General features: G+C 41.8%; 1 protein-coding gene across 1 annotated transcript; it reads right to left on the bottom strand.

The window, feature by feature from the left end:
- Positions 1 to 44,499: 44,499 nt before the first annotated feature.
- On the bottom strand, positions 44,500 to 138,674 carry STXBP6 (syntaxin binding protein 6). Its single transcript, XM_033144411.1, has 6 exons — positions 138,396 to 138,674; positions 110,345 to 110,532; positions 64,510 to 64,640; positions 62,270 to 62,435; positions 50,015 to 50,172; positions 44,500 to 45,276 (listed from the first exon to the last, which is right to left on the bottom strand). The coding sequence occupies exons 2-6, from the start codon at positions 110,496 to 110,498 to the stop codon at positions 45,253 to 45,255; spliced, it is 633 nt and encodes a 210-aa protein (XP_033000302.1). The 5' UTR covers positions 110,499 to 110,532; positions 138,396 to 138,674; the 3' UTR covers positions 44,500 to 45,252.
- Between the last annotated feature and the right edge of the window lie 5,505 nt (positions 138,675 to 144,179).

Genomic DNA, 144,179 nt, shown 5'->3' with positions numbered 1-144,179 from the left:
CAAATGTTGAGTTAGAATGGAAAGGTTTATTAAGAATGCTGTATCCTTGGGGTAATGGGTGGAATAATCCTTGTGCGCGGGGAAGGGGGTGAGTTGGATAAATTTATAACTTAGGAAATAAGTATTTGTGAAACCACATATGTAAATGTAAACATTTCTGCATTTATAAATGAATACCTGGAAATTGCCAGTTCGAAGGGGGGGTAAGGACGATGCTCCAGCATAACTCAGGAACGTTTCCAGCCTGTCTCCCCATCAGCTATGAGCGGCAGCTCTCCAGCCTCTCCTGATGATTTATTATGACCCCACACCATTCAGACACCAGGCACATATTCAGACATCTTGCAGAGTATAAACGCAGAGGACTGAGACATAGGCAGGGGCGGAGTAAGGGGGTGGGGGGGTGGGCCGCCCCGGGTACTGCCCTGGGCGGTGACACTCGGGGTGGTGCCCCGCCCCTGCGATCGTCGCCACCGGCACGCGGCAAGTTTTAAGGCTGCAGCACGCGAACAGCAGCGCGCGCTGCAGCCTTAAAATTTGCCACGCCATCGCACGGTTGGGAGGGGTGCCGGCCACTTGCACCCATCATCTTGGGTGGACTGCGCATGTCCACACATGCGCAGTCCATCTGGGATGTTGCACGTGCGCCGTGATGTCAGGGTGTGTGCGTGCGCTAAGGAGCGGCGCCCCGCCCCCAGGGGGGTGCCCCCGCGTTTGCCGCCCCAGGTGGCAAAGCGGCTCCCTACGCCCCTGGACATAGGTGTGTGCTACAAGCTACGTTTATTGCTAAGTATAAGGCAGAGTAAAATAAAACATGTCTGAGAGAAGTCTGAAGAAGATAAGACAACAACAGGAAACAGAGTACAGCAACATCCGTTCCCCATGATTCCAACAATCTGTGTGTAAACACAGTCTTGTGACTGCACAGTGAGAGGAATAGAAACTGACATCTATGCCATCTATCTAAGGACAGTTAAGGAAAGTGTTTGGGGTGGGGGTGGGGAGTGACTTCTCCAGTGTTTGGACTTACACCAATGGGTTTTTGATGCAACTTCCTTCATCCCAAACTTGCTGGTGTTAAAGAGGCAAAAACTCATGTTGGTATAGGGCTGCTATCTAAAATGACTGATCCCCCCACATGCTACTTTCCACCGTCAGTGTTGGCTGGTGAGGGAGGGGCAGCATTGCTCATTTGGCTTCCCAACATGGTGCATCACTGCTAGTTACCAAGAGGAGGAGGTTCAAGCCAACTGGAAGGTCAGTGTGGTGGAGATGCAGTGGCAAAGCCAATCTGGTGCTCCTGCTGCTGCACTCACACTGCACTGAGATCCTTATAGACACTGCCTTTCCCCTATCCCTCTTGGTAACAGGAAGTGATGTGCAGTATTGACAACAGTGGCATAGCATGGGGTGTAAAATTGCTAGGGGCACAAAATGTCAACACCTAGTGCTGCCTCAGTGCTATGTGTGCTATAACAACACGGCTCTATCTGCATGATTGGAGGCTAGAGGTGAAAAAATATGCTGAGAGGAGGAATGTGTAAACACAAAGTTCCTAGTCACCAGTTTCTAGCCATAGGAAAGAATCTTCCTGGTTTGAAAAGCAAATTTTGATGACAACTCTAACACAGGTAACTTGCAACCTACACTTGTCTGGCATGCACAATTTCAACCTTCCAAAATCGGAGGCCAGCTGGTTGAAATCACACAAATTAAATGTGTGGAAGGCTGAGAGATTAAAAGATCTTTTTGCACATGTTTTCCAAGCACGAAAGGCACTTTTTCGTGTCTACACTCCTCCACATGCAGCTGCTGGGTGACCTTGGGCTAGTCACACTTCTTTGAAGTCTCAGCCCCACTCACCTCACAGAGTGTTTGTTGTGGGGGAGGAAGGGAAAGGAGAATGTTAGCCGCTTTGAGACTCCTTCGGGTAGTGAAAAGCAGGATATCAAATGCAAACTCTTCTTCTTCTTCTTTTAAGCTCTGAGACTTGCTTAATGGGCTCTGGGAGGCCCTTGCAAGATCTTGCGGGGCCATCCAAGATATTGTGAGAGCAGGGATGTGCATGCTCTGAGGGGGCGCTTTGAGCACACACATCTTTGCATATACACACTATTCCTGTAACCTCCGCATAAGATGCAAGTTACCTGTATATGTTAATAGCAAACTCAGTCTCTAAGTGGCACTCAGAGGAATGTGGCAACCCCCAGGTTTGCAGAAGTAAAACAAGCAAACCCAAAACCCTTAGGAGGGGCAACCCAAAACAACTCAGTGAGGAGTGAGCATGCCCACTAGGCATGGAATGCTGATTAATTGTTGGAGGTTACAAAGCAGCGATCCAGAGTGGGGGGATAGATGGGCTGACTGACTGCCACCCTAAACAGCAGTGCCCCACACTGCAACATTTTGTTGCAGATGTCACTTGTAGAACCAGCTTCCTTCCTTGGTTGTCCAAACACAGCTTGGGGCTTTGGGGATGATTTTTTTTTTTGGGGGGAGGGGGTATATTTAATAAGTGCACCATACTTGGGTCAAAATACTTGAGATCGCTTAGTATTATGAAGTAACTGATAAAGGAGGGTGCCCGCCACATTCACCCTAGAGTCTTTGGATTTTCTGTGGGCGTGATGGGAGAAATCAGTAATCTGCTGAGCAGGAGTGATCCACCATTTAGCTTTACAGAGAGAGTCCCATTTTGCAGCGATACGCGCGTTAAAATCTCCTCCCAACACTGAGAGGGTATCTGGATATTTAATATATCACAAGGTAAGATGGTCTTCCAGAGTTTCCCATCTGGAATGTAAGTCCACTATTTGGCCTCCTGGAGGAAGATATACATTAGTAACTAATAACTCAAATTTACTGTTTGAAATCAAACCTGAAATCACAAAAGGGGGAGAAGATTTGATAAGGGTGAGTTTGGCGTGTAGTTTTAGAGACATTGCTATAGCCAAGCCACCCCTGGCCCGTCATATTATGAAGTACATCACAATTGCTGCAGGTCCCTCTTCTCGCTCAGTTCAATGCAACATTCAGGAGCACAGGGTGATAGTCCCATTCTCGTTGTGTGCTCATGTAACCCTCCCTTTTCCAAAAAAGGATGTTCTGAAGCTCGTGATCCCCCATGAAGCTGTCATGCTTTGAAATTTAGGACATTCATTTCCTGCATGCCACCTCTAGGCATCACACCAACACCAGCTATGACAGCCCATCAGTGTAAAATATATTTCTCGTCCCAAGGTCATCTCTGCTACAGCATCTCTGCTCAAGTTTTGGAATCAAATCTTTGACATACTACAATTCCTTACAGTGCCCAATAAAGCACAGTATACAACAGGTATCACGTTAGATTCAGTATAAAAGAGGTATCATGTTACAATCCACCTGAAACACGTTCAGGAGGTGAGCAGGTGTTGAACTTCTATTGCAAGAGGCAGATATACCACATTTCATTAAGGATGCAATCACACCATACATTTAAAGGACCATAGACATGGCTTCCCCCTAAAGAATTATAGGAGCTTGTAGTTTGTCAAGGGTGCTGAGAGCTACAGTTATCCAAGCGGTGTGTGCAAGAAATATGGGTGCCCTGCATTGGTGTGTGTTTTTCGTTTTGTAAATCTACCAAATAATAAAATAAAATAAAATTGAAATTAAGGGTTTTTCTGAGGATGTTGGAGGGTGTTTGTGCTGTGCAACATTGGTGTAGTGTTGGGGGCACTCGCCCTTCCTTGGATAGGAAGTGTTTGGGGGGGGACCAAAATGTGGGGGTCAAGGAGGGTCGGTTGGGGGAGCGGAGTGAGAAATGTCCCTATTTACAACTGAGGAATGTTGGAGGCTATGGGTAAAACAGTCATTTTTACTATTAATACCAAGCACTCAAAAAGAAATAGTCATAGCGAATAAATTGCAAGAGATCTCTAGGCTAAAATATGTTCACACAACTCCTTCAGCAACTCATTTCAAATAATGATCAGATACATAGAAATGAACAACTCTTCAAAGATAATTAATGAGAAGGGTTTTTTTAAAAAAAAAAAAAATTACAGTGAATTGACCAGACAACACAAGCAAAGTGTGATGGTTATTGGTAATGAAAATGCACTTTAGAAACTCTCAGGGAAGTCAGAATGCATAGTGAAACAGAGTTGTTTAATTGTCTTAAAACTGAGATGCATGAAATATCAGGAGAAGAAAAAGGGGTTGTCATATCCACAGTGTTGCCATTCATCAGATAATCTAATTTCATACTGCAAAATCTTACTGGGCACAGAAAATAGCAACCTCGGCTTTCAGGTCCCTATCTTTTTAGGGGCACAGAACCTACAGCAGGATGGTTTTTCTCAGAAAAGCCTTTGCCATATGGAAGAAATGTCAAACCATGGGGTATTTCAAGGCGACATTGCTAAGGGGCAACACTGGAATGGGCTGGATCTATAATGGGCTGGGGGGAAATTTTCAGCCTGAAAAAAAATGAAGAATTCGTTTCTAGTATTGTGGGGTATAAATGGTTCCTAGACAGACAGACAGACAGACAGACAAACAAAAGTTCTATATACCTTGATGTTTTGTTGTCCCTGCCTGGCAGTGCTTTATTCCACTCTAACCAAAGACTTTAACCAGGAAAAATAACTATTGCTAAAAAGAAAGAAAAGAAAACTGACCCCAAAACGATCCCATTCATTCTTTATCTTTTCCACCACTTGTTAAGAGCGAACAAGAGGCAACTGAATGAATTAACTCATTCTTCTAGATGCAAGTGTTTAATTTTAAAGCAGGATCATCTATAAATAGTAGAGTTACTTAAAACCAGTTGACCTTATCTTATTTCACATAATTCCAGATACAAGCCCTGTCATTTTTTGTTAACTTCAAACCTCTGGCTACCCACTCATAGTGTCTCGTGACAATTTGAGAGCCGCAAGCCAGTGTACTGAAATGGGAAAACATACCTAGAGTTGAACATGGGGAGATTTCAGAGAGGGAAGAGAGTGCATGACCTGATATTTTGAACTTTGCACCATCATTTGATTGAAACAATGTATTTATCTTTCAGTAACGTTTCAGCCTGTAGATCATCAACTTGATCAAAAATAGGATTTTGTGAGCCGTGTTTATTTATCACATCAGACTACAGTGGTATCTCAGGTTATGAACTTAATTCATAACCCCTTAATATGGCAGCACGCGATTTACGTTCTCATCCTGGGGCAAAGTCTGCAACCCGAGGTAACTACTTTCGGGTTGAAACAAAATTTAAAAAATCCTTCCAGTAGCACCTTAGAGACCAACTAAGTTTGTTATTGGTTTGAACTTTTGTGTGCATGCACACTTCTTCAGATACACAGAAGTATCTGAAGAAGTGTGCATGCACACGCAAGCTCATACCAATAACAAACTTACTTGGTCTCTAAGGTGCTACTGGAAGGATTTTTTTTTTTTTTTTCGTTTTGACTACGGCAGACCAACACGGTTACCTACCTGTAACTACTTCTGGGTTAGCGGAGTTTGTAACCTGAAGTGTTTGTAACCTGAAGTACCACTGTACTTATATCCCACCCCTCGATCCATAGATCTCTGGGTGTGTATTCCAAAAAACACAATACATTAAAAAATATTATGTGGCACCAGAGTCAAGGAATGCCCTCCATTCTGAAATATAGGAGTGCCCATCAGCATTGGCATTCTGCTGGCTCTTGAAGACATACCAGTTTACACAACCATTCCCATGACTTCTTGACTTGAACTTCCTGTGTTAATTGCTTTAATTGCTGTTTAAACTCTTCTAATTGTTGTGCTGCTCTAATGGGCTTGTTTCGGTCTACATTTTAATTGTGTCTATTTTAATGTTATGATGAAATTTCATTATTGTGTATTTCAGTTAGGTATGTTTATATTAAATTTGCAAACTGTTTAGAACCGTCATGGCAATTAAGTGATACAAATTAACTAAGACTAATACAGCAGACGCTTGTAGGTTGTGCTGTTGTGTTGGCACCAGGACCCTCCTGTGAGCGGCTGTGCTTAGGTTCTGCACTGTGCAACCCAGCTGTCAAAGAAATGTCTACCCCTATATTAGCACTCTAGCCATAGCTCACTAAATCTGAAAATGGACCCACCCACTGCTATGGCTCAGCGAGAAGTCTCTCAAGCCACCTGAGAACACCAGCATATAGCAGATGTGGTTGCCAAGCAACCATCATTATTTCTCAGCTGCTAAAAATGATCTGACTGGACTTGACCTTAGCTTTATATTAAGGGCACCCCTGAAGCTTTTCCCAAAATAGCTAAATTCTGTCAAACTGCCAGAAACAAAATTCTGCCATTACTCTAAAATTTTGCAGCCCATTAGCCCAGAATATGATCCATTCCCTTTAGGTTTCCCTGGGGAACGAAAGCATACATTACAAACTGATTTATTTCATTTAGAAATAACTAACTCCTCACCGCTTATGTTTTTTATTCCACTGCACAATCCAAATTCTGCTGCATTTAGCCATGTTAGATAAATTTTTACTCCTAAACATAGTTTTGCCTTGTTTACAGAACACACTATTGAACACAACAGCAACATTAATCTAAAAGGGCATGCTATTACAAAGGATGTAGCAAGCATGCTTCAAGATCAACATTGCTGTACAAATACAATGAGTTTATCCATGTGCTTTCAGAACTTATTGGGTTGCCACCATGCCCAAGAAGAGAGGGAGAGGTATTTGGTATTTGGTCATGGATTCATTGAATGTGTGCAGATTTTGCAACACTCCTTATCTACAATTAAGGCTGAGCTGCCTATGAACAATCTATGGACAGATAAACAAGACTGATTTGTTCATTATATTGACAAAAAAAGGTGGCCCTTCAATTAGCGTATGACAAGTCAGAATGAAGAAACAGCCCTTGATCTCTTGACCTGAGCCTCCTGTTTTAATTGCTGTGTTGTTTTAATGTGATTGTTTTAATGGGTGTTTTAATTATGGGTGTTTATATCCTAAAGTTTGTGTAACTAGTTTTAATACTTCATAAACTGCTTAGAAGATGATTTTGGCATTAAGCAGTATATACAACAATAATAATCACATTGAAAATGAATTTCACTAAATATGAGAACACATGAAGTGCATAAAATAAAAGAGAAAAAAGAAGAAGAAAATCCGCCTGTTAGTTACATAAAAGAAACTATTCAAATTATTCACTCTAGAACGATACCCAGCTGATCTACTTTCTGTTAGGCAATATTTTCCCACACAATCTCTCCACTGTGATCATAAATTAAAATAATACTCCATAGTTCTTTACTCATTATGTATTCATTAATTCGCACCCAGTTCTATATCTTCCAACAGAAGACTTTCAGTCTGCCATGTTCCTCCCCCAGAAGCCTTTTCAACTACAACATGATTATCCACCATGTTGCATGTGTTTAAAAATTACCAGTAAATATCATTTGCTTGCTTGTTTATTCAATCTTTAATCCACCCTTCCACTCCAAAGGGTGTCGATGGTGCCTAACAACTTAATAGCTGATGAAATCCAATACACAATACTTAAACTGACAGTTAGAAAATACTATAGTGCCAGACAGAGCAATCCGACAGCTACTAGCCATGACGGCTCTGCTCTGTCTCCATGTTTGGAGGCAGAAATGCCTCTGAAAATCAGTTGCTGGAAAACACAGGAGGGGAGAGTGTTCGTGCTCAGATCTTGCTTGTGAGTTTCCCATTGACATCTGGTTGGCCACTGTGAGAACAGGATGCTGGACTAGATGGGCCTTTGGCCTGATTCAGCATGGGCTCCTTATGTTCCAAGTATAGGAAACCGGCATAATTTACACCAACATCTAAGTTAAGCAGGGGTATGTTACCAAGGGGCAGCCCGTACTGTTTGCCATCTGATGTGAAATAGGACAGCGCCGCCGGCCCCGCTGCCCTACTGCCAAAGCCTTGCATACCAGGGTCTCATTATTGCAGCTTCTGGTGAGATCTCAGAAGAGATCTGTGTGATCTTGCCAGAACCTGGAAACCGCTTCTCTTTTTTTCTCTGGCGGTGGCGGCAGGAGGTGAGGCGGGCAGGGTGCCCCCTGCCACAGGAGAAGTGAGGAGAAGTGGTGGTGGCGGCAAGATCTTGCACAATCCCTTGTGAGAGTTCCATGAATTCTCTTCTCCAGGGGCAGCAGCAAGCATGGGGAGCCATGGGATTCTGCCATCTGAGGTAGCTTCCTCAGTCCACCTCATGGATGAGGTGGTCCTCATGTTACCCGCTCTTTCAAACTCAATACAGGAGCAGGGCAAGTGCCAGCTGAGCTGACCCAAGTCTGGCAGAGGCTAAATAAACCATTAAAATAGATTTTGATTTACACCACCATTATTATTTTTTTGGCCAATGTTAAGTTCTGCTGGGAACAGGTGTAAGTCTCTCGTTGCTCCGTTCTGGTTCCACTACATTCCCAGAATGCTTCTTTTGGGAGGCCTAAATCAGTGTAACCTCATGAGAAGAGAAGACTCCCTAGAAAAGACCTTGATGTTGGGAAAGATGGAGGGCACAAGGAGAAGGGGACGACAGAGGACAAGATGGTTGTACAGTGTTCTCGAAGCGACTGGCATGAGTTTGGCCAAACTGTGGGAGGCAGTGGAGGATAGGGGTGCCTGGCGTGCTCTGGTCCATGGGGTCACGAAGAGTCAGACATGACTGAACGACTGAACAACAACAACAACAACAACAACAACAACAACAACAACAACATCAGTGTAAGTTCCACCACTTCAAGTTCTATCTGCTGAGTCCCAGCCAAGGCAGCACAGCAATTTTTTATTTCAAGAAGTGTCAGTTTTTACTCCTCCTATTGCTTCCAAATGGGCAATTTTAATAACCACAATAGAAGCTGCTTTTCATATGGTTGTACTGGGTCGTTTGTGCTTTTCATGCCCTCCATTTTATGCATGCATTCACACATGAGACTTAAAGCCTCAATCTGGTTTGTAACTCAAAGCCTACAAGGACTAGAATGCTCCTTTGCATTACAAGCCACCACTCCTCGGGTTTCTCTTCTGCAGTAAATAGTTTAAGAGAGGGTCAAGGGCAATTTAAGCTTCACATTAAAATCTCTTAGATTCTAAGATTCTTAAAAATGCTATGGAGGTGAAGTGTGTGAACAAGAAATTAAGAGAATGTCATGTGTGTAATGCTATTTCCCTGTAAGCATGAAACAATAATAAAAAATAAGTGAGCGGGAATAAAAACCATATGAAATACATATTCAGCTTTGCTAATGAAGTCGTTCCACACACCCCTGAATATATGAGAATTCACTGTGAATTTGTCAATGGTACAGGGACAGTATATAACTAGAAGGAAAAATATTATCAGCCACTGATGATATCTGGAAATAGGACAAGAGCAGAACGTTAAGCAGAGGCGCTACAGGGCATGGTGTTGCTGGTAAGCAGCTATTTAAATATCAGATGCAGTAAGTTTTATGAATGGCAAGCAGAAGACAACTGTACAAAATAAACATTATATAAGATTCAGAGCAGACTTTGTAAATAGGCTTGCTTTTGTTTTTACAAAGGGCACAACCTCATTAAGGATCCAGCATCAGCATCATGTGTTTAAATTGCCTAAAAAATTCTGTACTGCCCAAGACAAAGGTGGCTTATGTCCTACATGAAAATATATGTGTGTGGATCATTTCACACTTAAGCAGAGGGACGTGGGTGGCACTGTGGGTTAAACCACAGAGCCTAGGGCTTGCCAATCAGAAGGTTGGCAGTTCGAATCCCCGCGTCAGGGTGAGCTCCCGTTGCTCGGTCCCTGCTGCTGCCATCCTAGCAGTTCGAAAGCACGCAGTGCAAGTAGATAAATAGGTACTGCTCTGGCGGGAAGGTAAACTGCGTTTCTGTGTGCTGCTCTGGTTTGCCAGAAGTGGCTTTGTCGTGCTGTCCACATGACCCGGAAGCTGTCTGCAGACAAACGCCGGCTCCCTCGGCCAGTAAAGTGAGACGAGTGCTGCAACCCCCGAGTCGTCCATGACTGGACCTAATGGTCAGGGGTCCTTTTACCTTTACCTTTAAGAATATAATAAGGTGGGTCAGAGAAAATACCTTCCTAGTAGAGCATCCAGTTCCTCCTAGTGAATAACAAGATGCTTCTGGGAAGCCCAGAAGAAGAATATGAGTGTAGAAGCACTCTCATGCTGCACGCTGCCTCTGGTGGTATTTATATTATTATTATTATTATTATTAGTAGTAGTAGTAGTAGTAGTAGTAGTATTTTAATGTATTGCTTACACTTTGGCATCAGGTCCCAGGACAGGTAACAACAATATAAAAATACAAAATTAAAATCCTTTAAAACAACTGACAATTGGAAAAGGATGAGTCTTAAAAATACATATCTCAGGTGTTTAAGTCAAAACAAAATCGAAAATTCTTTCCAGTAGCACCTTAGAGACCAACTGAGTTTGTTCCTGGTATGAGCTTTCGTGTGCATGCACACTTCTTCAGATACGTGTTTAAGGTTAGGGTAAAGAATTGCATCTTCATCATATAACAAAAGCTATGCAATGAAGGTATCAGACACACCTCTGCAGGGAATGAATTCTACGACTTGGGGGTTCCCACAGAGATTGCCATCTTCTGGGCCACCACAACCTCTTGGACTTCTGAAGGTAGTGGAGCTACTTCTGCTGAGGTCGGCCTGTACGGAGGGTCGGTAGGGAAGGAGGCAGCCTTTCAGATATTTGGGACCCAAGTCATTTAGGGCTTTAAATGCTAACATGAGCACTTTGTACTGGGCCCAGAAGTGAGATGGTAACCAGTTTGCCTGTTTTAAAATGAGGGATATGAGAGATAAATGCATTTTGGTTAGTTGCCATTTCAGAGTAGTCTTCAAGGGCAGCTCTAAGTACAGCAGGTTGCAATGATCCAATCTGGAAGTTATCAGAGCAAGAAGTAGTGATCAATTTATCTGTATCCAAACGTGGTGTGCATGACCTCCAAAATGTTTTTTTTTTTAAATGGCTAGTGTAGGCATACCTTTAATAGTGCAGTCTTATGGTTGCCTACAGAGAAGACAATCCTGTTGAACTCAATGGGATTTATTTCCAGGTATAGTATTATAGTCCATATACTGTAAATATGAATGTGAAGAATAGTTTTTGCACTTTTAAGCAACTGATTACATCATCTGGTATGTAAATGCTGATGCCATCATATTTATATGATGTAAGAATGCAGCAATAGGTAATCATGTTACAATTTCAAAACATCAACCTATTTTTTCCCCTTTCATTACTAACTGATTTCTCTTAGAATGAAGTCATCACCTTACCGGATGCATCATAACATAATCCAGAAGGCTGTTACATCAGGTCCTGTTGTCATACCATGCTCATCATGCCAGTGGACCAAACAGCTCTGATCCTAATGAATAAATCAACTTAGACTTGTGGACATACACTGTCCTATTTATTCACATATATATGTTTTTGGCAACAGGGGTGGTAGTGGTGACCAGTTCGTTTCACAGCTTTCATATGTACCATTAGTGCCCTCTGCAGTATTTTACAAGAAAACACAAATCCAGAAGCTATCATAAAAGCTTTACTTCTCATTGCAACCCGATTCACGTTATCTTAAATCCTTACGCATAAGCAGGTCTTTTGAAAGTTGTTGCTCTGTTGGCTTTCCTATGAAACACAGGTATGATCTCTTTCATGCAGGCTCTATACGTATGTGATCAGCTATGCCAATGGTGCAGGATTTCTAATTGCATGGAGATATTACATGCATACAGCTATATTGATATTGATTCCCCTTTTGGACATTGTGCCAAATGCAAGGACATCAGGTGGGGTGTGGGAAGACCTGGAGGTGTGCAGACATTTTGGAGAGGTGCTGTCTCACTTCACCTTCCATGTCCTGGATATCTGTGTAAAGGGGTTTGTTTGAACACCCTTGCAGATTTAGCTCAATCCCAGCCATGTTTGGGACAACAGTCTCAGTCCTTGGTTGGTTGCTGTTTACCACAGCCATGATGTACCTGAACAGGATGTGTGGCCAGTAGCCTGGGCCTTCTTTCCTGTCTTGCCAAATGCAAGGTGGTTCTTTTAAAATGAGATTCAGAGGCAATACAAAACACAAGTGAGTGAGAAGATTAAAGATTTTGTTCTAAACAGCAAGCAATATGTACATACAAAGCCAGCACACTTCAATCTGCCACTTGGAAAGCCTCAAGAAGCGGCAAAGTGACTCCTCATGTAGTCTCAGTTTACACGGCCCTGTGGCCTTCAGTCTGTGCACAAGTTTCAAAAACTCTCCCAACACCATCTGATTTATAGATAGATAGCCTGTTAGCCTGCATGGCTTGATTGACGGACTACGTGCAGATTATTCATTAGCCACCCTCTCCCAATGCCGCACTTCCTCCATCATTGATGTCCAACATCAAAAGAAGGTCAGAAGGTAACGAGCACTATCACTTCCTTCCAACAGATTAGGACATTAAAGGCTGTTCTCAGCCATCAAAGAGCTTAACAAGAGATAGAGTGATGGAAGGAAGAGGAGCAGGAAGGTTAACCATGTTAGATCACTAACTGCTTGAAATACACTTATCTTCTGGATAGATTGCCCAATGCCCATACATTGCCTGAGTTGTGATGCCTTATAGACTCCTTTGCTGGGCTGGTAACATGGCTGGTAACATGCAGCATGGCTTCTTTCAGGTTGGCGTGAGCAGACTTTGACCAAGTGGAGAAATCCCTACTGTAGGTCATTCCCACGCTTGCATGATCAGTTTCTGGGAGGGTGCAACACAGGCACAGGGAGGAGCTGCCACATAAATTCCTGCCATGTGGTCTGGGGCATCTCACATTATGCCAAAAAGCACAGGAACAAGCCATGCTGCTTCCACACTGGCAGAGCATGGGATCCCATGCATAGTCTCAAGACCACATGGACCACAATTTAATATAACATGAACAGGGTTTAAAATAGGGTTATGAGAAATTCAACCCCTTTATCCACTTCCAGCCTAATTCTGTTACAAGTCAGTCTTCATTTTCCTTAAACAATGGAGAAAAAACCTCTCCCAGAGCTTACACCAGAATCATAGTGAACAATAAATGCAAAATAAAAACATTCCTTCCAGTAGCACCTTAGAGACCAACTAAGTTTGTTCTTGGTATGAGCTTTCATGTACATGAAATTAATTCGTTCTTGGTATGAGCTTTCATGTGCATGAAATTAATTCGTTCCGCAAGTCTTTTCGTCTTGCGGAAATTTCGTCTTGCGAAGCACGGTTTCCCATAGGAATGCATTGAAACTTAATTAATGCGTTCCTATGGGAAAAAAACAGTCGGGGCCGGGTGTCGGGAAAGCGAGCGGGGAGAGCGGTTACTTGCAGTACTGTAGTGAGCTGCGGTGGCGGGAGGAAGCCGGGTGTGGGGAGTGCGATGGGGAGCGTGGGGAGGGCGAGCAGGAGGAAGCCGGGTGTCGGGTGTGCGATCGGGGAGCGCGGGGAGGGCGATCGTTAGTGAGCGGCAAGCAGGGAGGGCCAGCGCAAGCGGGAGGGTTCTTCTTACATTGGTACCACGCAAGACGAATGCTTCGTCTTGCAAAGCACGACCATAGAGAAATTCGTCTTGCGGGTCAACCAAAAAATCGCAAAACCCTTTCGTCTTGCGAGTTGTTCGTTGTGCGAGGCATTCGTCTTGCAGGGTACCACTGTATATGCAAAAGCTCTCCCAAGGTGGCTTACACATCATAGTAACAAAGAAAAACAATACCCCCTCAGTTTAAAAGGTCATAGATTGTTTAATTAGCCGAAGGCCTAGGAGAAGAGAAATGTTTTGGCCACATGCCCGAAGCTCTGTTTCAAAATTTCCTGCTCTGTCACATATTCAAAGTAGCGAGCATGTATAGTATGAATTGTTGTCCTTGGGCAGGGAAAGCCCATATTCATATCTCGCATAATCATGAACGTCTGGCTTTTGGCAAACCTGACATACATCCAGGGCCGTCTTACCCATAGGCGCTAGGGGTGCGTGGCACCCAGGCGCTGGTCTCTCAGGGGCGCCAGGCTGAGAGTCCGGGGCCCGAGAATTGAGTCCGGGGAAGAGCCCACCCGTCGGTCACAGCACTGTGGCAGGCTCTTCTGCTGCGGGCGGCTCTGCGCCATGAGTTCGGGGCAACCGAGCCAGCGAGACACTGAGGTGGCTGGCCTGCTCCGCCCTCCTGCACGCCTGGGACTGGGCAACCAGGGGGCATGCCGCCGGGTGGATCTTTGCACCCCAGCGCCACATATGCTTAGGACAGCCCTGTATACATCTCATTGTTCCTATAAGGAGAAAATGAGTTAAGACCTAAACCCTAACTCCCTGGAGGAAGTCTTGGTATGGAAGCATAGTGTATAAGCTGAGCTGGAGCTTTCACTTCCTGTGCCATGTGCTATTTGTTGTTTGGTTGTCAGGTGAGCTGATTGATGGTTGCTTAGCCTTACCCAAAACTATGAAGTCTCAGCTTACGTCTTCTGGAAGGTCTATTCCTTCGGAGGATTCATGTCAGATCTAGGATCTTAATTTTCTGAATAAGACTTCCGTAACTTTAACCCAATACAAAATTGTTGTTCTAAATTATGTATCGTCATGAAATAGTGCATTAATATGGAGCTCGGAGTCTTATTTATGGCACCTCAGCAAGAATGCCATAATTCAGCATTAATTAGGCAACAAGGCATGGCAGGATGTGAACTGTGGTGTAATTATTCACATTTACTGAAGCTCAGCCTCACGCCATCTCCTGCAACTAAGCATGAGTAATTAAACTATAAATCAAGCCTTATTTCAATAACATATTTTTAATGGAAACATGGAGGGGGAAATGCGTGCTGGGTTGCTATGACCTCTGCAACACTACCCAAATGCAAATTTTAGATTTTTGAGTGTCTGTGGTATCTGACCCTCAGATCTAGAACAGAAGCAGAGACTTTGAATGAAAAAATGTGCACATCCTTGATTTCATCTAGACTTGAATATGAGAATAGCATCAACATCATCATAATTTTAATTATTTATACCTTGCCCATCTGGCTGGGCTTCCCCAGCCACTCTGGGCAGCTTACAGAATATATAAAACATAATAAAGCACCAAACATTTAAAAACTTTTGGAGCTTAGGGACGTCAAGAGATTCATTTTTGTCCTAAAGCTTTTGCACTCTCACTTAAGCATTCATATGAATCTACCCTGAAACTGCAGTCATCATGTGCTTCCTCTGTGAGAGGTCAGGAAGGTGGCAATATGAGAACAGGCCTTTTCTGTGGTGGCTCCCCCTTCGTGGAATGCTCTCCCTAGGGAGGCTTGCCTGGCACCTTTGTCACATATCTTTAGGTGCTAGGAAAAAACACTCCTCTTCTCAGAGGCCTTTGGCTAATTAAATAACCTATGGCCTTTTAAACTGTGTGTGTGTTTGTTTGTGTGTTTGTGTGTGTTTTATTTATGGCATCTTGCTTGTTTCTGAGCATTGTCATACTCTTGCTGCCTAGTCATCTTCACCTTATTAATGGTGCCTGTCTTTGTAGTATAATATGTTGTTGTTCAGTCGTTCAGTCGTGTCCGACTCTTCGTGACCCCATGGACCAGAGCACGCCAGGCACGCCTATCCTTCACTGCCTCTCGCAGTTTGGCCAAACTCATGTTAGTAGCTTCGAGAACACTGTCCAACCATCTCATCCTCTGTCGTCCCCTTCTCCTTGTGCCCTCCATCTTTCCCAACACCAGGGTCTTTTCCAGTAGTATAATATACTGAAGTCCAAAAAGGTGGGATAAATTTATTCCCATTTTATGATCTATTCAATTTCACGATTTCCATCTTTGCCCTTACCATTTTTTTCGCTAAGTCAGTATCAGAACTTTTGTACATTTGCACTTGTAGTGCATTCCTGAACTGGGGTGGGGTGGGGAGATGACATGTCTCCCACAAGCAATTCCAAAGCAGCCTAGGTGATTAGCTAGTGCAGCATTGCTAGTATTGATCACTAGTGAAGATATTGCTTTTATTGGGATTTCTTACCAGTCCCCAACCATAAGGTCCCAAGGAAAGTTGCAACAATATTAAAATACAATACAGTCATACCTCGGTTTGCGATCGCTGCGGGTTACGTTTTTTTGGGTTGTGACGCCAAAATTCTGCACCCCAGCCTCTGGCGCTCCATTCTAAATAATGGTTGCAGCACCCCCAACGCTCTGTGCTCTGTGCAGCCAAACCAGTCCCACACCTCCAAATCAGCCTGTCATGTATGGGTGTGTGCTGAAACACGCGTACAGCAGAGCAGTAAACTATATTTCTTGTTCTGTGCACTTTTGCTCCCCGCCCAGCCGACACTCTAACATGGCCCTTGGGAGGTTGCAAAGTAGCGAATGTGGCCCCTGGACTGAAATAAGTTCCCCACTGCTCACGTAACTCATGAAGCTGAATACTGGAATATTCAAGACCGATAAAAGAAAGTACTTCTTCCTGCGGCACATAGTTAAACTATGGAACTTGTCCCACAGAAGGCAGTGATGGCTGCCAACCTATATGGCTTTAAAAGAGAATTGAGACAAATGGATGGAAAGGGCTATCGAGGGCTTCCAGCCATGATGGCTTTGCTCTGCCTTCAGAGATGGAGACAGTAATGTTTCTGAATGCCTGTTATGGGAAACCTTCGGGTGAGAGAATGCGCTTGTGCTCTGGTCCTGCTTGCAGGTTTTCCACAGGCATTTGGCCAGCCAGGATGCTGAACTGAAAGGGCCATTGGTTTCATCCAGCTGGCTGTTCTTATGTTCTTAATACTGAACATTGTAGACCAGTAGTCTCACATTATCCTAGGCTTAAAACCTTAACTTTTAGGGTGGTGGAGTGGTTTTTGAGTGTTATGGTTCAAGACAAAGTTTACCTTCAAGGATGAAGTCTTTCAGAAAGATTTGTTTTATCAATTGTCCTGTTTATCAAATAATTTACCTGAAGGTAGACAACTCATACATTTATTTACCAGCATAGTCACATTAGGATTGAGCTAAAAATAGTGTATATTTTCTCCTCTACATTTTTATTTTCCACTAGATATCTTTCATAAATAGATAGTGCCACCATCTCATCCTCCCTTGCATGTCTTGGTACAAAACAATGGAATTATTTCGCAGAATGTTCATGTTTTGAGGGATGTTAATTTCACTCCATTTCAGCCCATAGGCCCACAACTTCCGAGTGTGATGCAGCATACATACACAAGAGGACAGTATTTCACAGAGAAAACAGGCCTGCTTGATTTATATAAAGCATCAGTGGAGGATGCTGGCACAAGCTTTCCTAGAGAATGTTGTACTGATTACATCAGCCCAAATATTCTAAATCCAGCCGTTCGGTCAGTTTAATGAGTCTAGGGAACTGAGCAAATTAAAAACAAGTTTTCCTGGGTTTCCAGCCTTCTTTGTTTTCTGCAACTTTTGCAGTCAGCGCTGCAGGCTAAAAGCAAAGAGTGAATTCTGCCAGCAATGACAATAGTCTTAACACTGCTCCAAGCTGCAGCCAATATTTGATAATGGCAACAATTGACTCAGCAGCATGCAGTGGCTTTTCTACTTGAAGGTCACCTTGAGGCATCGGTAGCAGAATTTCCAGCTACACTCAAAGGAGTAGAACAGGGCTTCTTTCCCTGTATGATGCAAACAAGATATGCTAGTCAAAGAAATGGTACCCAAGCCATGAAATATGATTCTGAAACTTTACTGATGGTGAAATATTTTCATAGTATTTGACAACACAGCTTCTACTGTGTGATTAGCCCAACTTGCAGACAAAACTCTATAATTGCAATCACATTGCCAATGTGGCACAGTACTTGAAACTATTGTCTTACTTTGTCTATAGGAAATGAAATGTTTATTTAAAAGGCAGGCAGGTAATGTTGGATGAGGACTGTGTTTGTGTAGAGGAGAGATGGTAATGAGGCTCATTGTTTTACCCTCAAAAGCCAAGTTCTAATATTTTATTAGATCATAATTTAAAAGGAGTGTAGATTACAGAGGAATGTAAAAGCTTGGCAAACCCTCACAGTGATCAACTCCCACCCGGAAACCTATGTCCCCACAATGGAAGGGTGTGTGGATCCAAAACTGGCCTCTACTGTCACTTACGGACCCACTGTTAAGATTTTGTTCATGGAAGACAATATTTCTCGGCTACGAGTGATCGCTAAAGAAGGAGACTGTCACCCACCACAAGAGCCCAGGCCCACATGGCCAAACACTCTGGAACTGGCCAGATAATGTGATCAGGGCCTACTGTTGCACATGCATCTCAGTTGTCACTGAAAGTTATACATATAGCTGTGAGTGGTGCGCAGAATCTATATGCTCATACTGTGGCTGCCATACGTCTGGAATTTCCCGGATGTAAAGTAGCGTCTGGGTTGAATTTTCAGAAATTGGTTGAAATGTCCGGGGAAATCCAGGCATATGGAAGCTCATATTGGAAGTGTTGACATTTTGGGCAATTCCCCCCCCCCCACACACACATAGCTCAAAAACTTTGGCCAAATGTAGCTCAACAACTTTTGTGTCCGAATTTTCACTTTTTGAAATATGGCAAACCTTGCTCAGACCCTCCAAGTGTCCCTATTTTTGAAGACAGTCCCAGAATTGAATATTTTAATATATATCTTATATTTCTATTGCTGTTAATTTTTCTTGATAATGTTATTGTTTTATCTTTTTGTAAACCGCTTTGTGGTTTGTCATTCATTTTTTACAATCTAGCAGTGCATAAAATTTATGAAATAATTTTTAAAAAGATTTCTCTTTTGTATTTTCTTTTCTTCTGTGCAGTGCATTCATTACCTTGTTTGTATTTTTCCTTCTGTGGCAGAAAGAAAGAAAACTTTAAACATATGCAACTACTTTTATTTAGCTTTTTTCCTGCTTTACCTTACTTAATAATGGCCTGCAGGGCCCTTGCCAAAATATATTAAGTCAGATTTCAAAATGTACCCTGAAAGAATATGAAAGCTATGCAGAAAGGCTCTCTGGATAATTCAAGAGATTCTGCAGGTAGGGACTATGCAATATATCTGGTCGACTTAAAAGTGAAATAATGAACTACAGCCAAGGCTCAGCCTATCAAATCTCCCAGAATTTGGAACTGCTGTTTAGTTCTCAGTGTGATGAATATCGAAATTGCCTGTGAATACTACAAAATGATCAATAAGTGGCAGGGCATGTTTGCCCCACGATGATCTTGGCAGCTTTTAAGAAAAATTGGCTGCTTCGAAACCACATAAATGGTGTTTGCCAGAAACTAGTGACTGCTTATTATCAATGAAGTGCCCTCTAGTTAGCATGGGTTTATTTGGAAGGAACAATATCACACAGTGAAAGCAGCCATCTATTTGGAACAGAGAGGATATATGTCATGTATCCTTCAAGAAGATAATTATTCCACTCCACAGCTGTATCCACAGCTGGCTTTTTTCTCCCAGCTTCCACTTCCGCAACTTTCTCCTGCAAATCACCAGGCTGCTCTTTAACTTCAACACACTTTCAGAGTGTAAAAGGTAGTTTGGCAGGAGGAACTCCAGTGAGAAAGACTTTGATGGCCACAGAGGCATTAAACTCCGAAGCTGAGCTGTGGCTAATGGGGTTGGGGACCCATAATAGTTCAAAACGCTACAGGAGGAGCCACAGCTTGATGGTAGAACACATGCTCTGCATGCAGAAGGCCTTTCCTCTTTCAATTAGTCCTCAACAAGTGGAGATTTTCATCCCAGTTTGTATCTGTATTGGATTTGAAATGTGTGTTGTTTTTAAAAAATACAAATTCATAGAACTGTAGAGTTGGAAGGGAGCCAAATTGTCATCTAGTTCTACCGCCTTCATTGCAGGAATCACAGCTAATGATATATATGTGTAATTTGTCTTTAACTGCTTTAATATACGTAATGTTTTTACAGTTTTTATGCGAGTCCTGGAATACCTGCTCCCTGCCTTGCAAGCCATTTTGGCATTTTCCCACCTGGCCTGGGAAGTCAGGACTGACTCCAGCTACAAAAGCTGAAGTGGCTGAGCAGAATCTTGGGTTGGTATATTGTTTGGGGTTTTTGTTAGGGGAGAGGTTGTTGCTGTAATTTTTTTGTATCTTATTATTTATGTCGAAATTGTACACTGGTTATGTACTTTTTGATGTTTTGTTTATTGTTTATGACTCCTTTTGTCACACTCATAATTATGTAATTTTTTATATGTTGTAAGCCGCCTTGAGCATGGCTTTTACTTTGGAAAGGCGGCACACAAATAACAAGACCGATAACTTTTCATCTAGCTGAGAAAGCTTGTCGAAACAAAAAATGTCTTCAATTGCTTCTGCAAACTACAGATTGCGGGCACCTGTCATATCTCGGCAGAGATACTGTTCCACATAACTGGGGCACCCCACTGAAATCCCTGCTCTGTTGTTGTGGAAAGGGCTTCTGATATATCCAATTATTTTAGGCAAGTTTTTATTGTATTGTGAAATCGCATTGAGATTCTTCATAGGGAGTTATTCATAAATGAAAATAACAAGAACAATAGTATTCAGTTCAATGGATTGGGTTGAAGGTAGGGACACAGGACGCAGCCACTATTGGGTCCATATAGCTCAGTGTTGTCTTCACTGACTGGCAGCTGCCCTCCAGAGTTTCAGACAGGGAATCTTTCGTAGCCCCACCTGAAGATGCCAGGAATCAAACCTGAGACCTTCTGCATTCAAAGCAGATGCTCTGCCAATAAGCTATGTCCCTTCCCCATAAAGGTGAAGGGGAAGACCAGCTGCTGTCAGTCAGAGAATGCAATATGGAGCTAGGCAGATCTGAAATTTATGTTCCATGCCTTAGCTTTTTTTTTCCTAGTTGGAACTCCACACTTCAGTCTGCAATCTGCACACCACTATAGGTCAAGCATTGGGGTGCCATTCATTTTAATTTTAACTCTGCCCTCCGTGACCACTGAAGATGCTGCCAATTTGAAAGGGATTTAAGAATTCTCTCCTCAGGCCATCTCATTTCTTCCGTGTTAAATTCAGCTCACAGTGCAGAGGCAGTGGGAGCAAGACTTTGGAGGCAATCCCACATGATTAAATGGCCTAGCCGTTGACCTCTAAGGCAGAAGATTGGCCTTTTCTGGGTGGATGCACACAGTTTGCCAAAGGAAATACTACTTTTTTAATGCTGTGAACAGCATCTTGAATTTGCTTGTGGGCTTTTCCTTCAGGTTTCCAGCTTCCCAGCCTTTTTTCTGGATTCCGTAATATTTTTCGATTGGTGACCGAGAAATACAATGTTGTCCTGTGATCTTTCCATAGCCTAACCTGCGTCTGCTGGTTACACATCCTCATGCCAACAGAAAGGGGCAAATTCTGGGAAAGAGAAAAGCAAACTCCCTGTGAACAAAAGAGAAAAAGTCAGGGAGAGGAAGGAACATCTTGTACTCGTCCACCAAAGTTACTTTAACATAGGCATGGGGTACCCCCGGCCTGTCACTGTATAGGGGCATGACCAGCACCCTTGGCCCCCCTCTCAATGTGTTTGTGGGGATGGGACTGTACCCCTCCAAAAAAAAAAAACCTTATAAAAATATGCTGCCCACCCTGTTCCAATTCAGGTTGCGCAAGGGCTGTGACTCAATGCTAGATCAAATACCTTGCTGTATGCAGAAGGCAGCAGGTTCAAATGCTGGCATCACCAGTTAGCCATGGGACATAAACCCCTGTCTGCAAACCCTAGAGAGCCAGTTGTTATGTATTCAGTGGTCTGTGTTTGCCTGTGCTTGAGTCTGGACTAAGGATTCTGAGCCCCTGTGTTCTGATTCGATACATGGTGTCCAATCACAGAACATTTCAGGATTTGGGCCTCTGCCATTGGCCCTTAAACTCTGAGTCATGATTCGCAGCTTGGAAGTTTAGATAGCCAATCACGTTGGGAGTGGGAGTGGCCCAGGCTTTCAGGAATGTATATAAGCAGTTGCTTTGTCCCTGTTTCCCAGTCTTGTAGTTCAATAAAGGCTCTTGCTACACTTCACCAGTGCCATTCAGTATAGGCAATACTGCATTAGATGGACCAGTGGGTCTGACTCGTTATAAGGCAGCTTCCCCATAATGCCTGCGATTGACTACAGGAAATGGAACTAGTTTGCAAAGGGCAGCCTTAAAGAAGCAGACAGCCTCTGCTAACGGAGGGGAGAGCTGGTAGATGTTTTATGCATGGACTTGGCTTCAGCAAGAGGCCCAGACAATGCATAGGAGGCGAAAACAAAGGAAGTAGGAAACGCATTGAATGCACCCATTCTTGTTTGTTCCTAACCTTGGGTTAGGAAGAGAGGAAACTACAATGGAATCTTCTGAATCCACTTTTGCAGGAAACAAAATAAAAAGTCGGGGTGGAGGGTGGCTCATGAATTTCAAAGAGGAGCTCATGAATGTGCAAATGTGCCTGTCAAGCTCAGATAGCAGATATGCCTCCTCAGCCACCACTCTGTATAATGCACTTCGACATGGTTGCTCGAGAGGTAGTGAATAAACTGCAGCCCTTGTCTGGAATGTTTGATCGTAAAAAAGCAGTCATGGCCATGCCAAGTTTAATTCATAAAAAGGTCTTGGGGAAATTAAGGAAAGTGCACCTGCTTTCTGATAGGATTTTCTGAACCACAGCAAAAGTACAATCCTTTGCAGGGTAAATAAGCCAAAGAGAAACCCAATTTGGGGGCAGCGGGGGAATAACCAGGAGAATATGCATTGTTTCAAAAACTTGACTGTAATTTACAATGTTTTGTACAGAGCACACACACCCCCCAGACACATAAATAGTTTGTACTTAAGACCTCTTTTAATAGAAACACAGTAATTGAAAGCATTATTCACCTTGCAGATTGGTGTTTTCAGGACATCTATGTCTTAAAGAAGCATGAAAAAATAGTTTTGCATGGTATTCGTCTGCATTATGTTAACTTTAATGTGGAGACATCAGCTGCTATGCTCCTGAATGGGAAATGCAAAGGGATTATTTAAAGCTCTATTATTTAAAGATTGATTTAACACTGAGCTTCCTTTAAGTGAAATGTTACCTGTAATCTATATTGCAGTGTGCTGGATGATTTTTGAGTGAGCAGTGGTGGTGGTTAAATTTCTGACACTGATTGGTGTAGCTGCCTGCCCATCACAGAGGGCCGGGTAGTCAGAAAAACCTTTGATTGCCATTGATGGATATACTCTGATTCTTAGGGTCTCTGAAAGCCATTATCAGAGCTATTCAGCTCAAGAGCATCTGAAGAGAGGAGGAAAGAAGGGAGGGAAGTAAACTGGAAATGTGAAGGGGCAGAGAGAAAATGCACACACAGTCTAGAGCTGCAGAGGAGACAGAGGCTTAAGTGTCAATATTGATTTGAAATAGCTATTAACCAACCAAACCTTTGGCTGCATAGCTGTAGTTAAAAAAAAAAAGCTCAATTAAGCCCCAGATTCTCTTTTGGTAGCTACAGTTATGTGCTTCAAACTGTGCCCTGCAAATGGGAACAGTTTGTGTCTCACACACTTTCCAAAATCAAATTGAAGTACTTGGATTTAAATTGCTTTGTGCTACTTACTTCAATGAGATTTGTTGTTGTTTAGTCATTTAGTCGTGTCCAACTCTTCGTGACCTCATGGACCAGAACACGCCAATGAGATTAGATCACCTTAAATCCAGATACTGTACTTTGCTTGTCAGAGTTGTAGCCTGGTTGATGACGGCTGATGCTGCAATTTAAAGCCAGACTCAAGCTTCCATCTTACACAGAATTAAACTTATTTAAGGCCATTGATTTCTGTGGCATTTAATCTTATTTAATTCCATTTTGAACTAGCTAATGAAATGACTGGGTTTGGGTTGCCAGTGTATACTGAAGTTAAAGTATTCCAATCTCCAGAACAGAATGCCTCAGAAATAGGTTCCTGTGGATTTGCTTGAAATGCAAGTGTTTAAGATGGATGTCTTCTTCCCTGTGAAAGGAAAATCTGTGATAAATGCCCACAGAATGTGATAGTTATGTTCTTGTTGGATTCTGGATGCTTGTAAGCCTTTGGTCTGACCCAACAGGACTCTTCCTACACTCTTACAGAAATAAGTTCAAGTAAATCCATACTTCTGGACAGCTTTACCAACTCAGTGAAAACAAGACCATTAATTAGGAGGCATCTAGTTTCAAAATGGAAGCCCTATCCTTTGTGATTACCTGTGGGCCGCAGGGCAGAGAGTGATTCAGAGCACAGCAGAGGTTTTTGAGCAATATTGCCATTTGCAATAACAAACCAAAGTTAATTTAGCAGAATACACTGCCTTGTTAGACGCAAGGAAGGAGATGGAGTAAGCTTGGGGTGGGGGTACAGGCACAGCAGCAAAAGGATAATTAGTGCTAAATTTCGACATAATTGGCCCAGGCCATGCTCCTAGAACCACCATGACCCACATTTTCAAATTAATTTCAAGGCGATTTGACGTGCATTTGCACTTAGCAGAAGCAGAGCAGAGGTCAACTCCATCACTACAATTCTTCCCCGCCAATCACAAATATATACCATGGTTTCTTTCACTAAGTAGGTCACCGTTGGGCTGCCATGAAAATTAAATACTGTATGTATGTATGTATGTATGTATGTATGTATGTATGTATGTATATCTCACATACGTAATATAGATAATACAAAATGGAACACGTGATTGTCAGTGACATTTCTGAAATAAAGCAACAGCAATAACAAAATGAACTCAAAAACAGAACCCAAAAGTTGCCGTTCTTCAACAAAAGGAGACTCCGGCATGAAATTAACCCAGCATGCTGAATTAGAATTTATTAAGAAGTTGTTTCTGTTGTTTAGGCTTGAATGAAGAAAATGATTTCCATTCCTGCTGCAAGTCTGTGGTGAAAGCACATGTCTGTTGTTGGCACCTGCCCTGTCTCGGGAGGTACAGTAATGGAGGAGTGTCCCTTCAAGGGTGAAGTCAAACTGTTGGAGTGTCACACTCACAGCATCTGCTGTGGCTGTAGAGACCAATAGGGGAGAGACATGTTTTGTTGCAGCTGGCGCAGACAAAAGTATCCGGTTGTAATGCTGCAGAGACACAAGACAGCAGAAGGCTCGATTTGTGCCTATATTTATCTATTTCCCTTGCCAGACAAAGACCACACACACACACACACACACACACACTTTAAATCACTGGTGTTTTTAAAAATATCCACTAGGCTGTATTCACTGATGCTTTTAAATTGTTGGTTTTATTGTTTTCATTGTAAGCTACTCAGAAAACGTTCTTTTCACTGAAAGGGGGTACATAAATCTTTTAAATAAATTTTAAAATACAAAACACTAGGCAAAGAATGACCCAGACTTTTGATCCAATGCACAGCATTTTAATCTGTAGTGCAGCTTATTTGCTTTAATTTATTTTTTATACTTCTATACCCATATCCTTCCTTCAAAAAGCTCTGGATAGTACAGGTATTTAGGAAGCAGGGAAGGCTGTAGGTTGAAGCACATTCAGTCACCAGGGACTTTTCTATTACTTGTGCCAAGGAAATTAATAGGTCATATTGGCCAAACTGCGAGAGGCAGTGAAGGATAGGCGTGCCTGGCGTGCTCTGGTCCATGGGGTCACGAAGAGTCGGACACGACTGAACAACAACAACATGCAGCATAAAGATGTATGGAAAAGGTGGGTCTTCCATTGAAATGAACTTGCACAGTTGGGAAAGAAACAAAACAAAAAAACACCTTCCAGTAGCACCTTAGAGACCAACTACTGTAAGTTTGTTATTGGTATAAGCTTTCGTGTGCATGCACACTTCTTCAGATACCATGCACACTAAAGCTCATACCAAGAACAAACTTAGTTGGTCTCTAAGGTGCTACTGGAAGGAATTTTTTTATTTTGTTTCAACTACGGCAGACCAACACGGCTACCTACCTGTAACTAGGGCAAGAAAGTTCATGTCCATTCATTTCCTTGAGAAAAAAGAACATGCTTTGATATGCTTTGAAGATGTAGAGTGTACAACTGTCAGGAGTGCGTGCAGGAGCCAGTCCCCGTGACCAGCAGGGCTTCGCAGGACTGGGGCCTTCCTAAGTTTGTTCTGGAGAGGCAAGGTGCAGCCACACAGGTGAGGCTGCTTGGTAACTCACTGCACCTGGTGGCAAAAGCTGGGAAGGGATATAAGGTCAGCATTTGCCTTCGGCTCTTTGCCACAGCAACACGCTTCCTGCCTTGCTGTGTCTGGCCTCCTGCTTCCTGATCCCCAGACCTCGGCTTATGGACTCCTTGCTTCTCGACCCTCGCCTTTGTGACTCCTTGCTTCTCGACCCCCGGACCTTTGACTTTGTGACTTTGTTTCCTGACCCTCAGACCCCTGGTTTCTGGACTCGCATTCCTACTCCCACCTCGCCATCTTGCCCCCGGCCCTGACTTCCTCTGCTGGGACTTCGTTCACCCGTAGACCAGACCGTGACAACAACTTCATATTGGTTTTAAATCTGTCCTTTATCCAAACTTAATAAGGTTTTAAAAAAATTAAAACCGAGATTTAACCGTGGAAACAGATGAACATAAGATGGCTGTTTTGTTGGACATTATTGTAGCCAGACAAACAATTCAGGCTTTGCCAGATGGGCACATGAAGTGGCTGAGGCTCAGAGAGCTTTCCTGTAAAATTTCCTAGAGAGAACCCTGTGAGATTGCTTCCTTTGTCTGCCTTGGCAGGAAGCTGTAATACTGCATACTTCCTTCCTGTCTGGGCTCCTTCCTTCCTTCCTTCCTTCCTTCCTTCCTTCCTTCCTTCCTTCCTTCCTTTCTCTCTATTTCTCTCTCTTTCTCCCTCCCTCATGATTTCAACACATGCATGTCTGAGCTCTGCTTTTGTAATTTAGATAGTAGTTATAAATCTGCCTTCATTTTGCTACTGTAATTGATGCTTCGAGACCTGAGCTGGATCTACACTGACCTATTTAACGTTATTAGAACAATGTTAGATATATTGTTCTAAAACGTTTCTTACATGTTTTCTTTGTAAAAACACTGTTTTGTACTGCTGGCTCCTGGTTGCTCTACAGCGCCCTCTGGTGTCACATTTTAATAACACATTATGAACATTAAAAGTAGAACGCCATGTGTCTATCTACATTATGAAAACCATTCCTTAACTCAACCCTTCCTTAACATTATAAACCATTAGTGTAGGTCCTCTCCTAGACTATGTAAGCAAATACTACTTTTACATCTTCACGAAATACTGTGTGTGTGATGGCTGTTTTTAAGGGGGAGAAATCTGTTAAAAATAGAAGAAATGAGAAATGGGTTGTCTTAGCTTCCAGGTTTAAGCCGCAAAGGATGGCACTCTGCTGATCTCACTAATATGAACAAGGAAGGATAATAACTGAACAATGTATCCATTCCTACATGTTTTGGTAAGCATTTGGTAAGAACCAATTACAATTCCCTCCATGTTTTCCAGAAAACCAGCTTGAAGTTTATAAACCTCAGCTGAACACTCCAGCCCGAATGCGGGTGATTTTTCCATGCCAGAAACTTCTCTTGCTTTTCATTGCTAGCAGCAAAACAGAAAACAGACAAGCTCACCAGCTACTGGGTTATCTTTCCTTGCCAGGGAATCTGCAGTCATGCAAGCATTTTTCTTGGCTCAAGAAGATATCATTGCAACCATTTCTCTGCTTCTGAGCATTAACCTCGGAGTGTTCACCAAATTGCTACACTTTTTTTTTGTTTGCTGACACAGAAAAATAACACTTCCCAGCAGCACAACACCAGATGGTAATTGCATTCTAATAATAGAACAAAACCATGAGATTGCCTGCTATTTTGTTGTGCTTTTAACTGACGTGACACCAGAAAGTAAGCCACCTGGTAAATACAATAAGAGAGCTGGGATTTGGAGGAGGGGGGGGGGCATCTATGCCTGCCAGTTAAGAAACAAGCAAGCAAGAGGCATGGTGGAATTGAACACAGGAACTGAAAGTGCTATTATCAGGGATATTGAGGAGCTCTGGAAGACGCATGCATGCCCATTCCTTGTTCATGATGCATGCGTCAGGTGGCCATGAGTTCTGCTTTAGAGGGTGCAGTCCTCTATGCGAAAGGCTGTTGGACTGAATCTTGTTTTTATGGAATCATAAAGTTGGAAGGGACCCTGAGGATCATCTTGTCCAACCCCTTGCAATGCAGGAATATGCAACCGTCCCATATGGTGATCAAACCTGCAACCGTGACATTATCAGCACCATGCTGTAACCAACTGAGCTACCCAGGGAGCTCAGGAGCTCTGAGGTTACCCACCAGCTCCTTAACACCCAGACAGCAAACTGAGCAAGCACACAGGCCATCTGATCATAGGAACCCAGGGAGTTGCCTTGTATGGTGCAACGAACCTCCCTGCCAACTACCCCACTGTTACTAAGTGTATTACTTCTGAGGTGTTCCAAGTCACTTTTTCTATTCACCCCACCTCGATGCCTTGAGGTCTGTCTGTGTGGATAATCCCCTTTTATTATAACTAGGGATAACTTAGTAATGGGGTTCTCTTGTCCAGCTGTCGTGGCCTGTTATATACGTATATATTTTGCTCTGGGCTCCTGGGTTAAGAATACCTCTCAGCTGTCAGTTCTGGGGCTCTCTCTCATTAGATCCCCCCACTGCGTCAGTTAGCTAAACCCTTTTAGCAACTGTGTAGCCTTACCAAGGTTTCTGCCCTTTTGCCCCTCCTGAGTGAAACTCCAAGACACAAACTATCACCCTGCAGGTCAGTTTTGTCTTTTGCCTGAGTTCACCTCCTCATGAGCCTCCATATATCGCTGGACCAAATAAATGACTCTTTTCTCTTCTCAACAAAAACAAGTCTTTATTTCTTTCAGAACATCATGTTTCAAGTATTTCAATAGTTCATCAGCTTACATCTAAAGTATAAACTCTTTCAGTATAACCGACTGATCTTCATCCTATCCTAGCCTAACCACCACTATCCTGGCCCCACACCCCTCTTCTTCCCTGTCTCCACACACACCCTCCCTCTTCTCAACCCTCTTCTCTTCCCTCCTTTTAAACCTTTTAAACCAGGGACCATCCTGCCCCTAAAGGATGAACTGTCTGTCAAGATGAAGGTTTAACTCCTTCTGTGCTGGGATGTAATACCTCCTCCACCCTAGGGCCAATCCGTCACATATGGCGTCAGTCCTTTGGTCCATCTAGCCCAATATTGTTCACACAGATTCGCAGCTGCTCTCCAGGCTTCCAGGCTAGAGTGGCTCTTTTCTCTACCTGGAGATGCTGGGGATTGAACCTGGACCCTTCTGTATGCAAACCTCCACTACTGAGCTTTGGCGATGGAGCTTCCTCACTACGTATGGTATTTCAATTCACATTATGGTAATTATTTCTAAATTTGCATACACACACACACACACACACACACACACACACACTTTCAAATTCCATGCAAAGTTGTCTCCTCTGCATCCTCCCATTTGATGATGCACCCCTTCACATATTTTGGGTGATGCAGAGTGGCAGTTGTGCTTTGCAGGTGGGATGGTGGTATCAAAACGGGTCCTGTGGGGGGAGGCTGCTGTACTGCATGATTCTAACCAAGCCATCCTCAACACACCCAGAAAGGTTCTTAAACTACAACAGCCCTGGAGCTGGCATAGTTAAGTCCCTCCCACTGTGATCAGTGGTAGGGGGGGGGCGAGTGGTAGGATAACTCATTCCCACCTCCTGTTTTGGCCACAGCTTAGGAAGTGGCAGCAGAATCCTGTAGGAATGCTCAACTTGGCTACAATCCTGCACATACTTTCTTCTAAGTTAACATGTTTTAGAATAGCACTGTTATACTTGTTATAGGTATACCTGCAGACAGTGCTATTTTCCTAGAAAAATGGGTGCCAGAACTCATCACGAACGTCTCCCTTGTTCTCTTAGAATGGCAATGGCGCCCACCTGAGCGATATCGGAACTGAGGTCCACCGAGTTCTGGCTGGAAAAAAGGCCTGCCTGCATATCATATTTTGCCTGTATATTTTTTTTAAATGCCATGGAGATGATAGATGCCATGGGATGTTTATTCAATGTGGTTCATCTCTTTTAGTTTTCCTCTCACTGTGTTTTCATAGCAGTGGCTCATCTGGGCTTTTTGGATATTACAGGGAAGTGTCGGCCAACGATTCTTAGTTCTAGCGCAGCAAAATAATGATGTGTGGTGGGAATCTTCAGAACATAAGGAAAAGGGAAATATGTATGAGGGGGAGATTGATCTACTCTGCCTAGTGCACATCAAAAACAGCTGCTGCAATTAAAAAGTAATTAAGAGTGTGCTAAAATAAATGGAAAGGCTTCCACATTATTTTTTTGAGAAAACATATGGGGTCCGCTGAATGACACAGAGCAGCAGGGAAGTTGAGTTACCCCATTTTTGAAAGTGCATCTGTACATTTGTAAGACAAACAAGCTCCATTCATAATGTGCAGTCCTGCGTTAACTGCTGCTAATTTAAACATGTATCCTTTTCTGTGTGCATTACCACGACACCAAAGATAAACCCAACGTTGTACCATATTTTATTCCTGAGGCCTGTCTGTAACCCAGAAGCCTAGTTCGCACAATAAGATTGGTCCATGAAGAGAGTGGATTTTAACCAGACAGAAAATATGAGGCGCCATTTCTCTGGCACTGACAAATCGGAGCTTACGTGTTCTTCTCAGTGAATTGGGGGGTGGGGCGGGGGTGGTGGAGATATGATCTTAAGAGTTTTGATGGCCTCAGCCAAGATGGGAGTAAGCAAGGTGAGGTGTAGCTAAGAAAGGAAGCTATCATGTTAAAAGGGCCAAAAGTTTGCTCAGGAAAATGGAGAAGCCTGATTGGGAAGCCTTACTAGAAACCCAGGAATATTGCATGCCTCACTCTAGTCTGTTTGCTGCACTTTGGCCAGTTCTGGCTCCAGGAGTTTGAGGATTCTGAGGGATAGCACGCTGGGTGGGCCCACCAAAACTGGAAGGTGCAGGAACTGCAAGCTGAGAATTATCTTTGGCTGCATCTGATCTTCATGCAAAGTGGAGGTGGTAGCCCCATTAGGTCAGTGGGGTTTAGGGCTTTGGCAAATGCCCAGTCATGCCATGCTCTGGAGCTGTCCCTGGATCTGGTTGAGCTCCCTGCAATTGTTCCTTTGAACAGATCTGAACGGTGGTGCTCAAGCTGGATCTCTACCTGACAGTGCCTAAGTTCGGGACTTGTTGCAAGAACAAGTGCATACATGAAGATACATTAACCTAGGACAAGTCTTGATTTACAGACCTTCCTGATGGCAAAGTTTGTTTGAGCTTAAGCCAGCAGGCTGTTTAAGCCAGAAGTGTTCTTATGCCACCCAACATCTCAATGCAGGTCATTCAAAGAAAATATTGGCCGTATTAATTGTAATGATTTAACAGGGCAGGATTCCCTTGGAGCAAAAGGTTGTGTTGCATTTGGCCAGATAATCAGTTCAGTTGACTAGACGTTGTCTTGAAGAGGAATCAGGAGGAAATGGGGCAGAGTGCAGGGGTCTGGAGAGAATGTAGGAAGGAATTGGGAAGAAGGCATTAGTGGAATAACTTCTTAACAAAGTCTATTGAACTACACCTTGTATTTGTAAGGACAACAAGACTGTGTACATACTGTACGTTTAATGCACATTCCCTCTCCCATTCCCAAATAATAATACAGTGGTACCTTGGTTGTCAAATGAAATCCGTTCCGGAAGACCGCTCAACTTCCAAAACATTTGACAGCCAAGGCCCAAAGGGCGGTCGGCAAAGTCAATTGGGGAAAAAATGCAGCGGAAGCCGTTCAACTTCCAAAAAGCGTTCGAAAATGGAAGCAAATGCTTCCGGGTTTTCGGCGTTCAAAAACTGAAACATTTGGCTTCCGAGACACTTGAAAACCGAGGTACCACTGTAATTGGAGCTGCAATTTGTTAAGCATGCTGGGAATTCTAGTTCTGTGAGTGGTAAGCTGCAGTTCCCAGGATTCTTCGGTGTGTGTGTGTGTGTGCTCTTTAAATTGTGGTGTGTATGCTTGCTCAGGATTCCAGTTCACAAGGACATTTCAGAATACAGACCCTCCAAGTGTCCCTATTTTCCAGGGACGTCCCTGATTTAGAAAAGCTGCCTGGTTTCTGATTTGACCCCCGAATGTCCCACTTTTCCTTAGGATATCCCTATTTTCATTGGAGAAATGTTGGAGGGCATGGAGTTATCAGACCTCCAAGCAGTCTGAAGGCAATTCTGCACAGGGAACTTTGTTTTTAATGTTTAATGTTTTATTATATTTTAATATATGTTGGAAGTTGCCCAGAGTGGCTGGGGCAACCCAGTAAGATGTGTGGGGTATAATAGTAAAATGATCATTGTGGAATGGGACGTCCCTATTTTCATTGGAGAAATGTTGGAGAATATGAACCTTACATGCATTAAGCAGCATGGAAAGAAGTTAAACAAAAGAACATTCCTGATCACATAGTTTCCCTTCATATTTACATATTTGTTTCAGTTTAAATAGACCATGTCCCCCAGAGTTATATCTTTCTTTGTATTTTGACATTTTGAATTTTTTTTAAAAAAATACATGTGTATATTCTACTCCTGTTCATAGAACTCCAGTTCCCAGGGTTTTCTGCAGAAAGGAAATATTTATTTCTTCTTCTTCTTCTTCTTCTTCTTCCTTTGGCGATCACTCGTAGCCGAATAAGGTTGTCTTCCATAAACACAGTTTTAACAATGAGTCCATAAGTGACTGTGGAGGCCAATTCTGGATCCACATGTCCTTCCACAGTGGGGATATTGGTTTCCGGGCGGGAGTTGATCACGGTGTGGATTTGCCAAGCGTGCCTTCCTCTTAGCACGTTTTCCCCTTGCGTCCTGAGTTTGAGTGCCTTCAAAGCCCATGACACCTTTGGTAAAGGCTGTTCTCCAACTGGAGCGCTCACAGGTCAGTGTTTCCCAGTTGTCAGTGTTGATACTACACTTTTTTAGATTTGCCTTGAGAGAGTCTTTAAACCTCTTTTGTTGAGCACCAGCATTACACTTTCCATTTTTAAGTTTGGAATAGAGTAGTTGCTTTGGAAGACGATCATCAGGCATCCACACAACATGACCAGTCCAACAAAGTTGATGTTGAAGAATCATTGCTTCAACACTGGTGATCTTTGCTTCTTCCAGTACACTGATATTAGTTTTCCTGTCTTCCCAAGTATGTGTAAAATTTTTCGGAGACACCGTTGATGGAATATTTCGAGCTGGAGATGGTGTTTATAAGTGGTCCATGTTTCACAAGCATACAGTAAGGTTGGTAGTAAAATAGCTTTGTAAACAACCATTTTGGTTTCCCTGCGAATGTCCTGGTCCTGAAACACTCATTTCAATATTTACACACACACACCCTGCCCACCTGGTTGGGTTTCCCCAGCCAACAGAATTAAAATCACAATAAAACATCAAACATTAAAAACTTCCCTAGGGCGGATGCCACTACTGAGAAGGCCCTCTGCCTGGTTCCCTGTAACTTCACTTCATGCAGTGAGGGAACTGCCAGAAGGCCCTCGGAGCCAGATCTCTGTGTCTGGGCTGAACGATGGGGATGGAGATGCTCCTTCAGGTATACTGGGCTGAGGCCATTTAGGGCTTTAAAGGTCAGCACCAACACTTTGAATTGTGCTCGGAAATGTACGGGGAGGCAAACAGATGTCAAACCAATTTAACACCAAAAGTATGTCTACTATTTTTGTTTGGTTTTGTTATGTTATGTTACCCAACAAAATGTCGGTAGGAGGAAATTTCCCTTTCAGATTTATTGGCTTATGAACTTACTGTGTCCCTAATAGAGTGTTTTGCTGGGGAACAGATGGTTTGTTAGAGCCATTTTAGAGCAAGTGACTCTCAGGAGGCCAGGCAATTAGTCAGCAGATCATTAATTTTTTTGGCTCCTAAACTGCAGGAGGGAGCTGAAATCAAAGTAGCCATAACCAGAAACAAGAGCCAGTTAGTCTCTTGGTGTCAATAAAGTAGCTTAAAGGGCAGGCATTTGCTCAGGAGAGCATTTTAAAAAGTGAGCAGAGGAATTGTTTAGATATATTCTGGAAGCAATGGGGGGAGAGAGAGAATCATTGGAAGGGAAATTGCTTTGCCTTAAGTTTTCTCTCAAGGTTTTTTAGAAGGGAAATAATCTTACCCAGTGGACTGCCTTCTCAATCTTCACCATGTCAGGATCTTTAACTAAGTCAGATGAAGAACCTGACTTAGTTAGTTTTGTTCCAGTTTGAGGCCCCTGCTGGAGTTCAAGAGGACTCATTTCCTCAACAGTCCAATATAAACGTAGAAGATTTTTCTGACTTTCCAATTAGCTTTATTTATTCTTCTTCCACAATTGTAAATGTAAACTTTTGTTCTTTTAGACATTGTGGATAAACTTATAAAGCCTTAGTGGGTGGCTGTTTATCAACTGTAGGTATATTAGATTTAAAAAGTGGAAGTGGTTGATGTTGAAATTTCCATTTATCCAAGCGGGAACATTTTGTTTCTAGAGATAAACATTAACATCTTTTCTGCCACTTGATTTCTTTGTTAGGTTTTCTTTCTGTAAAGTATTTGAGATAATACAGTTTTTGTGAGGTGCACTGATTCTCATCTTGTGACCATGCTTGCAACATCTCCAGAGGATACAAACGTTTGGCGTACTCTGACTATCTGAGTAAGACCAAATTGTGTTTCTATGGCACAGAACGAGAAAAGCTGGTGAGCGCAGGCACTCATGACACGTTTAAAAGCTTAAAGCTAATTAAGAAAGGCTTAGGATCTGTTTTGATGGCATTAAAAATTATATCCAGGAAAATCCTCACTCTGTGTCTCTTGGAAAACATGAACTTTACATTACTTAGGCAGGTTAGTGCCTGATGAAAGGTTTAACAGAACACAAAAAGCTTATTTCAGGGTGGGAGAGGGTCGTTGGAAAGACATGGGAAGGCTCTGTGGAAAACAGATCAATATGGAAGTATATTCTCAGATAAGTGGAGCTCACTGGATTAAAATAAAATCTTGTAAGACAACTACATTCCTACTGTCTCAAGAGTTTGGATGAGTTTGTTGAACTGAGCATTAAAGCTGGCTTGCCCCCCCCCCCTTGACGGGGAGGCACCATAGCAATGTAACATCATTATTGCATTGCACTGCTCTGAAGGCCTTCTAGGAAGTGCAAGGTGTGTGTTGAGGGACTGGGCATATGGGGTACAACTGCTTTCTTTTAAAGGTTAATAACAACACTCAGAAAGACTGTACACCTTGAAGATAAGAGGCACTCCAACTTCTTCCTTCTCAGAGAGGGGCTAACTCCCACCCCCACCCCTTCACTTGCTTGAGGCCCATTTGGGGCTATACCTGTAGCCACTTCTCCATCTCTAATGTTGCCACAGTTCTAAGCATGTTCCTCCATACAACACCTATAGACGAGTGGCTGGCGTGGCTGTATGCGAGAACGCATACCAGGTCAGTTTGAAAGCCCTGTCTCCGCTGGATTATAAAACCAGAAGAGAACCTGGATAGGTGGGAGGGAAATGCCTCAGGTATGTTTGGGTGGGGTGGGAGGAGGGGAGGCCAAAGTGGCAGTAGCAGGAAGGATGAAAGCACCCTTCAGTTCTGCCAGACCTCATGTTATCATGGCAATATGTGGTGGGTGTTAGGGAGTGCATTTGCTTTGATGGCATGCATCATCCCTGAACAATTCCCATCATCCCTGAACAATGGTGCTGCTAACTAGGGATGATGGTACAGTATTTGCAGTCCAACAACAGTTGGGGCCCAAGTTTGAGAAACTCTGCCATAGATGTAGCGGGGGGGGGGGGGGGGCTTTAGCATTTTCTCCACTTTGGAGAATGAGAATATATTTCACTTCATTTTTTCTTATGTAAATTTTTGCCCCTATACACAATGGGTGATATTGAGCTACATTTTTCTCACAGTTGATCCATTAAAATGATTGGATGTAACTTAAGTCATATTCATTAATTTACTCTTGAGTAAAACAGAGCATCACCCAATATGTCTGAGAAAAGAAACTATTGGCTTAACTATGGGTCATTGAAAAGAACATCACTACAAAAGCCGAGTGGGCTAAAAAAAAGATGCCCTTTAGATCATCCTCTAGAGAATGACATTTTATTCCTAGAAGCATCCGTCAATGGCAAAAGTTGCATGCCTGGTAATCAGGATCCCACCCACACTGTGAAACATGAAGGGCTCAGAGGGTTGGGCATCTTAGAAGGACAAGATTCTGGACACTGGAGGAACCTTTAAACCATCTCAGCCAATTGCACTGCCTTGTCAAGAGGGGGCAACAAAAAACTCGAAGAGAGGAATTAATTTGACATGTGAAAGTAAAACCAAACACGTTCCCAGCTGTGGCTGTCTGTCCATTCCTCTTCCCCATCCAGCATTGGGACTCTGGAGATGCCTAACCTAGGAAGACGGAACGTTGATGAATCCTTGCTAATGCTAGGTGGTAATTAGTGAGGTTGAATATTTCTGCAACACTTTCCTCCTGTAGGGAAGGGCTTGGAGTGATGAAGGTGCCGTTGGCAGATAAATTGTACCTGCCTGAGCCATCTGTCTTACAAATGATCCTGTATGTACAGCTATTATTTCAGTCAGACACCGACAGCTCCACAATTGTTCACAGCCTCAGTGAAGAATAGTAGCTGTCAAGAGGGTTGAGAGTGCTGCGGCTTTTAACAGACCTGTTTGCAGCTCGTCTCAGAGGCTGAGGGATAGCATGTGGGAAACAAATCAGACCTGCACGCAAGGCTGCAGACGGCGTATTTATTATGTTCTGCTTTGCTATGCAACAGTGTCACAGGAAAGGTTGCTGCGTCCTTTGGAATGAAAATGTTATGGAATACAGGCGGAGAAAGTAATTTGCCCCCTCAAGGGTTAAGGTGCTCACCGTTCCCAGACTCAGATTGTGCTAGGAAAAAGAACCCAGGGATCCCAAACCATTAATCTTGCATTGGTTGATGCTCAGTAGAAATATTTGGTACTAAAATCCTGTCAAACAGTGATGGGGAACCTGTGGCCCTCATGATGTTGTTGGACTCCAGTTCCCATCAGCCTCTGTCAGCATGGCCAATGTTCAGGAATGATGGGAGTTGTATGCCAACAGTGATGGCCAGAGGCGGCTCATCCAAGCAGTAGTTGGGAGTGTTCATTTCACCAGGCAGACAGATCAAATGGACTAATCATGTTCTTAGGAGGAATTCAATGGTGACTCTGTCTTAATTAAAAGTGTTTCCACTTGCACAAATGGGGGGGGGGGCTTTCCCCCCGATCCCCTCTGCCCACAAAGACCTCCCTTACCCAAAAAGCTGCTCCCAAGAGTTGTTGTTATTTAATTAAATTTGTATACAGCCCTATCTGGAGATTTCAGAGTTGGGGGACCCTCTGGGACACAATGCTTCTGCCGATGGAACAATAATAGGAGTGTGACATTTAATCAAAATCTCAAGCAAGAATGAATATATGAATGAAAGATGCACCAATAAGAATTTATTGATATGTATAATTGAGCTCATAAAGTTAAGATAGACCAAGTTACGCAATGTAATCATACAAAAATGAAAATTAAGATATAGAAACATGAACTCAATATGAAGATCATATAAAATCAATAAGGAAGTCACACACGGGTGGAGGGAAGACACAGGGAAAGAAATAAATATGGGAAAAGAAACGGAAAAGGCAGTATATAAGAAAAATTGTTAATATATTAACATACTACTACCAGTATATGCATATGCATATGTATATGTTTTATATGGATTATTGTGTTGTATTGATATATTGTACAAAATGTAATCTAAAATGTACTGCAAAATAAATAAATAAATAAATAAAGGGGTGTGACATTGAATTCCTCCCTGCGTCTTTAATGCTCAAATTTAGCAGCACAAAAGTATTGTGAGAATAATCACAAATTATTTGGGGAAGATGAAATGTAAATACTTGGGAGAAACACGACGTTTAGAAAAGGAGTACAAAAATTCAAAACATGGAGGGGGGAAATATGCCACATGCTTTTTGATAAATCTCTCACCCCAGACAGAATTATTTCATCCTCCCATATATGATTTTGGGAGTTCAACTGTTTTGTTGAATCTGGCCCCAAATGATTAATACTGTACACAGGAACAAGGAAATGCTGGATAAAGTGAACCGTCGCTGGACTTAATGTTAAGAGGAAGCATTTTTCATGCACAATTAGCTTGTACGAATTCATTGTCACGAATTTTGGAAGAGCTAAAGATAGCGGAGCTCTAAAAGCTCAACTACAGTATGTTCATAAGAACAGACTCATGAAAACTGCAGGAATACATAGTGCAAATTATCTTCTGGTTGACAGAAACTGGAAATACATTTGCTTTGCATAGGGTCCAGTTTTGTTGATTTCACACGTGATGGGCAACAGGAGGTGTGGGGCACCTTTGGTTCTCCTTATGTTGCTGAACTACAATTCCTGTCATCTTTGTAGATCCAGGTAGGTAGCCGTGTTGGTCTGACGCAGTCGAAATAAATAAAACAATAAAAAATTGTCCAGGAGCACCTTAGAGACCAACTAAGTTTTTTCTGGGTATAAGCTTTCGTGTGCATGCAATTTTTAAACCCTGTCATCTTTGGTTATTGGCCACACTTTGCTGGGGGCTAATGGGAGCTGTAGTTAAGCAATATCTGGAAGGCCAAAGCTCCCCCACACCTGGACTAAAGGAGAAAACATTGGTTTTCAAGGAGAACCACAAGCCAATGCCTGTATAAGCCATACTGAATATGTGCCACATGTCTAAAGGGCATTCTTAGCCCACTCTATGAAACAAGGGGTGAACTAAATCCACCCACTAGAAAGTTGACAACTTTGTTTCTGTGATACACTGGAAGTGAGGTAAGATCGTTTCTGGAGGCAAGAACTGGAAAGGCCTCCATTTTGTGTTCCTCAGAAAGCCCTCTTCTGAGACACTTCTTGATTTTGTGGGTGGGGACTGGCTGCTACCATAAAAAAATGACTGCCTTCTTTTTCACCATTACAGCTGACAGCAGTTGGATGTCTACAAAGAAACACACACTTCTAGAAAATGGCTGGATCGATCCTTCAGTGACTGCCATTATTTGACAGGTGCAGTGTTCAATGTACACAATACTCCTCAGCAACAGAAGGTAGTGACTGAAACAGCCTTGCTTAAAATCGCTTAAAATAAGATTAGTGGATTGCACGCAATGCTATTTTTATTCCCGTACTACTAGGAAACACATTTTTTAACATACAGTAATGGATTTTTTGAAGTACAATAATGTCTTCTAAAAAATCCCAAAGGTGCCCCATTGGGGGGCGGGGGTCAAGGCAGGACTCATGAGATTAACACTGATGTCCTATGTGTGTCAAATTTATGACTGCTGATGTAAATTTGACCTGGGTCAAATATTTGCACCAGTTCTAGGCTGGAACAGCAATCTTCCTTCCCCCAGTTCACTTCAAGCAACATGCTAAGCAGGACTGAAGATGCACGGGAGGCACACTGCTTTTTTAAGCCATACTGGGAAGCAGCTGTGAGGATTGCACACTTAGCAAGCAAACTTTAGCACCTATTTTATACATGAACACAACCATACTGGACCTAGTGTTACTGTACTTTTGCTTCTCTTTTCTAGTTAGGACTGTATTTCCGACTAGAACCCAAGTCATCTCTCCAGAACAAGGCAACAATAGCAAGAAAAATGCTCAACATAGCGCACCGTAGATCACCACCTTAGGGAGAAAGAAGACCAAGCACAGGAGAATTAGTTTCTTGGCACGCTCAGCTCTGTACATTCCTCGGAGCAGCTTGAGGGGCTCTTTCTGCAATCCAATTAAAAGCAGCTCACTTCTAGACGGTGAAGAAACACGTACAGCACACACACCTGATAGATATTTATAAGACACAACAGTATTCAATTAGTTCAGGGTCAGTTTCATTGGTCCACTTCCATCTTGCCATATGGCCCACGATCAATAGGTGTCTGAATTAGCAAGCAAGATCACAAAGCAGCCAACGATATGGTTGGGAGTCAGCAAAAAGCAAGCTTGCTCTGTATATCTCTAGAGACCACAAAAGCACAGCAATATTGAATAGTCTCTGCCTCTCTGCCCATTGAGTTTCTATCATGGAAGTTTGCAACAATGCTAAAAATAGAGTGTTTCTGTGCGTGGAGCTGTTCCCCTTGATACATATATTTCAGTATAATAAAAAGTGCTGGCCGTTTCATTGCTCCTTTTCCTTGGAATCAGATACTCCGATAACAGCCATTAAAATCAACCCTTGCAAATGAGAAGGTACAGGGGGTTCTTTAGATGTAGCCTCCATTCTAGCAGGTGGCCAGAACCACTCTGAACCAAGTGATTACCTGTGAATAGAAGAGGTAACGCTGACAACTGCTCGCTGCAGGCAGTTATTCAAAAAGGAGAAACAGAAGGGAATGGAAAGGAAAAGCAGCACATTTAAAGTGCTTCGTAATAAATACCCTAGGAGCCCCGCTGCCGGACTATTCTCCAAAAGCCTTCCTTTGAGCTTTGGGATGGGCTCGGTCACAATGAATGCTGATGGGCAATCAGTGAAACCAATCCCCCTTCACACTCCATGGTGAAAGGTGGCCTTGAAGCTGCTTTTCCAGGTCTGTAAAGCACAAGGGCAAGAAAGCCTGGAAAAAGTTTGTACGAAGCCAGTGGGAGAGTTAAGAGCTGCAACGTAGATGCTGCTGCTGCTGTAGAACTTATGCTCATTTGAATCTAGCACTACCTGCCTGCTCAGGTCTGCTTACCTGTGCACCTACAGAAGAACCTGCTTGATTGGGCCAATGGCCTATCCAGTCCAGCATGCTGTTCTCACAGCAGCCAACTGGATGCTTGTGGGAAGCCTGCAAGCAGCGCCCAAATCCTCTCCACCTCCAGAAGTTTCCCACCACTGTGGCCATTTCCAGCAATTCCTCCCCTGGCTCCAGCTCCCCATTCACCCAAAATCTGTTCAAGAGGTCCCCCAATTCTCTAGAGATTTTGAGAGGCGGTAGGGTGGAGGATGTGGGAGAGGAATAGTCAAAAACTGCTCCCATTTCTCCATTCAGCTGATTGCTGCTTTCCAGCAGACAAACATCAGCTGGATTCTACCCTCTATTCCTATGCATACAGCAAAAGCCAGCATTTTCACAATACTTTTGTAATAGCTGGGACGTCCCGAAATATAAAGGCAAAAGGTCATCGTTCATATACTTATTAAAACTTTTATTATGAAAACAAAATTGTCATTTTACAGTTATGTGAATCACACACAGAACAATACATACAATGAATTCTATTTTGCCAGGTTATAGTTTTGTACAAGGCCAACATCTCATTCCAAGGGCCTAGACATTCCTATGCCCTGTCGAGAGAAGTAGCTATTTACTGAAGGGACAAACTGCAACTTGCATTCACAACATTCAGCAATGTAGTTGAGCACCGTAACCGTTTACAGCCATGGTGCTTTTTATTCTTCAAGAGGATGGATCGGTCCAGTAGCACTTTGTAATGTGCATGTAGCACATTGGTAAATATACCTTTCAGTAATGTGAATATTTACAGTACAGGTGTGACAAGAAGCCAAAACAATTCTGAATGATGTGATGCAAAAGATGACGGTCTTCAGCGATCAGCTTCTGCACACATTTCAGGCAACAAAACAGTGTCACATTTTTTGTAGGCAATCTTATCTGTCTGGAATACATATGAAAATCAGTGGCCAACTTTGTGTAAATCATTTAGTTAAGGCATATATACAACAAGTATGAGCCATGAAATCTTTATTTTGAATGGCTGATTCCTTATGGATCTCTAGTATGCAATATTTTATTAGGCACTTCTGCCAGCAACAAAAGGAGGAAATAAGGGGGGCGGGACATGGCTAAGTGTTCCAGTAGCCACCATAAAGTAGTTGTGTAAATAAGCCCTTGCTGGTGTGGCCGAGGGGTGGAGGGAGGCACCGCTGAGCTCCCAGTTCAAAATGTGCTTTTCACAGAGCTCTTTAGACTTGGGGCACCTTGAGACAGTCACTATTTTGGGATGATAAGTTATCCACAGACCAGCAAATTCCAGTTGCACAATTAAAGTTGATTTAGAGATATTGCACATCAAACCCGCTTCCCAAAATATAATTTTCTTTTTTCTTTTTTTTTTGCAAAAAGGAAAGTGAAAGGAAAAAGCAGCAGAAAGGGTGGGACACGACATCATCTAGCCTCCTCACAAACAAAAGTGAATGCTCATTAAAACATCTAACCACGTCTAATCTGCCTGCAAACATTATCAGGATGAATGCTCAAAATGCAGGTCTTCTGGAAGCGTCCTTAAGTGTCATCTAAAAGGATTAAGAGCAAAAGAGGAGATATGGAATAATAACTAAAATCCTTCTACAAGGTTAAATTTACAGTCATGCCTCCTCTCACCAAATAATCTGGAAGAACAGCATATTTCATTGAATGACAAAAACCAGGATTAAAAAAAGAACCCATTTATTGTAGAATGGTGTGGTTCCCCCCCCCCCCCCAATATCCCTAGGACTTTTGAGAAAGAATATCATATCAACAAGAATTTACAATTTTGGCATGTTAAAGCACAACAAACTTAAGATCACTTATTTAGTGAGCAAGTTCTGTTAACATTTTCACATTAATGCACATTTTGCTAGCCACAAAAATAGGCTGTTAAGACTGATCTCACCGATATAACAGTTTGAAGTCCAGTAACACACGATTTTTATTCTTCGCAGAACTTTTAAAAAGTTGATAAAGAAACTATGGTTCTTGTTACTTTTTACAAATACATTCTTGAATATGAAACATTAACCTGAATTACGGTATACTTTGTGTACTCAAATATCTAATACTAGAATTGTATACTACCACTATTTCCTGGAGGACGTTTTTAACACTATAATGTTTACCTTCAGTACTAGATGTCAGCACATTTGCATCTAATTATCCTAAAATAAAGCCAACATGAGATTTAAATTTACTCAATAGCAGAAATACAAATTAAGATCTAATTTTTGATACATCAAGGTGATAAAATCACCAGGGGTTGCTTGGCAGTTTGAAAACAAGCCCTAATTTGACAAGAAGCCAAAATTATCATTGAGCTGAAATGCAAAAAATAAAAAATATGTGCAAAATAAATATAACATACAGAATAACGGTCACAGTACAAGCAATGGAAAATCTGGAATTTAGCAGTAGTCCTCCGATCAGATATGGCCAACTGCAAACAGCATCTTCATTCACACTGTATTACCTAACACTTCATTCATGTTTATTGTAAATTCATCTAATCTCAAACTGACGTCCTTTTCAGCTATGGCCACATTGGTGCTGGCTTTCCATGATGCAGTTCAGAGAGCTGGAACCGCCTATGAATGATGTGACTACTTGTCCAGGGCACTTGGTGGTGTGTGGGAAAGATCCCTATGATGAGCCCTGCCTACAGAGCTGCACTATTGACACATAACCCATTGGATGGGGCAGCATTACAGAAAGGTGGTACCCACACTGCTGTGTGTGAAGGGCACCACAGGCTGCCTTTGTGACGAATCATCCCCTAACTTCAGCAAAAATGCAAAATATATCAGAAATCCTGAAACATTTGCTGTAATTTATGGAGGGGGCGTGTTGTTCTGGAGAGTCATGGAAAGACCCTCACATCTTCTGCGCATATATTTTCCTATGCTTAGCAAATATTCAGTGCTATCAGAGGAAAGGGTGTGGTTGGATCCACACGACTTAATCATCTCTTGAAGGGAAATAGGTACGAATGATCTGGTACTGATGCTGAAAAAGCATACAGAACTGACTTTATGTGCAATGGATGTGCTTATAGATCAAGTGTTGCAAGCTAACTGAGTAACTGCGAACCCTAAATACTGGATGCTGAGCTCTAGTGCCAAGAACTGAATGCATAGCTCCAGTTCCCAAACTCAACCAAGAGGCTTTTGTTGTTAGATCAAATGGCAAAAGCTTCAAAACCAACAAAATTTGTGTGTGTGCAAGTGAGCATTCCACAAAATGCAAGGTTAGTTACTCTAAAATTATGAGTCTCCTTGGGAACCACTCAATGTAAGGGCAGCTCAACCATAGCTTCTCCTAGCCAAGGATGGTGAGGCTGTAGTGTTGGGAATAAATGTACCAAAGTTACTCAAAGCAGTAAAATTGAAGGATGCTTAACATTAAGCAGAACTGCAGCTTCAGCAAGTGTAGTAAGTGTTCGTGGACACATAAAAATGCTGGAATGATTCCTGTAATGTGGATTTGGAATGTTCCCTCTCTCTCTCTCTCTCTTATAAAAAAATGTCATTTACAAAGGGAAAATTCTATTTTATAATTTGACTGCTAAATTCCAGACTAAATGTAAAGACATTTAGAAATTTAATCATTAGAGTTTCCTTAGGTCTTAACATCTCAAGTGTGAATTCTAGGTGGTATTATATAGTCCAAAGAATAAATCAGAACAGTAAAAAAGAAGTTATTTTGAAAATGTAGTGTTGACTGCAGGGTGACATCTAAAATCCAGATTTGCACTGTGGTGCTGGTGATGGCACATGCAAAATATGAGTATTAATACTGGCAGAAATGAGGCTGCTTTTTCATAGCAAATAATTCATTTCGTTTTGCTCAGTGATCGAAGGCATAAACTTTGTAGCTCTAAAAATTGTTCAAAGAGATAATTGTAAACCAAATTCCTTGGATTTTATTTTCATTTGGTAATCTTCCCTGTAGGTAGTTTTAGTTCTTCTTTCTTAATACTGGGGAAAGTGTGATGTTGAAGATCAATGCAGTTCAGTATGTCCTTTGGTCCAATTTCCATGTTAACACCATCTCTTATTTTAAATAATAAAAAACATATATGGTAATAGTGCAGAATGGCTTAGCAATACAAAAATATAGGAATACAACTTATTTCCTACATAGTAACTGGAATAACTGGGCTTCAATGAACTGTAGAAAAAAGCAGAAATGTGGTTGTATTTCCAGTAAAAAAAATGATGAATCGAGCTTTTCAGTTCCTCTTGGAAAGATCTTTACAGTAGGCATTTTCAGCACTTGTGCTTCATGGCAAGCTGGAGGGAAAATATGTGAGAGAGTGAGAGATGCATTAAGACTTATTTACAATTATGGCTAGACATTTATGAACTAGGCTTAGTTCCTGTGCTGCAGAAAAAAATGGAAGCATGTATATATTGGATGCAAATCCCAATAAAACTTTCTCCTGCTGAGTTTATATTGCTTGCTACATTCACAGACCATATAATCAATACAGAAGGAAGATACTTAGTTGTTTTCACTCACTTCAAGGTGAAGATGTTGAAACCAAGATAAAAAGAAATACCTTAAAATTACTTTATTTAGACTAAATTATAAATATCACAGTTACAGGTAGGTAGCCGTGTTGGTCTGCCATAGTCAAAACAAAATAAAATAAAAAATTCCTTCCAGTAGCACCTTAGAGATCAACTAAGTTTGTTCTTGGTATGACCCTTCATCGCCTACAGACAGCCACCCAATCTTAAACAACTCCTCACCCACAATAACAGGACTCAACATGGACACTGGTAACAGAGCCTGCAATAAACCCAGATGCCAACTTTGCTGCCACATAAACCCAGACAACACCATTACTGGTCCCAACAACATCAAACATACCATCTCAGGACTATTTAATTGCTCATCTTCCAACATTGTGTATGCAATCAAATGTCAACAGTGCCCTTCTGCTCTCTATATTGGACAAACAGGCCAAACCCTACGCCAAAGGATAAATGGACATAAATCTGATATCAGGAATCACAAGACAGAGAAACCAGTAGGAGAACACTTCAATCTCCCAGGACATTCTATAAAAGATCTCAAAGTAGCTGTCTTAATACAAAGGAATTTCAGAAACAGACTGGAAAGAGAAGTGGCTGAATTGCAACTAATCACCAAACTTAAAACCATGGAGACACCTGGTCTGAACAAAGACATTGGATTCTTATCTGATTATACATGACAAAGCTATCTTTAGCCATCTCATCCCTTGCCTTTCCCTGTAAGACCCTGTAAAAATTGCAGTCGTTAACAGTTGTCAACAGGTTTTCCACACCTATCAGCTGATCACCCACTCCCACCAGCCTTCTGAGTAATACCCCTCCCCACTCCCTCACTATATTTAAGGGTCTGGTGACTTCTGTTTCAGTGTATCTGAATAAGTGTGCATGCACATGAAAGCTCTTACCAAGAACAAACTTAGTTGGTCTCTAAGGTGCTACTGGAAGGAATTTTTTATTTTATTTTGTTACAAATATCACATGCAATGTTAATGAGATTATCTAACTTCTAAAGAAAGCTTTGAAAGGAAATATAAGCATATTAAACCCCTCCCCTCCTCATTGCAAATACAGAACTAACAGTAGCTTGAGTGATCCCTCCAAAGCAGAATCAAACCACGGTTTACAATCTTAGTTTGGAGGGATAGCTCAAAACACTGTTCAGGGGTCCTGATGTCAAAACAAACTGCAGCTTGATTTATACAAAAATGCAATTAAGACCATTCTACAAGGGAGATGGAAACACACAGAGACTCTTGATTATGATCCTCTATATATAGCTCCATAGCATAAGCTAGGAGGAGTGTTCTCAGATATGAACACCGTAAGTTGACAAAAAATAATAATATCAATAACAGCCAAAACCCTCCCACAATGAAAAACCCTAACCAGTACCCCAGTGCCTCAGCCCAAGAGTCTGTTCAGCAGCCTCACCTTTTGCAGCTGGAGTCGGTTGGGACTAAATCAGATTAAAATCACCTTAACCTTCAAAGCACCTGGGTAGCCTTGTCGAAAGAAAATGTTTTTTTTAGCAGGTGCCAAAAAGAGATCAGCGAATTCACTTGCTCAATCTCAATAGGCAGGGAGTTCCAAAGTGTAGGCTCTGCCACACGAAATGATCGAGTTCTTACAAATGCGGCACAGGTCTTATATGGCACCTGTAATAGTGCCTATTCCACCGACTGAAGCGGTCGAGTTAGGCTGGTCCCAAGTTGTTAAAGGCTTTATATGCTAATAGGAATAACTTGAACTTGGCCCAGTAGCAAATTGGTAACCAGTGCATATCTCTTGAGTTATCCTTATGAATATTGAACAAACCTGTGTCATAGGAAGCTAACAGAGTACCAGTCCATTGTTGGCGACACTGACCGGCAACAAATCTCTTGGGTTTCAATAAATGATCCCACCCCCCCTGCCCCCGGCACTCAAGACTTTTTCGATTAGATAGCAATAAAACAGCTGCATCTTTCAATATCAGCTTTCATATTGGCACTTATATCTGGTTATTTTGGGATACACACAGAAAAGCCTTTTCATGTGATGTGCTAGCAAGCATCTCTCCTCACATCTTATCCACTTAATACAGAAATTAACTTGACATGTAGCCACTCCCTGGACACCACCTCAGCCATCTAATCACAACATTTTAATAGTGATATCAGAAGCTGACGAAATGTCACAGCATTTGTGCCACATCTTTCAAGTGAGATCCTTGACTGGATTATGAAATGTTCCTTAAAAATGAAGGTGCTGAATGGCACAGATATTTACTTAAATCCTTAAAAAAACAAACCAAAAAAACCCATTAATGGACGTCATCATTAGGATTTTTGCCAGTGCAGGATTATTTTACATTTCAGGCATGGCACAGATTAGTATTGGGAACAAAGCACATAAACCAGCAACTTGTATAAATAATTGACTTTGCAACAGTGACTCTGTGAAGTCACTTCAAAGAGTTTAAAAGTAAACACAAACCAGATTAAATAGTTTGTTTCGCTACTTTCAAAAGTGGGAGAAAGCAACACAGGAATTCAGTATTGCTCATTAGTATTCAGTTCCGAATGTTGCAGAAAAACATAAATGCAAGATAAATAAATGAGGATTAAAGGGACAAGTTTCAAGATTTTCCTGTAGTTTCTAGGGGCGTGATACGATGCCTAAAATAGGGAGTTATGAGAGAAAGGCTGTGAATGCAGGAGATACCAAGTCTTGAGAACACTATGAAGTGCGTTTAAAGGAAAGCAAAAGGCTTAGCAAAGAAGCCAATTACCGGTATGTGGGGAAAGACAGAGCTTGCTAGTCTGGATCGCAGGCAAGGTTAACAGATCAGGCTTGTTTGAAAAGAGACTTGCCCCAAGGACAGGAAGTGCTTGGGCTGAATGGATGCAGTGCAACAGAAGTCTGGGAAGACAAGCTGTGGGGTATATCTGGTCTATATGGTCTATATCTGCTTCCAACTCCATTTATAGAAGCATATGTGTATGTATAGTCCAGACAGTCCTCTGCTAGTAATTGTTAGTGGAAGTTGCTGCTAGACTGATAAAGATTCAAAGACCAAGATATCCACTTTTGTTTTAATCGCTGGTAGCTATTCTAAGAGAAGGCTTTATATCAACCTTCACCAACATGGTGTTCGAAATTAACTTCTGCATAAAAACATGCATTCTTTAAAGTGAAGCGAGCACCCATCTTCTACGGGTAAAAAAGTAAGAGTATTTGTAGGCACAGTTAGAAATATAAGCTCCTTTTTTATGATGGAAGATGTAAGGAATAGCCACAGTAATACCAAGGGCAGCACAAGACTTAGTGTAAATATATATTAGGAAAAATGCTACAATGCAATCCAAAGGACGCATTTTGTACTGCTGGTGGCAACATTCCTCTCCTGGTCCTGACTGTATCGCAAAGCAAGACAGGAGATGGAAAATGCAAATGCAAGTCCTCATATCCTTTTTTGTTAGGTCTTGCTGTGTAGTTTGATGCAATGCTTTGCTTGCAATCTGTGGAACTTTTTTTTCTTGTTAGATATGTGTTACTCTGCTCAGCTTTCAAACCATGTCAACAGAATATTTAACCAATAAATTCTTTAAAAGGCCAACAAAAGACCATTTTTGTGTAAATGGATGAGGTCAGATGGAGATACTGTGTACCTGTGTTTAAGAACGGGATCTGTTCTGGAGCCCCGTTCGTAACCCGTGACGTTCTTAACCTGAAGCGCCGCGCCTGCGCATGTCCGCAACATGATTCGGTGCTTCTGCGCATGCGCGAACCGCCGAACGCGTTCCGTTACTTCCGGGTTCAGCGCGTTCGTAACCTGTGTCGTACACATCCTGAAGCATGCGTAACTCGAGGTATGACTGTACTATGTTCTTTATTGCCCTTCATACAATTACCTAGGAGCAGATCCTTCTATTCATTCCAGAATTTTTTTAGAAGGTCAAACAGGTGATTTCAAAATTAGATGGTTGCTGGCTGATAAAGATATGTTTGTTATTTATGAGGTTGCTTTGTACATGCTAGCAGTGAGAAGCTTGTCAGATGAAAAGCGTTGGCTGTCATTGTGATTTTTAAATCTAAAATATTTGGGGAACTTTATAATTGTATGTTTTGTTAATTTGCAGCTCTGAACCCATCTCTGTTGTATTACATCATTTTATGGAATGTTGTGCTTTATTTGATTTACTTAATTGTTGTAAAACACCCCTGCGCTACCTCAATGTGCAGGCACTAGAAGTGTGGGCTGCATATTTTTCAAACAAAGAAACAAATACCAGCGCTAGCTTACCAAATCAGAATATGCCCCTTTGCCAGCATTTATCAACAAGGGTTTGGTACCTTTTGATGAGATTAAACAGTTGACAACAATATGTGAAAACAATGTTGCATATTAATATTAGAAGTTTCCTAGCAACCTGCTTCTCATAGCAGTTATTACCACATAAAGGATTTATTTTCCTTTTCCTTAAGCTGTATTTTATTAATTTCATACCTTGTGTGCAGTTTCTGCAAACTGCTGGGCACTGTTCTTCATATCCTCTGTCTTTTCCTCTGCTCGACCTAACCTTTCACCACGCTCATTCAAAGCTTGACTTGCCTTCTGTACTGCACTGGTTACACTGTCTGCCGCCGAATGTAATATGCTATTTCCTACAATAAAATAATAACAATAATAAATTGTTAGAAACAAAAATGGAAAACTTACGTCAGAACTGTGAATGACATGATCAAATGTATCACAACATTTTCTAATTTCAGAACTCTCTGATATAAAACAAACAAGGTTGGATCATAGGAAGACAGGAATTTATCTTCTATTAGCCCATTGCTCCAATTGGCTCAATATTGCCTGCACCAGGAGACCCACACTTGTTGGGCCCATGGACACATTTGGAAATCTAACATGCTGTCATGGGCACCACAGAATACCCAGCTGATGGTGCTCAAAATCCTCTCCAAAATGGACAAATCACCTACACATACACCAACACGAAATAAAACACACACATGTACACAAATGAAAGCAAACCACCCTCCCAAAACAGGTAAATCGTCCCAAACCAAAACAAACTCTTTCTCCTTTTCTCCCCACCCACATGACATCTTGGGAGGGTTGTCCGATGTCCAGGACTACAGGTCTACAATGACTAGCAGTGACTCTCCTGTGCGTCATTCAGCTCCATTTTCTAGCTTTACCTGGAAATGCCATGGAGTGAACCTGAGACTTTCTGCAGGGGCCCCACCACTGAGTTAATGCCCTTCAACCTATGAGACTCATGAGTGGAGTTCTACTCACAGAACAGAGCTTTGCCATCTTTTCCTGGAATAAATAGAGAAATTCTATACATGTCTGGATGAGAACTAAGTCCAACTGAGTTGGATAGGACTTACTCCCAGGTACTTGGTATAGAAAAGAAAAAAGTGTTCATGTTCCCAAATACTTTTTTGAACTTTTTAAATGCTGAAACAAAACTGATGAAAATATCACTTTATGAAGCGGTACATGTTCTTTTTCTTCTCAGCTTAGTCTTCCCCAATCTGATGCCCTCCAAGTTTGTTAGGACTTCAACTTCCACCAGCCTCTGCCCATTATATCCCATGGTGGGGAATGATTTGGGGGTGTGGCCTAAAATGTCTGGAGGTGTGATTGCTGCATGTGTGGTTTTCTGCCAGTGTTTGAGCTGTAGATGAGATACTTGACTTTCTGCTCTCAGATCTAATATTCATTTGATGTGACTATTGAATGCTTTGCTTCAGCTGATCACTGGATAACTAAGTCAATTTTCAGAATGTGAGAATTCTATATATACTTTGATAAACAACTGAATTTCTGATGCAAATTTGAATGCACCAGTATTTGTGTAAATAGCTCCTGTGACATAAAATATAGAATTCCTACATAGGGATCAATGGCTTGATGTTCACACCTGTAGTTTAGGGAAGTTTTTAAACTGTGATATTTTAAATGTATTTTAATGTTTGGTGGAAGCCGCCCAGAGTGGCTGGGGAGACCCAGCCAGATGGGCGGGGTACAAATAATAAATTATTATTATTATTATTATTATTATTATTATTATGTAGTGTTATAAAGTATTTAGTCTTGAAAATATATTATTAAGTGTTTGCATTGCTTGTGGTCTAACAATGCAATGAATTTTGAAATCGTCCACACTTTTCTGAGAAAGGCCATGCTCTTGCCTTTCTCAGCAAATGTCTATCTTTCTCTTTGTAGTTTTAAAAGAAGAATCAACTGATTTTGTCAGCAGGAAACAATCATTATTATTATTATTTGCCCCAATCCCACTGCTTGCGTATGACTGTCTCAGTAAGTTGATTCTGGATGACTGTTTCATTTGTAAACCAAACACGTTTGGTTTGATCAGGAGTTTGGCACTACTATAAAAACAACTTTGAGAACTGGTGTCTCATTTCAAAGTGAGTACAATCTGCTATTAAACCAAAAGTTCACTCATTAGCAAATCAGTTCTGTTTATTGTGGTTTAGACCACAGCGCTACCCGTGTCCCTGTATAGGAGCCTAGGGGTAACCAAACTGCTTCAGGATAGCTTAGTCTTATATGATCCACACACAAGGTACAGGCATGTGGTAAAATCAGCATCGGGTAAATAACAAAAAACTTCTTTAAAAACCATAAACACACTTGGAGCATTTATTAAATAAGTTAAGATTTAATGACACACTTTCATGTTTCTCCTTGATGTCTTTCAGTCTGTACCCACAGTTCTGTCTGTTAAGGACATTATCCTACTGTTAGCAACTGTTAGGTGCATGTTACCAGATATATAAATGATAGCTAGGATGAAAATAGAATCTATATTAATCATTTAAGTTCAGTTAATTGTAATAGCTAAAAAGCAGTATATGGTTTGTTTCTGTCAAGCTAATTTCACATTTCATGTAATACGCCATATAATTCTCCCGTTCCACTTAAGTCAGTTAGCATTTATCTCTCAATTCATGTATGTCTCATTGGCTGCTCGCCTGTACACAGCTATACTGCTTAAATCGCTCTTATGTCAATGGGAATCAATAACTGTACACTGGGTTGCTGCTTTCACCTTTATACTGTAATATTAAGCTGTTAAGGCTTATCCTATGTGCTAAAGAGCCCATAGCTTATAACAGTCTTCCTCAACCTCGCCCCTCCAGATATTTTTGGCCTACAACTCCCATGTGACTGGACCTAACGGTCAGGGGTCCCTTTACCTTTACCTACGCTCCTATACAGCACATCATTCCACAAAATCACATTTGTTAATGTGTAAAGGTGTAGAAATTAGAACTGTAAATCTACTAGTGGTGATAATACCAAACAGACCTAATCAATGTATACTGAAATACATTATCTGACAAGATAGGAAGGGCTAAGGTCAAGCTAACAGCCAGGGTATATCCCGAAAAATGCCAAGCCATGTACCACACTATGCATCCCCCATGCAAAACAGTCACTGCGTGTATTAATTTTGTTAAATAAAGGTTACATAAATTTTATGAAATAAGTAAGCAAATAAATTATGCATTTATAGGGACATATAATATGGCCTAATATGCAGCCCTATTATTTGATTAGTGATGCTCAAGTAGAGCCATTTAAACACACACTGGCTGTATTCCTAATTCATTCTACCTCCATAATGTGGAATCAACTGATAAGTCTTCCACAGTGCCGCCATTCCCTCATTAATTCTGCACTAGGTATCAAATAGCCCAAGCTAAGTAGTACAAACAAGAAAGGCTACAGGGAGGTTTCTCTTTTTCTCCACTGCACACATTTCAGAGACGATTTAAGAGCAGAGGTGCTTCAGTATTGCCTGCACTGAACAGTCATATAGCACAGCAGCAATTCCCACAAAATCACGCACAACTGAAACCACACTGTAGCTGTCTCAGCTTTCTGTCTTCCTTGCAGTGGAACTCAGGAGGGACTATGTCACACTGTCACAGGCAGTAATTCTTGGAAAGAGCTGCTACAATGCTGCGTCATGAAATGTAGAGCATCAAACCATTAATTTAATTAACATTACCCGTCAATAATGCAAAGAGAACATAGGACTTTCATTTATAAGCTTAAACCAAAATAAAATAAAAAAATTCCTTCCAGTAGCACCTTAGAGACCAACTAAGTTTGTTCTTGGTATGAGCTTTTGTGTGCATGCACACTTCTTCAGATACACTGAAACGGAAGTCACCAGACCCTTAAATATAGTGAGGAAGTGGGGAGGGGTATTACTCAGAAGGGGGGTGGTGGGAATGGGTGATCAACTGATATGTGTGGAAAACCTGTTGACAACTGTTAATAACTGCAATTTTTTCAGGGTCTTACAGGGAAAGGCAAGGGGTGAGATGGCTAAAGATAGCTTTGTCATGTATAATGAGATAAGAATCCAATGTCTTTGTTCAGACCAGGTTTCTCCATGGTTTTAAGTTTGGTGATTAGTTGCAATTCAGCCACTTCTCTTTCCAGTCTATTTTTGAAATTCCTTTGTATTAAGACAGCTACTTTGAGATCTTTTATAGAATGTCCTGGGAGATTGAAGTGTTCTCCTACTGGTTTCTCTGTCTTGTGATTCCTGATATCAGATTTATGTCCATTTATCCTTTGGCGTTGGGTTTGGCCTGTTTGTCCAATATAGAGAGCTGAAGGGCACTGTTGGCATTTGATTGCAAATAATCGGAATAAACTAATAGAAACCAATTATTCAGGACAGCTTTATCAGTAATAGCTCTGAAAAATTTGCAGTGCATGTCTCCCCCCCCCCCCTTTTTCATTAGTATGTTATGCATTTTTGTGTTTTTATACTGTCAACTGCCCAATGATCTTCAAAAGGACAAAGTAGGAATGGTTTTGAGTTCAGGCTATTGCCAATAGCTATTATTGCTCTAAAGTACAGTGAAAAGGATACTAGAGAGAGACTGAATCAATGAAGGACAGAGACAAGAATAAGAGCTTTAAAGCCTTTACTGAATGAATCTGAGTAAGATTAAAGAAAGATGTAGCAATAGCATTGAAGGAACAAAATATTAATGAATTCCTCACAGATATAAGTCTTACAAGACTAAGTTGAATAAAAATTGAATAAAAAGTCCGTAAGAATAAATTCTTAAGGATAGCTCTTTAATCAGAGATATTGGTGTTTGTACCCACTTATGAGGGACACGGGTGGCACTGTGGTTTAAACCACTGTGCCACTTGGACTTGCCGATCAGAAGGTCGGTGGTTCAAGGCCCCGCTATGGGGTGAGCTCCCGTTGTTTGGTCCCAGCTCTTGTCAACCTAGCAGTTCAAAAGTACGCAGTGCAAGTAGATAAATAGGTACCACTCCAGCGGGAAGGTAAACAGAGTTTCTGTGTGCTGCTCTGGCTTTGCCAGAAGCGGCTTAGTCATGCTGGCCACATGACCCAGAAAAACTGTCTGCAGAAGTGGACAAACGCCGGCTCCCTCGGCCTTTAAAGCGAGATGAGTGTCGTTCGTGACTGGACTTAACTGCCTACAATGCAATGCAGCAGGCATTGTTTTTAGCCTTATGTGTTCTTATGCACTGTATTAGAATCCAGACCACACCTCCAACATACCAAGTCTGTCATGCATCAATGTTTTAAATGCTAGTCATATACCTTCATTTCCTGGTCTTATTAGGGTGAACTAATGGAAGCGACATTTGTGGTTGGACCTCCTATATTATGGGTACCTTGGTCCAAAAACAGAAGGAGCAACAGGAAAGCCTGAATTCCCTCCCCTACATCAAAAGGCCCTTGTGTGAGGTCCATGTATAAAAACCAGAACCACTAAGCTGAAGCTCCCCTCTGCTTTCATCTTGGCCCCTTTTGCAAATCCAAGGGCAGCAAGACATAAAGAGTTTCAAAGGAGGATGCATGGTCACTGTATATCCCACAACTCTGAAGCCTGTTCAAAGTAGACAGTCTCAGCCTGTGAAGTGGCTGAGACCAGTTTTCCTTCCTCTACTCACAGGGCATGTGCAAAACAGATTTTAAATGCCTATCAGCAGGGCAGGAATGGTCTTACCCCTTTCTTTTTTTGGCTAACAGCCACTAAGTGGGGCAATGACTCATAACTTACTTTTGTAGAAAGGGATGTTAAAATGGACATGAATGTTTATAGACAGGCCTAGAGGTGTACCCTGTGCTGTGGAAAGTGGCAAAAGTGTGGTCCCACTCCCTGGTCACTGGAGTTCCTCTTAATGAGATTTCTGTACTAAGGGAACTAGAACTTGCTAGCCCTACAGTGAAGCAGTGTGAAATGGGCTGTTTCAGGCAATACTATGTAAAGGTCAGCAGATTTTGAATTCTTCTACAATGGCACCTGCTGGGGTGATGTGGCAAATCAAGCAAGTGTGCAAAGCAGGAAATGTTTCCCCTAAAGAGGGTATCCACTGTGACACACACAGGCATTTATCATCATGCACCAATATTGCACTGCTTTATTGCTACAGCAAGTTAGTGTAGATGAATACCAGCCAGGAAAACCTCCAACATGCATTGCTTGCATGCTGAATGCATAGGCAAAAATCCTTTTAAATTAGATGCCAGGCTACGTTGAATCCTAGATGCCATTATATGCCTACTGAAACATTCAATCTCCTCATTTTTAACATTGTAGCTATCACTACCAAACACAATGTATTGTATTAGTTACAGGTAGGTGGTAGCTGTGTTGGTCTGCCATGGTCAAAAGAAACAAACAAAAAAAAATCCTTTCAGTAGCACCTTAGAGACCAACTTGATACAAAGAACAAACTTAGTTGGTCTCTAAGGTGCTACTGAAAGGATTTTTTTAATACTGCATTGGGTTACTTACAGTGGAAACAGCATGTTCCAGTGGAAGTAAACGTTAAGGCAGATTTTATGGGTCTTGATACCTCTTCTCACCCAGTAAACCGATTATGATATTTTAGAAATATTTATAGTAATAACTAAAAAAAAACCCCTCTGCTGGTAAAGTAATGCATTAGTAACGTGTAATTGTTGGGATTCGTCTGTCTCGAGAGACAATGGAGTGCTCCTCCAAGGGTGAAGTCAAACCGCTGTGTTAGAAACAACAAAGTCACCTCTCTGGGATGCAAGCCTGGGAAGTATGTATGGAGGTCCTAGGAGAGTTACTTCCCATGGTTGCATGTCACATTAAACTAGCACAAATTGGGAGGAGCTGCAGTAAGTCTCACTCTGCTTCTATCACATGAATAGGATGAGAACTTCAAGATCTGCTTTCAGTTTCTTTGCATATTGGTCTGCCTGGATCAGAATACACCAAGACTCATGTAAAATTAGCAGAATAAATTTTCTGCTCTTTTTAAAAAACAATCAAATGTGTGTGTATGCACTTTTGAAAGTTCTGATGAATTTAAAATCCAAATGATTTTTTTTAAAGTGTTTTGTGAAACTATCAGCATCGCCATGTAGGCTATTTATAGGATCTTTGCTAATCTAAGCCAATACTTGGCTGGTGAAAAGCAAATGACTCATTAACTATCACAGTGGCAAAATATCCTCCAAGGAAATAGAACTGGATAATACATTAGTAACTCCAGCCAGCTGTCCAGGATAAAAAGGTTACAGGAAGCAAAGGTAGGTGTGCTTTTTCAATTCTCAGAGTCTGAGCCAGTGAGTTCTTGCAATTTAGTAGGAAAACTGATGTTCTCCTGGGAACAGGAAGCAGAGTGAGCAGCTCACTGCAGAATCCTAATTACCACCTCCCAGTTGTTTTCTCTCTCACTTTTCTACCTGCCTTCCATTAAAAAACTTTGCAGTCCTAGTCTTTGCCTGCAGATGTCAGCAACTGTGTTCTTCAGGAGCTCAAGCTACCTTTACTGAAACAATCCAAGTGTAAATAGGAAATTGGGTCAAACTCCATGCAACTTCTGATTGGGATTTCTCTCTCTCTCTCTCTCTCTCTCTCTCTCTCTCTCTCTCTCTCTCTGAACAGCAGTCACAGGGTCCCTGATCTGAATCAAGATCATGAAGCTGGAAGGTGGGTGTTAATCCACATTCTGTTTTCCACCCTCCAAAACCACCTGTATTCAGCAAGCAATTTGTTGCAACATACGCTGAAGGAAAGAAAGGAAGAACCAGTTCAGGGAAATAAATTTGCACTCCAGAACTGCCCAACGTGATTTACTTTGATCTGGCAACAGCTGTAAATTATTCTGGAAAGGGACCTTCACTTATATCAAACATTATCTATTCTCAGAGTAGACCTACTGAAATTAATAGACATGGATAAGGTGCATTAATTTCAATGGGTCTGCTTTGAGTAGAGCTTTGTGGGATACAACACCTTGGGAAGAAACTTCATTGAACTAAATTCGATTTATGTCTGCCTGTAAACACTTAGGATTGTTGCTTTTGGTGCTTTCTAGGGAAATGTATATTTTGGAAATGTCGAGGGATTTGTTATGTTCAGAAACTGAGGGACCAAAATAATAATTAAAAGTAGGTATTTTACTGTAGAACAAGGACATCAGTTCAGAAAGAATTAAAGGCTCTTGACTTTCGTTACAGACTGTAACAGTGGCATTTCCAAATATGAGGGATTCATCACAGAACATGCTGATAGAGTATTTTGGATATAAAACCCTCTTCTACAAGAGAGGAAAATTACTAGCGATGCTGTGCCAGTTTTAATATCAGCTACAGCTCTTGGACCTTAGGGAAAGCTATGCAAAATAATGCTGAAATAGCAGCGCATAAAACTGTAAGATACAAGCAAAAATATTGTTGAATGAGAACCTTTCTTACCATCTACGATTTAATGACAGTCTCCTCAAATGAGCTATAACATCCTTCCACAATAAATCAGCTTCTAAGAATATAGCAAAAATATCAGCTTTCTTAGAACAGAAGTAACGTAAAATGATTGATTACATCAATTTTACCTAAAGCTAGCCAGAATGGTACAAAAATAATAATCAAGTAATCAACACTAGTATCATGCTTTTAGCTTAAATAACCATGACTATAATAGTCCATAAATGCATTTTTTTTTCTTCAGAGATGTGCAAAAGCTTAATGATTTGCTCCTTTCAGAGTTAAAAATGATTGCAGGAATGTACTCAGATAGGAATAAGTAACCTGAAACTACTATGGGATGAAATACTGCAAATAATGAGAAAGCTGCTAACTTTCCTGTCTTGCTGTATTCTCACCAACTACCTATATGGTAGATGTGCCAAGAGAAAAATATCTTGAACAGCAACCAGCAAAGGTATTGCTTTAACAGCAATCCATAGCCACCTTGGGAATTATCACCGATGTTATCCAGATTCACAGCGCCCTAAAATGTAAGCAGCAAGAGAGAAGCCACAATGTTGATGTCAGAAATGCATGATGAGAGATATCCAACCACATCGTACTCAGGGTAGACCCACTGAAATCAATACTTAAGTGGATCTACTGGATAGCACCATTATTTGACATACTTCAAATAAGTTTTAATTTCTATTTTGCAGCAACTCCCTTTGCAAAATTTCCAACGTTTTAGGCAATGTTCAAAACTAGGATGAAATGTTTTCTTGACAGCTAAGCAACCATCTACAACAACATGGGCAGATAGCAAATTTGCTCTTTTATTTAATGATCAATGCTCCAACTGCAGAGGAACAGTCACATTTTAAAAGACATTTCAAGCAGAGATGGACCTTCCCCAACACCAGGCCTCAGTCAAAAGAAGGAAGAAAATAGCTGCTTTACTACAGAAATTTCCTAAAGTCTGTGAAATCTTATCTTGTTGGTGCCATGAGAGATGTCTTGGCAGGGCCTCCTGAGCCTGCAATGCTCACAACTTAATGGTCCATCTATTTAGGGATTTATATAGCACTTCAATTTGTCAAGTGCTTTATATCATAAGTCATAGCATCCCTATTGCAGATAGTGAGTTGAGGCTGACAAACTGTGGCTTTGCCAGGGCCACTCAGTAAATCAATATGTGCACTGGGATGGTTTCCAAAGGTCCACACACCAGGTAATGGCTCATTAAATAAGAAGACTGCCTTCTCATTTCTTAATTTAAAAACAATCTATCTGCACATGCATACCATTTCTAGGCAAAATATGTGCAATCATACAATAAGGGATACTAAAAAAGAATTTGAGGAGCGCATTGCTAAAACCAAGAAGGCAAACTGTGGCAAGCTCCTTTAGTAAAGGAGGGAGCGAGGTCATGTTACTGGGCCTGAGTGGTTTAGACTTAGATATTCCCTATCAGAAACAAATCTGAATTAAGAGATTCTGTGCCTGTGGAACTGTTTACTAGAATTCAGCAACAAGGACTCTTATTGTTGTGGGTGTCTTATGACCAATTATTTCCTGAACTGGGGAAAAAATAAATATGAGGGCATGATGGGAACAAAACTGTAAAGCTCTCTATGAGGGATAAAGCTTAGTGGCTTTGCTAGTAAAGGTACAGTACTTAGTTATACAGATGTAATTAAGAACTTTACTTATTTCCAATAAATCAAATTCCTCCAAACAAACATCTCTAGCCCCATTCAAGGATCTCTTCCTTTCCCCAGTTAAACCAATGTGTCCTGCCTAACAAACCTCTAACCACCCAGCTGCTTCTCTAGCCAGGCACCATTGGCCATTTAAACTGTTTTACTCTCTACCTGTTCCTGATATGTTGTTTCACCACTCTGCCATGATTGGCTACAGGGTCTCCAGGAGGATGACCCCCAGGTCTGTCCATCACATCACCTATGTAAAAAAATATTTAAATACATTAGGAGCAGGACACTGGCTAGGGAAGCAGCTGGAACTCTGGATGATAAGGGAGTCAAATATGTGCTAGAGAGGAGGATACAAAGAGAGCAGAAAAGCTGAATGAATTCTGTCTTCTCAGTACAAGTTAAAGGGCAAATCCCTGTGCCTCAGGTTTCAACATAATTTCTGATATCAAAATACAAAAGTCAAGCCAAAACCTCCCTACACCTTCTACCACCCCATTTTTTTTAACTATTCCCTCCCATTTCTTCATCAACTTCCCACTGAATCTAATGTAAGATTATGGAAAATAACAAAAGACGGTGTTTAAGAAGTATGCATTGCAGTTCTGAAACTGATATTGCCCATATTATGTTACATGCCAAAAGCATTGTAAGAGGAAATGAGAAGGCACAAAAGATCCTGCTCCAGAATGATGTCACTAAAGGCTAATTTCTCAATGTAGATGCCAATGCTACTTCCTTGTGTTTGAAGCTCCAGCATGTATTTGTGCCCATGGCCTTTCACTTGAGCAAGGAAGAAGCCATGAAGGACACTAGACCTTTGGTGGATCTAGTACTTGCTCTGGATAGTTGGCATCAAGTGAAACCCAGGAAGCCAATTATTTAGTATAATTCAATCCAACCATCCTTTCCCTTTGCTTCCCACAATTCTAGAGATAAGCATTAAGAAGTTCTTTAACAGAGAACTTGTGTACAAAAATGACTATGAACAATAGGCTAATCATAGCAGTACCACCACCACCAAATATTCCTAATTTTTCTGGTCACATGGATTTAAAGAAGCATTTCCTATTGATAATACATTGGTACCTCATTTCTCTAATGTAATCCATTCCGGAAGTCTTTTCGAGTTACGAAACGTTTGAAAACTGAACACTGAAAGCGGAAGCCTCAAAACGGAACCCGCGTTTCCTGTTCGACTTTGGAGGCGTGTTCAAAAACCGAGGCATTTACTTCCGGGTTTTCGGTGTTTGAATTCCAAAATGTTTGACTATGGAGGCATTTGAAAACCAAGGTACCACTGTACCTTTAACAAGAAGAATTAAACTATATAATGCATTATGAAGTACCAGTATGTCATTTTGGATTTCTGAAGTTCAGTTGATCTTAAATTACAAGCAGCTCTGGAGCAGTTTTCAGTTGTGCTGTCAGATACTCTTTGGGGACTAGGAGATAGCAAACAAGAAGTAAAGTTGGTGCAGAAGTTTATGGGTGGAATGTTTTTCTCCAGCTGCTTTAAAGACTTCAATGGCCAGTTCAATTAGTTAACAGCTAGCAAATCTGACTACAAGGGATTTCATTGGAAACAACCAGAAGATATTGGAACACATATATCACAAACCCTGGGAGAGTCACACAAAGATTTCTGTTATCTGAAGCAACAACATGCACGGCTGCACTTGCATGCTCTGCTGACATCAATAAGGCTGGTACATAAACGAAGATGTTTTGGCATAATAAAGCAGTGCATAAATGAAAGTGGCTATTGTTCGACAACACCTATTCTAATTTAGCTCTTTAAGAAACACTGGCAAAATCAATGTTTGCTAAATGGGAAAGAACAAAATCAGCAGAGAAAGGAATTAAATTTTCAGCCTTTTAAATCAATATCTGGAAGAAGTAAGACACAAACTGGAGGCAGTATCCTCGTGCACTAAAGCACCACAGATTAAAGCCAGGAAAGAAATAATTATATAGGAAATATTTCTTCCAAGGTAAATTGCAGTTTTGAAACAAGAGGTACTACATACAAGTAGCTAGAAATCTGGGAAATGTAGGCTTAAGACCCATCAGATCAACTTATAAAAGCTTTTATTTGGTTCAGATTTTGATAATTTCATGTAAACTGCTATGTTTACAACTATCACTGAAACCCAGACGGATTGCCTCAGCCACTGCAGATTTTTAGGCATAACACATTAGAAGAATTCATTAGTATAATGATCTGAAACGAGCTGAGCCACCCATTCAAATCAAAACACAAAGACTTACCTCCAATAATTTTAGACTGGCAATTAATAAATTCTGGCTTTTTGTCTGTAAGGTACCGCTGACAGGTATGATGGAGAATTTGAAAGAATGTACATTTTTCAGAGGCTGTGCTTGCTACCCATTGGTCAAAAGCATTTTCAAATAGTAAATCAAATTCTGGGGAATCCTAGAAGGAATAATATTAGAATTACAGGAGAAATACTTTACTCTTATAAAGCTGTATGTGCTGCATGAGATTTTTTTTTAAAAAAACCCAAAGAAAATGTTAAAGAAAATGGTGTACAGTGGTACCTCGCAAGACGAATGCCTCGCTAGATGAAAAACTCGCTAGACGAAAGGCATTCGCTAACGAAAGGGTGACTCGCAAGACGAATTTCCCTATGGGCGCGACTTGTAAGACGAAAATTTATCGCGGTTCCCCCCCGTCAAACCGCACTTCCCCCGTCCGTGCTTCGCAAGATGAAATTTTCGCTAGATGACAGCACTCACAGAACGAATTAATTTCGTCTTGCGAGGCACCACTATACACTGATTATATATAGCCCAACTTATTGCAACTTTTGAAAATGTATGTCATGTATGCAATTCCATATTATAATGTAGAATATCATGACTAGAACTACTACAAAAGTCAGCAAAATTGCTAAAGGAAATTCAGCAACAGATGGCATGAGGTTGTTTAACCTGGCTAACTCCACTCCCATTTAATAAGAAGAGTCAAACACCAGTTCACACCTACAGTTAAGCCATATTTTGAAATTAAAAAAAACCCTGATTAAACCACAGTTTAACAATCAAATGGTATATAAATATTATGGAATAAAAATAATGCTCACAAGTGCTTTGCTCTTTCCATGCTCTTGATTGTGATGTACAGTGGATGAAATGAGCCAGAGTATGACTTACAGTGTAAACCTGACTCGTGGTTTGTTTTCTTCAAACAAGTCATGAATGCTAAATCCAAGAACAAACCTTAGCCAGAAGCGAACCAGGATTCCAGGATCACACATCAAGGCAAATAAAATTGTTGTTTCTTTCCTCCTTCCCTCACATGGCACTGTCAGCCGTGGAGGAAAGAAAAAAGGTTGTGTGTGTTAAACCACAATTAATTCTAGACCAGAGGTACCCAATGTGGTGCCTTCTAGATGTTATTGGGAGTACAACTCCTATCAGCCCCAGCAAGCATGGCCAATGGCAAGGGATGATGGGGACTGAAGTCCGACAACACCTGGAGGGTACAACATTGACTATCCCTCTTTAGAACTGTGGTTGAATGCTGCATGCAATCTAGGCTACTGAATCCATATGGTTCTGAGACGGCCATTTGTCAAGCTACAGTAGCATGATCCATCATCAGGTGCCACATTGGGCCAGTGCTGCTTTGAAGCAGCAGGTAGATGGTCCTATCTGTGCCTCTAGCATGTTATCAGCAGGATCATCACTCTCTAGTCGGCATGGGGTCAGACATCACTTTTTCTCCCAAGTACAGTGGTACCTTGGTTTGCATGCGTTTTGGATTACAAACAAGTCAAACCCGGTTTGCAACCTTTTTTTGGGGGGGGGGGAGTACAAACAATTTTTTTTGGGAGGCCCCATTGGCAAAAGCGCGCTTTGGTTTACAACTTTTTTTTGTTTACAAACGGACCTCCAGAACGGATTATGGTTGTAAACCAAGGTACCACTGTACAAAGAAAAGAGACAGCAGGAAGAATGAGGGTTAAAAATGGTCCATCTTGCTGAAATCTATAGGTTTTAATTATTCTGGACTGCTTCTAGTGTTATTTACCATAAAGATAAATGTTTAGTTAAGAGGACAGGTTTTCTTGCTTGGATATATTAATTAAATTCCCAATGCAACACTGGGGCAAAATAGTGGTTCAGATTATTATAAGAGGAAGTTAGCAGCATCAGAGAACATGAAAGCCTACAAGGCAGGGTTAAGTTCATTCACACACACACTGGGATTCCAAACACTTCTTTTTCCTAAAATAGCAAAGGTGAACAGATAGAAAAGTGGTGAAATCTAGAAAGGTTTAGGAAGGAAATCGAAGCATTTGGAATCGATACCTAAGGTCCTGAAGGGCTGCACTTAAAGAGCATCCTATACAAGACATGGTTTTCTTTTAAAAACAAACAAACAAACAAATGGGTGAATTTTTCTTTTGGAAAGCAAGAAGAATAAAAGGTATGAAGCATCACACAAACAGAATATCACTAAATGGGAAGAAGTCACTACTCACCTTATGAGGGTCTATTCCGTTAACCTGGCGAAGTTGTTCAAGCATCCACTGCGACCTTCGGACAAAAGATGCAGAACCTTCAAACTGTTTGACTTTTGTAATAGATGCCTGTGCAGGTTTCTTGTTCGTCACTGTACACATAATACAAAGAAAACCATGTATAAGCATACAGAAGGGTTTCTATAACTGCAAACAGGCTTGTTTACAGACCCGACAGTTTCCAATAAATCATGACAAGCGTGCCTCAACATATTTAAACCTAGATTCCTGTTCCTCACACCCCTGTTGCAAGAATGATCTCAACCTATTTTAGGCAACTGCAAAATAAAGTAACCAGAGTCCTGGCCGCTGAACAGCAAGCAGTGTGGTTATTCTCCTACAAAAAGCCTAATCCTACTTCCAGCACAGACTTCTTCAACCTGGTGCCCTCCTGATGTTTTGGACTATAACTCCCACACACCACAGCCAAGGTACCACACTACCTGCACTAGATTTGAGTTTGTGGGGGTATTGCAAGTACAAAATCCAGTTTGCTCACACTGCTCTGATGCATCAGAGAAGGCCCCCAGAATCTGATGCATTTACCATGACTGGGTCCAAAGAGGTTTGAGACTGTTCATGAGTATTTTTGCACATGCAACAGGATATTTAGAATGCTTACTTTCGTTTCTTCAGGAACAAACAGACTTTCAAATAAGGAAATGTTGCATTCAAGACTTATACTGAAATATATATTCATGCAAAAGGTGTGCGTATGGTACGTGCATTCTTATTTTTATTTTTTGTTGTTTCATTTCCCACAGGGAAGATTTAAAATGGCATTGTCAAAAAGGCGTATAAACCTTTTAATAAACCTTTTAATTTAAGTAGTACTGTATATACAGCACTTATAGATAAAAGGCTCACAATTTTAATGACAATATAATGAATATATTGCTGCAGTTTCTTCAAATTAATTTTGAATATTCTTGTCCCATGTGGTGTTTTATTTTGCAATTGCTGGCTAATTCAATTCATCTTTGACCTTGAGATACATACACACGGACCTGAGGTTCCCACATCCCTCCTTCAGAGGCTGGATTTATTGCATGTCTAACTGGCTGTGTAGTCTGATTTTTAATTCTGATTTATGGTGCAGTTTTTTTAAAAAGGAAAAAAAAACATTTGTGGCTGGCTTTTATTGTTTGGTTTCCAATGAATTACAGTGGTGCCCCACTAGACGAATGCCTCGCTAGACGAAAAACTCGCTAGATGAAGGCATTCATCTAGCGGAAGGCAGCCCCACAAGACGAAAAAGTCTATGGGGCTGCCTCGCAAGACGAAAATTTTTCGTCTTTTTTTTCGTCTAGCGAAAGCGCGGCTTGCATTGCCGCTTCGCTAGACGAAAAACCCGCTAGACGAAAATTTTCGCAGGACGAATTATTTTCGTCTAGCGGGGCACCACTGTAAATCTGTTAGTGCAAGGATTTCCATTTGTGTAGAGGAGCTTGCATTCTCTCTCCTCTCCCCATGGGTCTCCCAGGCCTCCTCTAAATCTGCTCCACAGGGTTGGCGGGAACCCCAGAATGCATTTAGGGGGCATGCAGGGAGAGGAAAGAGGAGAATGTTCTGTTGCACAGCTAGAAATCCTTTTGCTAATGGAACTACTTTGATGGATACTGCCCATTGCTTGACCTTTTCTACATGAAGCTGGGGGTTTTTTAAGCTGCCTTGTACAAATGAGGAAAGGCAGTGCAGAAAACTGAGTCTACTTCTTTATGACTCAATGATCATGATCTGTTTTCTTCAGGAAAATCATGTATATTTTGAAGGAACCATTTACAAGCCATTTGCTTAATAAACATAAAACAAAACAATATGATAGTGATCTGGTCTATAGACATATTATGCAGCAGAAGAGTACTTGGGTGTAATTTGATTTACATACACTTTCCTCACTGAATCTAAAATGTTATGTACCAATTTAATTTGTTTGTAGGCTGGATTAGTACTTGCTTAAATCCTTTATTATCTATCCTACTAAATGCCATTAAATTGCTGGACTCTTTGAATGGCTATGCTTTTAGTACTGATATTAAACAGCTTGATTACCTAATGTTGGTGGACTTCCACTATAATCCTGTTATGGACTTCAGTTGTCTCGATATCCAAATATTTTCCCCGTGCATGTAATAGCAAAAGAAATACAGTGGTACCTTGGTTTACGACCACAATCTGTTCCGGAGGTCCGTTTGTAAACCAAAATAGGTCATAACCCAAGGCGCCCTTTGGCCAATGGGGCCTCCAAAAAAATTCGTTCATAATCCAAAAAAAGTTTGCAAACTGGGACACGCACTTCTGGGTTTGATGCGTTCGTAATCCAAAACGTATGCAAACCAGACTGTTCGCAAACCAAGGTACCACTGTACCACCATTGACTTACTGTGCTTTTCGTTTTCAGATGTTGTGTTTCAAAGCAGCACATGAACATCTTTGCATGCAAATCCATTTTAATTATTATTTTTAGAACCCTATAAGAATACCAGTAGCATACAAAAATAATAGTCATACTTTAAAGTATGCTAGTTTTTAAATACACTCAAAATCCCAAGTCTCTATTCTTTGATCAAAGTATGCTTATCAAAGCAATTTAAATGCAGGTCAGTAATAAGGCACTGAGTAATCACCATTTTACTGCTCCAACATCAATCAGTTAAGAGGGATTAGGTCTATATTAATTATTTGGTACAACAAAAAAAGTTTATGCATATTAGAGGCGGGCTTCAGATTGGTATCAGGTTATTAAAAAAGTCTTTGCTGGTGCAGCTGAGTAGGAACTGAAGATTGCAATCTCACTAGACATTTTGTCCTTCTGATATGGTTATCAGATTACTTTGTTCCATTTAACAGATAGTTATCTTCATCAGTTGTATTGCTTTCTATTTATCAAGAATAATTTATACAGAACTATATTGCTGGATATCTATTTCTGGTAGTAGATAGCCAGCATAACTCCATATTTGGGATTATCTTCTAAATGAATTAATAAAGAAAAATGAAAACATGCTCAAGATTAAAATCAATCAGTAGGGGTGATCATGTTCATTATTCAGTGGGTAGGACGTGCCTGCAAGAAATCAGGGTCCTACATATTTGCATGTATTGAGAGAATATAAACTGCTTGAACTGCTTGAATTGTACAATTCTGAAAGTTTCTTCCCAGAACACTTGTGGTATAGTGGTTAAGAGCAGTGGACTCGTAATCTGGTGAACCGGGTTCGCGTCTCCTCTCCTCCACATGCAGCTGCTGGGTGACCTTGGGCTAGTCACACTTCTCTGAAGTCTCTCAGCCTCACTCACCTCACAGGATGTTTGTTGTGGGGGAGGAAGGGAAAGGAGATTGTTAGCCGCTTTGAGACTCCTTGTTGTTCAGTCGTTCAGTCGTGTCCGACTCTTCGTGACCCCATGGACCAGAGCACGCCAGGCACGCCTATCCTTCACTGCCTCCCGCAGTTTGGCCAAACTCATGCTAGTCGCTTCGAGAACACTGTCCAGCCATCTCATCCTCTGCCGTCCCCTTCTCCTTGTGCCCTCCATCTTTCCCAACATCAGGGTCTTTTCCAGGGAGTCTTCTCTTCTCATGAGGTGGCCAAAGTACTGGAGCCTCAACTTCAGGATCTGTCCTCCTAGTGAGCACTCAGGGCCAATTTCCTTGAGAATGGATAGGTTTGATCTTCTTGCAGTCCATGGGACTCTCAAGAGTCTCCTCCAGCACCATAGCATACCCTAAGGAGACTCCTTAGGGTAGTGATAAAGCGGGATATCAAATCCAAACTCCTCCTCCTCCTCTTCTTCTTCTTCTTCTTCTTCTTCTTCTTCTTCTTCTTCTTCTTGTAACAGCTAGACATCGTCATTGGTTTAAGCACAAGGTTAGGTTTTACTAACACACAAGTAACTGGATCTTCATATTGAGCAGAAGCAATATATTTTAGGCTGGTTTAACAGCGCCTGATTTGGGCAAGAAATGAGAAAAGACTCTTTCCCAAAGGCACTGGAGGAGCTTTTCACTGTTCTTCAGAAGTTCAATAAATTGTCATGTTCAGAAATCATACCCTAAAATCAGGATGAAGGAAAGTGTTTTTTAGGAATGACTTGGATTATCTTCTCTGATGCTTGGTTGCTGCCTCAATGTATTTCAGGTGTGTATCAAGCCTTGCTCAATTTATGAATCTGTCGTGAGATGGGCAGAAACTACACAGATGGGATTCAACTAATAATACCCATCAGCAAAAGCACTGTGCAAGGACTTCTGCTTGTGCAACAGAGATTTCCCTCCCTCTTCTTTGCGCTGCACCTCCCACAAATTGGCTCAGGTGACGGGGAGAGGTTCAGGAGAAGTCTTCCAGAATAGATTGGGAGGTGGGGAGGAGTAAGAGGAGAGATCATTCCACATGGCAAATCAAAAAGTTTGCACTGACAGAACAACTGGAAAAGCACAACACAGACTTTATTCCCATACTGAAGCCAATTAAAATAAACAAACACTCCTAGAAGTACTTCATATTCTTATTTTTATCTATAAGTTTCTTAATATATTTTTAAAGCTTTAGCAATGTATCATTTACCAGATTTGACATTCTCACTTTTTAAATGAAGCAGAAATTGTGGCCGATATCTAAATATACTTTCAATAAATTTATATAATTTTAATAAAATTAATACTAAATTTTACATTGGCGAAAGGGAAAGAGCTACTTTTGATGCCATCCAACAACTTGGATTTTTGACTTTTATTAGCAGACTCCCTGTTACATATCATGAACTATTTTTAAGTTTGCAGAGTAGCTTGGGGCCTGCTCTCTAAAGGCTTCCTTGTGGGTGGCAAACTAGCCTACATGTTCTTTGGACCCAAGCCAATGCCAAGAAGTTCAAATACAAAGATGGTTGAAAATTAAACAGCCAGCAATGTTGAAATGTAAAATTATTTTGGTAATCAGAAATCTTTTGAAAAACGGCTTGATTGCTTCTATGGAATAGCTATCTATATATTTATAAACTGCTGAAGGCATCAAAATGTGAACTGATGCACAGAATTAAGTGTTTGATGTCTCAGAGCTGATATAAGAAGGAAATAATTACTAGACAATTATTTACATTTTAGCTGCCAAAAGACTTTTCGGTTGAACTGTGAAATGAGGGAAACTTCCCCACTGGGGGTGAAACATCAAGACTGCAGTTATGTCGGTAGAGTATTCCATTTTCCATGTGCACAAAGAAATCACCCTACTACTTGGTTGCTTAAAGATAAAAGAAAGTTTTTACATCAATTCATGCAAGGCATACACAGAAAGATTTAAACTAGATTGTGCAACTTCTAAGTTGCATTATAATGCATTACTGTGACTAGGCTACCTCTGTCTTGGAATGTCAGTAGCTGTAGTAAGAAATAGACACAGCAACTGCCTATTGTCAGTTTCAGATTCAGTTTCTAGACAATGCAATCATAAGGATGGAGTCATGTGGTGAAGTAAGGCCACCTGATTAATGATTTCATAGATCAGCAAGTTCAAACAGAATATCCCCAAATACCTGTTAGATTAAAAATAATAATCACGAAACCTTCTTTTCCATAGTTTATGTAAAAGGCACTGATTGCTAATGCGATATTCACTGATCACTAGAGGGGGCACTTTCTGTAGTTCTGCATCGGTTTCAGAAAAACACAATGCTATACAGTGTGCCTCGGTTTATGAACTTAATCAGTTCTGGAAGTCCGTTCTTAAACCGAAAGCGTTCTTAAACCGAGGCGCACTTTCCCTAATGAGGCCTCCCACCGCTGGTGCCTACCTTTCGGCTTCCATTCGTAGACCGAGGTAAAGTGCGCAAACTGGGACACTACTTCCGGTTTTGCATTGTTTGTAAACTGAATCATTCGTAAACAGGGCTGTTCTTAAACCGAGGTACCACTGTAATAGGGAATCCTTTCTCTGAGCCATTGATCTTGATGTGGCCAAACAGCAGCATCCACAGACAAGGCAGATACTGGCAGGTACCCCAGTATTTGCAGAAGCAACAAACAAACAAAAACTAACCAGGGGGGGGGACCTAACTCCAGAAACAGTTAAATGAGGACTGAGCATGCTCAGTGGCCACGGCCATTACTGAAGTGTGTGGGAGAGTACCAAACCATTGGGCAGGGGGAATACAATGGAGCCTGGGACCAGAGTACTGCATGCTGCAACATTTTGCTGCAGGTTCCTCTTGTTCTGTCTGAGAAAACTCGGGAGCCAAACTAATATATTCAAACTTGATATTAGAATTTAATTATTCACGTCCCCAAATGTAGTGGGGAGCAGATTATGATGAGGCCATCTTATTTGGGTGGTGGGAAGAAACTGAACTTTATCCATATGCCAAGTCCCCAAAGCAATTTGGTCAGTTGACAGTCTAGGAAACTGAATTGCACAGGGAGGAAGGATTAACTCCCTTCTCATCAGTCCAAATTAGCATCCTTCCTAGGTGTTTTTTTTTGGACATTACTAGCTTGGTACTTTAAATGTATTAAGTTCATGGAATAGGTATCTTATCTGTACATGAATGTTGCTTTGCCTCTGAAGGCATCTCCCTTTGGTACTTATGAACAACCCAAAATGCTTTTGTCATCTGACACATTGCTTGCATACTATGATGGGCAGCATAAATATGACTCTTTGCTTTCCCCTTGCACACTTTGTTTTTGCCACAGAAGACTCAGAGGAGAATCAGTGGCAACTGCAATCACCTGTTAGTTTATCAAACTAGCCGAAATTTGTTAATTGATGTCTGTGCCTGTTAGCAAATTTCAGAAACCATATGACAAATCTGTCATGCAGGGATGACAGAGGAGGATATTCGGCTAAGTTTTACTTAAGAGTAGATTAATTGAAATTAATGAACATGACAAAGTTAGAAACATTAATTTAAATAAGTCTGTTCCTAGCCCAACTCAGGTGAATACCACCCAGAGACCTCTCTTTCTCTCTCTCTTTGTGTGTGTGTGTGTGTGTGTGTGTGTGTGTTGGTAATTTTAAAACTTCAATTTTCTAAATGATAGTTACAATACTTGAAATAATCTCACAATTTTGAACCCCACTCCATTTTGCACCAGTACTTAAAAGCAACATAATTCCTCTTTGTTTGTTGTATTGAGAAAAGAGGTTTACTTGTTTTTAACCAACTGCAGTCAGTTTCAAAACAAGCCAACTTCAAATCACGTCATAACATGATCCCTGGCCCAGAGAAGACAACGTTTCTGAGAAAGCAAAATGAGAAGTTCTCCACCCAGAGAGAGGAAGAGCACACAAGTCCAGGGCGTACTGCCAGTCCTTGCTGTTTGTGCATGTTTTGCTAACCCATGGTTTAAACATGATGCAAAAAATTGAGCCAATATGCAACATAAATCTTCAAAACAAACTAGCATGCCTTATGTATGAGTGAAACTCCCTGCAACAAAATGGGGCGACATTTTGAAATCTCAAAATTATATTAGCTGTTTGATGCCAGCATTGACTATATCTGCTGAATTCAGATAATCTACCAACCTCAAAGAAGCCCTTCTGTTATATTGTTGCTGACAGCAGCATCAAGGGATGATAAATCATGTGAATGGATGAGGAAGAGACAAATGCAACTGACCATTCAGGTTTACCCGAATTCAGAGATTAGGAATATGTATTTTGCTAGACAGTTGTTGAAAAGCAGATGAGTGGGGTTCTTCTGCTCCAGTGGAGGAGAGCCATAAATTTCCAAATATTTTGAATTGTTCCCTCCCTAGCAGACATATGATTGGAAAATCAGGGTAGCCCTATTTGCAGTGTAAAATTGGGAGGCTGGACTCAGGTTGCACAATCAAAAGACTACAGTGGTACCTTAGATGCGAACGGGACCCATTCCGGAGCCCCGTTTGCATCACAAGCAGTCTGCAATGTGCAGCGCCGCTTCTGCGCATGCGCGGCTGCGATTCAGCGTGTCTGCAAATGCGCGAACCGTCGAACCCGGAAGTAACCCATTCTGCTACTTCCAGGTTTGGTGCGTTCGTAACCTGTGCCGTTCACAACCCGCAGCGAACGAAACACGAGGTATGACTGTATAGAGTGAGCAATACCACAGCCTGGGTTCACCTCCAGCAAGAATCCTATAATGTATCCATATTTCATTTATGTGTGCTTTGATGGGGCCTACATCTAAGAAAACAAGTTGTGCTAATAATATCAGCCACATAATTAACAGCTTAACTGCCCCAATTCCATTTTTTCCCCTGGGTCAACTGAAGTTTAAGGTTTGAATATCAGTTCCTAAATCTATATTAATTTTCTGTGTGGTGAGAGGCCTATTTATTAGAAACTGTCAAACCTATAACCTCAGTATCTTTCTTTTACAGATTTTGAACAGCCAGTAATTGTAAAGGGTTTGGGGGGGGGGTCCTTTTCGCCCACCCTGGTTTTCTGAGGTCTTAATACAGTGGTACCTCTGGTTAAGAACTTAATTCGTTCTGTAGGTCTGTTCTTAACCTGAAACTGTTCTTAGCCTGAGGTACCACTTTAGCTAATGGGGCCTCCTGCTGCCGCCGCAAAGCCAATGTGCGATTTCTGTTCTCATCCTGAGGTAAAGTTCTTAACCTGAGGTACTACTTCCGGGTTAGCAGAGTCGGTAACCTGAAGTGTTTGTAACCCAAGGTACCACTGTAATGGGGGGGGGGACCATAATTGTGCACAGACTTGAGGTAGAAGAGAAATGTGTGTGAGCACTGCTGAAGATTTTCTTGCTGTAGCTGATTGGAGAAGGCAAAAAAAAAAACTTTTTAAAAAATGGGGAGGGAGTGCTTCACTAGTGTAGTATTTTCAAATAAGAGATGGAAAGTCAGAGAAGGAATTGAAATATCATAGGGAGGAGGGCTCTATCTCTTTCAGACTCCCTACTTTAAAGGTTATTACCTAGCATCTTGCTAGGTGTGGTTTAAGATGAGGATGCCATTCTGCTGCAGAGGTAGGACTAGACATCATGAAAAATGTCAAATGCAAGATATGGCAAATATTTTACTCATCATGCTTCGTGAGGAGAAAATGCTGTTTTATGCTGTGCTATTGAGGGTCAAAATGACAGCCACATGCTTGCATAAGGAAGAAATAAATAATGAAGCCACCTTATAACCAGTAACTTCCGAGCCCCACCCCAAAATTCCACACATTCCTAAAATTCAACTCAGGCAAAACATTTCAGCCATGCAAAAGAAGCAATGGATTTAAAATGCAACACATCCTCAGTCACACAGGGAATGATAAAACCTACCCAAACTCTAGCACATACTGCAAAATGACTGAATTTAGCATCCACAAATGCCAGCTAACCCACACACAGAGCAGTGGTTGATATTTATTTAGGAGTGGGGGGAGGGGAGAGAAGAGGTAAAGAAGAAAGAATGCAATGCAGTTCTATGGAGTAGGTTGGAGAATAGAGGAAATTCCAGTCACAGATGTGACAACATATATAGAGAGCATCTGCCAGAAACACCTTAGCATTCTTCTTTCCACATCCCTTCTCAATGGTACAGCTGAAAACAAACATCCCTGTTAATCTTTCTCTGCACTGACACTCTGCATGTAGCTTTTCTGGTACCTGTGTGTCACATTTTAATTCCCACATTCACAGCCTTCCAGATAAACGACATTAGAACAAATCTATAATCTCCAAGACATGTTTCCATGCTGCATTCTCTGCAGCAGTTGCTCTGTTTTGGTGTCTGTGCCAGAGCTCTTTGCTTGTTTCAGTGTTAGAAACTGAGAAACTGAAGCTAGGAGCTAAATGGCACCATACACCAAGGTTGTGGGCGCAACAACGGAATGTCTCGACGCACCTTTTTGATAACAAGAATACAAAGCTGAAAATGAATGAACTGCAGCTAAAATATTATGCTCATTTTTCACGTGGTCTGGTCCTTCCCCTGCCCACCCCCTAATATTCTTAAGAGGGTCTCTTCTCCAGTCTTCAGAGTAGCTGAAAGTGGGGAGGCAGAAAAAGGTCCTCCTTTCCTTCCACTCTGCAGCTTTAATCAGAAAACTTAGGTGCACTGCTGTGCTCAGAAACTGAATGAATTGGGAGATGTCACTGCACACAGATTAAAACAATTTAAGATCCCTGCTGGATCAGACTACCTAACCCAGAATCCTACTTCCCACAGAAGCCAATCAGATGCCTCAGGGAAGCCAAGGAGGAGGGCTTGAAACATGTTTTGTGGTAAACTGGTATTTTGTGGTATGTTGCTTCTTTATATGGAGATTTCACATAACCATCATGATCAATAGCCAATGAGATACCCATCACTCCATGATTCCCCTCCCCCTTTAAAGCCTTTTAAAGTGACTTCCATAAGTTAATTATGTACTGAGTGAAGTAGTACATTCTCTTTCTTTCTTATCCAAAGTCTACGGAATTTGTCATTCTGAGAAATACCAGCTTTTATTTATTTTTTTAAAAGAAGACAAAACATTTCCTTTCACAGCTGTAGAAAAGTTTGAGCAATGGTGGTCTGTGGTATAGCACAGGTGTGGGAAGACCTAAGAGCTGGCAATAAATTTATTATATCTGGACCTACCAGTAGATCTCTGGGCAATCTGCAACAAGATGACAAACACATGTGCCCAGGAATGGGCTTTTGTGTGGAAGGACTGTGAGCTCAATTGGTACTCAAAACAAACCCATAAATTCATAATTTTTCCTTGTAATTGAATGGTTTTTCCATGAGGTTCTGGTTCCCTCAGGATCATGGGGCAGACAGGGGGCAGGAGTCTCTTTCACAAGCCTGGGATATGCCCACCCGTGGTGTAGCAGACAGCGTATCTTGAGGAACTGTCGAGGACAACAATTGTTCACATGTCCTCCCACACACCCTTCAATAATAAAGCTCACTCCTGTGACTTGGCCTAATCACTCTCTTTCAGGGTGGGTGGAGAGAGTAAAATAACCCACAGAACACAGGTAGTTGCCTTATACCAATTCAGATCATTGGTCCATCTAGCTCAGGGGTAGGCAACCTAAGGCCCGTGGGCCAGATGCGGCCCAATCACCTCCTCAATCCAGCCCGCGGATGGTCCAGGAATCAACCTGTTTTTACATAAGTAGAATGCGTCCTTTTATTTAAAATGTATCTCTGGGTTATTTGTGGGTCCTGCCTGGTGTTTTTACATGAGTAGAACATGTACTTTTATTTAAAATGCATCTCTGGGTAAAATGCATCTCTCCAGTCCTACTTGGAGACATCAATGATTTAATCTGAGACTTCTTGCTTGCAAAGCTCAACCCTCTCCTTTCCCCCCTGTATTTTGCCACCATCCATTTGGAGAAAGGACGAAACTGCATGTATAACAAAATGAAGATCAGAAATCAGAAAGTAGGCTAACCTTCATATAGTTAGGAAGTGGGCATTCTGTCTCTTTCCCTTCATCCATGCCACAGCTCTCTTCTTCACTTTCCTATTTTACTTCAATCCAAGCTACTGAAATAGGTTTCCGCATCTGTGTGTCTTCCGATTCTGGGATCATTTTTATTTTACACAAAGAATCCTCAGCTGTGCTTACACTCATTAGACAACATGAGGTGATGCCATGTCATAATTATATTTAAATGCAACAACTCCTGGGCAATATATTCAGCTCAATTTTAGAGTTTTTGTTTTTGTTGTTGTTGTTCAGTCCTGAGATAAGCATGTTCAGGTTTGAGATATAAGGCTAGCCTGAGGTTAGAAACACTAGGGAAGCTGTGAGGTATAAGGGAGTTTTGCTTCCAAACCAGCAATTAAGCCAAATTCAAGTGTCATTAAATTTAAAAGAGCAAAAAACAGATGAAACAGCTGGAGCCTGGAGGGATTCTTCTTTCTTGGCAAACCAATGTTCTCTTCCTGAAGCACACAAAATGTCAGAGTAGGTATTTATCGTAGCAAATTATAAAATGGTAGTTACTTGTGGCAAAGAGATAAAATTCTCCAACCAGGTTAGCTCTCAGCTACTATACAGTAAAACAGTGGCAGCTCCTAATTTAAATTTCAGCTTTTACAATCTCGAAGTCACGATTGTTACTGTATGTTTTTGACAGGACTCCAAGTTTCATCAACCCCAGGAAGTAAAGTAGTAGCTTGGTTTAGGAACAGCTTAGTTTATGAACAACTTGGATTAAGAACGCTGCAAACCCGGAAGTAGGTGTTTTGGTTTGCAAACTTTGCCTTGGAAGCAGAACATGTTTTGCTTCCTGTTGAGTGTGTTCCATTTGCAATTGAGTCCCCCGCTGCTATGGGAAAGCACACCTTGGTTTAAGAATGCTTTGGTTTAAGAACGGACTTCCGGAACTGATTATGTTCGGAAACCAAGGTACCACTGTATAGCCAAAGATTAGGGTAAATGGGAGCTATAGTCCAGAAACATCTGGATGTTCACAGATTAGCCACACTTGCTATAATAATTCCACATGTTTTTCACTACAAATTATTGTGGTGTACTACAAATCAAGTCCAAATATGAGACAACATTATTCTTAAGTTGTGTACATACAGATCTTCATGCCTTGATATGGTGCCCTGCTGAGTAAGAGGAAAGAGCTATTGGTATCCAGGTGTGCAACAAAGTCCTGTGCCAAAGGTTGAGCACCAATAATGTTGGCAATTGTAGTGTCATACAATATGCACCATAAAGTCACTGTCTTTTGGTCATTTCGTTAAGAATATTTCTTCCCTACTTGAAAGGTTACAGACATGCTACTTTAATTGTTAGTACCTGATGCCTCCATCAACAGCACAAATTTGCTTCCTTATTATTCCTCCCCTGCTGCTCTAATTGTACAAAAGTAATATTATTTAATTGCTTGTCAAAATGTTTGGCATTATGTGCTGTTCAATCTTTTCTGCTACTAATCTACCACAGTTCCAAGACAATGACCTTGTTTGACCTTTTAGAAAAAGAAGCTCATAATTAGAGAGAGGGCAACTAGAAAGTCGTCTTTTACTCGATAACATATGAAAATATACTAGGAGTGTAGCCCCCTCCATTACATGTTATTTGTGTGAAGAAGAACACTGCTAGCAGAGGGACTCAGGAGCAGTGGCGGTTTCACTCTGCTGAGTGAAACAGACATCGCGGTCTGCTCCTCATACTGGTCTTGGGCGATGTACTGAAATATCGTCCAGGCATACTCTACATTTGCCCTGCATCACAGAACCCAATTCCATAACAGGATCATACTTATGAATCACCTAGTCCATGGGTAAGCGAACTAAGGCCTGGGGGCCAGATCCGGACCAATCGCCTTCTAAATCCGGCCCGCGGATGGTCCAGGAATCAGCGTGTTTTTACATGAGTAGAATGTGTGCTTTTATTTAAAATGCATCTCTGGGTTATTTATAGGGCATAGGAATTCATTCATTCCCCCCTGCCCTCCAAAATATAGTCCGGCCCCCCACAAGGTATGAGGGACAGTGGACCAGCCCCCTGCTGAAAAAGTTTGCTGACCCCTGACTAGTCCCTCTTTCTAATGCTTGAGTTAATGAAGAAAAATATGGAGCTTTGTGCTTTTTCTTTTACTGGACATGGTGTGTGTGCTCAAGAACTGTTACTTTAGTGCTTTTTTTCTAGAAAAAAATAGGTGCCAGTAGTCACCATGAAGTTGTTACAGTAAGTGCCACACTTTTTAACAACAACAAAAGAAAGAGGTGCCAGTACTGTGTACCTTTGAGTACCCCCTGAAAAAGCACTTATTAGGATGAGTCTTGTTTTTTTAATGTCACAAATAGGATAGGTGAAGCTTAGTCATATTAACACAGAAGCAAGAGATGGGCAATATGAAGCTGAAACTCAACATTTAAAATTCTGGTTTTTAAAAAATCAAATGCTTTAGAGGTGCATGGTATACATTTTAAACAACAATAAAAACAAAATATAGCAATAAAACCCCCACATATACTACTAAAGAGTGCTATCAGCACCTTGACCATAAGAAGACACCTCAAACAGATTAAGCACAAAAAACATAGCCTACAACTGCAGAATAAAGTCAAACAACACTTGAGACCTAATGTATCAGTAATAATTTAAGAGCTTCTGTTGTAACGTGGGGATCATGATTCAGCAAGTGATTTCAGCTCTGACATAGCAGGCAGGAGACAGCTTCTTCATGTAACACTCTCTATTCAGACAAACAAGACTGGGGAACTGAGGAGAGGGATGCTACATTTATAGGGACAGAAAGACTGGCTAGAAAGGATACATTTTGGAGAGAACAATCTCAAGCAATCACAAAACTGCCTTTTGGTGGAAACCAATAAGACTGAGGATCCAAATGCAGCAACTTGAGTGAACCAATAGTAGCTGTTCCTTCTGGAACAGAAAGGCAGTTACTTTCCCCTAATGTGAATACAGACAATAGTAATACAGATATTATAACCCTTGAATCAATACACAACAGCTTCCTTTCAAAAAGGGAGAGCAGATTCATCTTTAACCAAAACTGAACCATACCCTGCTATTCACTGTAGTTTTAGCATGCAGTTGCTTGAAATATTAGATTTTCAAGCTATTAAGTTTTTTTGTCCCCTGTTCTGCGAAACAGTTATTATACCTTTGCTTTAGGCTGTTTACATGAAAATGGATAATCATAAAAAATTATTGATGCGGAAACATTTCCTTAAGGAACATTTTTTTCTTTTTTAATGACTGGGGGAGGGGGGGGAAGTATTAATGATATGCCTAAAATCTAAATTAAGAGAAAAATGTTTCTGGCAAATCAAAACCCCATGGGTCATGCTTAACACTAAAATAATGTGCATTTGTGCTAAGCCATTGTTTGGTTTAGCATTACATTAATGGTTCAAGAAGTAGGAAATATTTTAAAGGTGAGACTGAATGCTATGCTGCAGAAACGCAGGTTATGATTTACAGCTGAAGGTTTTTGCTAACTTGCATACTGTAGATTTGTTAGAAAGCTGCCAAGAGCCCAAGATACTGTAGATTTATTTTCAGCAAAATCTTATGGACACATATCTATATTTTGTCAAAGGGAAGTTGCCAGGAAAACGTCACCAGCTGAGGGGTGGGGAGTCATGCAAGATGTTACCACACTGACACACACTTCAGAGACAGTGAGGCTGATATGGTAACTAATCTGCCCAAGGCACCACAGAACTTGATAAAATCACTTTTTATGGCAATGCACGCATCACAGGCATCGTTTGCGAAGAGAAAGCAAGAAAACAGCTACATGTATGCACCAAGTTAGGTATTGTGGGTTAGTACGAAAGAAAGCCTTCAGCCCAACTTGGTGCCTGCTTAATATTAATCTGCTCAATACACTGCCTAAAATCCTGGTGAGCTACTGCCAGCCACTGTGTAGACAATACTGAATTAGATGGGCTGTCAGTTGAACTCTGTATAATGCAGCTTCCTAAGTGCCTATGACAGTGAGGGAGGTAGCAGAAAAAGAGAAGGAAAAACAAGGCATCTGGGTATCAGGCCTGTATGTTAAATGACAAATAAAATCAGGTCTCCCATACGCAGCTATCACTAGAGGTTATTAACAGGCACTAAAAATTTACAAAAGGAAAAACGAGATAGTGAAGATAGATGGACACCGATAATTCATTTCACATGCTATATTATTTTTTTCCCACAATACATGCCGAAATAACAAGGTGCTTTTTAAAAACGAAATGTTTTGACATTACGCAACACTGATTGCAGAAGACACCAATTCAGTGAAAAGGTATGAAGAATTCAATGGTATAACAGGATTGTAGGCAAGGCAAAGAGTGTTGAATATATTCATGCTAGTATACAAGCTATGGGATAACTTTTTGGCAGAGTGCATTGCATTACTAGGAATGTCTAGGAGCACTATATCGAACGTAGCCTGTTACAAGCAGGGTAAGGGAAACTGAAGGGAAAGGACTCAGAAGAAACTTATATAGACTTCCTTTTGTGTGCATACACACCCGGGGGGGGGGGGGCAGAGAAGCAGCAGCATCTCTATAGAAAGTCGGGCCACTTGCCTGTCTAGCACAGTGTAATGGCGTTATATTATAAATTCAGATTGCAACACATATTTTGACACACATCTTTTTTAGAGAGAGAATTTATTTAGATATGAAATCTCCAAGGCTGTAAATGAGTCAGGTAAACAACTCTGCACTCCTTGAGCAACATATGAAATCTCATGGGAGGCCCTTCTCCTTGACATCTTGCTTCTCATTTTGTTAACTTCCAAATGTGTTGGAATTTCAACACACATACGTCTGGAAAGATTTATCATGAATAGGTACAAAAACTTAAAATTTCACCATAATGAAGTGCATATGCCAAATCAATTTTAGTTCGTTTGACAGCTCATCCTCCTTTTAGTAACTGAACTGGATATTAGGAAAGAAACTTGCTAATTCTATTTGTGCATCTTTGCATTCTGCTTTGAACAAATACTTAGTAGTTGTTCTATACAGTTAGTTGTAATGGCTTATCAGTTCATTCTGGTCCTTTGTGAAAACATTCTCATTTTCTGATAAAATGCCTTATTTGTGCAACATTCAGTTTACCAAGTCTATACTCAGGGCGGAGCAAGGGGGCGGCCCGCTCCGGGTACCGCCCTGGGGAGGGTGACACTCTGGGGGCAGGCCCCACCCCCGCGATCGAGCGTGGCAACTTTTAAAAGGCTGCAACGCGCGAACAGCAGCACGCGAACAGCAGCACGCAATCCACCCAAGATGGCAGGCGCGATCGGCTGGCACCCCTTTTGACCGACGCCGCGCCATGCCGTGTTTTAAGGTTGCAGCGGGCGAACAGCAACGAATAGGTTTTGTAGGATTTTGATGCACTACGGAAGTTTTATGACCAGATGCAACCATGTGATGAATGGTGCCTGTTAGGCAAGAATTGTTCTCTCCTGTCACCTTTAAATCTCTGAAAGGGCTATCTTTTCTCTATCGCCTCTGCGCTTTAGCTGTTTATGTAAAATGGAAGACACCATAACGTTACCGTAAAAAAAACAAAAAACCATACACATACAAAGCTAACTGGTGGGAGCAGTGGGGAAACAGTATTAATGAAAAAGAAAGTGAAATAAACGGTGATTAAATGTCTTAGATAGTTACTGTTTTAGTTATGGCTTTATTGTCATTGATTTGTAACAAAAGCTCTAAAAACGTTTGTTTGCATCAACATGCAGTTACCTAAATCCTTTAAACTTATTATTTTTTGCTAAACATTTGTATTCCATAATCAAACTTTGATCCACTTGGAGAGAAGCAAACCATGTAACTCTGTTAACACTATGTTGGACCGTGGCTTGTTTTCTGGCAGTGCAACAACAGCAGGAGCACAGGAAGAGAAAAGTGCCCATGATTAGTTACACTGATTTCAAAAACATGTTGTGTGTCAACTTAAGGCTAACGTATTTTATTGTGGCATAAGCTTTCATGGACTGGAGCTCAATTCCTAGCATGGCAACTGCTCTGAAAACTGACTTCAGTGTGAAGAACAGCACAATCTATATCCATTATGTACTTGGTGTTTGTCGGTTTGATTACAATAGCCCCAATGACACAATTTTAATTACATGAGACTAATCCACATAAACTTAGCTTAACTGGTGTGTGCATTGGCTCAAAGCACCCATAGTCAATGCTTGAGAATTTCATTTGGGAATGAGGAAGCATGGGTGGTATTCAACAAAGTTTTACTCATAAAACAGCCACTGAAATTAATGACCTTAGATCCATTGATTTTACACTGAGTAAAACTGTGCTGGATTCTCCTCCTTTGTGGTTAATCTACACCAGCACTAGCTGTGCGACTGAATATGAACATCTGCTTTGTGTAACTAAATTTTCTCATAAACATAACAGGTTGGCCCTCAGACTTAACCTTCTGTGAACAGAAGGGCTACTTGTGCTTGGCGAGAACTTGGATCCAGCAGAGGGGACAGGGCAGTGATCTATGCCAATTTTCACTTCCTCCTGCAGCTTTCAATGTCACATCCCACACTGTTCTGGAGGGTCCCCCAATCTTCCTGAGCAACTTTTCAGGGGGCACAGTGGACTGGAAAGAGGAAGCAGCAGAAAACTGCAGCCCAACCTGTTGCATTTATTTATTACACTTCTGGCTTGATGATACGCCAGGCATGATCATATTCAATCAAGAGAGCAAACTCCAAGACATATGTTCTTTTTAGAATCTGTAATAAAAAAGACACCACAATACAAATGTAGTCATGTTTATTTTCCCTTCCAAATACCAAGGGTTTCCATTTTGCTCATGCAAAAAAACCCCACCCATTTGCTTAATTACCTTGATTAACAAGGGATTCTTTTGTAGTGTGGATCCTTGATTAAGGTAAGCAGTTGTGCACATTTTAATTGAATAAATTCCCAAACACATGTGGCCTAGCAAACCATGCACAGTGATTTAATTATCAGGTAAGGAAAATCATTTCCCAACCTTATGGATATTTGAAAGAGAGTTTACCCAATTGAGAAAATGCTTCAGTTTTTATAGGCAAGGACTCCTGGCCGTAGCAAAAGTACAGACATATTATGTAATACAGACATATTAGGCTATCCGTCAGGAGTGGGGAACCTTTGGCTCTCCAAATGTTGCTGAACTACAACGCCCGTCATCCTTGGCCATTGTCCATGCTTCCTGGGGTAGAATGAGTTGTAGTTCAGCGGCATCTAGAGCAATCTTTCTCAACCTTGGGTCACCAGGTGTTGTTGGGCTACAACCCCTGTTATCCTTATCTAGCAGGACCAGTGGTTGGGGATGATGGGAGTTGTAGTCCAACAACATCTGCGGAGTCAAGGTTGAGAAACGCTGATCTAGATGGATAAAATTTCCCCATCACTGCTGTAAGTAATGAATGAGTATCTCAGAACATCACATCAATGGGAATGAATTCTCTCGTTAGCAGGGACCAAGTAATACTAAACTATAACAAAAAGTAGCTTAAGAATTTCTTGCATATTTCAAGTGTTCAAAGAACTTTACATTTTTGCCAAAAAGGCACAAATGATACGAAGGGGCTGCAGGGCTGTGCGTCTAGCTCTGTCCCCAAGGTACACAGCACCTCCTTTCACATCAAGGATATTCAGGGATAATGTCTCAAGTGGGGAGCCTTTTCTGTACTGAGTTTCTCTCCCCCCCCCCGCCGCCCCATGTAGTATACTGGTAGAGCAGGATTTTAAATCATATAGAATGCCCATACCACTGGCTATTCATAAGTTATCCCTCAACTTTTGAGGCGGAAAGAAGCTGTGTGGTACTCAAGGGCACGGCTAAACATCAGTGGCCCCACAGCCATTTAGTACAAATGTTGCTCCTTTAGACTGAGGAACACATGGAAAGCATTGATAGATTATCACTACTGCTGCTGCTAAAACTTATTACCACTCTGCAGAAAAAGTGCTGAAAGCAGTCGTTAAAGTAGACCCAATGTATGGTTCAAAGGCACCTGAAGCCACCATTTTGCTGAAGCTAATCCAGTCTGGGAAATACATGTATGTTGCCTTCCTCACAGAAGAAAGGCAGGAGACTGATGTAAGAAAACAATGCAAACTAGTCCCCTACTCCCTCACATAGTGAACAATTTTGTGACAGAGTGAGCAGGGCTTTGCAGTCCCTTCGCTGCCATTAATCACATGAGGGGAAAGAACGCCTGAGGAGTACTACAGTACTATGAAGCGTTAATTGAGCTCAAAAGAAACAGTCCCAAACACCACAGGCCAGTAAAATCCAACAGCAATCCAGTAAAATGCAGTGGACTAAAAACACAGCAATAAGGCTTAAAATTAAGTCAAGGTATATGTCCTCTGGAAAAGAGCAGCTTTTGCCTGCCTGCGAAAAAGCAGAAAGTGAGAGAAAAATGTGGAAAAATTAACCTTTCATATAGCAGATGGGGGCGGGGGGGGGGGGCTGAGGAATCAGCAGGACAATCTATAAAGATTTGTGTTTTTTTTATAAAGATTTTATTATTTTCCATATATAAACAAAAGAAAATACAAAAATACATGATAAACAACATACAATAAACAATAACAATGACAATAACAATAACAATAAACATAAAAAACACAAATACCTCACTAAACATACACCTATCTCTATCTTCTTATTAATTCTTTCTTCTTTATACACTTTTAGACTTCCCTCGTTCCCCCTCCTGCATTCAAAACTAATATATTTAAATTGGGTAGCTTTGTATCTTTTTCCATTAATCTTAACCTTGTCTCTCAGTAAACTTAAAATAATTTTAATTTTAAGACAATCTATAAAGATTTGAACCAAGAACTTTCTCAGTCACAGCTCAATATTCTTTGCCGCTTAAGCTATGTAACCTCTTGACTTCTGTAACATAATTCTTTAATTCAAGCTTGTCTGTTTGTTTGTTCTGCTGATTTTAGCAAAGTGACAGTCATAGTTTAAAGGGGGTGGGATTTATCACTTTCGTCCCTTATGTGCTGCATATTTTCTGACATGCATTTCAGTGCATTTTCTAATATGGTGACAAACAGCATTTTTATTTCCTTTGAAGCAAGAGAGTGGGAGTAGCTCCAATTCTTCTAGAGGACATTGGCCACTGAGTGAAGCATCCGGCTCCTCTGCCTCAGCTTTCTCTATTAGTAGCCATCCTTATTTATCACCTAACTGGGGCCAGGAGAGGCCAATCTGAGCAGGTGGGGAAGGGAAGCGCAGGATTAGAGCAATTTATCACTGTTTGTCAGGGTTTGGCTGAACTGCACATTTGTATTACATGCCACGACTGTCTGCAGGGGTCAGACTCGGAACTCTTTCCTTTCCTATCTGAGCCCTGCAGCAATGGCATGACAATCTTCGAAGTCAAGATAAGAAGAATACAAGACAAGGAGCTTTGAATACAAGACAAGGAGCTTTGGCACAATTCCTCCCCCCTCTAAATAGCCTCCCCCCAACTGCACTATTTCAACAGCCGGGCAACATCACTAACTAGTTGATACCCGAATGTTACAGTTTTCAGAACGCACTGTTTAAAAGGATAAGTACAATTTCAAGCGGTGCTATTAAACTCCTGTCCTAAAAACATTTGCCCCCAGGTGTTAAGACAGTACTGATTTAATGCCAGGTTTAAGGGAATAATAGGGAGTGCTGCATCCCATTCTAAGCACTTAAATGCTGGTGCAGCAAATAAGTTTCCAGGGCCTTCAAAACCTTTTCAGAACTCAATCCACTGTCAATATACAAAAGACACTAAGCAGAAGGGTCTCCGTGTTGGGACAATGCATGACATTCTTAAGCTCCCAGCAAAAGTGGCCATGAAACTAGGGACCCATCTCGTCTGAATAACTGAACGACTGGGGGAAGCGATCACTGGCAGCACGTGAACACACTGAAAAGGATGTGGGTTGAAGCTGGGTGATCACACGGGGGGGGGGGGTCACTGCTAGCTGGAGGGCAAGATGCCCTGCAAGCCATTTTGACAGGCCACACCCCTGTCAAACACAGTTTTGCTAGTACCTACAATCAGGCACTGGTGATCAGCTGCATCTTTAACTGCCCTGCACAGATGAGATATAAAAGTCCACAAAATCAGTTCCAAAATTAGGATGGCTGACATGAAAGCCAGGAACTCCACATATTTGCAGCCACCCAAGCCAAAGAACACAACAGTGCCATGTCATTCCCTTTGTGCTCAGAAACTGAAACTGCTTTTGCTCCTGAACTGAGAAGACAGTCACAGCTGCCCTGAACCGGGAAGAGTAAAAAGCCAAGGCATTTCTTCCCCAATTTATTTTATTTTATTTATATCCTGCTTTCCTACCAAGGAGTTCAAGGTGGCATGTATGGGTCTTCCTCTTTTATCTTCACAACAACTGTGAGGTAGGTTAGGCTAAGACACAGTGACCGGCCCAAGGTCACCCAAAAAGCTTCCTTGCCAATTGGGGTTTGAATCATTTGGCATCACTGAGTTTTCCCTGTAGCTGAGCTTTCCCTGTATTACTGCTGAAGTGACTAACCCATGGCCCTCCAGATATTGCTGAACTACAATCCCATCAGCCCCAGCTAGCATGACCAGATGGCCAGGGATTGTGGGAATTGTAGTTCTGAAACATCTGGAGGGCTACAAGTTGGCTATTTCAGGCAGGGCTCAATCACACTCTCCCTGAGCAATGGCAAGATAGACAGTCAACACAAACACATTTTACATTAAATAGAATCAGATCAGTCAAGCTCTCCTTATTTCTCTCTTGTCCCACTACCACGGGTTATTAAGAGAACTATGGTTTTAATGAGGGTGAAAGAGGAGAGTGCAAAATATGGTCTGAAGCTCAACATCAAAAAAACTAAGATCATGGCCACTGGTCCCATCACCTCCTGGCAAATAGAAGGGGAAGAAATGGAGGCAGTGAGAGATTTTACTTTCTTGGGCTCCATGATCACTGCAGATGGTGACAGCAGTCACGAAATTAAAAGACGCTGGCTTCTTGGGAGGAAAACAATGATAAACCTAGACAGCATCTTAAAAAGCAGAGACATCACCTTGCTGACAAAGGTCCATATAGTTAAAGCTATGGTTTTCCCAGTAGTAATGTATGCAAGTGAGAGCTGGACCATAAAGAAGACTGATCGCCAAAGAATTGATGCTTTTGAATTATGGTGCTGGAGGAGACTCTTGAGAGTCCCATGGACTGGAAAAAGATCAAACTTATCCATCCTTAAAGAAATCAGCCCTGAGTGCTCACAGGAAGGACAGATCCTGAAGTTGAGGCTCCAGTACTTTGGCCACCTCATGAGAAGACTCCCTAGAAAAGACCCTGATGTTGGGAAAGATGGAGGGCACAAGGAGAAGGGGACGACAGAGGATGAGATGGTTGGAAAGTGTTCTCAAAGCAACTAGCATGAGTTTGGCCAAACTGCGGGAGGCAGTGAAAGATAGGTGTGCCTGGCGTGCTCTGGTCCATGGGGCCACGAAGAGTCGGACACGACTGAATGACTGAACAACAAATGGTTTTAAAACTACATTGTCAGAAGTAGCCTTTTTGGTCCTTATAATTTGTCAAGATTTGTCTAGATTTAAGACATTTTATTTATTTTTTTGTTTTTAAGAAACAGTCTTCCACCCACCCACCCCCTGTGTGGTGGTTTTATCTCTGAGAGATAATGATCACCTTCAAGCTTTGGTGCTATTATTAACATTCACATAGCAGGACACACATTAGGAAGAAAGGGAAGTCATTTGAGTTGACACTTTCATCCAGAGATGCAATAAATCTCTCTTAAATACTGTTGGGGATTTTACAAGAATGCCATAAAAAACCCAGCAGCAGCAATTTCCAAACAATTCTGTTCTCTCCTGCTGTCCAATTCTAAAACATAATTTAAAGGCTTTTTTCCAGCAAGAGGTGTGGATATGCTTTCTTCCCTTTCCTTTTTCCAAGCAAACTATCAGGCAGAGCTATTTTTTAAAGTTTAAATAATGAATAATTATACAGCACTGGTGTTCACGGGATTTCAAACAGAAATAATGGCAATAATTGTTATGGTTTAACTAATGGGCACTTTAAATTTCCACTGCATGAATTATAAACAGAAGTTTTTATATTTATAATTCATTCCATTTAGAAAATGGGCAGATAAGCTGCAGGTCCTCAGGTGTTCAAAATCCTTTCCCCAGCCATAACATCAGCCATTAAACAAGCATGTCAGTGCTATGATTCAAACATGTTTGCCTGGATTTTCCTGCTGCCTGGTTATTCCACATTTCAGTTAATTATGCAACTTCTCATTTTCCCATTGTAGTCAATGCTTTCCATTTCACATGCACGGTAGAACTCACTAGTACCACCACTTAGCGCTTTATGTTGCACTTTGTTCTATCATCCAATTAAACTAATGGTAAAAAGATACAGACAGACAGAAGGAAGCACTACTTTCCACAGCATAGAATATATTGTACACACAGGTCTCGCTATCCAAACACAATGCTTTCTCAGGAAATTGTTAGGTGAGTGTTTGCATAATGAGTTTATGATTTCCACTGATTCCTATGATGAAATTTCTAATGTGTTCATGACCATAGAATTTTGATCCCAAAATGACAGAAAGCTCTACCTCTCTTCTAAATCAGAACCAGTGAAGGCAGTGAATGTCCTGTGTGAGTGCCTGGATGGCGGCTAACAGATTGAGGTTGAATCCTGACAAGACAGAAGTGCTGTTTTGGGGGGACAGGGGGAGGGCATGTATGGGGGACTCCCTGTCCTGAATGGGGTAATTGTGCCCCTGAAGGACCAGGTGCGCTGCCTGGGAGTCATTTTGGACTCACAGCTGTCCATGGAGGCGCAGGTTAATTCTGTGTCCAGGGCAGCTGTTTAACAGCTCCATCTGGTATGCAGGCTGAGACCCTGCAGACTGTCTTGCCAGACTGGTGCATGCTCTTGTTATCTCCCGCTTGGACTACTGCAATGCGCTCTACGTGGGGCTACCTTTGAAGGTGACCCAGAAACTGCAATTAATCCTGAATGCAGCAGCTAGACTGGTGACTGGGAGTGGCTGCCGGAACCATATAACACCGGTCCTGGGAGATCTGCATTGGCTCCCAGTACGTTTCCGAGCACAATTCAAAGTGTTGCTGCTGACCTTTAAAGTCCTAAACGGCCTCGGTCCTGTATACCCAAAGGAGCGTCTCCACCCCCATCATTCAACCCGGACACTGAGATCCAGTGCCAAGGGCCTTCTGGCACTTCCCTCATTGCGAGAAGTGAGGCTACAGGGAACCAGACAGAGGGCCTTCTCGGTAGTGGCTTAAACTGATGGGAGTTAGGGTCCATCAACATTTGGATGGCCACAGGTAAGCAAACCCTGATGTAGGATATCCAAATTGCATTACTCTGAATTAAGAAGTATTAAAAACATACTGGCATTCATTAATGTCTTCAGTTGGTTTGTTTAAATATAAAGTGTCATGCAATATCCAACCTGAATAGGAAGCTCACCATTGGGGGAGAAGTCCAAAACCCAAACAAATTAAATATGAAGGGGGGGGGGAAGCTAGGCAGTAATGGAAGCAAGTAACTTGACATTTTTACAAATGTGCACAGTCGTAAGAATTATAGACATTTATTTGACAAGAGAATTATTACTTTTACTTCCATATTGGAATTATCACAATAATTACTTCTGCTATTCATAAACATGTATTGTCTATGAACAGAGAAAGGTGTTAAAAACAGTTCTTTCTTAAAAATCAAGAAAACCTAAAACAAAATCACAGCTAATAAATGTCATTTATTATCAATGGATGCAGAAATATTAAGGAGAGGAGTGCAATATAAACAGTGGTCTGGTTATGTCACAATAGTGTGTTCAAGCTAGAAACGAGGCCCACCTTCTGAAGTAATGAAAATCCAATGATTATTATGCTATAATCAGGTTTACTTTAGGCATTTGTTCCTCCAGTCAGGGTATTCACCCATGTGTTGTCCTGTTTACTATGATGAAATTCATTTCTGTTAAGTCCTATCATTTTTTTGATGGCTTAATGTGGTGTAATTATCAGAAAGGGTAGATATGAGGCATCAATAATACAGTCCTGAAAGCATTTGCAGTGAATACATAGGAAATGCTCTCCTTGCCTCCTTCCATTTAGGGCGATGAAAAACAGCAATGCATACAAGCTCTATCTACATCTTCCCGCACTCTCCATTTATTTTCAATGGTCTGCTCATTAGAGTCATTAGGAAAGCAGAGAGGAAGAAGTCACACTGACTATGCACAGCTCTAGTCAGAGATGAGATAAGTATTCAGTGTTCTTGCAGGATCTAGTTTAGAGTCTTAGCAGGTTTGGGGCTTAAGCAGAAGGCCTCACAAGATCTAGGGTGCGTCAGATGCAGGGAGACAGGTCTGAGAAAGGAGTCCATAGCGGATGAAGTGTGTTTTACTTCCAAGTCTATAATTCTCAGTTAATATATTGACAGAAGCCAAATAACAATTCCACTGACTTCACCATTAACTCTTCTGGAATAAATCATTTGAGAGATTGAAGCGTGTTTCTCATACAGTCTAGAAAGCATACATATAGACGCGCAGTTTCTTAAAATGAGATGCAATGGTGTCCTGGAACTGGATGTCCTCAGAATAATAAAGTACCAGAAAGCAGCAGCACAGTTTCTATATTTAAACTATGCTTTCTTTTACTCTCCATTTATCTGTAGTGCTCTTTCCGTGGCTCTGTGTGGAGCTGGAGGGCAACCATTTCAGAGACGGCCCTGAGGGAAGGCAATTTGCAAATTGTCCTTCGCCCCATAAGACACACCGGACCATAAGACGCACCTATTTTCTAAAGGAGGAAAACAAGAAAAAAAAAATTCTGACTCAAACCTGGCAGCAGCGGCTGCAGGAGGAAAAAGCAGCTTTTGGGCTGCACGTTCCTCCTCCGTAGCCGCCGCCAGCGGCAAACAGGTGGGGAGGGGCTCCCTCTGGGCCGCTGGTCCCACCCCCGCCTCTCGCCGCATTCAGCGAGAGGCGAGGCAGCGGCAGGCAGCAGAGGAGATGCTGCTCATTTCTCTCCACTGCCCGCCTCTCGCAGAAGCCTGCTTTTGCAAGTGGCGGGCAACAGAGGAGATGTTTGATAGGGATCTGGGAAGCGGCAGCGGTGGGGGGCGGAGATGCTGCCACCAGCCCCTCCTTCCCAGCTCCCTGTAAATGCACATGCTCCGCTTGCTTGCCTTTGCTCCCTAAGGCACAGAGACATTTTCCCTTACTTTTTAGGAGGGAAAAAGTGCATCTTATGGAGCGAAAAATACGGTACCTATCCCAGAATAGGACAACTTCCAGCTCAAATCCCAGTCAAACCATCTCCCCCACGTTACCGGCCATTACTTAAACTGGGGATGGATAACAGGTGATCCTTCAGTTTTTACTCAACTCCTAGCTTCCAATAGCCCCAGTCAACATGGCCAATAGTCAAGGATGATGGGAGCTGCAGTCCTGTAGCATCTGTAGGATAAGGTTAGCTACCCTAAAAACAATATGGATGTTGGGTCAAAATTGATATGGAGGCAGGCAATCCTACCAGTGGCTGGCAAACAAATCACAGCGGGCTTCCTAAGATTCTAAATCTCCATTCCCTGAATCAGTCCACCAACCCTGCAAGGGGGTGGGGGTGGAGATTGGAACCATAAGTCCAAAGTTCACCAGGAACTTGACTGACCATGACAATAGGGTGATATCCTGTCCCCCAGCTCATCATGGAGGCCATAAAGTCCTGAGCCAGAATACTAGAGGCAGACTCATCATACAAGTTGAATTACTCCAACACTAAGCAAAACCTTCTCCACCAGTTTGGTAAGAGAAGCTGCTGGCAACAACATTGACAGTACATCACAGAAACCCTAGTTGCCTGTCTCCTGGGTCTGATACCAGGTGCAGGTCTTCAAAGTCAGCTCCAAGACAAAGAAGTTTCCTGTTGATGGAGATGGAAGTCCTGTGGACCACAGTCATGCCCCACCCCACAGCCTATGAGTATCTGGATGGGCAAAGCGGGGTCAAATAAATCTCAGTAATACACCCCATATCTTTCCTTCCAACTCTGTGATTCTATGAATCTATGATATGCCAATTTGGCTTTAAACACCAAGACACATAGGCTGGTGGTCACAGCAGACAAGCAACTAGGAACCCAACCACTGAAGGGGTGGGAGCAAGGCACAATGTATAAATAAGCCTTGCTCTCTCCTTCCATGGTGACTTATCACATCCATGTGTATCCCCTACACATGTTCACTGAAATTGAGGTGGCATCACCAATGTCCCACCCTTTCCAAACAGCTGCTCCCATGCACATAATGTAAACAACAGGCCCTTCCCCCAACAAAAAATGTCTACTGCAATCAGCCAATTATCCCAGAAGATATCTGACAGATTAGAACAGTTTTACTAAAAGCACACGAACCAGCCAGTCCCAACCACACAAAAGCACACGTACTCCAACCTTGGCTCACACACAGGAAAGGCCAACCTTCTGCCAATTACAGACTCCCACTCCGAGGACATCTGGCAACTCTCTTCTGTCAGACAATTCACTGCAAAGGCTCTCACCCTGTGTAGGAAAAACACATGCTTTAAACCTACCCAACCATCATGGTTGAAACTGAAAGGGAATTTACAAGCCTGCCCTTCCCACAGACTACTCCCTTTGGTGTCACCCGTGCCAAGGCAAGCCTGATACCCAAGGGTGCTGACTTTTTATGCCCCCTGATGCAAGAGACTCTGCCAAGGGCAGCATATAAGAAGAGCCTGCTGGATAAGGCACATGGCCCATCTAATCAAAACTTCTGTTCTCACAGTAGCAAACCAAATGCTTGTGTCCACAAGCAAGACCCAGGAGCAGGAGCTGTCTTCCCTCCTGTGGCTTCCAGCAACTGATAAAGTTGTTATCTCAGGCAAAGAAGGAGGTGGTTCAATGTAACCAAAGCAAGTTGGTTCAATGTAACACAGCATGAAAGTCCCAAAAGCCATAAAAGTGGGATTCAACTAAGTTTTACTCAGAATAGGCCCATTTAAATTAATGAACATGACTAAGTTAGGGCCATTCATTTCAATAGGTGTACTCGAAATAAAAATTACGTTGAATAGTACCCTTTGCAGCTACTCTTAAAATAACTAGTCCCAATCCAACAGCAGGCTATCCTGCTCTCTGCACAGCAGAACTGTCCTGAAGTGTGGGTTAACAATCTTTCAACAGCCTAGCCTGCTCAGCATTGTTTTAAAAAGATTTAAGCATGTACACCCTGGTGCTGGAATGCGGGAAATGCTTTGTGTAGAATTAAGCTGAACAAAACAAAGGAACGGAAAGGCAAAACAAGAGAGCACTGCAGAAGCAGAGGGAGTGTATTTATGCTGGAATACTATGCGAGTGCTTTTACACTGAATTGATACAGCAGGAACATTCAGCCGCTAAACCTTTTCTTCTTACAAGGAAATATTGGGGAAGATGATGAGACATAACACTGACAGCCCTCTGACACTGTTTGGGTCCTTGGAGGGGGGAAAAATGCAAGTTTTCATATCTTCTGCTACATTTGTGAGAAAGATGCCCGAGTCCCTTGAGAAGTAAAACTGCTTACCGTATTTTTCGCTCCATAGGACGCTCGGGACCATAGGGCGCACCTCATTTTTAGAGGAGGAAACAAGAAAAAAAATATTTTTTCTGGTTTTCCTCCTCTAAAAGCCCTGTTTTGTTTTGTTTTTGAGGATCAGCTAAAAGTTTTGCAGCTTTTTTTGCAAAGGGAAAAGCCCTGGGGTTTTGGGGTTGGTTTTTTTTGGAGGATCAGCTAAAGGTTTTGCTGCTGTTTTTGCAAAGGCAAAAGGCCTTTTTTGAGAATCAGCTAAAAGTTTTGCAGCTTTTTTTGCAAAGGGAAAAGCCCTAGGGGTTTTTTTTGTTTTTGTTTTTGTTTTGAGGATCAGCTAAAGGTTTTGCAGCTTTTTTTGCAAAGGGGGAAAAGCAAAGCTCCTTTTGCAAAGGGGGAAAAGCAAAGAGGAAAAGCCCCATTTTTATGGGGTTTAACTCACATTTCTGAAAAATCTTAAGGAAAGGGAGCCATTTCTACTGTTTTCAGACAGATAATCTAATCAGCCAGTCAGCCAGTCACATGTCCTGGGGAAACAAACAACCTCCCTCTGCAGCACATTCAACAAAGGAGGGCGGGGCTGAAAGGGAGCCGGGGACTCTTATCTCTCTCCCGATCTCCTGCTGATCAGCTGCTGAGCGGGGTCCTTTCAACACTCCCTTTTCTCTTTGTAAAATAAAAAGCACAATCTGCTTTTGGCCCCTGGACAATTCAGCTCCAGGGACCACCATTCGCTCCATAAGACGCACAGGTATTTCCCCTTACTTTTTAGGAGGAAAAAAGTGCGTCTTATGGAGCAAAAAATACGGTATTTACCGGACAATAAAGAGTTCATCTAGGGAAAAGGCTTGGAATTTACACTCTGCTCTTTTGGTATATTCAGCCTTTGAAAATTCACTCATCAATAGGTTTAGTTTCCACAATGTTTGCCTTTCCTGGAATGTCTCCACCCCCATCGTTCTACCCGGACACTGAGGTCCAGCGCCAAGGGCCTTCTGGCGGTTCCCTCACTGTGAGAAGCCAAGTTACAGGGAAACAGGCAGAGGGCCTTCTCGGTAGTGGCACCCACCCTGTGGAACGCCCTCCCACCAGATGTCAAAGAGAACAACAACTACCAGATTTTTAGAAGACATCTGAAGGCAGCCCTATTTAGGGAAGCTTTTAATGTTTGATGGACTACTGTATTTTAATATTTTGTTGGAAGCCACCCAGTGGCTGGGGAAGCCCAGCCAGATGGGTGGGGTATTATTATTATTATTATTAATTTCCTGTTAAGCCTGGAGTCCAACTCCTGCTAATGTAGAAGGAGATGTGCACATCACTTGCATCTCTTTTAGCTTCCATTGTAATATGGGGAAGGAGGGCTGAAAAGTTTCTCTTGCAAGCTGGCCTGTAAACCTACAAACTGGGGACAAACAGTTGAACCGAAGGCAAACTGCATACCCGGCAATTTGGCTCAATATACCATTTTAGGTAAAACCTCTGAGTGCTGGCTGCATTTTTAGTGGAGTATCCCAACATCTTTAACTCCATGGGTATTCAAGTAAGCAAAAAGTAAAATATATCTACATTTTCAGCTATTTTTAATTAATGTCTTTGATGTGGTTTTAGAATAGTGTTCTTTTTTAATTAAAAAAATTCAAAATAGAAATATTAGCATAACAACTCAAGTCCATACACACAGGCTATAAGGAAGTAAACCTTAAATTAGACATATTTTATAGTCAAAGTTAGTAGAAGTCATATTTTCAACCCAATTTTCCACTTTCTAATATTGAGGAATAAGTATTTTTGTAAATTCAAACTCTTAATTTAAGTTTAGTTGGCAATATTTCCTAGATCCACAGCCCTTATTTATGATCAAGGAAATTGTGTTCTATTTTAAAGTATGGTTTACTTATCTCAACAGTGTTTACATTTGCTTATCACCAGCATATTAAGTCACTCTGAATAGACCATACCAATTCCTAATCTCAAGATTCTTAGCATTCCTGTAATGCAGCTCGTCTGTGATTCTGGAATGGGCTTGCTCTCTGAAGTCTTAAGTGGTGCCCTGAACCGACTCTACTAACATTTTTTAAAAAATAATGACTAGCAGGATGCAATACTTGGGGATGGTGGGAGATCAGTTTGAATATACCCCCTCCATACACGCAACCTTCTACTAAAGAGGTCAGAGTGAGTACCAGCACAATTCCAAACATGGCTACATCAGAAGCAAGTCCCACTGAATTCAGCTCGACATACTCTCAGGTAAGAAGCTAAAGGACTACAGTCTGTAAGTACTTTACTGGTCAGATACCCATTCTTTTAAAGAAAGGGAAAACCAACAAGCTCCCATCACATTCTATAGCTGCAAAATTGGAGCAGGCAAGGGAAACTGGGGGTTGATCCTATCTTCACAATAGGGTGCAACGTGTGGCACGAGTATTAATGGATCAGATTAGGTACATGCGAACCTGTCACGCATGCTCAAAGAAATACAACTTTTGGCAGAGGTTACTGCACTATGGTCATGCTCCTGCCAATTTAGAAAGGTTTGGGGGAATGAGCAAGAACAGAAAATGTCGCTATATTTATAACACTATTTACACAAAATGGCAGACAGTGAGGAAAGTGGTTTTGTGGCTTGAAGTCCTAATGCACAAATATAAAACGGCAAGATGGCTAGTTGTTACAAGTTACACAGGCTACTCAAATCCATATTGCTTAAATGGGCCAGATGGGCGGGGTACTATTACTACTACTATAATACTTAAGCACAACAGTCCCTCCACAAAGATAGATGGAGACTGGGAAACTGCCTAGGGAACCAGCAGAGTTGCAACAGAAGTCCATATGCATTGTGTGGAGAAGGAAAGAGTGCTCAGATGCAAATGACTGGAGTTTGGATATTGCAAGGGTGGAAAGACTTTGAGGCTCAGGGAAATAAGGATTAAGGGAAATAAGGAAAGGTAGAGATAGGAGGGAGAAACAAGATTTGCCCAGAGAAAGGAAGGACAAAGTGGTTTCCTGACTTTCACTGTAGGTTGCCATGGCCGAGTCTGTGGTTCCCAGCATTGGTTCAATCGATTTTGGTACTCTGTCCTCAGCAAACTACCGGTACATTGACAGCTTATAAATCACCTCCACTTTCTGAAAGGGCACCCAATGGTGTCAAGTGAGAACAGGAAGTGCCTTCAAATGAAGTTCAAAAATAGAAGGTTTCCTTTTTGTGTAACACTGACATGCATTTCCTACAAGGATCCTGACTAATCTGAAGAAATTATGAAACACTGCTTGAGAGGCAGAGAGAGGAGATAAGGAATCTAACAAAGGAAGTCATGTTGTTTCTACAGCCATCCACAGGATCAGAGCCATCTTTAAAAATAGAGGAGCATGGAGCATCCTCCTGGAGGAATAAAAGTATTTCACATGTGGAGTAATCCATGGGGCAGAAGCTGCTGTAGAAGATATCCAGTTATAGGAATGAAGCATCCTGGCAAGGCTTTAGCTCTAAGACACAAAGCATGATTAATGTTAGTTCTGGACTGAAGGTATATTGAATTGCAATTAACATAAGCACTGAATTACTATCAGACATATCAATACAAACTTCCCACAAGGGGATCCCAAGAGCTTTCTGGCAATTCAGAATTCACAGCCAGGTGACTGAGTTGTCTCTTGTGGGAAAGGATGTCGAAGCTTCTCAGGATGTGAACATTTAGACTAAATCCAATTTATCAGTGAGAAAGGTTTGTTGAAGGAATAAAAATGTATGTTTGCATTAGATTCTTTGAGGGAAGCTATGACTGTTTAAAGTGGTATAATACTTTAAATGTATGGTGCAGATGGGGCCTTAGGCTGCCATCTGCCCAGTGTGTCAAGAGACTTTCTTAAGGATAGCATTTTGCAAATAACTAATTTCATACAAATTGTGTACTGTTAAACTGCACAGGTCTTGAAACACTACAGCTTATCTTGAGATTTCTGCCAACTTCAACACCTTTCTAAAAGCAGAACAGCATACACTTAGGCCACAAAGAACTGAGAGAAGAGGAACATGAATTCTGCATTTTTGCATATTCTAACTTAGTTCATAGAGAAGGGTCTGAACCTTACACATCCTACTGGAGACTGGGGCTGGGTGTGCTTTTAACAATGTGTGTGTGTGTGTGCGTGTGTGTGTGTATGTGTGTGTGTACGTGCGTGTGCACACACACACACGTGTATATGTGCAAATCCTTTGGTTGCATCAGAACAAAATCACACGCAACTGCCACTTCAATAGTATCTTCATACTGATATGATTCATTTGCAAGGCTTCTAATTCTCTAACATTCTTTCTGCAGAACCTACAATTCTTGCTTTCGCCTACTGGAAATACATGCAACTGGGAAATCATTTATTTGTGTTGTGGGGTCAGGAAATCACAGAGTAGTCACCCCCCCCCCTTACTTCTTCTGGATGCCTGGAGATTCTGGCTTTCTGGATAGAAACACGCTTTCCAGAGGCATGTATAGGAAAGGGCATCAGACTCTCTTTCCTATTTCTTCTATGACTGGTCTAAGGGGAGTTCTGTTCCAAAGCGCAAATGTTTAAACCTTTCCCCCAAGCATGCCTCCTGATCTTAGCTGCTCAACCGAGGAAACTGTATTTTTGGAGTGAACAGTTTAGATCAGAAAATGGGCATTGTGGGCTGGGGGTGGGGAGAATTATTTAAGAACTCCACTACTGTAGTACCTCAGTGATTGAGTTAGCACCTCACCCTCCAAATAAAAATTTCCATTTAGTAGAGAAAGGTTAGAAACCTAGGATTACTGCCTGCTTCTAATTTCACATAAGCCACAAACTCTCTTGCCTTAGGTAAACCACTTTCACCTTACCTATAATATAGGAATGAGATTTGCCTATCACTACAAAGATATTGTTAAGGATGAGGGACGCGGGTGGCACTGTGGTCTAAACCACAGAGCCTAGGGCTTGCTGATCAGAAGGTTGGTGGTTCGAATCCCCACGATGGGGTGAGCTCCCGTTGTTTGGTCCAAGCTCCTGCCAACCTAGCAGTTTGAAAACACATCAAAGTACAAGTAGATAAATAGGTACCGCTCCAGCGGGAAGGTAAACGGCGTTTCCATGTGTTGCTCTGGTTCGCCAGAAGCAGCTTAGTCATGCTAGCCAAATGACCCGGAAGCTCTCAGCCAGTAAAGCAAGATGAGCGCCACAACCCCAGAGTCGTCTGCGACTGGACCTAATGGTCAGGAGTCCCTTTACCTTTACAAAGATATTGTTAAGGATTGCTGAGATAACATACATAATGCACTTTGATCAATTCAAAAGCTCTATATAAAATGTAAACTTTTGTTATTATGATAATTCAAAGCCCTAAATGTGTAGTCATGTCTTCAATAGATGGTCCTAACAAAAGTCCTAACAAAGCCCATCATGGAGTCCAAATAAGATTTTTCTTCCCAGTGTTTCTCAAGTTCAACTATTTTTCATGAAGGAACAAAACTATGAGCATGCTTAAAGGTAGAATGGTGACAGCAGGAAAAGGGGAGTTAATAATAATATTCCAAATTGTCATGCCTATCGCTGTGCCGTTACATGACTATGTCCTATATACCTTTCTTTCTAAAAATAAAATAATATATTTCAACCAACTCATTAGGAAGAGGTAATAATAGAGAACTTCTGTTCATTATCTGCTAGATATTTCTCATTCTGAGAAATAATTACACGGTTAGGTTAAAAGAAAAATGCAACTGTTTTAGAGCACAAAGGAAAGGAAATTAGGCATTTGAAAAGTATATTACAGGCAGGGGTGAGGTGGTGTCAAATCAAGATGTCAAATTGTGGGAACTGGAGCTTAGCCGTCCCTCAGAAAATGGCTCAAAAACCTGTTCCGTGTTCAGTGCTCATGGAAATAGACAGAGGAAACCATAAAGGGAGTCTGTAAACATAGGTGTATGTTGCAGAAGGATGGTCTTTATTAGCAAATGGTCTTCAAGAAATTTGAGAGATTCAAAAATAGTTCAGAATGTTTGTATTTAAACCTTAGCAGATGGTCATGCTGTGATGAGTAGGGATGGGTGATATGGGGTTTTCAACATCGCAATATATCACCGGCTAAACACTGTGATATATTGATATGAGGATGGAACTATATAGTGGTGAAGGTGAACATGACTACTTTGATGTGCATAGCAAATGTCAGAAAACATGGCTTCATAGGCTGTCAGGGACTGGACTGAACATGAGGAATGGAAAATGAGCCCTCGGTCTGATCGGCTCATCTCAGAAGGAGGAGGAGGAATGGGAAGTTTCGCCTCCCCACCCCCACCCCCAGTTCTCCAGCAGTTTCAGGAGGAGAGGGAGAGAGGGATGGTGTACAGCTGAATGAGGAAATCCTGAGTTACGAGATAGTAGTGGTGGTGGTGGTGGAGGAGGGGGAGGGGGAGGAGGAAGTTAGAGAGCAGACAGCAGAGACCTCCCAGGAGAGTATGGGAGACTCTCTTAGTCCAAAGGCTCACAGGTCGCTCTGCATTCAAGAACAGAAAATGCGGAGGAATGTGACTCCTGTGACTTCCCCTAGGTTTCCAGGATGCTGCGGGAGACGGAAGAGGAGGGAATCAGAGTAGCCAACATCTCCTGTGCGTGGAGACAAGGATCTTTTGTCTTGCAACCAGATGACTGAATTAGAAGCCATAAAATACCAAGTTTTTGTTCTTCTTGCCTCTGAGGCTGGGGGGGGGGGGGGGAGAGAAGAGGATAATCCACACCTGACATAGGCATTTAGTTCTTTTTAGCAAGATACAGGCCTTTTCCCTTCTTCTCAAGTGGCCTGTGCTTTGGTACACAAGAGCTGTATGAACAACTCAAGATCAGCCTGAAGTTTGTATATTTGATAATGGTATAATGTTAACTGAAAATATGCATTTCTGCAAGATTTATAACTTTTTTTGGTTAATGCAGTAGCTAATGTTTCTCAATGATTGAGGTTCAGAGCCTTTTAAATTCTACCATCACAGTAGTCAATGTCAAAACAAAATAAGATACCTGAAGAAGTGTGCATGCACACAAAAGCCCATACCAATACTGCAACAAACTTAGCTGGTCTCTAAGGTGCTACTGGAATAAAAAAAAATTATTTTGTTTCAAGTACGGCAGACCAACACGGCTACCTACCTGTAAGTAGTCAATGTGACAGTAACTCCATTCCATACTTAACATACTCAAAAATAAAACGAAATTGAAATCTGCTCTGTTGAGCTTGAATATCCAGCCCCTTACCTCTATCATCTATATCTCTATGGTTTTGCCAATGCATGCCATGCTGCTATGTTTTCGTTGGGTCTCAAATAATAATTTTATTAAATCTTTTTGTTTAAAGGATACAAGAAGGTAAATTTGAAGGGCACATTCAGTAAGATTTGCAGTACTATAATAATAATTTATTATTTATACCCCGCCCATCTGGCTGGGTTTTCCCAGCCACTCTGTTGCACTTTAATATTCTGTTGGAAGCTGCCCAATCTATTAAACATTAAAAGTTTCCCTAAACAGGGCTGCCTTCAGATGTCTTCTAAAAGTCTGGCAGTTGTTTTTTTCTTTGACATCTGGTGGGAGGGTGTTCCACAGGGCGGGTGCCACTACCGAGAAGGCCCTCTGCCTGGTTGCCTGTAACTTGGCTTCTCGCAGCGAGGGAACCACCAGAAGGCCCTGAGCACTGGACCTCAGTGTCCGGGCTGAACGATGGAGGTGGAGACGCTGCTTCAGGTATACTGGACCAAGGCTGTTTAGGGCTTTAAAGGTCAGCACCAACACTTGGAATTGTGCTCAGAAACGTACTGGGAGCCAATGTAGGTCTTTCAAGACCTGTGTTATGTAGTCTCGGTGGCCGCTCCCAGTCACCAGTCTTAGCTGCTGCGTTCTGGATTAGTTGTAGTATCGGGGTCACCTTCAAAGGTAGCCCCACATAGAGCGCATTGCAGTAATCCAAGCGAGAGATAACTTTGCTGATTCATTGTACACTTGGCAAGCTGTTTTACAAGGAGAGGGTCACACCTGGGAAAGGAAGCTTATCGCTCCCCTCCCAAGATGCAACCCCTCCCTCTTTCTGGATTAGAATAATAGAATCTTAGAGTTGGAAGGGACCCAAGGGTCATCTAGTCCAACCCCCTGCAATGCAGGAATCTCAGCTAAAGCCTCCATGACAGATGGCCATCCAACCTCTATTGAAACATCCCTCTTCTGTTCAAAGGCTTTGTTGAACCTAATCATATTTTACTTAAGGCTGATTTCAAAAGCCCAATTATGGCACAGAGCAGTGAGTTTTCAGTTTATCACAGCTGGGGAAGAAAGGATGAACCCTTTCCTCTGAAGCTGCAACATCCACCCATCTAAATACTGCCGCTCACCCACTGAACTAGTCAGTACCAGTCCCTAGGGAAAAGACAACAACAACAACATCATATAATACCAAGCCTCTCATCACTAATTGTTCAATGACAATGCCACACAAGTGGTTTATGAAAGTCAGCAAAGAAGGTTTGCCATATCGTTAGCAACAAATCTTGGGACAGTTGATCTAAGGAAGTGAAAAGGTGAGACCAGGAGCTTGGAGAAACTGAAATAATAAGCAGGTCTTAAAGGGCAGCCCAAATACAATTGGTGTGTGTGTTCCTGCCAAAAGGGGATGGAGAGCAGAACCACATTTTGTGGGCGTGGTCCAATACTTCTCACGCCACTCTCGCCCCCACATAACCTATTCTGCAACCAATGCCAACTCAAATTCATATAACTGTTCACTAGGTTCCCTTCACAACCTTAATGGCATCCGTTTGTTCAATGTTTCTAAACATCACGGGTTGTAATTTTATTGTGAGTGCACATTTTAAAAAGATCACTTGATCATGCAACAAACTGAGGTAGAAACTTCTTGCAGAACAATTCTCCGCATATAATGGGCTGTATGAATAAACCTTCAATCTTTTAAAGAAAAAATAAATAAAAAGTGTCAGAATGCAAAAGAAGGCTCCCACTAATTTAAGCGATTAGCCTTTCCAGTGTTTTCATTGTCAGCTCTTTGTGTTAACACCTCAGGGGTTTTCCAGGAGATTGAGAATAAGTATTTCAGTACCTGCCACATACTTCTACAAAACCCCAGATCATCCTATTCACAAAAAGTATGAGAAAGACTGGCAATAAATAGTGACAAGAGATTGGTAGCACCCTGCAGAGAACTGAGGCCTTTAATAGAAATAGATAGAATAGAAATACTTTATTGTCACTGTATCACGTTTACAGTGAGATTAAACGAGCCCCCCCTCTCTCCCACAATCTCTCAGTCCTTGTCACACTCTGTGTGCTGTCGTACTACCACCAACCCCAAACATCAGCTGCAATGTTGCTGTCTTTCATTCAGCAGCTTCCCGGCCCATGGGTAGAAACTGTTCTTTAACCTGTTGGTGCGGCTTATCATGTTTCTTAAAAAGGTACTGGCCAGGGTGTGAGTCATCCCTGATAATGTTTCTCCCTCTTCTGAGGTGATAACATCTAGTGGACTCAGGTGACAGCCCACGATTTCCTGTGCTGTTTTGTTTATATAATATTGTTACTACATGTATAGCATGCTGTGCAGTGCATGTCTACTCAGAAGTAAGTCCCAAAGTGTGCAGTGTAAATCGTATTTGTGGACTAGGTATAGTATCTTAACAGAAGATGAATTATGTATGAATCAGAATATACCATCTGCTTTATTCAAAGCATTCTTACAACTTACAAAGTTCTTGTGTAATATGGAGAATTATCATGTTGTTCCATAATATTGCATCTTTACAATAAATGGGTTCAATTCTACAGCCCTCTGAAGGATTAGCTACAAAAATGAATGGTAGGATTGCAGGCAATACAGTATGAAACTTGTACTGTACAACTTTGTCATATTTTGAAATTATTACAAAGGGGGGAGGAAAGAAGAGGGCATGCTGAGAGGAGGACACAGGAGCATGAGGCTTGTTTACATCTGAACCCCATTACAGTTTCTCAGTTCAATACATATATCAGGCATGTACAACAGGTAGCTCTCCTCCTCCCTAAAAAAAAGCTCAACAACTTTGACCTGAACCCCCCAAAAGGGAATAAAATAAAAAATTCTTTCCAGTAGCACCTTGGAGACCAACTGAGTTTGTTCTTGGTATGAGCTTTCGTGTGCATGCACACTTCAGATATCTTCAGATTCTTCAGGTATCTGAAGCAAGTGTGCATGCACACGAAAGCTCATACCAAGAACAAACTCAGTTGGTCTCTAAGGTGCTACTGGAAAGAATTTTTTTATTTTATTTTGTTTTGACTATGGCAGACCAACACGGCTACCCACCCCCAAAAGGGGGTAGATCACTGCCAGTTTTTAACTCTGAGTAGATCGCAGCCTCTTGGAAGTTGGCCACCCCTGATATATTGACCACGTTAATACACAACTATTACCCTGCAGATCTAATCTTACTGGAAATGAATTTTGTAAGACTTGGATTTTGTAGCTTTTCTTCATTTTCAAGGACAGTGAAGCCATCTGGTCGACAGCTGCTTGGCTTTGAAAAGTTGTCATGTACATTACACTATCCACAAAAATCATCAGGAGACAGTTATTTTCACACTTTGGGTCCTCTCAGATATTACAACACCACCCATAAAGTATTAATCAGGCAAACGACAGAAAAAACAGTCAGCCGCATCCTACATACTGTATAAGGAATTTTAGCCAGAAGATAAAGGGCACCATGTGGGGTTCTGTTCTCACATAACAGGACCTTGGAGAGTGTGTGTGTCCCCCCCCCCCCCCCGCCCACTGTGGCCTACCGAAAAAGCTATTTCAGAGACTATTACCTTTATTAGAACAATTACACACACACACACACACACACACACACACACGGTATTCAGTAGTACAGAGTATCATCAAGGTGTTGCTGTTCATGGCAGCCATTTTGTGCTGGCACCCACAGCACTTTTTTTCAAAGAAGGAGGAGGAGGTTGGCTTTGATATCCCCCTTTATCACTACCCTAAGGAGTCTCAAAGTGGCTGACATTCTCCTTTCCCTTCCTCCCCCACAACAAACACTCTGAGGTGAGTGGGGCTGAGAGACTTCAGAGAAGTGTGACTAGCCAAAGGTCACCCAGCAGCTGCATGTGGAGGAGTGGGGAAGCCAACCCGGTTCACCAGATTATGAGTCCACTGCTCTTAACTACTACACCATACTGGCTCTCCAGTGAGTGCTGGCTCCCCACTTTTTACCAAAAAGAGCAGTCTGTGTATATATACACAGAGACTTAAATCACCAACTGTACATATGCTAACCACAAAAGAGCTGAAATACAGTGGGGCTGCATTGTACTTGCTTTTAACTCATGCAAATTCAACCATGCATGCTTGGCCACCCCAAAAAAGTACTCCACATCAGGTCATGTGCAGCTGCCACCCCTGGAGAAAGCAGCGAGGAACCCTGTTGTTTTTTGTTCCTCCTTCCCTCTCTTAGGATCCCATCCACCAGTTTAAGGAACTGCTCCAGCCTTTTTCTCCTGCCTCCCCTTTCTATTTCTCTTTCTCTCCCTCTCTGCCTCCTCCTCTGCTTTTTATCCCTACCCTCCAGGCTCACACATGGAGGAGTGGCCAGGAAAGCCCCTCTCACTGGACTACCTACATACAGCTCCAGCTCAGAAACAAGCTGTGCCTCACAGCCTCACAGGGGAGGGAAAGTGTGTCAAAAGATTTTGATTGTAATTTTGATTATAAGCATTTTTTGTGTCTGACATGCTGACTCCAGAAACTAACCCTTGCATAAGATGTGATTCCACTATAATGAAATTAATTTTTGGATGGAAATTATAATTACTTTTAAATGTGATAGGTTAGTGTGAACAATTTACTGAACGGTTTCTGCTTGGGTTTAATACTGGAGCACCAGCTGGCCTGGAGTTTTTTGTATGCATTTTAAATTATTTTTCTAGAAAGGAAGAAAGGAAGAAAGGAAGAAAGGAAGCAGGCAACTAATAGTACAAATCAAAATTTTAAAAGTGGTTGCAAAAGTAAGCTGCCAGCTACAAGAAATAATCTTGGGATCATGGAATATTTGAAAGTGTTCAAACAGATGGTCAATTGACAATAGTTGACTGGGCATGCTGACCCAGAAGAAACCCTCTACAGTGGCAGACAGTGAGAGTTGCTGTAATGGAAAGGAAAATGGATACATATACTCCTATGTACACAAAATGCACTTAAGCTCACATATGGGGTTATCTGGATCAGAGCCCTCCATTTCAACCATTTTACTTGTGCAAATCACAACTTGCAGTCCACCATGATGACATCATGCTTTTAAGAAGCAATAATTTAAAAATAGCTGAAGTTAACTTTAGCTGATATACACATTAGAGGGTTCATTACCTACAAAACCACCACCACCACCACCTCATTTCAAATGGACACAAGAGCTTATATACAATGCAATTTTATCTTTACCGATGCTGCCTTTTAAGATTTCACTTAAAGGCTAATTGGCAATACACAATGTATAATCTAGTTGCACATCTAAAATGGCTTTCACCATGATCAAACATTTACCACAAATTGTGAACCATGGGTGAGGTCCTCCTGAAACAAAAGCAGTAATAGGCTAAGAATATGCAACACCTTTTCTTTAATTAGAACAAAATGTCGCGTATTTTAATGCTTTGAAAGAAAATCACACCATCAAGTGCCACACAGGTCATCAGCCGAACCACAAGGAAATTACTATTATGGTTATCCATTACACACAAAGCTTTATAGTATGGCAATAAATGAAGTCTAAAAGTCATCAGGAATCCTGAAAGTTTTCTAGTGTCAACACAGCTGCATTCTCTGAGTGCATCCACTGAGATAAACTGGAAATAAATAAAGTGTGTGTGTGTGTGTGTGTGTGTGTGTGTACCACTTTCTATTATTTAGAAACCCATGGCAATTGGCAATTGGGGAGTAGGAGACTACATTTCACAGTAAAAAGAAAAAAATTAAGGATTCTTTTAATTTCCAAAACTGTTTTCTGAGAAAATTAAAAATAGGCATACCAGAGCAGTGAGCAAACACCCTGCTGCTAATCAGCTGCTAGAATGGAGACAGCGATGACAGAAGCTATTTTGGCACCCGATATCAAGTTTGACTGACATGCCTCCAAGCAGCAGTCAGTCTCTTCCAGCTGTTCCTGAATCTGCAAGTGCTGGACGAAAGACTACTCACAGCACAAAGGTTGCTATTGCTATGCTACCCACGACAAGACTGGAATCAATTAACAGGCTAGAACACAGCCCACTGGTTTTCTTACCTGTAAGTTATCCCACAGTGGCTTAACTTTTTTAAAAGTTCTCTGATGGTATTTATGAGTAATGCCCCCCACTCAGGGTAGGAAGGCAGATTTAAAGAAATTAAAAGACTGCCCACACTGTGCTCGACTCCTCCCTGTTAAGTCCCCAAGCTGAAAAGTTGAGGGGAACTCTGAAAATATATCTACAAGAATCTCAGAAGAACTAAGAAATAATAACAATAAATGGCTAAGCAAAGAAGAAACTGTTAGTTCTCTCTGACATTCCAGGTTATTCAGAGTCAAACGATAAGAGGTTGATGGAGATCCATGATCAGATTTCCTGTGTCTTTAATTTTTATCGCATAGAGATCATGGTGAACCCTGATATGGATCTCTGGGTGAGATTCAAATCCCAGCACAAAGGGCTTCTGATAGTGCAGCAGGGCTTTTCAACCTCCCACTCCTCCCACCAGTACCTCCCAAAATTGGTTTGTAAGGTCAGGAGACTTCAATCTAAAAAAACCAAAGAGAAGTACAAAAATACTGTATTAACAACAACAACAACAACAACAACAACAACAACAACAACAACCCAATATAATCAGGTGCAAGGGTGGAGTTGCATTTTGGCATATCAACAAGTGTTTTCTGAGAATCTGCATCATAACTCACAAACCAACACCTCTTTACTGATGAACTTCTTTGCTTTATCCAAAAAGAGGTTCTGCATTTGTACTGTATGGAATTTACAAGTTACATGAATTCAAAGGTAGGAGCCCGAGCCTGCCATTGTTTCAAATAGCTGGCAGGGACCCCTCTCTTCTGGAAGGAAGGACAAGGGAAGCGTTCTACTCTGCATTTTCACTTTTCATTTTGAAAGGTGAAATATAAAATTGATTAAAATAAAAGCAGTGGATTTAAACTAGTGGATCAACTAGCAAGTTAAGCCCCAGTCTGACACAGCAGGTTGAGGTGTGCACTCGCCAATAATTCCTGTCCTTTGCACTTGTGGACTGCAAATACACAACATGACATTTGGACCTAAATGTCAGCTCAGCTTTACTCTCTAAATTCTCAATACTGCTGGCCTACAATTACAGGACTAAACTCCTGAGTTCTTTGCAGTCTAACAAGTGTTGCCTGTTCTCTGCAGTATGCTTTTCAACAGCAGAATAAGGATGGGAGAAAAATGGATCCCACAAGCTAAATAGTTCTATAGGAGTGAAATAATCAACTGAACAAACTTCCAAAGCTCCTTCATAGCTCAATATATAGTTGCATTTCTAAGGACTGTTAAAATTGGCTTTGACCTAAAAAACAGCCTTCTTTTTCTATCTTCTTTTTAAAAGGTTACTATTGCATCTGTGTTACCCTATCATAAAGGGACGTGGGTTGTGCTGTGGTCTAAACCACAGAGCCAAGGGCTTGCTGATCAGAAGGTCGGCGTTTTGAATCCCTGCGACGGGGTGAGCTCCTGTTGTTCGGTCCCAGCTCCTGCTAACCTAGCAGTTCAAAAGCACATCAAGTGCAAGTAGATAAATAGATACCGCTCCGGCGGGAAGGTAAACGGCGTTTGTGTGCGCTGCTCTGGTTCGCCAGAAGCAGCTTAGTCATGCTGGCCACATGACCTGGAAGCTGTCTGCGGACAAACGCCGGCTCCCTTGGCCTATAGAGTGAGATGAGCACCACAACCCCAGAGTCGGACTGGACCTAACTGTCAGAGGTACATTTACCTTTACCCTTAGCCAATCATATCATAGGTAAATTTGAATTATTATGGCAAACTACGAGGCAGCATATGTGCTGTGGGCCTACCTTTGCAAAGAAAATGTCTGAAACGGTAGGTAAGCCATGTTTTGAGGAAAGCTTAAAATTTAAAGTTGCAAATTAAAGTTAATTTGTGGATAGTTATCAAATCTGCCTCATTTTTAAACATACAGCCATTTTAATTACCCTTAGATTTCTATTTGGCTACTAAAAGAAGCAGGACATAGCTATTCAAAGATGTGAATTTGGAAGACCTCTGTGACAGCTCCTGTCCGGAGAACTCCAAGTCTGGAGTAAAAGGTCCTCAAAAGACAGAGCAAGGTGACACAATAGCAGAAGAGAGGACAAGGAGCTGTTTTTCAGATGATCTCATGCCAATGATCTACCTCCAGGGATGAGTAGGGTGGATTAGCGGGGACCATCTTTGCTGTGAGTCCAGGAATGCCTGTTCCCTGCTCTGAAACCCCCTTTCTACTTGGCCCTGACTGACTCCAACTACAAAAATTGAAGCTCTTGAACAGACTGAGGTATTGTTTGGGGGGTGGGTATTGTTGATATTATTCTTTATTTATTTTAGAACTTATAATTTATGTAGAAATTGTTCAGTATGTACTGCTTGATGTTTTATTATTTTACTACTATTGTCATGTCTGTCATTATGTAATTTTTTTACATGTTGTAAGCTGCCTTGAGCATGGTTTTAACTTTGGAAAGGTGGTATGCAAATAAAACGACTGAATGATTCTCATAATAGGAAACCTGATTTGACAGAAGGATGAATGGCAGAATGCACTGCTTACTTAGTAAAAACGCTAATGACATTGTGAGATGTCTAGATTATGTCAACAAACAGGCTGCCTTGCTACCCTATTGGACAATGTGGAATGAATGAGGCCAGTCACTCTTGGTACATGCAGAAACCTTTTAGTACATGTTGTAAAACAGAGTTACAACTGGAACAAAGTACTGCTTCACATAAATCAAAATCAATCAGTGGAGTTTATTTCCTCTAAAATTTGGAAAATCAGATATGGCTTTGAAAAGAATTAGACAAATTTCATGGGAGAACAGCATAGCAGGACAAAATTAAGGATAGCCTCCATCACACCCTGCTTTTGAGCTTCCCAGAGACAACCAATGGACCACTAATTGTGGCAGAATGGAACTTTGATCTCATACACCAAGTGAATCCCTAAGCCCAGAGAAGCTCAGTGGACATTTGGAAGCAAATTAAATCCACATAAAACATGTGCCAAATAAATAAATCCCTGAATGCCAACACCAGAAACCCACATACATCCCCTCCAAGCACATGAATGGCAAAGTGAATTCATCTTCCTATAATTTCCTGTCAAACACTAGAAAGATCATTGAAATTACAAGGACAGTTCATCATTGCCACTTACAGCATATAATTGCCGTAGACATCCATACTACTGCCTTATGTAGACAAACCTATGAATATCAAATGACACAGCATACTGTTGATCTACTTGTTTGATTAAAATTCATGGTACTACATTATTTTTAGCAATCACAACATCTAATCAGTTAATCAAACTACAAAGAGAAACTGAAAGGACAGCTAGATGTCAAAATCGTTTTTTCTTACCTGACAAACAGATGTAAGTTGAATATTCGCCCTGACCCCCCGTTGCCAAAAAAGGAATCTTTTTCTTCGTTCTCCTTTTTACTTGGACTGCTCCCAACATTCTTTCATCATGCGGAGCGAAAATCTCTTTGCTGATAGCAGATTTGGCACTCATTGTAGATCAGAGATGGAGGAGAAGGATTGCGTTCCTAGAATAAAATTCATATGGTACACTTTAATTTCACTTATACAGCATACTGATTCCCATTGCCCTTCACTTATATAGTATACTGATTTCCATTACTCTTCAATAGAAAGTACATGCAAAAACATATGCAAGATAAAAAAATACAAAAGTAGTTATATAGTCAAGGATATAGTCCAGAACAGTATAACAAGATCCTTGCTACTGTCATCATGGCAACTGCCATCAAGTTTATGCCCTCTCAGGATCCATTGTCTGTCATGCTGAGAGGATGAGACAACAGAAACTCTTTCCATGGATTACTGGTAAATATTTTTTTCACCAAACCACCAAACCCTCCCAGAGCAGGAAAAAACTGCAACTTGCAGGAAGCAGGTGGGGGGGGGGGGAGAGAGAGAGAGAGAGCATAACATATACCGGTAAGCTCCAAATAATCTCCAGGCTTATTTATGCATATAAGGTCCCAGGTTCATTCATCTATATCTCAGGTCTTCCTAAAACATTTGAGTTACAGGTGGGTAGCCGTGTTGGTCTGCCATAGTCGAAACAAAATAGAAAATTCTTTCCAGTAGCACCTTAGAGAGCAACTGAGTTTGTTCTTGGTATGAGCTTTCGTGTGCATGCACACGAAAGCTCATACCAAGAACAAACTCAGTTGGTCTCTAAGGTGCTACTGGAAAGAATTTTCTATTTTGTTAAAACATTTGAGTGATTGTGTTATTCAGGCTCACCAGCAACGTGGCAAATGCATGTACTATGGATCTCTCTCCAAGCATAAGGATCAGTTATTGACACTTCACTTTTATGTAAACCAGCTTAACACAGATCTTTCCATTTAAAGACTCCTATAAAGACTCCTGTTTGCAGTCAGAGTAAAGAGTCAGGCTGCACCTTAAAAATATTAACTAATTTGTTCGTGTGGGTTTTTTTTATTGTTGCAAGACTCTTTGTTTTAGCAGCAAGCAACAAACTATTCTTCCCTAAATCACAGACAAATTAGTTACTTCAACATACAACAGTGTTGATTGGAAGCAATTAAAAATACTGTATATAAATCATTGCTTCCTGGTTACTTCCCACTGCAAATCCCCCCCCCCTCCCAAACTTCACTGCTTGCCTACAAGGGCTTTGCTGTAACTCCTCTTGCCCTGCAGTATTATGTGATTACATCATACACTGGTAACATCAACAGACATAGCCCTTCCCATTTACAGTAGCAAGCTACATCTGCATGGACACTGGTTATTGTTCACTGACAAACGTTCTTCTGTGCAGGATGGAAAGCTGCACTTCCAGCAGCCGTCTAAAAGATCGGTATTGTACTGCTTTCAGCTACACTGATCTTTGAATGATTTGTCATCTTTTGGTGTATTTCCAGGCAGACGTGCCTTTCTTCATGTGATGCCAAATGCTCTGAATACAAGACAACTTTAGTACGTGAACATCCAACTATCCTAAGCTCTTTGAAGTAGCCATTCATGTTTAAGACACAATCTCAAGCATCTGATTTAGCATGTCTGATATATTTAGTAAGCAAAACTAAAAACAAACAAACACCATGTTAATTTTACATGCTGTAAAAGACAGCAAACTTATATACAACTACCTGGGAGTGAGTCCCATTGAACTCAATGAATCTTACTTCTGGATATACCTGTACCGGTACATGCACAGGATTATACCCTGTAAATAACTCAAAAGGTTTCAAACACTGTACTCAAAAGGTTCAAATACTTTTGTAGCGAAATACTTGACTTGGGATGCATGTGTGCAAGTCACAGCAGACACTTAATGTCGTTGAAATTTTATTTTTGAAACCAGAGTCAAAAGCTTTACTTGGAAATTGTTTTTAAAATTAGTTTTAGAGGAATACAAAACTCTAAATCAAAATAAAACTGTACTGCAACATTAGTACAGGAAATTTGTTTTCAAAAATCTTACACATGGTATAAATTGTCTGGCTGTGAGGTTTCATGCATCTTAAATATCGAAACCGGCATTCTGAGCACCATGCAAAGATTTCTCTTGCCTCATTAAAATTCTCAGATCTCTAACTGGAAAACAGTATTCTGAAACAGAGTTCTAATCTGTGACCACCCTCAGCAGAAATCTGCCCTCAGTAGGAATATCCAAACTAGGCCACAGATGAACACAGCGGTAAAAATATAGGTAAGGAAAACAGCACTCTTTCAGTCTAAGCCTCCAGAATTGCATGTTACTGCTTCAAAAACTTGAGCTTCTGCACCTACTTTCCATCTCTAATTTCTCTGAATTACAGTGGTACCTCGGTTTAAGAACAGTCCTGTTTAAGAACGATTCGGTTTATGAACTCCGCAAAACTGGAAACAGTGTCCCGGTTTGAGAACTTTATCTCAGTCTAAGAACGGAATCCCAACGGTGGAAGGGCACCGGCGGCGGGAGGCCTCATTAGGCAAAGTGTGCTTCGATTTAATAACGGTTTCGGTTTAAGAACGGACTTCCGGAATGGATTAAGTTCGTAAACCGTGGTACCACTGCATAGTTAACAACATTACATAACCCACTTGATTGCAATAAAGCTCCAAGTGGTTTACGAAACAAAATCTGCTTCAATTTCCGGGTTAGAAAGTTGATGGCTTTCTCAGGTGTTACATGGAAATCCCATGGATCCACCAACATCTACATCACATGAGTTATGCACATATAGCTTCAAACGCCTACAATGTTCAGGCTGCCGCCTAGGATTCTGAGAATCTTTTCCGACACAACAGTATATCGCATGGCCTTCCTATACGACATGTACAAGATCACACTCTAGACCAGTCTTCCCCAATATTGTCCCCCTCCCAATGTTGCTGGACTACAGTTTCCATCATCCATGACCATTGGCCATGTTGGCTAGGGCCGATGGGCATTTTACTTTTCTGCAGTTAACCTCATCATTTGCACGTTTTTATTATCTGAAGCAGTGTTTTGAAAGTGACTTGAGTTGTTTTCCACTGAATAATAAAGGTAAAGGTACCTCTGACCATTAGGTCCAGTCGCGGACGACTCTGGCGTTGTGGCACTCATCTCGCTCTATAGGTCAAGGGAGCCGGCGTTTGTCCGCAGACAGCTTCCGGGTCATGTGGCCAGCATGACTAAGCCGCTTCTGGCGAACCAGAGCAGTGCAAGGAAATGCCGTTTACCTTCCCGCCGGAGTGGTACCTATTTATCTACTTGCACTCTGACGTGCTTTTGAACTGCTAGGTTGACAGGAGCAGGGACTGAGCAACAGGAGCTCACCCCGTCACAGGGATTCGAACCGCCGACCTTCTGATCGGCAAGCCCTAGGCTCTGTGGTTTAACCCACAGCGCCACTGACTAATAGACACCCTTAACATAATTGTTGACCAAGTATCAAATTATATATACGCAAGAGGGAAAACTAATTTTCCTTTTTAATAATGTTATTGCTTTTTGGGTCTTCAGTAACTCCTTTGCTTCTGTTCAGTCTCTGCTTGGTTGACTTCAGACCTGCCTCAGGCTGTGAAGGTTTATTTGGCATCAGGTGTTGTTCCTTTGTTCCTGTATCAACACCCCTTTCCAAACAATTTAATGGATTACCTTGAAAGTCTTGGCAGTTAGACAAATTCACTCCCAATTATATATGTTTGTTTGTTTTCTCTGAAAGGGTTTCATTGTGTCCAGATAAAGATTGCAGAGGAGGAGGAGGAGAGAGAAGTAAATATACCAGTCTTGATCCTCTTCACGAAATGCTCATACCTTTCATTTTGAAAAGAAACAGGGTGAAAATGAAAATCTCATCTTACAGATGAGCATGAACTATCCTAAGCTGCATCAACAGAAGTATAGTGTCCATATCATGGGAAGTAAGAGCAGGGCTTTTTTTCATCTGGAACTCGCCAGAATTCAGTTCTGGCACCTCTCAGGGGGATGCCATTGTCATTTTAAGAGAACAAGGGAGGCATTCATGGTGAGTGGTGGCACCTCTTTTTCTAGAAAAATAGCACTGAGTAAAAATGCCACTCTATTCTGATTTGATCATATCACACCAGTTTGGGTGCCACAATTTAAGAAGGATATTGACAAGCTGGAACATGTGCAAAGGAGAGCAACCACGACGATCACGGGTCTGGAAACCAAGCCTTATGAGGAATGGTTGAGGGAGTTGGGTATGTTTAGCCTAGATATGAGAAGACTGAGAGGAGATAAGATTTGTTGTTGTTCAGTCGTTCAGTCGTGTCCGACTCTTCATGACCCCATGGACCAGAGCATGCCAGGCACCCCTATCCTCCACTGCCTCCCGCAGTTTGGCCAAACTCATGCTAGTCGCTTTGAGAACACTGTCCAACCATCTCGTCCTCTGTCGTCCCCTTCTCCTTGTGCCCTCCATCTTTCCCAACATCAGGGTCTTTTCCAGGGAGTCTTCTCTTCTCATGAGGTGGCCAAAGTACTGGATCTGTCCTTCCAGTGAGCACTCAGGGCTGATTTCTTTAAGGATGGATAAGTTTGATCTTTTTGCAGGAGATATAATAGTCATTTTCAAATATCTCAAGGGTTATCACGTGGAAATAAGTTTGTTTTCTCTTGCTCTGGAGGGTATGACTCAAACCAATGACTTCAAGTTACAAGAAAGAAGATTCCACCTAAACATCAGGAAGAACTTTTTCACAGTTGTTCAGCTGTGGAATAGACTCCCATGAGAGGTAGTGGACTCTCCAACTATTTTAGAAAGTCAAGAGGCTGTATAAATAAGATTAGCCCCAAATTAAATGTCCCATACTGCTTAATATTTACATTCAAAAGTTTAAACGTTAAAAAGTATTGTTTTATTTAAAAAGGTCATGTATGCAAAATTTCACTGTTGCAAACAATGAACACATTTAACTGTTTTGCAACACATTTCCTTTGGCCTTGAGGCTCAAGGAACGGTTTGTTTTCAAGTGGGTTAAGTAGTGAATGTTTCTAGGCAACATCTTGGGAAGCAAACTATCAGATACAGTTTTCCCACCCTGCTCAAATAATCAAGGCACGTTTTAAGCTCATAGGTGTGTTTTTTTAATGCCTTCCATGTAGGAGATCAGAAAATATTAGATCAGAAAGGATTGTAAGAATTTATTGATCTGGTCTATCTATAATAGATAAAACTTTGATGTCACCTGAATGTGAAGGTTTTGAACATTATTCTCCAGCATTTCAATGTGTTATAGCTATAAAGGAATGGTATAGTGTACTTTGATGAATTCCAACCTGGGATACCCAATCTAATTACTCAGTTTTCTTTTTCTGAAATAGACTTAAACATTCACTGAATTAGAACAAAAATGATCTTACAAGAATACTGTTCTTTCTATATATGCAGCCACTAAAGAAAATCTGAGAGTAAATTTAGAAATTATCTCCCTAGATCACAGAATTAGGAAAAGAAACTGATCTATTATTTCCTTGCCATGTCATAGAGAACCACATATGGAATGTTTGGACAAATAAGATTTCAATTCGTGGCATACCTGTCTGGAATACTGTCATGATTCTCTGAGTTTTGTATCAACTGACATTACATACTAACCATTTATCTTAAATGGTACTTCTTGTCTTGAACAGACTGTCTTGAATGTGTCCTGAGAAACTTTGAGGATGTTGTTTGAATTTAGGAGTCTAAGGGAATGAATGGCTGAAATCTTTTTTTAAAAAGTGTAGCACATTTTATACTATAAGATCACATGCTAATTGTCAGTCAAATACATGAGAAAGTTACTCTGAAAAAAGTCTAATGTTTCAGTCTCATATACACACTTAACTGGGAGTAAGTTCTATTGAACCCAGTGGGACTTGTTTCTGGCTAAATATGAATAGGACTGCACTGTAATGCAGAAAGTTGAAAGCAATTTTTGATTACCGTAGATACATAATGCCCTGTCTTGCAAAAAAAAAAAAATACAGTGTGGAAGACTGTTATCATCCTTGCAGCATTATTCAAGAAATGCAGTTAAAGTCTGGACAAAACCATTTAAAGCTCTCAAACTGAAACATGAAATGCAAGAAACGTTATGTTGTCCATTGTGCGAGGCTAACCACTATAAGCTTGCGAAGAGTTTCATAAGCAGCCACATCAACAGTCTGCACACATGGGGTTGCATCCAACTAAATTTTACTCTGAAGAAACTCACTGAAATTAATGGACATGACTAACTTAGGTCCATTCCTTTCAATGCGTCTACTCTGAGTAAAACATTTCGGGGGGTAGAAGCCATAGTTCTCAATGTTGTGAGTGAACATGTGTGATACAGGGGAACTGCACCTTGTGTGAGGATTAGATTCCCAGGGTTACACGTATACACGAAAACTGCATATAGCCAAAATAACCCTTGGAGATGCCCATGCCTCCTATAAGGCAATCAGTGAGGAGAAAAGTCCCACGCAGCAGGCCTGGACCTTTGGCCAGCAGTGCAGTGGCTCTGAGAGTTGTGTGAATGCTCTCACAAGAGCACTCGTTTTGTGCTGGGTCTTGGCTGTTTTTCCCAGGCAAAGCCACTTTGGTGCACCCTGAGAGCAGGGTGCCTTTTGCTCTCAAAAGATCTCATGGGAAATCCCCACCACTCCCAGAGCCACTGAGCTGCTGGCCAAAGGTGCCCTGCTCAAAAGGTATGCCAAGCAGGCCTTGCCCAGGACCTCTGATCCTTTCCCTCCCCAGACTGCCTTCAACCACATATGGTTGAAATCACAGAATCATAGAGTTGGAAGGATCTTCTAATCTAATCCGATCCCCTGCAATACAGGAATATGCAGCTGTCTCTTAACGAGAATCGAACCTGCAACCTTCGTGTTATCAGCACCATGTTCTAACCAACTGAGCTATCCCATTTCAACTCAAACGCATGTTAAGATGCAGATTTGCTGTATATTAAATGTACTAAACCTCTGCTTCCTTATTTCTTTTGTAAACACAGAGTAACAAGAACAGACCTTTAAAAAAGAACAAAATACACCACTACAATAAAATCAGCTTTAGCACAATAAGACACACTTTTAAAAAACCAAGAAGAAATCCTACTTTTACAGGAGACTGGACTATATTACAGCCCGTAAAATCATTTCCATGCCACGCACCCTGCCAATTTTAGTTTTAAGTATAAGAAGCCACTGACAAACTTGGTCCTTGGCTGTAGAATGCAACACCTGCCCTTTAACACTCAAACCAAATAGAGTGTAATTCATAGCATCAAATGTGGAATAGAGTGGAGAACTGACAGTAGATAATTTGGTGTATTCTTCCCCACTTCAAACAGCAATGCCTGTCTCTCTTCCACAATCACAGCAGAGAATGGTCAACGAAAGGATTCCAGCTTTCAAGCTCCAGTAATCTCTATATTATGTCTCTCTGAATGAAGTGCTATTTCCTTATAGCTCAAAAAATTTTAATCATACCTTGCAAGTAGCAAATGTTAGGGGCTTCTTGTTGTTGCTACCACTTCTGAAAAGGGTCGATACAATCAATCAAGTAACAAATACAGAATATAAACCAGTAAACAAGACTATTGAGGGAATGCAATTTCTTAGGTTTTTTAAAAAAGACGTTTCTTCTTTTTAATGCAGTTAAAACCTTGGTACACAAAAGGCATCCTATGAAAATTCAACACAGGAAAAGGACATGTTAAAATCGCACAAGAAAAACATTCAATTGCAGACAGGTCTCAAATAGGTGCTCCAAGCTATCCATTTTAGTTGGCTTTTCTAGCCATTAGAATATGTCTGTCCATTCCCAACTATAGCACAGCTGGGGAACTCATGGCCCCCAACCTCATTTTGTGTGGTCCCCAGGGCACCTGAAGCTGCTTGTTTCTTCTATCGCATCTGACTTACTTCCTCGTTTTACACAAGAAAATGCCACAATAAAGTGGCAACCCTACTTGTTTGCGTTTCTCAATGCATCATTGTGAAGCTGAGGCATTGCTTCCCTTTTTTAAAGAGTACTGTACTTCCTTGCAAATCCAAACCACTAACCAACCAAGGTTGGGAAAGATGCATTTCTAAATACATCCTTGCCAGCGTACGAAAGTTACAAAAAAAACAAGTGGTGGTGGTTACAGGATAAAATGGTATGGATCTAATAGCCAGCACTGCTAGAATGTATTTATGAGTCATCTGTTGCAGTAACATGGACTCCTCAGTTTCCAGTAGGTGATGCCTTGTATTCAGTATGTAATACCACATTTCAAATTGCATTCCTTAAGGATTGTTTAAGAAGGAACATGATCCCTATGCCCTAATTCAATTCGTTGGCCAAAGTTTATTAAGTATGTTTGTGGGGGTAGCCTGCGGATGGGACGGCCGGTAATGCTGGAGTCCCGCTCCCTCCGCGCCATGAAAAGGGTCCGCTGGCCACGATCTGAAGGTTTAGCTTGTGAGTTCGGAATGTTGTTGCCTCGGAAGTTTTCTGCGAGCGTCTGTGAGTTCAAAAAGGTTCCAGAGAAGAAGAAGAACCAAACTAAAGGATGGCCAAAAACTAGGCGGCCAAATAAAAGGTTTTAAAAACGAAAATGAAATAAATACAACGGAGACTGCAGTCTGGTGAAGAAGCCTACCGCTACCCTGCATGGTTGGTTTCAGTTTCTCTTTCTCTCTATGCTTGCCACGCAACGATGATCTTACTCGGCTTGCCTCGCGCTTTCTCCACCCCACAACAGGGAGCGGCTGCTATTTATTGAATGGTCAACCAATGTCATAACAAGTATATCAACCAATTACAATCCTGTTACTGTGCTAAGTTTAGGCGGGAAGAAGACTAATGACCGTTACCTTATTTAAAGTTAGACCGCCTTTTTTACAGTGAGCTGCCTGTCGGATCCTTTTTACCCTTCCTTACAAGGGCGGAAGGATATTATAAAGTAAACATAAATTAACATAAATTAACATAAATAGACATAAATAAACACAGGTGCAAAGGCACCTATGAAACATATTCCCACATATGTTAATGCATTTTTCTATTCTATTAAAGAGGGAGAGATGTGTATTTTTTATTTCTATAATGAAAACTGGGAGAAATAATTATAAAAGACAGAATTAATAATAATAATTTTATTACCGTATTTTTGCTCCATAAGACGCACTTTTTTCCTCCTAAAAAGTAAGGGGAAATGCCTGTGCGTCTTATGGAGCAAATGGTGGTCCCTGGAGCTGAATTGCCCAGGGGCCAAAAGAGGATCATGCTTTTTATTTTACAAAGAGAAAAGGGAGTGTTGAAAGGACCCCGCTCAGCAGCTGATCAGCAAGAGATCGGGAGAGAGATAAGAGTCCCTGCTCCCTTTCAGCCCCGCCCTCCTTTGTTGAATGTGCTGCAGAGGGAGGTTGTTTGTTTCCCCAGCTACATGTGACTGTCTGATTAGATTATCTGTCTGGAAACTGTAGAAATGGCTCCCTTTCCTTAAGATTTTTCAGAAATGTGAGTTAAACCTCATAAAAATGGGGCTTTTCCTCTTTGCTTTTCCCCCTTTGCAAAAGGAGCTTTGCTTTTCCCCCTTTGCAAAAAAAGCTGCAAAACCTAGCTGATCCTCGGGGGAAAAAACCCAGGGCTTTTCCCTTTGCAAAAAAAGCTGCAAAACTTTTAGCTGATCCTAAAAAAAGCCTTTTGCCTTTGCAAAAACAGCTGCAAAACTTTTAGCTGATCCTCAAAAAAGCCAGGGCTTTTCCCTTTGCAAAAAAGCTGCAAAACTTTTAGCTGATCCTCAAAAAAAAAAAAAAAACCCACAAAAAGGGCTTTTAGAGGAGGAAAACCAGAAAAATATTTTTTTTCCCTTGTTTCCTCCTCTAAAAATGAGGTGCGCCCTATGGTCCGGTGCGTTCTATGGAGCGAAAAATACGGTATTTATACCCCCATCTGACCCTATATACCACATTATTTATACCTCGCCCTATATAACACATATAGAACAATTATTGCTGAACCAGAACCAGCATAGCTTCCATAAGGGTAAGTCTTGCCTACCTAACATTTTAAGAATTCTTTGAGTGTGACAGTAAGCATAAGATGTGATCCAGTTGGTATTGCGTATACTTAAGACTTTCAAAACGTTTTTGACCAGTTACAAAGACCCTCACCAATTACTGCAGAGTAAACTTAGTGGTCAAGAGATAATAGGACAGGTTCTCTTATGGAAATAGTAACTGGATAAAGAACAGGAGACAGGGGTAGGAATAAATGGCAAGTTCCATGCTAGTGATCCTTAGGCAAGGAATTAAAAATAAAACTGTCAATATTAGGCTATAATGCTGTTAATGCAAAGCTATGGTGCAAAGATGCTTGGAATAATAGTGTGTACAGCTGTGATTTCCTCGCCTCAAAAGGAGTGTTGTAGAGCTGGAAAAGATTCAGGAAAGGCCAACCAAAATGATCAAGGGAATGGAGAAGCTCCCTTAGGGAGGCAAGATTACAACATTAGAGGCTTTCTAATTTAGAGAAAAGATGCATAAGAAATGTGTTAAACTATGCACGTTGTGGAGACATCAGACAGAGAGAAGCTGTCATTCATAGCACTAGAACTCACACACCTCCACAAGTGGGGATAGCGCTGTCGCAACTAGTATCCTACCTGCAGGTTACCCACAGGCATTTGGTAGGTCACTGTGAGAAAAGGATGTTGGACCAGATGGCTGGTCTTATTTAAGTGAGGATTCACAACAAAATGCTGCTATCATCCCCAGTCCCTAACAGGAGTACAGTGGTACGGGTTAAGAATTTAATTCGTTCTGGGGGTCTGTTCTTAACTTGAAACTGTTCTTAACCAGAGGTACCACTTTAGCTAATGGGGCTTCCCGTCGCCGCTGCACCGCCGCTACACGATTTCTGTTCTCATCCTGAAACAAAGTTCTTAACCCGAGGTACTATTTCTGGGTTAGCGGAGTCTGTAACCTGAAGCATCTGTAACCCAAGGTACCACTGTACTTGTGTCCAAGGGTCTAGGTAACATAGAACAGGAACTGCTTTGCGTTTTCTGAGGATAAACAAAAGGGATCTCCCATTTCTTATCCTCTGAAACTACTGTATCTTCATACATACTGTGGGGAAGAGACTTTTTAAAACTCATGTGCATGGCACATATTCCACATCTCCACTTCCTATATACTGTTAGGAGCTTAGCAGGTCAATTCCTCCCTATTTAGCTCTTCGCCCCTCTCAACATTTCATAGCTTTAGTCATCTAATAGAGCATGCTTGGTTATCAGGCTTTTTGGTGATGGTAGTTTTTCTTCTATTTTAAGTTACAAATGAATATACATCTGAACTTCTCACACATATTCATTCATAAGCCTGTGCTGTCCCATTTCTGCATTCATCTGTGATTTTTAAATTATATATATTTATGCAAATTTTTGTCACATACATTTTCTAAAGGCAGGCTACACTAAAGTAATGGTTTCTAAACCACTTTTTGGAGAACTGTATCACAAAATTTGGAGAAGTAAAAATAAATAAATCCAAAGAATAATTATGTTCTGATACATATACTAATCCAGGACATGCAAATCACATCAGTTCAATTTTAAAAATGCTGATTGAATAAAATTCTCCTCTATTTCTACTACTGTGTATCTGGGGAGCCCTCTTGAGAATCTAGAAAACACCACCATGCCTGTGGGTGGCTCTGCTTGCAGGCAAACCAATACAGTGGTGCCTCGCAAGACGAAATTAATTCGTTCTGTGAGTCGTTTCGTATTGTGAAAATTCCGTCTTGCGAAGCGCGGTTTCCCATAGGAATGTACTGTGGGGGGGGGGGGAATTGCAAAACGTTTTCGTCTCGCGAAGCACGACCACAGAAAAATTCGTCTTGCAAGTCACCTAAAAAACCGCAAACCCTTTCATCTAGTGAGTTTTTCATTGCGCGAGGCATTCGTCTTGCGAGGTACCACTGTAGTCATGGGACCACTAAGGCAAGTACAGTGGTACCTTGGTTCTCAAACTTAATCCGTTCTGGAAGTCCGTTCCAAAACCAAAGCGTTCCAAAACCAAGGCGCACTTTCCCACAGAAAGTAATGCAAAGCGGATTAATGTTAGAATGTTACTTGGCTTCCCAAGTATGTCTAGAATGTCTAGAATGTTACTTGGCTTCCCACCAGTCTCCTGAGCACAACACAGAGATAGAAAGCTAATGCCCAATTTTTCAGGAGAGGCAGGAAGCCAAATTCAGAGGAGACAAAATTATAGCATGGAGTTATGAGTGCCTCTCTTGGCTGTCAAAGGAGTTTCCCCTGAGGGTAACCTACTGGACAGGAGAGAACTGCCTTCAGGGCTGCAGTAGCCCCTTTGTTCCAACGTAAAGTTAATTAACAGCCCTTCCATTCCTTTTGCTATGGAGATGGGAGAAAAGTCAGCATTTTTAAACAAAAGGATGGAAGTGACTTTCCTCTACAACCTTGCAATTAGATGGTTCTGTCTAGGTTTAGGTGAGTCGAAAGCACCAATGCCAATTCTCTATGCTATGAACAGAGAATGTTGTGCTGTGCACAGATGTGGGTCACTGGGATAAACTGTCAGCCAGCAGATCTAGTGTTTACTGCAGTCTTAGTCATGGTGTTGCATCAATCATGGCACAAACACGTTTGCTGTGATGAGGAAAGCGAGGTGACCTCATGAAAACAGAATGTATCCAGCTATTTCACAAATGCAATGACAACACAGGCAGTATGCAATGCTGTCATTTGAATAATGACAAATGAGGGAGACTAATAGGTTACAATGACAGAATCAGCATGGGTTCACAATCAGCATGGATTCACATGTGCCTGTTACCTAACATACTTCAAGCATGAAACCATCGATTTAGTTAAGTTATGGATTGTATTCAACTAAATCCTACTCAGAGCAGACCCACTGAAATTAATGAACCCAAGTTAGTCATGTCCATTAACTTCAATGGGTCTACTCTGAATAGGACTATTGCTGAATACCACTCTTTTTTCCTACCCCCCTCCTAACATTTGGTTATTAAGAATGTTTACGATCTGTCCTTCACTCAAAGGTCCCAGCGCCCAAGCCAACATATACATTAAAACAAAATTTAACCGAAAGCTAAAAACAAAATACGACAACATCAATTATAGTTGATCACAGCATCTCAACAAAGTAAAACTACAAAGTGGCAGTTATGCACCATTTGATGCTGAAAGCTTGCAACATTTTTTAAAAAATAAAAAGAGCTGAGTAGTCCATTCAAATACCTTTTCATCTTCTGAAAACAGTGAAAAGTAACACTTAGCAATGGCAATGGGTGTAAAAAACCATTCATGATTACGCACAAAAGCTGATTAACATTAAGCTAAAATGGCAATAACTTTTTAATGTTGCCATTAGCGATTGATCTGTACCACAAGTATAAATTGTACCAACCAACATAATTTTCTCCTTTGAAGCTGTTGCTCAAAACACTCAGAAAAGCTGCAGTAATAAATTAACATGGTTCAGTAATGGTTTAAATTTTTTGTACAGCTTCTCTCTGTGTCACATTCTCATACACAGCGTTTATAAGAAAAAGATTCATGAATTTCGGTTGAGAATAATTTCTTTTTCCAATAAGCCCCAGTTTGTGACTATCTAAAAATAGGTAAACCTTTTAGGACGATGGGTCCTTGTCACAAACTTTCACATGCATTAAAAGCCATACCAAACATGGGAAGGCTTCCAACTAGTTTCTAGTTCTGCCGGTTTTTTGTGTGGAACTCTGTACGAAATAGCTGCCGTGAAGACGAAAAGATGAAATTAAAGTATCCCTGAGGCGAGAATTGACATTAACACCACTGGATCCAAGTGAGCTTTTATTACCTTTCCACTCTGTAGCTCAATTACTTAAAAAGTGAAGGCAGTAAACAATTCCACATAGTCTATAGTTCTATGGTACATTCACAAGCAACAGAACTTGGGGGGATTCGTCCTTCCTGCTGGCTAGTCTTCTATCTCTCCCATCACCCACAATACCAATTTCTCCCACCAAACATACAAACAAAAAAGCTTCCTCAAGTCTCTCGCCACCTCACCTACCTTACTTCCCCTCACTCTTGTTCAGAGACATAAAGCAAAGTTATAGTTTGGCATTATATCTGAACTTTAACTGTTTTCTGAGGCACTCTTTGAAGCTGCTCTGCAAAACACCGTTTGTGCCACATGTGACCTGAGGTTATAGCTGTATTTACAGCAAATGACAAATCAGAGTTAGAGCTATCTCTGTTCTGCCTCAAGAAGCTGTTGCACTCTGTTGAGTGAACATGGCGAGCTTCATTCTAAAGGGATGGAAAATAAAAGCAGACAAAGTGTCTCTAAACCAGATTTGCCTGCTGTATGTCTATAAACTCAAACTACGGTGGGGGTACTTACACCACAGCTATCACAATCCAAGGTTTGGCATGATGTGTGAGACAGCGCATGCATGCACACCCACACATACTTGGAAAGACTGTTTCTGTGTGCTAAAAGTAGCACAAGCAACTTCCTGCATTATGCAGGACCTGCATCTCTCCCCTGTTGGGAAATCAATGTGATTATTGTTAAGATTTCTGGAGCTTAAACTGCTAATGGCTCCTACTGCTTCCCCCCCCCCCTCTCCTTCGCATGCATGAACCAGTTCCAAGGTAAAGCATCTCAAAGACCAAGTTCTTGGCAATCCTAAAAAAAAATGAGTGCAGGCTGTAAGAGAATATGATGCTAGTACTTATAAAACTGAAATATTTTTCCGTCCTCAGCACAAAATTTTAAAATCATTTTATCCTACCTTCTCACTATGCTCAAAGCAGCTAATTAATCATTGTAACAGTCTTCTGAATTGTCCTTGAGATAGACTGTCCTCAAGACGAGAAGAAAAGCTCCCAAGTTTCTAAATTTCTGTTAGTACCAAAACCATACAAAGACAGGAATGAGCATGGGTCAGAGATTTTCAACCTTTTTCAGTCCATGACTCCCTTGACCAACTACCATATATTCTTTCTGCAGCAGCCCTGTGGGGCTCAGAAGCCCAGTTATGTCACCCCTTGCCTGCAGAGCTGGCAGCCTCTCACCCTTTCCCAAACACCCTCCCTTGTGGAGTGCTCCCTCAGCCTCCTCTCCCCTCTCCTTGGGAGTCCTCTGGGCATCTACAGCTGCCGCCCCAGTCTCTGAGCTGCCTCCCTTGCCCCAAAGAGAGGTGCCTCCTCACACTGCTCTATGGGGGCCTGGGATGCAACTCCTGGGCAGACCTAGAGGCACCATTTGCCTGGGGAGCTTTGTAGCTAGGGCTTTGGGAGGCAGAGATGCAAGAGGGCATCCAAGGAAGGAGGGAAGAAAAGAGGGACAGAGGCCAGTGCTACCTACCCACAGCACCCCTGAACATCATTCAAGGCACCCCAGGCACACAGGTTGGAAACCACTGGCATAGGTGATTTCCTTCCTGTACAAACACTTAAGGAAGAGTGGATAACCAGGTCACTAGTGCTTCTCTCTCGTCAGTGTTTCTTTCTCTTCTAACAGAACTACAATGCATATGCAAGTCATGTCACAAAAGGTGGATTTGAACAACTTGACCCTCTGTTTATTATTATTATTAATTACTAGCTGACCCGGCCACGCGTTGCTGTGGCTCATTTTGTAAAATGGAAAAGATGCAAAAGAGAAAGCGCATGCCTCCCCACAGCTTATCCTGCTGAACACCCGCCTGCCTCCTCTCCATATTTCCCATTTTTGCTTGCCTCCCCACAGCTTCTCCCGCTGAACTTCCGCCTGCCTCCTGTTTGTCTTTCCCCCGTTTTTGCCTGCCTCCCCACAGCTTCTACCGTTGAACTCTTGCCTGCCTCTCCGTATTTCGTTTTTGCCTTCCTCCCCACAGCTTCTCCCGTTGAACTTCCGCCTGCCTCCTGTTTGTCTTTCCCCCCGGTTTTTGCCTTCCTCCCCACAGCTTATCCCGTTGAACTTTTACTATCTCCTCCCCCCCTCTGGAAACCTGATACATGGTACAGTCCGCTCTGGCATTCAGAAGGGACCATAACGATGCAAGGAGGGGTGATGGGGAACTGGTAGGGTCCTTATACATTTGTGTGCGGCGCTTTTTCCTCTTCTGATAACTGGAGTTTCGTTTGTAAAGTGATACAGCAGTGCAGAAAGGATTGTGTGTTGTGTGTGGAGACAGGATAGGGAGCGAAGCATAGTTGCTGAGCTTTCTCATCCTACATCCCCCCCCCCGCCATAAGGAATGGTATGGCCCGGGTCTAAAAACCTTTTCCTGCCTGGAGCTGAAACTTCTAAGAACATTTCTGTCAGGGGAAGGAGAGTTTAGGCCTTCCTCTTAACTGTTGTTTTTTTTGGGGGGGGGGGTGGTAAGGCACTTGGCAGAGGCTGGGGCTAGGGAGATTAATAGGGGGTTGTCCCTGCTGTCTGAAAATGGCAGAACTGAGGTGAGAGAACATTTTTTGGTCGGCGCACAGTCTGTGACGCTGCCCTGTGATGAGCTGTTCTATTGGTTGTTGTTCAAAGTCTTCAGTTCTGTTGCTGGTAACACGTAATGTGTGCGCCATTTTTTGGCCTTTATTCTATATTTTAGGCATGATAGGTGTGGGTTTTTTGAATTTTTATTATGCTAGATCCTTCCCCCATGGTCATGTTACGCTTTGTCCTAAATTTGATGTGATTTGGTCCAGTGGTTACGGAGCAAGGTGGTGTCGGCCGCACACGCAATGGGAACATTTTTATTTATATAGATTATTATTATTATTATTATTATTTACAATAGGTTAATTTTTTGAAAATTTCGATTTTCGCACAATTTAGGCCAATGCAATTTCAGCATCAGTTTAGAAAAAAAACCCTCCTGTTTCGCTTATTTTTCAACCAATTGGGCTTATTTTGGTATCAAAATAAAGCTAATTGTGGTCTCTTTCAAAATAAGGTATAAAAATGGTATTAAGTGCCACAGAAAAGGGTCACTGACCATCCAAAGTGATTTTTTTGTCATTTCCCCCGGTAGGTACCATAAGCCATAGCACATAAACCACAACTAACACATGTATCATACTTTTGTTGTAGAATGGGCTAACCATGTTATGTTTTTAAAAATAAGGAGGGTATTTTTGTGGTTATAAAATAATTTGACAAAAAAAAATATTACTTTTTTTGGACAGCTTTTTTGGACCTGGGCCTAATTTTGGACCAAAATAATATTTAAAAATTTAATTTGAGGTTATCTCATAGGTATCTACACATTTTTTAAAAACTGAAGAAAATCTGAGTCACGAGAGCATGGCCGAGTATTAAAATCAGGTGATTTGGCGTGGAATGACCCATAAGTTTTTAGCAAAGAACTGTTTCTTAAATAATCAGCAAAAGGAAATCTGAGCTTAATCCAATTAGTTATTATTCAAAAACGAGTCCTTACAAAAACAGACACATACCACTACACCACAACGTTTATTTATGCTAGAATCAACATATAAACCAAGGATGTAGGTGGCTTATATTATTTATCCCACCTGTTGCATTTCAAATGCAAATACGTAAGTGCTAGGAACAGCTCTGGCTACACAAAATTCATGTATATAAAAATGTTAGGGGAAAAAATATTAAGTTCTGCAGAAAAAGAACTCCCCAGACAGCCAATGTAGTGTCATTCAACTTCCCTCTTGAATATGCAGCACGAACATCTTCCTCCCTCTCTCAAGAACTTGCTGCAGCTGTATCAGGATTTTTTAAATTTTCATTTATTATAATAGAGTGAAGCAGTAATGGAGTAAAAAAAAAATTGCCCAAACATAAAATTTTCCAGTGTGTTTTTTTAAAAAATCCACAGAAAATTTTCCTTGTCGTAAGTTCATTAGCAACAAGAAATTGATGCCAACTACACAAGTTGCGCTGTGCTAAACTCCATTGCTCTCTAGGGCATCAGGAGAAAGCACTTTGCATGCACAAGGTCCCAGCGTCAACCCCTGGCATCTTCAGGTAGGGCTGGAAGAGGACCACATCTGAAACTCTGGAGAGTCACTGCCAGTCATCGTGGGCAACACTGAGCTAGATGTACCAAAGGCCTGACTTGTATAAGGCAGCTTCCTATGCTCCTAGTAGCCTAATTTTCACAGGAAAGCTTTCCTAAAAAGCCACATCACTGGAATGCAGCTATGAATGAGTTAAAGGGTGAGGACAAGTGGGAGAAGGAATACTTAAGCCTTTCAGCTATTCTTCTTCTCTGGTTTTCCCACCGGTGCAGGGGAAAGCATATGGGGTCCACAACTTTGTGTATATTTTCCCACAATACTTGGGAATCCACAGGGGAATTATGAGTGAAAAAATAAATGGGGGGGCATAGCTGTCAAGTTTCAGATTTGAAAATAAGGGATCAGCAGTCTCACCTATCCCGGGGACAGTCACATGTCAGTGGTGGGCGGAGCCAGAAGCAAAAGTGGGCGGAGCAGCAATGTAAACTCCAAGCGGGCTCGGGCTCGGAGCGGAGCAAAGAGGAGGGCAGCCAGCAAAGAGGAGGGCAGCCATGTGCTCCACGCGATGGAGCCCCATCGCCTTCTTGTCTGATCCCATCAAAACAGGACAGGAAGCAGCAGCTGCTCAAAGGCAGCCAGGCTCCATCCGCCAGCCAACCCTATTGGCCGGCTGAGGGGCTCGGCGGCAACGGATAGGGGCTGGTGCAGGGGGAGGAATACACCCCCCTGTAAGCACGGGAAACGGCTCCCACTTGCTTTGAGGGCTGAGGCTTTTCTCTCCAAGTAGGCGAGGTCTTCCCACCCAGTCCCTGGCCAGCAGGGGAGGAGCTGCTTCCATTAAAAATGGGAAATTTAAGGGAAATAAAAATTAAGGGAGAGCAGCGGGAAACTGCTTGGAAATAAGGGAGAATCCCGGGGAAAACGGGATACTTGACAGCACTTGGGGGGGGGGGGTCATGAGAAATACATGTGCCTAAGCAACACTAAAAACCAACTAGAGCCTTTAACAATTTTGTAGGAAAGGTATGCTTATGTCTGAGTGGCTGTAGCACATCACAACCGACAGCCAATCCTATGCATGTTTTCTTGGAAATAAACCCCACAGTGTTCAGAGGACCGGTAAGTATGATTGCAGCTTTTAGTTTAACTCCAGGAAGCATGAGGGAGGGCGTGGAGGGAATTTTCTAGACAGATGGGTTTTTACTTTAATTTACTTGCAACAATTAATTTAACACAGCTCGACCCTGGAGGTGAATAGGCATGTGTGCAGTGTACATGTGGTAAACTCCATTCAATCTAGCCCCACCACTCTCGACAGGTTACTGCTGGTCTTCACAACCATGCTGTGCTTTTAGGCAGACCCAACAGCATTGTGAAGAAGAGGTCAATGCCAAAACAATGTGAAAATATTTCCTGTATCATTTTGACCTACCCTTCCTCATGACTAAGGAAAAGGAGGCTTGAAGGGTCATCCAAAAGGGAAAACACTCCAAAACCTAGTAACAAACAAATATGTAATAGAGTCCAAAGTTTTAAATCCCAACAACTTCGAACAGATTTGACCATATGCATTTTTGGATCAACACAAGATGAATGTAAAATTCACTTTATAGTATTCATATTCAAATATTTTTAAAAGCCTTATTCTCAATAACAATTTTGATCTTCAAAGGTAGGTGTGTGCATATGTTTCTATAACCAATTTCTACAACTTCCAGCTACAAGCAATATCAATTTTAAATGCTTAAAATATTCAATCAGCCTAGGCAAGGAAGACTAAAGTCCATTCACTGCTTAACTCTGTTTGTTTTGCTCTTGCAACAATAAATCAAACAGAACTTTGTGAACAATTATATGAAAAAGAAATTCATGTATTATGTGGTGTAACAAGTACAAAAGTAAAGTATAACATCAGATAAAGCATGCATTAACCCCCCCCCCCCAAGTTTTCTCTCTCACACTGCAGTGGAACAATAAAAGAGACTTGGTTTATTTGATGATGTTGTAAAGCCAAGCTTTTTTGTTTACATGTGCTAAGGGGATTATGGAAAGACCGATCCAATATTTCCTGAGAGCATTTTGGCAGCAAATATTTCCTGGATTTACTGGAGCTTTTTCAAATTAATGCTGGGTTTTGTCCTTCTACGAAAGTAAGTTCTTACTGCCCCCCAAAGCAAGATTCTGTGTCCTTTATAAACACTGCTCCTACGTCATACTGTTCACCCCAAGATACACCAAGCATGGGGGGCACATTCCATTTTCTGTACTAGCTGCCCCTTCTTTTACTTCCTGCTGGTACCAAACATGGCAGACTATGGAGACCGTGGGAAAATAATCCTTATGAAGTATATGGAAGGTGAGCAGAAAAATCTGACCTGAGCCAGCCAGCCTTCCCCATAGTCCTCTATCATCTAAAGTTGAGGAAAACACCTCTAGAATGATATTTGTGGGACTATAATAGGGGTGATAGAGGTGACTATGGGAGCAAGTTCCATAATTTAACTATGTATTAAATGAAGGAGAACTTCCCTTTATCTATTCTGAACATTTCCACAATTAGCTCCATTGGATGTCTACCATTTCTAGAGTCCTTGGTGGACTCCACTTTCTACACCTCTCCATTCAGAGAACAGTCGATTTATTCCCACTCACTGCTTACTATTTAACCAAGTCCTGATCTACAAGAGCACATCTCCTCTTTTTCCATGATTGATAAGCTTACTCAGGAGCCTTTTGTGAGGTACTCTTGTCAACTATGTCAACTGAATCACCTCTACCTATAAGCCTGTTGACATTCTAAAAGATTCATGACACAGGACTTGCCCTTACAGAAGCCATGCTAGCTCTGCTTCAACAAGGCTTGTTCTTTTATATGCTTGGTTATTTTATCCACAACAATGCTTTCCACAAGTTTACCCAGGACAGATGTTAAGCTAACTAGTCTGTGATTTCCAGGGTCTTCCACCCCAGATCCATTTTTTAAAAAATGGTAATATATTGACTATCTTCCAGTCCTCAGGTATGGAGGCTCACCTGAGGGATAAGTTACATATTTTTGGTAGAAGAGAATCAATTTCATATTTGAGTTCTTTCAGAACTCTCGGGTGGATGCTATCCAGACCTAGTGATCTGAAATACTGTATTTTGTCTTATTTGGCTGAGATGATCAGTTCATCTCTTGCTACCGCTATCTGCCTCAGTTCCTCAGATTACCCTCTTTCAAATGTTCAGGGATGTGCTCTATATCTTCCACTGTGAGGACAGATGCAAAGATTGCATTCAGCTTCTCTGCAACCTCCTTAAGCACACTAATGACTCCCTTGTCATTCAAGGATCCAAAGCCTCCCTAAAGAGTCCTTTGCTACTATTATATTTAAATATCTTGTAGTTGGTGGTCTTCATGTTTTTAGAAATGTGCTTCTCCTATTCTTTTAGTATACTTTATTGTCTGGCTTGCACTTTTTTTGTTCTCTTCATTTGGACAAAATTCTCCCCGCCTCTCTTTTTAAAGAAGCCTTATTGCCTCCAATAGCTTCTGTAACTCTGCTTGTGAACCACACTCTCACCCTCTTGGTCTTTGTGGTACCTCTCCTTATCTGCCACATACACTCCACTTGAACTTCTAATATTGTAGAGTTGGAAGGGACCACGAGAGTCAAACAGTCCAACCCCCTGCAATGCAGGAATCTTTTGTCCAATGTGGACTTGAACCCACGACCCTGAGATTAAGAGCCTCGTGCTCTACCAACTGAGCTATCCCAGCTATTTGTGTTTTCAAACAACTTTCAAGCCATTTTGGAGTGATCTGACCCTCTTGATTTTGCCTTTCGGCTTCCTTTTTACCAATCTCCTCATTTGGGGGGTGTTTCCCCTTTTGAAAACAAATGTGACTGTTGACTGACTGCGTAAGTTACACTGGAGAAATTGTACCTTCGTGTACTGCGATTTGTGCTCTTCATTTTAACCTGAAGGGGCTAAAGGTATTGAGGAGTTAAGGTCATCATCATATCCCACGTAACAGGAAATTGGTCAGTTATTTTGCCAGTGACCAGCTAAAGCATACACAGAATCAGTAAGAAAAATGGAAAACATTTGTCTTCAGCTAGTATTATGTAGGACTATAAATGTATGAAGGGAAGGCCCTTACCAGTGGCTCCAAAAACGTATCAGTATTGGTAAGATTGGAAGAAGGGGGGCAGATTTGGCAGGGGTGTGCGAATGACTGCAGAAATCAAATGATACAACAGAAAACAAAGTGATGAGGAAATGGGGGAGAAAAGCTATTTGGAATACCAGGTGGAAGCCTGGTGAAAATCTATGCAAAATTTTAATTAAAAACATATTCATTCTACTTTTGACCTTCTTAACTGTCCACCTTAAAGCCCCTCTTGCTAACCAAAAGGCCTCATCATTAGCTCTTTGTGTCATCATGTAAGAACCATACAATCCAGTGACATAACAAAAAGTTCTAGCAACCAATCATTTGGTTTAAATATAGGGAGACTCTAGACCAACAGTTATCTATCCGGCTCCCAACACAGCTGCTGCTCTCAAGGATGTTGCCCTTACTTTAGGCATCAGACACTTTCTACCAGCCTTTTGTCTGTGTTTCAGAATGAGAGGCAAGGTGACTGTTAAAGGGAGCATGCCAAGCTTTCCTTCTGTTGCTGTCATGCTGGAACAGATTACAGAGAATGCCTTGCCTGTGTCTCTTACCTCAAAGGGGTAATCAATGCTCTTGAACCTTCAACTCTTCAACTCTTCCACAATTCAAAAATACAAAAATATTGCTGGCCAGAAATATACGTGAACACTGGAGAATGTCACACTAAAATCACGCTGCTCAAACAAGGATGTTTGCTCACATTATAGTGAGGAAGCAAGCCCCTCAAGTTAAGCATTTACAGTCAATGTGTTTTTGTTATATCAATAGTTAGACTGGTGAGGATTCAGAGACAGCACTGCATGAGACATTCCCAAAGAAATTAAAGCTAATTAACATTCCTCGCAAACTTCAGAGGACAGGAAATCACAAGGGCATCCACCCTACTGCAGTATAAATCATGCTAGAGACTATGGCATCACAGGAAGATATATATGCCTGATCCTGTTTCATATTGTAACTGGTATAGTAGGTTTGCTTAGTGTGCAAACATTTGTGCCTTTTTCTGTTTACTTTTCATGGGCCTAGAGATTTATTTGGAACATGACACTTTACTGTCAAGTGTATTTGAGCTAACTTAATCACAGCGAGTGGCGCTGGGCTTGCCGATCAGAAGACTGGCAGTTCGAATCCCCACGAGGGGGTGAGCTCCCGTTGCTCAGTCCCTGCTCCTGCCAACCTAGAGGTTTGAAAGCACGTCAAAGTGCAAGTAGATAAATACCGTATATCGCGGCGTACAAGACGACTTTTTAATCCCGAAAAATCTTGTCTAAAGTCGGGGGTCGTCTTGTATGCCGGCAACATCTTGGGACGCTACGCGGAGTTCCGTCCCGCCGCTGGCTGCGTGCGCAGTGTCAGCGTGCGTGCGCAGTCTCAGCCGCCATGGAGCCTCTTCCTGCCGCTGCCGCTGCCTCAGCCGCCATGGAGCCCGTGCTGGGCGTGGGCGGCAAGCGCGGAGCGCTCCGTGCTGCTAGAGGGGAAGCTCTCCCCTCCGCTTCAGCCGCCGCCATGGAGCCCGCGCTGGGCGTGGGCAGCAAGCACGGAGCGCTCCGTGCTGCTAGAGGGGAAGCTCTCCCCTCCGCTTCAGCCGCCTCCGCCGCCATGGAGCCCGTGCTGGGCGTGGGCGGCAAGCACGGAGCACTCTGTTCAGCTAGAGGGGAAGCTCTCCCCTCCGCTTCAGCCGCCGCCATGGAGCCCGCGCTGGGCGTGGGCGGCAAGCATGGAGCACTCCTCTGCGGCTAGAGGGGAAGCTCTCCCCGCCGCTCCAGCCGCCGCCGCCACCTCAGCCACCATGGAGCCCGGGCTGGGTGAGTATACCCCAAACTCTGTTTTTCACCTTGAAAAGTTGGGGGGTCGTCTTATACGCCGAGTCGCCTTGTACGCCGCAATATACAGTAGATACCGCTCCGGCGGGAAGGTAAACAGCGTTTCCGTGCACTGCGCTGGTTCGCCAGAAGCGGTTTAGTTATGGTGGCCACATGACCCGGAAGTTGTACACCAGCTCCCTCGGTCTATAGAGCGTGATGAGCGCCGCAACCCCAGAGTCGTCCGCAACTGAACCTAATGGTCAGGGGTCCCTTTACCTTTACCCTTTAATCTACTTTTTTACTTATTTTATTCAGGAGGCAGTAGGTGACATTTGTGAGTATTGCAAAGATACTAACTGATCCCAAAGGCTACGGCGTACATGAATTGCAGTCATTTCTCTAATCAAGAGCACAAAGAAAGCTACTGAAATATGTGACTTATAAATACAGTAAGATTATGATTTTGGGGTAGTGGCTGCGAAGCTAAAACTCAGTGAGTAAGTGGCCTTAGGACTCTCTCAGATTCAGTGCTCTCCACCTGGAATATGGGGATAACACTGGAATATGTTACAGGGTTGCCATAAGGATTGCACAAAGATGACATACATGAAACACTTTAAACACCCAAAAGCAAATGCCACGTATCATAGTGGGTGGTCCCAAGTCTACCAGTTTTGAAGTGAAACAGGCCCACCCAGAAACAAAGCAGTGGTTTCTGCATACCTGGATGCCTTAGTGACACAGAAACAACATTTGTAAGTTTAAATAAATTTTTAATGGCCCATTAGCATCTTAACAAGAACCTACAGTAAGATATGACCCTATAGCAGGCATGGGCAAACTCGGCCCTCCAGATGTTTTGAGACTACAGTTCCCATGATCCCTAGCTAACAGAACCAGTGGTCAGGGATGATGGGAATTGTAGTCCCAAAACATCTGGAGGGCCGAGTTTGCCTATGCCTGCCCTGCCCTATAGATAGGCTGCTTCTCAGCTACATTTAGCAAAAACTTCAAGCATTTCTAGCAACCTGTCATAATCCTACTCCTTTGGTTCAGTAGACAGGGTGAATACAGCAATATCCAGGTAATATGGCTGGAAACACACAGGAGACTAGTTAGCTATGCTTTAGAAAGCTAAGACAACTAACAATTAAAGTCATTAAAATTGAGTGAGTCTGTGTGTGTATTTTTTAAAACAGCAACAAAAGATACACTGCAGTGAAGCCTGGGCTGAGAGGGGCAGAGGTAAAAGGTGACAGAAGCCACAAAACCAACAGGGGGTTATGATGCAAGTTTTCTTGCATTTTAATTGCCATTATCCACAATGATATTTCAAACAAACAACACACCCCGAAGTTCAGATTATATTGGTTACTCAAAGAACACCGAGATGGGTAAGTGGAGAAGAAAATGCACAAACTAAAAAGATGCACCTCAATCACACCAATGTGTATTGCCCTCATCACACAAACCAAGAGTTTGTGAAAATCTGGGAAGCCAAAAATCACATTCTACCAATCTTCTGCATTAACAGAAAAATAGCTTATGTTGAAAATATCAAGTTCGCATCATGAGGTCTTGTTCCTTAATAACATCTCTTACTGAAATTACTGTGCCATGCCACAGTACAAAGGGAAAATAAAAGGAATTCCTAATCCAATAATTTCCTTCTTGTATTTAAGTCCACATGTTGTGAGAGGTACAGCCAGCTAATATAAATAATGCTTCCCTGCCAAAAGTTCTGCTCAGTTTAGGCTAAGCTCCAATTGTGTCAACAATTCAGTTAATTGGAAAGGGGCTTTTTCCTGAGCTTTTAGTGGATCTCCTTTGAACTCCAAGATACAACTTCCCAGCTCTTCAAAACACTTCCTTTCACCCCAAACAGCCAATGAACCAAAGAGAAAGGGAAAGGTCACCTTCCTTTTAGAAAATAGTTTCATAGCTGTGTTTGGGGGGGCGGCGGCAATTACAGGTATATCACAAAAAGGGAATAAGAGAAGATTAGAGTTGCAAGACAGTTTTATACCTCTAAAGCAGCTCAAAACAGAAGACAATATAGGAAAATGGAAGAGATCGTGCAAATGAAAGCTCCTGGGTGTTCTGAAGGTCCAACATAGTTTTTATACTTCTATTCTTAATGCTACTCTTCCTACTTGCAAGTACCTAAAAGGTGACTATTGTAAGAAATGCTTCTATGCCTTATTGAAGAAAATCTGGATGGTGCACTAGAGGCCCATTATTCACAATGAAGCAGAACAATATTTCAGAATACATGCCAGAATCATTCTTGTCACCAACTAGAACTCCGATGAGAGTCTTACGTACATGTATTTGCTTTAATGGCAAAGGTACATTGGTTTTGCTGCTATTTGAGCTAAAAAAAAATATGACAGCAACTTGCTTGGGTCTCAAAAATAAATGGATGGTATAAGAAGTCAGAGAGATACACATGAAGACAATTTTGTTTTTAATGGAACAGGGCAAGAGATAAAAATGAAGGTTTGTATGTTTTAATTAAAAAGTATGTTTAGCTAAGGCATGGACTTTTGCTCCACTTTAAGCATACTCTTTAGCTCTTAAAAAATACCCATGCTGGATTTGTAGCTGTGTTATTCAAAGCACATGCAATGAAAAAAATATTAAGTGTGGTAACATTATCAGCTTCAGTCAATATATCCTACAGAGCTACAATCCAAAACACAAGATTAAATGAACTCTGTAGGATTTAAGATGACCAGCATCAGGCTATTAGACCCCAGCATATCTACTTGATTGCTTACAAACGTCCTCAGCATCGTTGGCTTGACAGCAAGGAGCAAAACACCTAATAATCTAGGGGGGGAGGGGGCAAGGAGCATCCATTTCTAGACTGCATAAGAATTTCTTGGACCAATTCCCAACTGGCTTCTAAGCTGCAAGTCCAGCTTCTGACTAATAGTGTGTCATGCATTCGACTGTGGAGGGACAAAACACATGCGAGAGACTAAAACGAAATGCAACTTCTTCCAAGAGTTGAGCAAAGCTCCCACGGGCAAGCTCCCCAACCCCAGCAACATTCTGCTTAACTGAGCAAGGATTAGGAAAGAGTTAAGAAGCCTGCTCTGTGCACCTTTGGCTCCAGCGGCACACCCCCTCCGGCCAGGAATGAACGGAGTGGCCGGATTCCAGACGAAAGCCTCGCCGATTTGGCCCCAGGAAAATGGAGCCAGGCCAGCCCCGATCTCCCGGGTTCGAGACGAGTTCCCTCCCGCCCTTCCACAAACCCCCGTTTTACGCACCAGGAAGCGAAAACCTTTCCAAGATCCCTAGAAGCCGCTGGGAAACTCGACCAGCCAGCCGAACTTTTCCTTTCTTTTTCTGACAGCAGATACACTCAACCAACAACAACAACTACTACTACTACTACAGCCTGAAAAGCTGTGGAATGCGTGTCTCGATCCTGATCCAAACCTCGCTCACGAAATCGCACCAGCGGGACCATTTTAGGCGCACGCACCCCACCCGCAAAGCACGCTTCCAGCTGTATCAAGCCGAACCATCCCAAGCAAGTCTCTCTCTCTCTCTCGCCTCATGGCGCAAAGAAGGGAGGCTGGACGGGGCGAGCCTCCTCCAGCACCACCCGAACCGGACGCAAGGCGCTCCTTCCCGGCAGCGCCAAATGGAGAGTCCACCTCCTCTTTCTCCTCCTCCTCCTCCTCTTCGGGCTTATCGTTAACTGGGCTCCAAAAGGTGAAGGGAGAAGAGGCGGGAAGGGGCGCGATGCCTCTCCCCGGCGGCCAGCTCCTCTCCGCTGCCGCCGCCGCCGTTCTTCCGAAACGACCCACAACTTCGGCGCGGGAAAAGCGCGAGGGACGCTCCGAAGAACTACTGCGGCAGGCGGCCAAGGCAGGGCGGCCCCTGCTGCGCCTGAGGAAAAGGAGGCGGAGGCGGCAGCAGCTGGAGCTTGCAGCCCCCTGCACTGACTGGGACCTACCTTCCCGCCGCTGCCGGTCCTTCAAGCCTTCTTCTCCCCGGCTTGGCTTTTTCTAAGCGTGGGGTGGGAACGCGAAAGGGCTCCCGCGCTCCGCGCTGGCTGGGAGCTGCCGGGGGAAGCTACAGGCGAGGCGCCCCGCTGCCACGCACTCCGGCTCTTCGCTGGGAACAACGGCGCGCGGGCAACACAAACTCTCCGGCTCCTGCTGCCCCGTCAGGCTCTTCACTTGAGCGGCTCTCAGGCTGCTTTGCTTCGCCGCCAAGAACAGCGCGGCGGCGGCGGCGACGAGGCCACCCAGATGTGAGCCAGAGGCGGGAGGGGAGCGCCACGTGCCCGGGCAGGGGCCAATGGCGAGAGGGAGGCTCGGAGCCTTGCCGCTCCTAAATGCAACACACCCCGCCCGCCTTCTCGGCCGGGCCCATGTGACCACGTCGCGGCTAGAGTTCAGGTGAGGGAAGCGCCCTGCAGAAGCAGTCGGCAGGTAGGCGGACTTCCTGCCCAGGCAGGAACACTTGGGAGTTCAGCTGTGGGAGCAAAAAATTTAGAGGGGGAAAAGGATTGAACAAGGGGATGGCGGGAGAAAAAACAACAACAAGGAATAGAAGAAGGGAAAGGGTTAAGAGAAATAGGTACAGGAAGAGGAGGAAGGAAATAGGAGCACGGAGGAATGTCATCCAAAACAATACTTCTGGTTTTTGGTTCAGGTCAGGGGCGGCCCAACACATTCCGCCACCTGAGGCAAAAAAAGGAATCATAGAATCTTAGCGTTGGAAGGGACTCCAAGGGTCATCTAGTCCAACCCCCTGCAATGCTGGAATCTCAGCTAAAGCATCCATGACAGATGGCCAGCCAACTTAGGCTTTAAAACAGGTGTGGCCAACTCCCAAGAGACTGCGATCTACTCACAGAGTTAAAAACTGGCAGTGATCTACCCAGTCAAATTTGTTGAGGTATTGTTTGGGAGGAAGAAAGCCCCCTCCCACATCACTGGAGAAGCAAGGTGATGCAGTGACAGTGAGATCTCACAAGAGCTCCCCAACAGGTGCCTCAGCTAGCCAGCCGTCCACATTGCCCCAGCGGCTTAGCGTGTTGTCCCAGGTGCACCCCCCCCCCCAAGATCCCCATTGAGCAGCCTCTGCACCCTGTCCACCGGCATGTATGTGTGTAACATACCATGCACAGCACTGAACTCCCCCTTGATGTGTGTCCGGCACAACCTGCCACCACTGCCACCCCCGTCCTTAACTAAAACAAAATAGAGTGGCATCATTACTTCTGAAGACCTTGAACTGAGGCTGGGAAGTTGCTTGGAAGAGACTGCTGGGAAGCCACCTGTACCACCTCCCCTGGGCTCTGCTTGGTGGGAATGGGAGCCATACAAGTAAGAGACAGCAATGCTGCTCCTATTTCCATACCTTTGTCACACTTTCTGGACAGGCTCATGGAGAAGGCAGAGTTGCAAACAGCTGCCTTAGCCCTCTCACTGCTTCATCACTCACACTCTGGGTAGTGGAGGGTAGCGTTGGTCATGGAAGCAACATCTGACGAGAACATTTTGCAGTCAGGGCACCACCACAGAGTAGGTCCTTTCCTGCTGAACTTCAAATGGCATCAGCACAGCCTGTGCCTACGCTTACTCAGAAGTACGGTATGTCCCATTGAATTCTGTGGTGCTTACTGTTCTCACATGGGTTTGCAGTCCAAGGACTTAAGTGTGACAAACTCTGCTGCGTGGGATAAGGCTCCTTGTTTCATGTTCAAAGATCAGATTTTAAAAAGCAAAAATTTCAGGTTAATGTTTTGATTTTGGAAGGTTGGCTGATATTTCACAACACATAGTGCTTTAATGTGCTTCCTATACAATGAGGTTTAAAAGATGGCTATTATGCAATATGATGGTAGCTAAATAGTTGATCTTTCAGAGGTTGATGACACTTCACTTTCTGCATCCCAGTTGTTTTCAATGCGGCTCATGTATATGTAGGGAATTAGCCTGTCCTTTTGATAAAAAGTTGACCAATGAAAACACTGCAGATGAATTTCTGAGATCTATTCTGTAGTTTCTCTGCTACAGTTTAGCCCATGCCCATGGCCTGCTCTTGCATCTTTAGTTGTATTAATATCTCTGCTCTTTCACGGTGAAATCTAGACTCTGCTGAAGTTAATAGCAAATTTCCCCATTGGTGTCAGTAGGCCCCTTCACTGTTTAATGGAATTCAGTTGTAGTGTACAGGTCTTTACAAACCCTATGCATAAATCTTTGGACGCCCCATAGAGTCATCCACCTTTATCCAAAGTGCTATATTCTGCATACATCACTCCGTTTGTAAAATGACAGTTCTAAAGCTGCTTTTAGAATAAAATAACACTCCTGTATGGTAAGCAAGCAGTAATTTACAGATAAGGACATAAGTACAAGGTAAGGCAGGTTATTCGCTCTCAGGGTTACAAACACACACATTAAACTGACTAATCCAGCAACTGAATTTCGTAACAGGTTAGTATTTGATATTTTGGACTGTGATTGTTTTCAGGACAGTTAACCTCAATATGTAATTGGTTTTGATGGTGCAATAAAGGGAAGAGGAGGCAGATTTTTTTATCATAGTCTTATTAAAATACTGAAATTGCATTCAAAAAGCAACCATTCAGAACTTAGTATAGAAAAATTGCTGCAGTGATAAGAAGTACCTAACAGTGTTAGAGTTGCAAACAGCAGCAATAAAAAACATTCAAAGTGATTATATTTTTGTAAACTGCTTTGAGGTTTTCTTACAGACAAGCACCATATAAATTTTGTTAAAATGAAAAAATATATATATGCCTGTACTAATTTTTTCCCATTGCACCCATAAGATGACAGAACAACAACTACCACATTGTGAAGGGCTATATCACTTTGTAGTTTGCTCTTTGTTTGTCCACCAAAGTTTCTTCACTGGTAGATCACCTGACAAAGTTTCTTCATTGGTAGATCACCTGACAAAGTTTCTTCATTGGTAGAGCACCTGACAAAGCAAGCTTAACCAATGAATGTTTCTTGCTTTGGATTTTTATCTCAGGAGTTCAGGGCAGGTCCTGAACTCATCAGTTAAAAAAACCTGAAATACATACTGGACATCACAGTAAAAGGATCACAGTAAAAATGTCGCAACTGTTGTGTATTAAGCAATAACACAGTCAAGATGTTTAATATAGAGTATTGTGTTGTATTACAGACCTTATTTGAATGTACAAGTTACAGCGGGAATGGCAATCATTTGCTGGTTCAGGGAGCAGGATTTGGATCCTCTGCTGGATTGGTTTCCGTGGGAGGGAATCCGTGCCATTGGTTCCCGCCAAAATGCATCTCTCCCTACTAGACGACGGTTATTATATAAACCCCAGTTTTCTCCATTGCTGTAGTTGGCTCTTACCTGTTTACAGAATAAAGAGATGTTGTACCTGATTCTCGCCTCCAGTTATTAATTGACACCGACGAAAGTCACTGAATACTGCTACACGACACTACAGCAACACAATCTGATTCAAACCCTTAATTTAAACTTCCCTCTATTACTGTGTAATACTTTAAAAATTCTTAGGATTTTGTACTTTTCACAATAATATATATTTTAGGCATGATCCACCCAAATTTAGGCATGGAAACGGGAAGCACATATCTAAAGCTGCAATCCTATACACATTAACCTAGGATTAAGTGCCACTGAACTCAGTAGCATATACTTTCAAATAGATGTGGGTCACCAAACTGTATTGTAAACACGCTTAACTTAGGCTGTTTCACATATCCCCACAAATGGTAATAAATTTATTGAATAAAGGGCAACGCCCATATTGAAAATGATGTTTGCTGTGCAAATTTACTTCAGCTCTTACATCATTCTTTCAGGTTCACAGGACCTTCTTTTTCTTTTCTTTTTTCACAGTGGGCTTGTGACTTTTCAGAGAAGGCATATCCACAAACAAATGATAGTGCTGCAGAGAGCATAGCATGTTCTTTCTTGTGCAATTTTATATCAGAGTCAGTAGCAAATAAGCAGCCATGTAAAACAAGACTGCTATTCAGTCAAGGGAATCTGGTCTGACAGCATCATAAAATAGAAGACAGACACTTCAGTAGATTTCAGTATCAGCAAGAATCTTAATATACCAAGGACACTGTTTTTATATTTGATTGCATTCCTCGGAACTACCCACAGAGTATAAAAGGAAGCACTATTCAAGAAAATTCTCCACCTATTTATTGTTTCTTGGTTTTTCCTTGTCATGTCACTTGGGCCTTTAGCAGCTGTGGTGGGGTACCTAATCCAATATGTTCAGTATTTTCCTAGATGAAGGCTTAATGCTGGGGAAAGCTGCATTCATGGTATTTCTACATGCAGCAGACAAAATATGGCTACAGAACCATGACAGCCAGGAGTCTACAGTATTTGTAAGGGGGTAACACCCATCCACAGGTAATCTTAAATGCCCAAGCCAAAATGGCAGTGCTTTCCAAAACCTTTATGTTAGATCTGAAGGGGGGAAACCATGCCTTTCCCCCCTTTTGGTGTAGTAGTAGTAGTAATAATAATAATAATAATAATAATAATAATAATAATTTATTTATACCCCGCCCTACCCAGCCAAAAGCCGGGCTCAGGGCGGCTAACACTAATTAAAATCACAGCAAAAACATTAAAACAATCAATTTAAAATACAGATTAAACTACAAATTTAAAAATTCATAATAATGCACAACTATTACCAAAGATACACTTCAGGACAAGTTTGGGTTTGGGGTGCTTTTTTTAACGAGTGTGCATCAATGCCCTCGCACAAGGCTGCAACCTTGATCCCCCAGTGTGGTACTGTTTGGGTGAACAGGACAAGTGTGCTCTTTCTGGGTTCGGAGAGTGAATGTTTAAAGGTATGTTCAAAAGGAAGGAGAGTAGATGGATGGGAGCCCTATGCAGAATCACGAGTAGGGAATCACTCGCTGGTCCTACCCTCTGTCGCATTCCTGCTGGCCTCCACAGTGAAGGGTGAAAGTGTGCAGCCTGCTTCAGTCATGCAGGCTTCCTGCATGGTTTAGACTCCTGACAAGTACAGTATGCTGCCTGCCAGAGGCCTTCACCCTCTGGAGAACAAAACAAGGAAGCAATGGAGGGATGAGACCAGCAAGTGCATGCACCCATTCTTACCCTTCATAATGTGCAGATAATAAAGACTAAAATGGGATACCAATCGAGGTCATCAAGTCCAAGTGACTGATCAGAATGGGATCAATACAAATGCAGCATGCAACTACAGCATTCCAGAGATCAGGAACAAGAGCGAAAAAATATTATTATTATTATTATTATTATTATTATTATTATTATTATTATTATTATTATTTTACTCCCCCCACTCATCTGTCTGGGTTTCCCCAGCCACTTTGGGCAGCTCCCAACAAAATATTATTATTATTATTTATTATTATTATTAATGATGAAAAAGCAATAAAACATCAAACATTTAAAACTTCCCTAAGCAGGGCTGCCTTCAGATGTCTTCTAAAAGTCAGATAGTTATTTGTTTCCTTGACATCTGATGGGAGGGTGTTCCACAGGGCAGGCGCCACTACCAAGAAGGCCCTCTGCCTGGTTCCCAGTAACCTCGCATCTCGCAGTGGGGGAACCGCCAGAAGGCCCTTGGAGCTGGACCTCAGTCTCCGGGCTGAATGATGGGGGTGAAAACGCTTCTTCAGGTACACTGGGCCGAGGCCATTTCGGGCTTTAAAGGTTGGCACCAACACTT

This window comes from Lacerta agilis, chromosome 1 (genome assembly GCF_009819535.1).
Source record: "Lacerta agilis isolate rLacAgi1 chromosome 1, rLacAgi1.pri, whole genome shotgun sequence".
Classification (NCBI taxonomy): domain Eukaryota; kingdom Metazoa; phylum Chordata; class Lepidosauria; order Squamata; family Lacertidae; genus Lacerta; species Lacerta agilis.
Note: the sequence above shows the minus strand (reverse complement) of the source record. Positions and strands in the feature narration are given on the sequence as shown.

Excerpts from the sequence above, each read along its gene's own strand:
- STXBP6 (XM_033144411.1), bottom strand. The coding sequence starts at position 110,498 with ATGAGTGCCAAATCTGCTATCAGCAAAGAGATTTTCGCTCCGCATGAT. Across the intron at positions 62,436-64,509 it reads ACGGAATAGACCCTCATAAG|GATTCCCCAGAATTTGATTT; the intron begins GTGAGTAGTGAC and ends TATTCCTTCTAG. Across the intron at positions 50,173-62,269 it reads CCAGTCTAAAATTATTGGAG|GAAATAGCATATTACATTCG; the intron begins GTAAGTCTTTGT and ends ATTTTATTGTAG.